Genomic DNA, 127,277 nt, shown 5'->3' with positions numbered 1-127,277 from the left:
AGAATAAATTTAGTAAAAAAGATTGTTAATAGAAAGATATAATTTCAATGGAAATTTTTTTTTTTTAACAACACTATTTTATGCTTATTTTTTATTTTTTTCACAACAAAAATAATATATTACATGATTTATAATGTTAAAAATTAATAAATAAAATAAAAGTTTGGTTGTCAATATAGAAATTATTTGAATGGGTACCAATTTTTTAAACAACATTTCAATTTTTCAAAATTTTAATTTTTTAGATTCTAGAATAAATTTAGTAAAAAAGATTGTTAATAGAAAGAGAGAACTTCAAATAGAATAATTTTTTTTTATAACAACATTATTTTTTGCTTTTTTTTTATTTTTTTACAACAAAAAATTATTATTTTTACAACAAAAATAAATTTTTTTTATTTTTTTACAACAAAAATTTATTTTTTTTACAACATAAATAAAATAATGTGACGTGCTCGTGGTTCGAACCTGAGGTGTCCATTAAGCTATAACCATAAAGCCACGCAGTTACAAGTGTATTAACTTTTCATATTAATAATACTTATTTAATATCTATTTTAATTTAATGCATCTTATAGGAATTATCCCACATCCAAGCATGAGTATCAAAATTTGTTGTATAAATAGTTTCATTGTACAACTCTAAACGCACGCGATAAAACGCAGGGCTGCGATGCTGTGGTGTTTGAGGCTTGCCATGTGTGACTGAGGTTTTGACCGATTCGACCGGTTCTCCCCCTATTTATGATGTCGTATAGGCGGTTTATGGTTCAGAACCGCCAGAACACCGGTTCTCCCCGGTTTATGACGGTTGTATAGGTGGTTTATGGTTCAGAACCGCCAGAACCGGGCAGTGGTTTATGGTTCAGAACCGCCAGAACCGGGCGGTTTTCGATTTTGGTTTTGCGATGTAATCGGCACGTCTCCCACAGTTTATGACGTCGTATAGGCGGTTTATGGTTCAGAACCGCCAGAACACCGGTTCTCCCCTGTTTATGACGGTCGTATAGGTGTTTTATGGGTCAGAACCGCCAGAACCGGGCGGTTTTCGATTTTGGTTTTGCGATGTAATCGGCACGGGGTTACTCGCACCTGTTCTCCCCCGGTTTATGACGTCATATAGACAGTTTATGGTTCAGAACCGTCAGAACACCGGTTCTCCCCAGTTTGTGACGGTTGTATAGGTGGTTTATGGTTCAGAACCGCCAAAATCTGGCAGTTTTCGATTTCGGTTTTGCGATGTAATCGGCACGAAGTTATCGATTTCCGTGTCTGTAATAGGCATTGGGTTACCGATTTCTGTGCCTACTCTGGCGAGTCGCAACATATATATATATATATATATATATATATATAGATGTTATAAATTTTTTAAAATTCCAAACTTGACAACTAAAATTGAGCTCAACCAGATACGCCCATTGGGGATCCAAAACTCCAAATAACCCAGGCAGGTCCGGGTCAACCCGCGCATTTGCTAATTAGTGCACTAACCTTCGCGAGGTAACATATAAATTGCATGGACACCTTTTTCCTTTGTGATCTCTATCTCCGACAATTCTTTTGAATCCAATCATTTTTGGTACAATTTCCCACGTTCCCTTTACGTGAAAGTGAAAAAGAGTTGAAATTTCGATGGAAGCTCGATTGGAAACTCAGACCCAACAGGTTATGGCAGTATCATTAGAGATCATATAGATAATTACAAATTCACTTACTCAGGACCACGTGGACATGCAACATCGAATGAAGCTGAGGCGAGAGCTCTTTTGGAGGGTTTAAAGAAAATAAAGAACCTCAAGAGCCAAAAGATGATTGAAGGTGATTCAATTACTGTCATTGCTTAGGCAAAAGGAGAAATGAAGCAACCTTGGAGATTATGCAGTATTTTCGACAAAATATTTTTTCATTTAAATAGTGGTTCGTTTGAGTTATCTCATTGTTTCAAGGAGACTAATATACAAACTTATGCTTTAGCAAAGGACGGTGTGCACCAACATTCATTGGTGGTGACATCATTTTCTTCTTGAACCTCATTGTAATCGTTCATGGGTGAATGAAATTCATAGTAACTTATTTCAAAAAAGAAAGAGAGTTGAAATTTCGACTTTATGCAATGAGATCATTTACTTTTGGTACGTCACAATCCTTTACCAACATCTTATGTGAAATTTGATAGCTTAACTATATCGCAAAGCTCGAGAAATTTTTTTTTGAAATTGAGCTTGATCAATAGAAGAATTACAATCATCCAACTTTACATTTATTGGTCATAATTATTGCGAACACCTTATATAAAAAATAAATGATCTCATTCTATATATATATATATATACTTTACCATGAGCTCAATTTATAGACAAGAGGGATTGACTGTGACGCAATAATGTCTCGATTCTTGAAAGCACATGCAGGGTACCACTGTTTATAATTTCTCATTATTAAGGAATGCCATTTAAGGCGAGTAGCAAGCGGGAGAGAGCGTCAATTTTGGCGGAAAAAGACAGAAAGTTGAATCCGTGACGTAATCACGGGTGAAAAAGCGAGTCTCTCACGCTGGAATCTAAAGCGGCCCACCCCTGTAACCCGTGAAAAGGTTGGGCAGAATTCAATAAAGTTGTCTCTCATTCCAATGCCAATGTTTTAGTGGCTAAAATATCTTTGGACCAAATTAAGTTCTTCCACTCATGACACATGACTATGGTCCCCATGCAATGATATATATTATTGAAAAAAAGTTTATATAAGGTTGACATTTTAAATTGTAGGGTTAAAGTATACCATAAAAATTTATTAAAATTTTTTTTTTTTATTGTTGGAAAACTATCAACAAAAAGTACATAACGTAACACATTATCTGGAATTTGGACCGTCAATTTTCAATATTTTCATACGTTTATAGATCTACTTGATTTGAACCATTTTTTGAGCTTAAAATTCTGTTAAGTAGAGATAAAAATAGATTATATGCCATCCTAAGAATTTTTTAAGCCAAATTTATATCTTATGATGAAGTTTGGAGGTACATCTTACTTTAATTATCTAAGATTGCAACTTTATGTACACGACACCCTTATATTATTAGGACTACTTATTCTTGTGGAAGGAATGTCATGTACTTTTTTTTTTTTTTTTTAATGTTCACTTATTTCTCATTTTTCGCTATTAGATGTGAAATTCCACAATTGGGGTGTGTCACAAAGTCCATAAAGTCTTTATAGATCTTGAGCTTGAGACATACCAACGCAAAAGATTTTATAAATCTTGGCGTACTTCGAGCTGCCAATTTTTTAGTGATGGTAATTGTGAATTATTGCACCAAAAATAAATGGTAATATTGTACACATTTTTATTATATGTTTCTGTTCTTCACCAAAATAACAATAGACCAAAATAAGCTCATTGATATAAGGAAGTGTATTTTTGGGATGGGCATCAACCCCTTATTTTTAAAGGGTATAGTTTCTGACTTTCTAGGGCTTGTAGCAACGTCACAGCAAATGAGGCGGAGGCTAAAGGATTGGTAGGTCTCAGACTATCATGCTCTTTCCAAGGTCCAAAAATGGCGTAAGGTGATCCGGTTAATACAATTAGATGGGGGAAAGCTGAAGCTTTAACACCTTGGAGACTCATCTCATGCATGGAGGAGATTAGAGACATTGTTAGAAGAGATGAATTTCAGCTAAAACATTGCTATCAAGACCAGACATAGGGGTGCCAGTGGACTTGGACTCAGCTCGGGACTCGAGGGGTAAACCCGATCCGAGTCTGGGTATGGGTTCAAAAATTGGATATGGCTGGTCAGGTCTGGGTCTAAATCCGGGTTTGATCGAGTCTGGGTCTGGGTCCGGTCGGGCTCATGTCCGGGTCAGACAATATTTTTTGGGTCCTAATATGTGAAATATATTTAAATATAATTAAGTTACATATATATTTTAATTTTTAGATCGAATCTGGGTCTGGTTGGACCCGCACCCGACCCAACCTATTGCCACCCCTAGGATAATATAGAGGTTGATACATTAGCCACGGGAAAAATTGCTTATACAATGCTTTTACAACTTCCATTGTTAACAGGTTTGCTAACTAAAATATTTGCTAGACTTTAAATACGTATTGCACATTTTTGGAGGATAATGGAAAGTCACAAGTTAACACTAAAAAAAAAATACACTATATTTTCACCTTACATCTATGAATTGGAGCGCCAAAAATAGTGGACTACCTTTCAAAAATTGAAATGAAGGTTAAAAAAAAATACAAAATAGATCATTTTAACCACTACAAGTTCATTTTTTTTCCTTTTTGAGGTTCAAGATAACGTAGGTCGAGGTGATAATACTTAAAAAAATATTTGGAATGTCTTTTTTTAGCATTTTTTTCTTTTCAGGACCATGGTAGTTGAGGTGACAGACTTGTAAAAGTGTCAATTCGAGTTCCATCTGCAAGATAATCTGAAAAGGGTGGGCTCACTATTGCAGGTATGTCCTTCAGTTTTCTACAAAACCCAGGAAGCTGATAATTTTTACTGCTATGTGCCAACGTTACATATTTTCTTCCATATTGGGTTTTAGATACTCCCTTCTTGGTATCACGTTTTAAGTTTTTCGTTTGTCAGTTTCCCTCTAATCTTCATCAATCGTTCCTGTTATTTGAGTTCTTGAGTAAAGGGTGAGAATGGGATGGGGCTTGGTGGTAGTACCATCGAGCCTCATGAATGAAGTCTCAAACTTCATTCTTACTTTCATAAATGAATTTCACACTCCGTTATCACCAAAAGGTAGGGACCCAAATTCCCATGGATACACCGAAAAAATATATCTACCCAAAAAAGTTCTCTAGTAAAATCAAATTTTGGTATCATTTAGGGGTTTCTTTATTTCCCAACGTAACCAAACCCCATAATCTGTCCATAATTTAGGGTTTCTATTTGCAGTGGACTGGCTATGAGTTATAACTAAAAGATCTTGTAAAGTAATTAGTTGCAAATTCCAAGGCTATCAAATTAGCATAATTTAACCCTTTCTTCATAATTAACCAATATAGAGTTTCCAATCCCAAAATGTAAAGATCTTGTAAAGTAAATTGCTTGCAGATTCTATGGTTATAAAATTGGCATAATTTAATCCTTTCTTCATAATTAACCAATATAGAGATCCCGTTACCAAAATGATTGATGTATTGGTTTATATCTTAGAAATAATAGAATCATAATGATTGTGGATTCAAAGTAGGCGAGCTTGCCCTTTTTCTTGGATCTAGGTCCAGGTTCGGGTTGGAGCTGTTTGGATTCGACCCAAAAATAAAAAAAATAAATATATATAACTATTATATTAAAATATATATATATATATATAATTTAAATATTATAATTAAAAATATATAATTTATTTATTTTAATCTTATAACTAAAAATATATAAGTATATTTATTTAAATATTAATAAAATATTATGCATTAAGTATTATTTAAATAATAACACTATTTGGGTCCACGTGGACCCATAACCAAATAGTGTTCGGGCCCAATTTTTGTACCTAGACCCGATCTGCCGGGCCCAATTTTTGTACCCATACCCCGACCCAGGTCGGATCTCGAGTTGGTTCCGGGTCCATTGCCACCCCTATATGTAGCATTGTAACAAGTATCTATAGTAATATGCATGTATTGACAAATTAAGTAGATAATTATTTGTGTAATGTTTTAGACATTTGGGGTTGTTTGGGTGCCTGGAAATATATTGTTACTGTTCTTTGGGTAATATCTAGATGCAACTTAAAAAATATATTGCTACTATTTGGCTATGTCTTAAAGAAATCTGAGAAATGCATTACCAACATTTGACCAGCAATTACTTATAAACCCAATAGCAATTACAAAATAGATACATATATACAAACAAGTCACGACAATATAAGACCAAAAGAAAATCCCTATATAAGACCTAAAAGAAAATCCTAATAACAATCACAAAATATAAAAGACCTAAAAAAATCGTAACAGCAATCACAAAATATATATATATATATATATATAAACTAGTCGCGACAATAATGAAGGTGAGTTCCCTACATAACTATGAAATTGAAGTCAATACCATATAAGACGAAAACATTTGCATTTATGAAGTCAATATCCCAACTGTTATCAAAGATGTAGAATGGAGATGATTGTATACATTTCCAAAAAACATTGCCTGTAGTTAGAAAGCGTAATCGGTGACTCCATTGACATGTTTGGCAACAAGCACATTTGATGATGCAAACTAGACTCGTGATGTGATAAATAGCAATGACAAAACAATTAAAAATATCGCCTCGAGTAACATGATTGTGGACCTATGAACTACAGGTTTTAGCAAATAAATGTTTCGAAAACACAGTTGTACTCATGCTTAGGTAAAATTGTATGAGAGACCCTCAAAAAGGGCAAGAGACCTAGGTCTTAAATTCCATTTTCCCTCTCAATAACTATCTCTATGAACAATATGAATAGGTAAATGGTAAATAAGCCATGCAGGTCACCAATGAGAGGACTGATTTAAACTTGAAATCAAATTAATTGGTACTCAAACAAAAGAAAATCCCTAAATTAATCAACCAATTAGAGAGGATATATCAAAAAACAAGATTCCTCTGGAAATGGAAGCAATGTGGCTGATCATCATTCACCATTATGTCATCTTTAGTCATATAATCCAAGATCAATTCACATAGAATTTCTGCTTTGAAATCCATTATTCCATTACAAGTATGGAAGAGATAGATGTAGGGTAGAACTATAAATAAAGGAGGCTAGATTTCCACATCAATTTACTCCCCAAAAAACAATTTACTGTTTGTGGATGTTCTAGATAGCAAAGTAGTAATGCTACACTTGAAAATTATCTAGTCATCAAAAGAATGTTATCAACCATGTCAAATATAAGCCGTACTTGTTTTGTCAATCAGGTTAAGATAATTGCCTTAAAAAAAAAAAATATGCATTCTCTTACTCATGACCCGTGTAGGAAAATCGTGCGGTAGAATATGCACTCTCTTACTCATGATCAGTGTAGGAAAAATCGGGTGGTTCAAATTCTACCGCTTGGTTGTTGGGTTTATGTGGCCTTTAAAAGCTTTATGAGTTCTTGTAAAATGAAAAGATATAGTGGAACATGAACTCAGTGGGAGTGTGGTTCCTCATGAATCATATTAAACAAAACTGTGCTTGACGATCTATGCCAGTCGGTTGGGAAAAACCCATGTTACCTAGGCATAAAGAACAAACCGATAAGGGTTCTAATGGGTTAGCCCTTGATGAGGTCGAAGAATATACCCGGATGAGTGAGCCAAGGGACTATGTGACCCTTGTATGTGATAGTGGCCTACAGAGACGAGGGCCAAAGCCTCATCCATGTGCCATCACATGGCATGCATATCGATAGATCGTTCGGAAAAGCCAGAAATCCACATTTTAGGATGAAGCGTATGCATGTGTGAGAGATATCCCTATGCACCATAGGAGTTGTGGTCGCATCAGGTCTTGTTGACCTTGACCCCTCTTTAGGGGAGGACCTAAAATCCACAGACTGGGATTGTGACCCCTTGGCTCATCGGCCGGACTTTAGTAACCCGCTAATGAGTACCTGCTTGGACTGTAGGTCATGAGAAATACTGGGTCAATCTGATAAAGCAAATGTGGTATGTAATCCCCAGTTGAAGGTGGAGTGCCCCATGATTGTTGATTCTTAAACCATGTAGATCATTTTCCCATCAAATTAATTTAATTCTGTTTGTTTTATAATGGAAATTATTTTAGAATTATTATTTAAATTTTTATGAACCCCTAGATATTTTATTTATAATTTTTGGATCTATAAAATTAAAGATATTGATTTTATAATGGTTTAAATATTCAAATAATATTTCAAAATATTTTTATTAATTTTGAATATATAAAAATATCATCGGGGCCCATCGTGCACATGAGCCCACCATATTTTTAGAAGGTGGGGCCCATGAGTGCCTCCCTTGGGTGGCACGCCCCACCCTTATTCTCTTTCCTATTTTTTTTTGATATGACATGTGGCCATATGGTTGGAAGATATTGACTACATTATTGACTTGAAATATCTTTGAAAGATTTTGTGAAAAGATTGAGTAAATTTGTGCTATTTTATGGTACGCACAATATTTTGATTAGATTTAATTTATTTAACTTATATTGATGGGAAAATAGTTTAGGTAAGGTGATAAATGTCCATGCACCTTGATGGCCCATCTATGGGATGGATGGCTCAAATCTTTCATCTTACAAGTCACTCAAGATCATTGGTTCATATTCAATCTCACAAGAAGAGGCAAGCTAAGGAAAACCTTAAGAAACCCTAATCTTATTCAAAGCCTATAAAAAGATATTATCTCTACCCAAAAATCTCTACACTTTATCTCTTGTACCTAATTTCCATCTTTCTCTTTCACATCCCACAAAGGGACACGCCCCACATATAATTTCTCTCTCTTAAGAAAAGTGTATCTCTCTCATGAAAGCCAAAGGGGGCACGTACCACTCTCTCATCTTTGATCTCTCTCTCCCACATTGTGAAAGAACCTAAGGATATAAGTTATGGAGTTCTGCTCTCTCTTATCTCTCAACTATGGATTTATGGCTAAGGGTTTTAGGGTTTAGCAAAAAGATGATCCATCTCTCTCAAACTAGGTTGCTAAGAGAATTCACCTAGAGTTTGATTTTGTGATCAAAGGAGTTCATGTTCTATTGGTGTGGCTTGGCCTAAACTTGCTTTCCCATATGAGATTGAAGGTTGATCATTGATCCCTCGCCATCGGATGGTGGTTACTTGGTGTGAGGTGTAATAACCCAGGTTGAGAAAATCTCCGGCACTCTTCTTTTTGTTTATTGCAATCTTATCTTTTATTATCAAGATTAATGCATAGTTGTTTCAATGACATCAAGTTGTTAAGATCTCGGTTTTATTGTTATATTGATTTTATTTTGAAACTTATATTATTGTAATAAATACCACATTTAAGTTATCTTTTGCCAAAAGAAAGAGGTGAAGAAAAAAAAAAAAAAGTATACATATATATATATATATATATATATATATATATATATATATATATATATATATATATATATATATATATATATATGATCACATAGGTCTTTCTTTCATTGGTTCGCTAGGTTAAATCGCAACCAGCCACTAGCCACTTCCAGTATTGGTGAACCGGTCGGGTATTTTAAAAAAAAATTGAAAAATTTATATAAAATTTCAAAAAATAAGGGATTTTGTTTGAAATGTATTTTTAAATGGTTTTTTTTATCATTTTGGAAAAATGTTTTGGTATTTTTCTATATTTTTTTAAAAATACCACAAATCAATTCTTTAATATCTATTTTTCATTAAATTTAAACTTCATTTGGATGTTATTTGTTTCATCATTCTTTAAATATATTTTTCATATTTTGTTAGAATTTATTTTGTCTTTTTTTATATTTTTTTAACACTTTTTTTACTGCGTGGGACTTACCCGGCTAGGCTAGTTGAACCGATCAGTGTACCTGTTAGGCCGGTTGAACCACTTCCCGCCCTATGTCTGGTTAATTGTTCCGGTTCGATTTTTCCTACACTGCTCATTACACAACAGATTACAAACAATAGAAGCAATGAATTGGAGATGAGATCACACAGTAAACTAGAGGTCTTGTATATAAATATGCCCTAGTAGATAGATTAAAGATAATAATAAATGCTAGCTCATAAGGATGAGAGTTGAAATGCTCTGTCAAAATTTAAAGGAAATCTAAATCAAGTCATATGAACACAAATATATATGTAATATACATGTTTGGCCTGTACCATTTTGTAGGATATAAACACAAAACACCACCATCAGAACTCATAGGCAAATCCAAATCAAGAAAATTAAATATGATCAATGGATCATACACTTAGCGATACCTCAATCAAGTCACTAATTCCAAGTAGACATGGCAAGTGAATCTTAAACCTCGACTTATTCCAAGTAAACATTGTTGGTGTTGAGATTTGCGGGAGAATAACAAAGAATGACAATTCAGGGTTTTAGGACTAAAAAACCAAAAAAATTGAGATATAAAAGCTTACTGGTTCTGGATTACGTTACCTTTGATCTACACCAAGAAGATACCCTATGAAAATAGCCGGTAATGCGCCTGCTTCTTTATCTCTTGACCAGTTAGAAAGAAATCGCAGAGAGAGAAAGAGATAGAGCTTAGAGAGACAGAGCTTTAGCAAGAGAGAGAGAGGTGGTAGGGCTTACCAAGGAGAGGGAGAATGGTTGATATTTTGAGACGAGCACGAGAGCTTTGGAGGGATATGGCCCGTAAATAGATTATCCGCCACACCTGTAATCAATTTTTCAGCTATTCCCACCCATAACAGTTTTCACAGTTTTTGGGAAAATCATGCGTAATCTATTATCATTTTCACGCTCTTAAATATACTTAAAGCACTATAAATATCAAATTTCCACATAATATGTTTTCTTGTAATAGATTTTCAAATATCCTAATGACTAGACACTTTTCTAACTCTTCTCTTTGGACTTTTGCCATAGAAGTATTTAATGTTATCTTCCTTCCCTCTCTTATAAACAATATAGCAATGTTTAGAAAAACAGATTCGTGACTTGGATCACCCTTCTAGAAAATTGTTTCAGATCAATGTAACGACAATTTGGATCAGCGATCCGGTTGAGTGAATCAACCAATAAAATATTTTAAAAAATTAGAGAACAAAAAATAAAAAGAAATTAAAAAATAAAAGATGGGAATGATTCTGGCTAGTTATCTGACAGAACTAGAGAAGATCAACCTGCTCCCAATATTTTGAGATAACTATCAGCTAGTTTCGATCCAAATCGTTGTTTTTTTTTAAAACGGTGGTTCATTGCGGTGTTATGCTTGGAGGACTAAGTTTAAATTTAAAAAAATTTACACTCATCCATAAAGGAAACCATTAGGACGCTTTGCACATATTTGGGGCTATAATTGTTATTTTCTCATACAGACGTAACAACAAAAATCTCACCGCAACGGAATATGCATCCCATGCCACGCTTTTTTTTTTTTGTTTAGTATTGGGTTAGATTCGAACCCGTAACGCTGTAGTTCATAGCCACGTGCTCTAATCTTCTAAACTATGGGCCCTACCCCGTCTCCGCTGGTCATGTTCATGGGAGTACCCTCAAAAAGAGGAATATTTCTTCTCCTCAACCATATATATATATATATATATATATATATAGGGTGCGGTTTATATAGAGCCCGCACTCTAAACCATCAAATTAGAGCCTACCTTCAAATGGTGTCGAGAAATATGGTTTCACTACTGAGAATCTTTGTGATAGCCTTAAAATATATTTTTATCTTTATTTATAAAGTTTAAAGCTTCAAAAATAGTGTAGATCGATAGATCTATGAAAACTTGAAAATCTTGAAAATTGACAGTCCAAAAACGCATTATAAAATACCCTATTTCCAAAACTTGAAATCTAATTTTTTTTCATGTCTATGCATTTTGATGTCGAGATGTTCACTTTGAGGATTTTAGGGCACGAAAACAACCTCTTCTAGTGAAATTTTTGAGGTGGGCTCAAATTTGATTGTTTAGAGCCTCGGCTTTGATTTGATTTGGATTTGCCTATGAGTTCTGATGGTGGTGTTTTGTGTTTATGTCCTACAAAATGGTACAGGCCAAACATGTATATGACATATATATTTGTGTTCATATGCCACGATTGTCTAGTAGTGCTTTATTTTTCATTTTTTTTCCTACAAATCATAATGATCTAAAATTTGGAGTGTGTGTACACATTATTGAGACACACTTAATAAAAATATAAAAAAAAATAATTCGAGATTTTTTTTAACCAAAATACCCCTAAAACTTTTCGGTAATATTTTGGTCAATTTATTTCATGTAAAATATTTTTTTAATATTTTTTGTAGATTCACCTATTTTTTATGAACACACGCTTCAAATTTTAGATCATTCTAATATTAAAAAACTAATGAAAAATAAAACACTACCAAACAGTGGTAACCGTGCGATGAACTTTGGACAATGATGATAGTAGGCAAAATCACAGTTCATTTTCACTTATAGGCATTTTGTAGTATCTTCTATATATATATATATATATATATATATATATATATATATATATATATATATATATATATATATATATATATATATATATATATATATATATAAAAATGTAATAAGGGTGAGGACATTAAACTGTCACTTAACCTGACCCAAGCTCGAGTAAAGGATGTGGGTTGCATTAGGTAGGCAGCCATTGATATTTACAAAATTATCTACACAAATGCATATTGCATACCTATGTACTATTGATTGCATTTAAGCAATTATCTACATGATTGCTTATTTTATTTGTACAAGTAACACACATAATCCTATGATTTTTCAATCTAATTATTGAGGGCACACTATGAGATATGTTATTACTTCTTTTAAAATTATTTTTTATATAATGCTAGTTAAAATTGACAACCAAAAAATACCTGAAAGAGATCATTTTTTATATTTGGGTGGATAATTAAGGAAAGTGTAATGCTCGAGGATGATGTCATGCTTATAATTAGACCTGGGTAGGCAAAGTAGAGATGCACATCTTAAATTTTATGTAATCGCCAAATACTAATGAAATCAAAGAGGAAGTTCTATATGACAACTCTAAGACCAGCTTTATACTTTATGGCACAAAATGTTGGGCGGTCAATAAACAAAATACCCATAAGATGAGTGTAGTTGAGATGAGGATGTTGAGATAGAAGAGTGGCAAGACAATAAAGGATAAAAATCAAAAGGGTGCGGTTTCTATAAGGTTGTAACCTTAAACAATCCAATTAAGGTGCACTTCCAAATTTTATTATAACATGTAATTTTGCTGTAAAACTTTCTTAGGATTATCTAAAAATGTATTTTCATATCTAATTATAAAATTCTAAATTAAAAAAATGGTTAAAGTCATGTAGATCTATAAATATGTAAAAATCTTGAAAATGGACAGTCTAGATAATGTGTTGCAAGATGCATTATTTTTGAGACTCAAAATCTTTTTTTTATACATTAATATATCTCGATGTTAAGATGACCAATTAGAGGGTCTTTCAATATTAAAACAACCTTTTTTGATGGATTTTTGAGATGCATATGTAATTCTACATTTTAAGGTTGCAACCTTATATAAACTTTTCCCAAATCAAAATGGCTACATTTAATGAAACTTAGGTTTAGTTTCAATAGACAATAATATGATAAAAAGTAGACTTCGATAGGCTGGATATGTGCAGCATAAGCCTAATACAACACTAGTTAGGAGTTGTAATTTGGTTCAAGTGAATGACTTTTAAAGGATAAGAAAAAAGTCCAAAAGGACATGGATGAAAGTAATGAGAAGAGATATGGTGATCTATGGTCTTACTGAGGGAACGATCATCGATAGAGTAAAGTGACCAAACAAGATTTGTATAACCGATCCCAAATAGTTTGGTATGAAGTATAATGATGATATGATATTATTGTGTATTGCTATTGTTGAATGTTTTTACAGTATTTATAATTTAAACATTCCCTTTTCGCTTTGATATCAAGAGTAATATACTTTTTCTTTTTTGTTATCTACTATTACCTTTTCTAAACCAATATAACTGGAAGATTAGGTCCAAAATCCATCCTAAAAATGGATTTTGAAGGGGGGACGCATATTTACATATGGTACCGAGAACTCATGGAAACCGTGTACCCATTTCGTTGAGTGCGCAAAGAATAGAATCTCGCTGCTCTTTTCAGCTGCTTGTCTGCCGTCGATAAAATTTCTCTCTCCTTTCGTCCCTTCCAATTCTTCTCGTTTTCCTTGCAAACAATAAACCACAGCGCTTCATCGATTGAACAAAACCCTAGCATAAGACATGGTTAGTTCTTATTCTATGTTCTCGATTTACTCCCTTATTTTTATGATTACAAATTTACAATTTTTTTTATTTTCCGTGCCTGCAGCTTGATTTTAGGGTTTTTTTTGTTTTTGTTTTTTTATTTTGGTTATTTAAACTAGATATCAGGCAATTTGAGCCTATCTTCGTTAAATCCTTGGTGGAATTTGCAGAATCCTTTACTTTTAGGATTTTAGTTGTGTGCAGTGTAAAATTTGTTTTTCCTTTCGATACCTTAAACTGGAAATCAAACTTTCGAAACGAAATCATGTCTCTTAAATTAGGGTTTCTTGTGTTTGAAATTTGCTAAGATTTGCACAATCTTTTATCTTTATGATTTAGTTGGTCTGTGGGATTGACTGAGTTCTTTTCTTAGGCTTGAACTGAAATTCGGATACTAAAATTGAGGATTCCCGCCTCGAATTAGGGTTTATTGTATGAAAAAATATGTAGATTTTACAGAATATTCAATCGCGCCATAATGGTTTAAGGGAAGTTATACATCATACTACTTATGTATGGTATATGGTACAACATCCGGGTCATCGACCATCTGTTTCTGACGATGGACGGTGATGAGTAATAGTACCTTTTTGCCCAAAAAGCCAGTGGTTGCCCCATTTACCATATACAATGCTCTAGTGTTGGTGTATGGCGTACTTCTGTTAAAAAGTTTTTTTTAATCCAATAAGCTCTGAAATTGTACCGTCCATTGGTGCCACTTTCCTTTCTTGCTTCTAGGTACTGGTGTTTGGATTTGATCCTGACTTTCATGTCTTTGCTATAACTGATAAGTGATAATGGGTAGTTTCAGTACTTAAATGGTTGCCATTGTGACCTTCCTTGTATTAACTTTCTTGTTGTAATGATCTGGTGGCCCATTGCTTCAGGGCCTTAAAGAAATATATTGGACTTGATCCAATCATAAGGTATTTAATGGATATTGTAGGGTAAATTCAGTATTCTATGAACCTGGATGCATCGATGCGTATTGTACTGCTGTTGGCACGATATGCATTTGATATTGATACGGGATATTCTTAGGATACTTGTAAACTTAAAAATATAAATACAAAACTGTGGTATATATGACATATAAATTATCTGTTATGTTATGGTATATCATTGTTTATGCACTATATTAGCCACAGCATGTATGCATCATTTAATTGAGTTCAGTACGATACTTATATCCAAATTTGTGTTGTGGGTTTCAGTAAACTCCTAATCATATCTTTGCTCCCCATATTTGTCTCTATTTCTTATTTGTGTCTCTGCTTTTAGCTAGTAACCTATGGTCAAGAGGAAATGATGATAGCTTTCATAGATGATGGGGGTAAATTGTTCAGTAATCACGTAAGCAGTAAATAGTGCCTGTGGGAAAATCACATTTACATAGACTTGAAATGTTTAAAAGTATTGCAGCTTGGGTTCATTCTCAGTTTCTGACCTACTGTGATTCCTGAGTTGGCGTGGATGAAACTCGTCCACAGTAGTAGAAAGTTGAAAACCAAGCCAAAGCAGGAAGGACTTTCAAGAATTTGTTCGACTTGGAAACTCAGTGATTTGACCCCATCCATGACTCTATGTAACTTGGACTCCAATGTGCTGTTTGTGGCACAGTTTAAAAGATACCGTGTTGGAACACGGCGTGTTCTTATGGTCCTCAGCTGTCGAGATGTCTACATGTGGGCTCTTGCCCTTATTAACTAAACATGAACAAGCTCAACTGAAAAAATATTTAAACAAGAACACGTTATACTTAAAATTAGATGTGTCTGGGCCAAAACTATAATGTGTCCAAATCTCTTGACATGCATATCGAATTCATGGACATTTGTCTAACATTTGGATATATATGTTCAAGCATTTGGACACGTGTGGATGGCCAACATGCTGCTCTTTAACATGCACCTCGTGACACTTCAATGGAGTATAAGTGTTGCGTCTTGTGCTTGTTCTGTAGACAAATGTGTTGGTGTTGGGAAACAAAAGGTGTCTCTGACACACATGTTATGTAGTGCTTGAGTTGACTTATGCGAGCTCTTGAAAAATAAAATGAATTTCTTGAGTAGAAATTCAAATTTTCAAGTCCTTTCTTTTTTACATGACTTAGTACATCTTCTTTGGTCTTTGGTCTTTGGTCTTTGTAATTCATATTCCTTCTAAGGAGAGTTCGAAATGCCATGAATTTCTTGAGTAGAAATTCAAATTTTCAAGTCCTTTCTTTTTTACATGACTTAGTACATCTTCTTTAGTCTTTGGTCTTTCTAATTCATATTCCTTCTAAGGAGAGTTCTGATATTGTGATTTAATGAGACAGATTCTTATGTTGTCATTTAGATCAATCAGGGCTGCATTTTATTTTTTGTGGAAGAGCGCTGGTATAAAAATTTAATTTTAATAGGAAAAGTTGGTAATGTAATTATGCATCCTTTTACTTTTCTTGAAAGGAAAGTATATTATGTCCATATGGGCATAGATATTATGGTCTTAATTGTCATGATGTCCAAATCTATGTAGGGATGCTGACGTAGACTAGGATGTGACATTCCGTAGTAATAGGCCCCACTCTCCCCCATCACCATCTTCCATTGATTGGTAGTGATGCCACTAATGACCATAGATATCTAGGGTGTATGAATCATAATATACTTTGTCTTTTGGATTATAGATTTGTACACCTGATTTTATGTTTTTGATAGTGAAACTATAACCTATATAGAATCTGATCTTGAAAAGTTCGATTATAAAAAGCAAAAGAATTTTTACTTTGGTACACATCTATATTCCTTTTAATGCATTTGTTGCTGCTTTCTGTTTAATGAATGGACATCTATTTTCAGTTCAGTGAGTTATTAATGGCAGTATACCACCTATTGCTTTGTGCATGATTACTCGGTTGAATTATGTTTGTTCTTGAATTGATTTTGGCTAAATAAGAAATAATCATTGTTTGTTATGATAGTTTATAGTTTAGTGAAGACCTTTACATTTCTACTATCTTGGGGCACTAGGCATAGGTTCCAGCCATTTAAATTTCTATTCATTAGAATGTTGTGCAGAGTTTAAAAACAATTGGGCTCCTAGAATGTTCCTAGTAACTGTGATGCAGTTCTCAAGTTCTTCCTGCATATGTGATGTTTTCCTTCTCTGCTTGTATGATGTTTACGTCGACTCCATATGCTGCTCTTTGCCTGTAAAAAGTGCTTTTTGGTTTTGTTTTGTTTTGTGAATTATATTGCAAAGACCGTGGAATGCATGTGCTGAAGTTATGTGTGAATTGTGAGTTTGAACCATTGTAAACTTTGCATGATGCTTTGCTCTTTGTCAGGGGTCTTGCTTTTACATTTTCATAAGCATAGAGAACTTTACATAAATCCTCAGATTTGTTTATCTCGATATTTAGGACCCTGAATTAGCTGCTATCAGGCAAAGGAGAATGCAGGAGTTAATGGCACAGCATGGAGTTGTGAGTAATTTCTTATTTGGGTATAAATTCATCAAACTGTATCCATATAATTCCAAAGCATTTTTTGAAAGTTCTCCATTTCAATTAAAGTCTATTTTCTGGATCAGGGGAACCAGCAAAATACAGAGCAGCAGAAAGCACAGGAAGATGCAAACAGGTTTGCTTCTTAATGATAATTGCAGTATGCCATGTTCCAACTATTTGATACTCTTTTATAATTTATGACCTCTAGACTTGCTATGCCGGGCGACATGTTTATCTTAGCTCTGCTCTTCTTTCACCTTGGAATGTTCTCCAGTTCCCTGAAGTTTTTATATGATTGCAGGGAAGCTGATGAGCGGAGGCAGTTGATGCTTAGTCAAATCCTATCCTCCCAAGCTAGAGAAAGACGTGAGTTTTTTCTTTTTTTGATTTCTATCCTTTCGACTGAAGAAATCAGATACATCATTCCAGGGCCATTTTTTAGGGGTTTTCTCTGCTTGGAAAGTGTGGATGTTGTACAACGGCTCCCGAGGTCACAATGCTAATTTTGTTGACTCACTATTCCCTTCATTATTAGGAAATTATACAATGAGACCATTTACTTTTGATACAAGGAGGTCACAATCATTATTAACTACTAGATTTGAAATCGGGATGTAGAGGATGTGTCATTGTTGAACACAAAGTCTAAAATAAAATTTCTCGATTGTGAAACACTTTCATCGGTTAGATTTCACATCCAATTGCTAAAAGTGATTGTGAGTTTGTGACCTCCTTGTATCAAAAATAAATGATTTCATAGTATACAATCCCTTATTATTAAGTATAGATTTAAACTCATACATAATAGATGTGTGTCTCAGTAAATGGGGCCTCCCCAATTGCCAAATTTATATGGATGCTCCTAGATTCTCTGCCTTCCATTCGCTTAACATAGATCTTCTACAATGTAATGGCTGAAAAATACTCACTCCGTTTACCATGAGGAGAATGAAACTATAGAGCACCTATGGCATCACTGCTGTTATGCTTGTGAGTGCAGGTCGCTGGACATAATTTCTATTAGCCAATATATCACGTGTTGCATGAAGCTATAATTTAAGAATTTTATCATATTTTTTTGTATCTAATTATGAAAAGATTGCGTTCTAAATTTTTTTAATTAATTTGTGTCAAAATATATATGAAAGGATATTTCAACTTTGTTAGAAACTGAACAATTTATAGCATCTAATATGACAAAATTTAAAAATAATGCATATTGAATATTCTTTATTTTAAAAAATTTTCTTTATTTTAAAAATATTTAACGCCGATCTATATATTACTGTGGGAGATATGTAGGAGTGTGATTTTTGAGTTCCTTACCATAATTGCTTTTTCCCTCCAATTTTCCAAAAATTTTAGTAAAGGCATGAGATGGGAGTCCTTCTATATATCCTATTAATTCTTATGTTAGTTTTTTCCTTTTATGTTGTTTTAGCTAATTCATGCCATGATAAAACAATTGGATTTCTTTAGATGTTCTTGCAAAAAAATTCCTATTTATTGTATTTATTTGCTGACAAGTTAATATTCTAAGTAACTATTTTTCAATTTCAAAAAAAAAATCGAAGTAACCATTTTATTTGTTGTAAAAATAATTAATACCAATTTAACATTAAAGATTTGATATTCCAAGAAATACATGAGATCTGCCCTGAATTTGAGAGAAAAATCTAGGAGTTGGTTGGAGTTAGCGATAGAGATGGACTTCTTGAATGTTCTCAGAGATAGAGATTGGAAAGATAATCTAAGAATTCTTAACTTGCTCATTCTTATATAGAGAGATTTTAGGAAACTTGGAGGAAAAATAGAGTTAATGGAGAGCATTCAAAATTCACATTCTCCCTTAGTAATATAGATGCCCTAGGTCGCCACTGTTTTTTTGTTGCTTTTGTGCAAATCATTCTAATGTTCTGAGCATTTATTTAAAAAAACGTCATTGTAATTATCTGTTCGAGTGTCAACAATAACTCTTGTTATTGGTTTGTACCAAAGGTAATTCAGGGAATGTGCACAAAATAGTAAATTCTTTCAAGATGAACTGAAAATGTGCTGTTCTAGAAGTGATATTAGTTACTTGTTTAAATTATTAATAATTCAAAATCAATATTTCATTTTCTATAATATTTCTCAATGGCCTCAATATCACGTGTACATTTGATTATCATGTCTTAATTATTATAGAGTTTTCTTTGTAGGTCTGGCTTTTTTATTGTTTTTGTACGTGATGAATTAGTGACATCTACATATTATCATACATTAAAAAGAGAAAAATAAAAAATACAAGAAAATTTTGGCAATATACTTTTTTTGTGTATTTTACACTTTATGGCCGTGTCCCTTATTTTGTGTTTCTTTTTTAATTTTTTCCCATGATGCCCTTGGATTGCCTCCTAGTTCCTAACCGGGTTATTTCTTTTTGGGGGCGAAGTTTTTGGATCTGAACTCCCAAGTACTGAAACGATTTTTATTTTTTATTTTTGGTGAAAACCTGGTTGTAAGTTGGAGATCCGATCCTGTCATTCAAAAACAGCAAATTACAAGCTTTCAAGACCAGATAGGAATTCTATTTTCTGGCCCAGTCTTTTGAAAAAATAATTCGTGTTAAAATTTGGGTTGAAGATCTGATCCAAATAGTTGGAAACCCAATCATTCAAACAAAAAAAGAAGAAGTTTTTGATCGGAGTGCAACTTCTTGTTTTGACGTTTTTTTTTTAATGAAAAATTTATGTTGGAACTTGGAGTTCTGACCCAAAAACTAAGCCAAAAGAAAAAAATTTAACCAAAAATTACAATTCTTTATTGTGCAGGTTCTCTTTCTCCAACAACGTAGTGCCATTGGCAATAGTATTTAGATGGGAAATTTGTCAAAATGCGCCTAAGATATTGACTATTTAATGTCTTACTCATTTATTTTGATTTAATTTCAAAATGCCCACCAAAATACACATGATTTGTAGTTGTAGTAGCAGAAAAAGGGTAAAATGTCTAATAACTGAAACATTACATGTGTTTTGATAAATTTCCCTATATAGAAACTTAAGTAATCAAAGAGAATGAGAAACTTATATTACAAGTGGTTCAGAGGCATTTTTCTTAATGTGCATAACTCTTTCTTCCTGCTGAACATCATTTTTATTGCCTTCTCCCATTCCCTTCATTGATTTACACCCATTACATGGATTTTAGTGTTGTCAAATATGTTCCACATGTCTTGTGTGGACGCACATATCCATATTCACTAGATAGAGAGTGACCTGGAAGTAACTTTTGGTAGGGGCCACACTAGTTATATAAGGGTCTCTTGGGTTTTAATTTTTTCTTGTTCTTTTCTTGTGGCCATAGCATTGTTGAAACTAAAATCCATTTGGTTCTGTTTATATCTAGTGGAACTTCTTTGTGAATAGGAAGATCCATTGTCCTATTTGTGATATGTACTTTCATCCAGTGCATCGGCCCTCCGCAATAAGTGCTACTGCAGTACATGAATTTCTATGTGTAACCATCTTGGAGAATAATCATGGTTCATGCCCCTACTCCTGCCCTATTCCTGCAGTATGAAGGAATGGCTCCAATATATTATCCTGTTCCTGATTGGAAGGACACCATCTCTTTAAAGAACAGTCTTCAATGAACCTTAAGAAATGCTGGGAGTCAATTTGTTAAAAGTCTGGAAAAAAAAAACAAAAGCAAAAAAGTCAGGAGTCAATTAAAGAGTAGCTTGCTTCTAGGATAGTGGATTTGGTGATGAAGTCTGTTGCTAAGACCTTCCATTGCTAATGTGGCCTGAGTTTCAGTGAAAGTTGACATTGTTAATGTGCTAGCGCTTTAAACCCCAACTATGGAAAACTCAATGTTTCTCCTATAACTTGGTGTTTATGTTTTATGTTCCCCTCTCCATTTTGTTTTTTTTTTTAATTATTCATCGTGAAACAACACAGAACCAAATGGTTTGGCACTCAAAATGACCTGTTCCATCAGTTTTAATAAGGAAACACATTTCTTTTTTGAATTAAACTGGTTTTAGCCTTGTTGGCCAGTCCAGTCTGGCTTTGCATTGGCATTTGACTTGGGTTTTCCATTTTGAATGCTGCAGTTGCTCGAATTGCTTTAGTGAAACCTGAGAAAGCAAGAAGTGTGGAGGATGTTATACTCCGAGCTGCTCAAATGGGGCAGATAACTGAGAAGGTGAAACACAAGATAGTATCATTTTTAAATTACAATGGAGCTATGACATAAAGATTCAAGTTCTGGTATTTTATGAGCATTTAAGATGATAGCTTAAGCCTTGGTTCTCCTTATTTTCAGGTTTCAGAGGAGAGGCTCATTACATTGCTTGAACAAATCAACAACCAAACCAGTAAGCAAACAAAAGTTACTGTAAGTCTTACTAACCATCAGCTCCTGTTTCACAACTCATGGTAGCTTGTCTTTCTTTTGTTCCTCACACTTTTGGGCACGGATATGGGTGTCATGTCTAGTACGTATCTTGAGTGTTTAATACTTGAGCCAAAAAACTCAGTACGACCCTAACACGTCCGTACAATTGTGCAAAAAAAGATAAAAAGACGTACTGGTTTCAATTTTTTATTTTTAAAATGATTCTTTTAAAAGTTGGTAATACTAATAATATTTTTTTTATGTTGTCAGTATTTTTGATAATTGTGTTAGTTGAACTATTAATATCTTCATAGAATGAACCGAGCTCAATTCACACTGAAGTATGATTAACATTTCAGAATATACAAAAAATCTTAAAAGTTTAAAATAATGTTAATATAAAATCTGACTTGCACAGAAAAGAAAAGAAAATGTTGTCAGTTTTTTTCCAGTCAAAGAACATCATATTAATAACTATTATGTAAACTATTTATTCGCTACCCTTGTACACATCTGCTCGTTTGGCCTGGCGGTAGCCTTAATTTTCCAGACCAAAGGTCACATATTCCGTTCTTCCTCATGATTACATTTTACAATAGCAAATTTGGAAAGCCCATTTTTAATTTCAAGAAGTCAAGCCCACCCTGTTGAAAATTCAAAAGTAGGCAATTTAAAAGAATGCCCATTTCAAATTTCAAAAAGTATATATGACGGGATTGGATAGTCTTCTCGGAGCAAAAGGTAAGGTCTACCATGTTGGCTAGGAGTTTATAATTGTGAAAAATGATTACACTTTATATGTAAGTGTCGTTACGTACTAAGTTTCTATAGCATCACCTTACGCGTGCGGCTAGCCTGTTGAACATGGGTCGAGGCTTATCGATACACGACATGAGAGGAGATGGAGTGTCTATGAAACACTGCCTTTGCATATGTAAAGCACTCTAATAAGAAGATGGAAAATTGTTTCATGCGGGCTGGACCGCATTTCTACACATGCAATCCAAAAAGTGTAAAGCATCCATCTTAAAGATGGATGCAAGTAGGTGTTCCATTTAAAATCAATGGAAACTAACGATCCAAATGTTTTCTTACTAGAATTATTATTTCTAGTTTTTAAAATTTATTCATTTTTTATTTATGATCTCCATGTTAGATATTACATGTCCTTAAAAATTAAGTCTTAAAATCCATCTCAAAAATAGATTTATTAAGAGGCCTGCATTTCTACATATGCGAGCTTGGCCGCATAGAAACCGGGTCCTAAGAAGATTGCACTTTATATATTCTCAAACTATCTCCCCCCCACCTCTTTTCCCTTTCAGATTCAAAGGCGTCGGAATGTTCTTGAGGACGATGATTAGGTATACTTGATTTTCACAATTAAAGCTTGTAATCACTTGAGAGGATGATATGAGGTTTGTAAGCTATTAAACTATTTTACACGACAATCGTCAGTGATGGGGTTTATGGAGTTTCTTTTTTGATGTCTGCAGTTTGCAACAGGATTCGTATATAAATAGATGTGCATTGAGCATTAGTTTTAGCATTTAAACCTTACAGATTGCCTTTGCCATGCATGGGTATCAACTCATGCTTGTTAAGATGATTGTATCTTTCACTTCTCTTGGGAGGTTGACTTTTAACATTAGTTTCATGGAGAACATGCTTCGCATCCTTGCCTACAAAACATTACTCTTTTCTTGAGTTTCACCTAGAGATGCTGTCACAATTAGGCAAAATCCCTTTCATTTTATATCTTTTGATAAAACCAGGTGTAAAAAATCACCGATTTGGGCAGGGATTGCTGATCTAGATGTGACATTGCGCTGGTGTTGTATTTTTGTATTGAAACAACCCTATTCTATCTATTTTGCATTGGTCCCCATATTGTATGTTTGTTTGTGTGTTTGTTTTAAATCATCACAGAAACTTAGTATAGATGTGGAGATTGATATTTTTTTTTTTCTCTCCATTTTTTTTAAATTTTTTTGGCTGGGGATTTGGTCGATCCGGACCGGTCAAGAGGGCAATTCACCTGGCCGATTCATGTTTTAAAAACTTTGGATAAAACTCATGTTGTGGTCCAATCGACTATTCGGATCTTTCATGGGGGAAATATCAGGACTTCTTTTTACTTTTGGTTTGTAGAAGGGTTACTTGCAGGAATTATTGTTTCGTGGTTGTTGGTGGAAAATGCGTTATTTTAGCTTGATTTGCAGCAAATGTACATGGGAATGTTATCAGAATCAGAATCAGATTGGCCACCAAACATGCTGGGGTTTTGTTATAGTTGAAATTGTTTGGACGACTAGTTGAATCATTTGAATCATATTTTAGAAAAGAACAATAATATAGGAAATATAGAAATAAAAACTCATAAATATGAAATATATTACTATAAAAGTTGTTCAAATAGCAGCCAAATTTGCTTAAATATCAGATTTGACCATTTTTTTTTATCTAACCTTGTTTTTTTGCTTTGGTCTAGACAAGCCAAGTGGAAATTATAGAAATCTAGTACAATATTTTCTTTCTTTTTATGTGTACCCATATTAAGAATGTGGTTCATTGCATGTGTTAGTTTCTTCAGTAGTACATCGTTTTGTAACATTATAAATTGGGCCTCTTGTTCACATCTTTTATAAGATTTGAAATACATCTTCTATGGGGGTTTAAGGTTCAAATATACAGAAATACAATTTCTCATATGGTATCATGTTTTGGTCTGCCAGGTTGATCTTGATCTTGCTTGGTTAGACAAAGCAACGTTCATTTTTTGGAGTATTTTAATTTAGGGTTGCTTGTTTTCTGGTTGTCTTGTCTGAATCTGGTCGGCTGCTGCAAACAAATTTTCAGCGATATATTTTTCCGGTGACCTTGTTTACCTTGGCAAAATCAGAGGTTTAAGTGATGGTTTTGTCTTAACCCATTGATGTCATGCCCTGAAACCCAATCCCCAGGCTTCCTCCAATGTTTTCAAAACCATTCCAGCCACAATCTCTGTCATCCCAAAACTGTCGGAGAATCCCATTTAGAGCTCTCTTGCACCAGCTTTTAGGCAATCTGAACAAAACCAAGTAATCTCTCTCTCTACATCTCGCTCCTTTTCTTTTCGACTTCTATATTGTGTGTGTTTCCTTTCTTCTGTGTTTTCTTCCAATTGTTGAAAATGTAAAACATCAGCCTATATCTCTACCTCTCACTTCCTGTTTCTTTTTCGTCGCTGCTGTTCTCCTGTGGTTCCTATTTTTGTTTGTAGCACAAATCCTTCTATTCTCCTGTGCCTGTTTCATAGGATCGCTAATTTACAACTGCTCAATTTTGTTCTGTTCATGTTTTGTTTTTAGGACTTACCTTTAATTGTCCAAAATCAATTTGCTCTCTCTTGACTGATGCATCTTGAGTTTGAGGGGGAGTGTGGAAACTATAGAAACTTGTATTTATTTTTTGGTATAATATTTTCTTTCTTTTTATGTATACCCATATTAAGAAGGTGGTTCATTACATACGTTATTTTTTTTAGTAGTACTCAGCTTTGTATTGAGGCTCTTGTTCACATCTTCAATAAGCTTTAAAATACATCTTCCAATGGGACTTAAGGCCCAAATATACATAAATATAATTTCTCACACCAAGGTACCGGTCTTATTGTTGTTGGTGCAGTGTAACATTGGCCTTGGGATCTCTCTCAATAATGCCCCATTTCCCACATTCTGTGACATCCTAAATAATAATTTAGGACCAACGCGGAAAAATCAACTGCCTGAATTAACCCGTTTTAATTGTTTAGCCCAATTGTGGATCCTGGAGTCTATGAAATTAGGAAGAAAAACGCTTGACATGACCATATCTAGAATCTGCCATGGGCCTATTACCATGGTAATGGTAAAATGCAATTGTTTAGAATGTTGAGTAGCTGCCTTACATTCTCTAACAATATTTTCCCGAGCTATGTATTCATTGAATCTCAGCCATCTATCAACGCTATGATAACACACTTTTGATATGGGTGTGAGACTCAAAACCTGGTTCGCTCGTATTGGCGATTCGATTTGTACGCATATTTGTTGAATTTCATCCATGTCATTGAAATTTAGTACTTACATTTACCAAAGAATATGCAATTTAATGTTATGTTAGTTGTTAACATGTTATATCTCATTTAGATTGAACATCTATGTTATTTTATTTTTAGCTCGGGTGTTTTTTTTATTGCTTGGTTTTTTTTTTTTTTTCACCTTTGTTTAGAGCCAAGAACTCGAGTCTAAACTTTTTGTTCGTCCCTAGGAACACTCGACTATGATGTTCTCCAACCTCCCTTACATCTATCAGTCCATTCAAAATGGACTTCCCAAATTTGAACTTGGGGTGGCTTTGGAGTTTCTGGCATCTACCCTATTTCTCCAATTGTTTTCAGAGTGAGTTCTCCAAATAAAATTTGATTTTGAGTTCAAAAAGGTTCACCACTACGCTACCCATTCAAATCATAGCCCAGTTTTGATAAGGCAGTGGAAATAGATTTGTATGGTTTATGAAGTTCCAAACTTTTTTTTATAGTGTTTTTGTTTGGTAGAATTTTTGTCTTTGAAGGTCGAACCTTCCAAACTTTTTGGCTTCGTGGAGAGAGCATGGAAAGGGTGGCTTTAATTTTTCCCCACGTGTTTTGGGATCACCATCTTAAAAAATGCGGAAAAATGGAAGTCGCCCCATGGAGCCAGAAAATCCGAAAAGTTGGCTTTCGAAACGGAAATTTCCGCCAAACAAACACACTAAATATCATCTAGAAGAGAAATTGATATAATGTTATTTGGATCTCACCCCACAAAAGTGTTTCTTTGCCAGGGGGGAACATTATAGCCTAGTGTCCCTATGCAAACACACAATGGAGTCGAATCATTCCTCCGAATGCCAATGATAGCATGCTCCCTGGATCACCAAATTTGGTGCTATGCCACCTCAAAAGTAGGGGTGGCAATGGGTCGGGTTTGAGTCCAGCCAGACCCGGACGCAGACCTAAAAACATGATATGAGACCCGGACTTGAATTCACCAGTCCCCGACCTGAAAATAGTGTGGAACTGGACCCAAATACTGTTCGGGTCCAAGTTTTGGACCCGGATCCGGACCCGACCCATCGTTTCCAATTTTTGGACCATACCCGGACTCGGCCCTTACTCAAAACCTACTTGTGTGGCTTAAATATTTTCAAAATGGCATTCTCACCCCAAACAGAATCCCACCAACAATAGTTGGATTTAGAGTTCCAAAACTACATGAAGTCCATGATGATCCCGAAATGAAAATCTGAACTGTTAGTTTATGGGGCAAATATGATACACGAGCATCGTGTGTAGTGTCACTGAAAAGAGTACCATTATTTCCTCCTTATCGTGGGCCTTTTTTTTTTTTTTTTGCATTAGCAAGCTCAGAAAACAAACAGTTTGGACCGTTCATGATGTTGCTGATAGTCTTGCAAATCATGAAGTTTCTTTATTTTCCTTGCCCATTTCTAGTGCTTTAATACTCTCTTTGTAAATTAGGTATTTAACAATAGCTCTTAAAATTGTCAACAAAAAAACACTGTAATTATGAAAGCATAGGAATGTACTCAATACATAGGCGGTCAGGGTGGGTGCCACAACATTGACGCCCTCAGTTCTATTATTACCATGAGTATGGAACATTTTCCCCACTTATCTATCCAGGAAGGACAAAACAATTATAAAAGAATATGATAATAGAAAGGAGGTCGGCTTATTTGCGAAAGGACACCTTGAGTGCATTACAATTCAAAAAAGTTTATTTGACTTTGAGCTCGGACAATGATATGTTTCCCAAGTATCTGGGTTCACATGCAATGACCCAGTGTGGTTGTTACCTCCTTTAACAACAAAAAAAGAAAAATCTTGCTGTATAGTTTTTCATTTAAAACAAAAATCTAGAAATAAGAAGAGTTTATTTCACTGAATGCTCCCATTTAAGACTGTTGAGGTATGTGGAGATCTTCATTATTGTTATTATAAAAGAATATTAAGAATGGACCCAAGGCATAAGTGGTCAGGGTGGTGAACGTCACAATGTGACATCTTAAGTTTCATTCCTATCATAGGGAGTTGATTCTTTTCTCACTGATTTATTAAAAGAAAAAAAAAGAAGAAATAATATGATAATGGAAATGGGTCGGCTTTACTTGAAATTTGATGGCATGAGTGTGTTAAAATTCGAAAAAATTTATTTGACTTTGAGCTCAAACAATGACATATCTCTAAGTGCTCGATTTCACATCCAACATGATTGTGACATCTTTCAACAAAAATATATGGTCTTATTTTATTTTATTTTTGACAAGAAAAAATATATGGTCTTGTTGTTTAGCTTTTAATTACAATTTTAAAAAATTCCAGAAATAAGTAGAGTTTTCCTTTCAGAGCGCTCACATTATAGATGGGGGGTTTGTGGAGATCTTCATTATTGTAATTATAAAATACCGTAGTTACAAAATAACATTAGGATTGAACTGAAGGCAGAGGTGGTTAGGGTAATAGTTGCCATAGCATGACGTCTTCGGTTCCATTATTACTACACGTTAGGGATCCCTTCACCATTGCTTTGTCCCAAGAAAAAAAGAAGAAAGAATATGGAGTAATGATCCTATATGACCCCTCCCCATCCATGTGTGTAAGACCCTAAAAGATCACCCTTAAAGTTGGCATGGATATCTTAAAAAAATTATCTATAAATCCGTGCCAAATTTAATGGTGATCTTTTGGGGTCCTACACACATGGGTGGAGGGGGGTCCTATAGGATCATTTCTCAAGAATATGATAATGGAAATGATATCGGCTTATCTAAAATTTGACAACTTGAGTGCATTGGAATTCAAAAAAAAATATTAGACTTTGAACATGAACAATGACACATCCCCAACTGTTCAATTTCACATCCAGTGTAATTTTGACCTCTTTTAACAAAAATAAATGGTCTTAGACAATAATTTTCCTTCACATGTACTCACATTATTATTGTTTTGAAACCTAGTGATTTCCAAACTAAATGGGAATCAATCAGGATTGAATTGATTATGGGATAATATGGGTCCCGACCGGTTCTCCCTTAAAACCAAAACCCCAACCCCAACCCCAACTACCCCTCCCCCAAATATATATATTTTATATTTTTAGGTTATCTAATATATTCTCAAGTCCCCTCTAATTCCTAGCCCAGTAGCGCAAATTTAATTTTTATTTTACTTTATTTATTGTTAATATTTTTAGTTAACTAACTTAGGCGGTATATCCAGATCCGATTTGGATTGTCGATCCAATGATCTGACGCTAATCTATGCGCGAACAATCTAGGTTTTGAAACGCTATTTATGGCTGTTGGGGTACATGGAAATTTTCATTATTGAAATTATGAAAGAACATAATGGAAATAAGAATGGCTTCCTATGATATTTTCTCTCTCGAGTCATGGACATTATGAACCATACTATACGTACACACAGAAAATGGCATCCCACTAGTTCTTCAAACGCGTTCTCTTCCTTACCAACATGTGTCCTTGCATTCTTTAGAACTCACCAAATTATTCATATAAAATGAAACCATTTACCTTTGATACAAGGTGGTCACATTAGTCTTGACCATTGGATGTAAAAATGGGTGGCTGCAATTATTCCATTGATCAAACTCAAGCTTCAAAAGAAATTTTCTTGGATTTTGAGACATATCCAAACTATCAAATTTCATATTAAATAGTTGTAAAGAATTGTGACCACTTTATGTCAAAGATAAATAATCTCGTTATATATAATTCCTTTGTTTAATGTTGCTTTTATTTGCAACATATACCGCCCCAACTATCCCCCAATTGAATGGGTCTACGTAAAACAATATTAGCATTCATTCTTGCTATCCGTCTCCTAGGATTGCAATAATCCCTCACCAAGTGTCGATTGAGAGCTCGGATGATTCACATTATCATAAATACAAAAGACATCACCTTATATATTGGAGAAGTACATTACATCCCATTTTGTTGAAACACGAAAGCTAGTTTTACATGAATTAATAAATTAGCATCATATCAAAAAAATGTGATGGCATGAAAAATTGAGTCGATCACTACTGCTCCTCAGACATGGATGTTACTTATGTTCTTTTGGAGGTTACTTGTGCTCCCCAGAGTGATACAACCACTTCACCTTGGGTGGATAAAAAAATGTGATGCCATGAAAAATTGAACCAATCACCGCTGCTCCTCAAACACAGCACATAGACTTGGATGTTACTTACGCTCTCTTGAAAGTTATTTGTGCTCCCCCTAACGATACACTCTTTGACGATACAATTACTGTTGCTCCTCAGACACATAAACTGGGATATTAGTCACACTCTCTTGGAGGTTACTTGTGCTCCCCATAGCGATACAACCATTCCTCGGCCACTTTACCTCATGTGGTTAGACATGAACTGTTGAGGTTAATTGTACAACCTATACAAAAATATAAAAAAATAAAGAACAATATGATCCAAGGCGATTGATTGCTAAACGGTCTACTCTCCTCAATACATCTACATATTGAATTAAATACAAAATGCTACCAGTTATCGAACACTCAAAATACAACCAATTATTTGACTATCATAAGTTCCCAATAAGAGTAAGTTTTCAATGAACTTGTCATGAAAATAACAAAAACAGTAGAACATAAACGCACTACAAGAAACACAACCACAAAAAGAATGGAGGTAAAGAAAAAAAACCTCCAAACAAAAATCAACCATGTATATGAGCAAAAACAACTAAAAAAAAAGCCCTTAATCAGTAGAAAATGAAAAAATGTATTATATTGGTTGGATACCACAATCTTATGTAATTGGAAAAAAAGATCTCCATGCCTAAAACATTAATCCAAATGCTCCCAGTTATTTATTGCTTAAAGCAGAAGTACCCAAGATTAGGATTCTAGGCAATAAAAGCACCATAACAAAAATCCAGCTCAAATAAACTTAAAACAATTACAAGAAGTTTATAGCCAATGCTTAACCAAATTTCAGGAAAAAATCATACATGACCCATGTATAAGAACATAAAAAGCACAAAGGAAGGCACTAACTCAGTAGATAATAGAATAAGATAACATATTATAGCTTGATAACCCACCCAATCTTCTACAATGCGATGAAAAAAAATCTCCAAAGAAAAACAAACAGGTGTATGAACAAAAATAGCTCAAAAGAAGGCCTAATAACTATAGAAAATGAAAAATACATATCATATTGGTTTGATACCACAATCTTCAAAAATTGCAGAAAAAACTAGCTCTATACATAACAAGTATGAGTCCCTCACTTTTATCTCAATTATCAAGTCTCACCGAATACGTTACCCTGTCCCACATTATTCCCCAATTTTGATGTCGTAGACTTGATAGGCAAGGTAGTAACAAATTTGAGATAATGTTAAAAATCAAACCAGTACAGAGGTAGTAACAAAGATGAGATAGCTAGAAATCAAACCGGTACAGGGACCCCAACAAGGTTCTTTACACAAAGATTGAGCTCCTTTTTAGGTATGATATAAAATTCATATTACTCGAAATTTGGATGAAAAAAATTTATCCTCATTAAAATCCAACAGTTGCCTCAACCACAATATGTTCCAACATCACACAAACCTGCAAAATTTTTGAAATAAAATTGCTAAAATAAATCTTACAATGGCCATTATTGATTCTCACATTCAAGCCTAAATTCAGAAAATGAAAATTCTTCAAAAGGGGAAACATCAAATTAACTCAGTGACTCAAAAATTAGCAGTAGAAAAGGTGCAAGAAGCATGTAAAGTAGAGAGAGAGTAATAAATACATGCAACTAGAGAGAGAGAAAAACATACAGGCAAAATTATACCCCTCTCAAGACACTAAAGATGCTGCCCAAGAAAACGCCAAATACCCCTATAGTTAGAGTCCATTTATGCAATAGAATGAGAGTTTCATCTCACCATTGAAGAGGCTATACTTTGTTGCTTCCGATTATGAGATTCACAGACACCATTGAAGGGGCTAGGGATTACTCTTAAGAGAGTTGGATCACCATTGAAGGGGCTAGGGTTCTTTCTTGGGTATGAGCGTCGATGATTCACCATTGAAGGGGGCAGCTCCTTCTTAACTTGCAGAGAGAGGTAGGACTTAGAAGAGAGAGAGAGAGCCAGGGACCAGTCCTTTATTTTTGCTTAAAAACAGGTCGGGGTTTTAAAAATGGGAAAAGTATATACAGAGCCGAACCTCTAAACAATCGAATTTGAGCCCAACTCAAATATTTCACCGGAAGATGTTGAAATTTGAGCCCATCTCAAATATTTCACTAGAAGATGTTTTGATGTTTAAATATTTTTAAATTGATCATCTAAATATCAAGATGCATGGACATGAGAGAAAAAATGGATTTCAAAGTTTGAAAATAGTATATTTTGTAATACATATTTGGACAGACAATTTTTTAGATTTTTAAGTTTTCGCATATATGTCGATTTACAATACTTTTAAAAATTTAAATTTTATAAATAAATATAAAAATATATTTTACTGTTATCACAAAAAATTTTAACATTAAAACTACATTTGAAAGTAAACTCTAATTTGATTGTTTAAACTTTAGAGCCTAAGCTCTCTCTATACAAACTGCAAAAATTAGGTCTGAGTTACCATTGACTTATCTCAACAAATCCTCATCGTCAAAATTAATGGGGTGAGTGGGGGTAAAAGAAGAGATTGATAAAGAGTGTGGGGGTAAAAGAAGAGATTGGTAACCTGTTAGGGTTGGGATTTTGTGCACCTCAACGTAATCCAATTAACATCACAAATTACCCGTCACCTGCATGCAATCATTAGCCGTAAATAGAGAAAGAAAATAAAAAAGGAAATCCTTTTTTATTTTTTAATTTTGATTTTATATTTTATACTCAATTCTCACTTTTTTTTATAGTGAAATTTTATTTTAATTTTTTTTCAAAAAATTGTACTTTTTGAAAAGTCTTCAAAAAATGGTCTTAAAAAGTTTTTTATTTTTATTTTTTTCTATGCATCAAGAATAAATTTGAGCACCCATACTTCTAATAACAAACTTGTTAAAAACTATAAAAAAAAAATACAACTAATAAAAATGACGAAGTGCCTGTCAATATGTTTGCTTCAAATATAAGAGAAATATCATTAGAATGGTCAAACAAGCTCTTAAAATCACTAAGGTGGTTTTGAATCAACCGACTTCTCAAGAAAATAGTTAATTTAATAAGGTCATTTTACTCTATTATCTCTCCAAATATTACACAAATTGTTTAGATTCAGGGTTTGGAATCCTGAACGAGCATTGATATTTGATAATTTTGAAGGGGACCAAATCATTATAATGCCCCATTTGTTTCTAACTCGAAATAAGAGATTTAATGAAAAATATGTATTGGGCTTGGAACCCTAATAAAGAGATGAGATTTGCACCATTTCATTTGAGCCACTTAAATGGCTAGTATTACTAAGAAGGTGAGGTTTGCATAGAGTCTCAATTTTAAATAATCAAAGTAAAGCGCACCATCAAATTGTGCCAAAAAAATGTAATTTTGGTATCTATTTTAACCCAAATTATAAAGCTTAAAACTTAAAAAATAACCTAATTCCCTGTGGTGTACACATACCAGGTTATGGTTAATCAACCCTTCATTAGAAGTGGATGGTTCGATACACCATTGCTTTAAGGTTAATGTCCATATGTTTCCTCCAAGAAATAGGACAAACATTATAGTCGTACTGCAATTTGAAAACAACATGCATTTCAGGCTCAATCATTTTCATTTTGATTTGAAGTGAATTTCTTCTAATCTGACCATCAGGATCTCAGATTATGTGCTCCCGCAAGCATACACTATAAACCCTTATCTTGGAGTATCTTTAGGACCCAGTTTGAAGAACCAACCTCACAAAGAATTGAAAATAGAAATCACACGCATTATGTATGTACCTGACGAAGAAATAAATGAAATAAATAAATAAATAAAACCTAAAATTCAACGAGATTGTTTAATCTTTAGATAGTTAGATCTAAGTGTTTAATAAACTTAAAATGTTTTGTTGATAGTTATAGTAGTCAAATATTGAGTTTCTTATATGTAGTTGTAGTAGCCAAATATTGAGCTTCGCATTTTTCTTTAGTTTGTGGGATTACAATCGTAATGGGATTTGTTTCTTAAAAGACAAGAGTTGTAACTTTATAAATCTCTAATAAAACAGAGTAATCCTTATGAATGAGATACTGGTGTCTTGTTGATCTTTCTCTTCTTCTCTCATTATATTTCTTTTATTGCATTTCTCTCACAAAATACCTACGCAGCAAATCTGAAGTGGATTCCAAAACTTTAAATTGGGCAATACTTTTGAGTAATGGGCCCTTTGCCAAAAGAACGAGTATACAACGTACTCACTGTTGACACATATAGCTATGAGGTCTTACGTGCCGTAGCCTATATTTGTGGGAGTTCAATATATCCAATGGTCATATGAAGCGCAAGCTTTCGTTTTTCTTAAAGACCCATTGGAGATCAGGGAACCCCTTCGTTTTTCATTGGAAAAATACAACAGTTTCCCCTTCTTCTCTGCATAAAATGGGAATCCAGAGAAAGGATGTGTAAATGCGTATATCTCTTTAAAAGACGAAAGGATAAAAATCCGAGCTTTGCAATCACCAGCCACACGGTACCCCTTCTCTGATCTTAGATTTGATCTTATACACGCTTCATCAATATTTACTGACAATAGTATCAAAGCGACCAGGTTTCATCTTCCATATTATTTTAGTATTATAGTTCTTCCTGCAAGTTTTGGTTACGATAAATGCAAATCATGCCTAGGATCTTGCTATAAATTTTGTTAAAAAAAAACAACAAACAAAAATGGCGATATATAGTCTCTCTCTTTCTGGGGTTTACTTTGTTGGTAGAACCAATGGGTCTTCTCACTGTGGGTTTGATTTATTAATGTTATTTTTTTTAGAACCAGTGGGTCTTCTCACTGAGGGCTAAATTTAGGAATGCTGCCAAAAATGGGAGAAGAGGTGATGGGGTTGAGGACATGGCTATGACAAATGGATTGTAGGGCACCAAGGTTCTTATCCATGGGTTATTGAACTTTCCCATTATAGTAGAGCCCTCTTTATGTTTCTCCATTTCAGTTTCTCTATGTACCTCTACCTCTATTTCTACCTCTGGTTCTAAGGGTTTCCGTGTAGGGTTTTGCTCTGAGATCACTGCAATTTTCTCTCTCTACATATCTTTTTGTGGTCTGGCATTTGGGTGATGGCAGAGGGAGAGATTTGTGTGTTTTGCTTGAGTATGAGAGAGAAACTTGATTTTCTGTTGTGTTGAAGTGGGATTTTGATGTGTTGATGGGATGAGTTGTAGAGAGAGGAAATTTGGGATTTGGGTTGATGAAAAATGCTGCTCAGACATGGAAGAGGCATGACCCATATTCTCCATTCTCACTCTAAACTACCCATTAACCACCATCCATCATGCTTCTTCTTCATCGCTATGATGCAAGATGAGAACTAGAAAGACAGATCAAACAGGAGAACAAAGAGCTGGGAAAAGGAGATTGCTCAACGCGGTCTTAGTGTTGCCCAACAACAATCACGCACTCTCTCCTCCCGTGAGTTGCCTCTGTTGTTGTTTCCTCTGATAATGGGTTAACTTCTTTATTGGAATTCACTTATAGCATTGCTAAAAAATATATACCATAATCCTGTGGACTATGTAATAGTCATAATCATTGGATCATAGCTACTGATGAAGAGAGAGAGGGTGAACGAATAAGGGGGAGGGGGGGGGGGGGGGGGAGTACCCAAAATTTTGAGGTGCGGATCAGTAGGGTCAAGGGTAAAACTGAAATTTAGTTGAGTAACCTGATGAACGGGTTAACAGGTAAAAGAGAGATTCGTTGGACGTGTCTCTTGGTATGAGAGTTGCAATTTTTGAGAGAAAGTTTACTTGGGCATGGCCTTTGACTTTTAATATTGTTTTCTAAACAAAATATTGGATATATATATATATTCTGTTAATAGCATATATATATATATATATATATATATATCTTGATTTAAGGGATTGCTTATCATTACAAAAAGATATAAAACAATGGGTAGCAGTCGCATCTTTTAATCTACGAAAATAGTTAACTTTTGGTGGATTATCTGTTACTGAGATACAGTCACTCTGAACATATATCGCATCTATGAATACATATTTTACTATTTTATTATCTTATATATTATTGATATATATATTAAAAAAAAAACACATATGATATGGATCCAAGGTCTATTATGGATGATATATCCTTTGGATTTGTATCTCATTAAGATGTCTTTTAGAAGGTTTGTATGAATCTGCAATTTGAATTTGCATGAATGATCAAATGCCTGTTCAATTCTGCTGTATACTGATATATTGTTGCAATTCGTAATTTGTTTTCATATGTATATATATATCATGCATTTTATTAATACAAGGTGCAATGATTTCTTTCTGGCACTTAAGGTATCTGTTTGAATTAGTATTATAACTATTGTTATGTTATACTTAGTGGTTATTCACTAAAGGCATACGTCAAGTTGCATTAAGAGTGTTGTAGATGTATGGAGAGGCATATGCCTTATCTGGCTCCAATAGAAGTGAGAGCAACAAAAAGCAAATACCATTGCCCTTTTAAGTAGTGATTTTTTCATCGTAGCTCGGTCAAAGGCCTTACATTGACACCTCTAGTGACATTATTAAAAGCAATATTGTCCCTACTTCTAATGTCGAGAATCTCATCTATGATTTTTTTTTTAGTTTTTCAAAGGGGGCAATTCTCAAAAGATCTGAGAAGCACTACTAGGAGCTAGGATTTGCTTAAATTGAGACTGCATGGTACATCTGATATGGTTGAGCCTGTGTGGATTACTGTCGAGACTGGAATAACCAAACCAAAACCAATGTTAAATGGTTCAAAGAAGAAGTCTCATACTCTGCCCTACTGAATGGCTGATACCCTACTTGTAGTCCTTGCAATAAAGGCAAATGTTTGGAAAGTATCCCCAAGAGTGAAGGTGATCCATGACAACCTAATGCAGAGGATTGCTAGCCAATAAAAGGTACAAACTCTCAGCAAAGGGATATCCCAAACTGGGCACATCGAATGTTGCTTTCCTGTCAAAGGCTACAATAAGGGATATCCCAAACTGGGCACATCAAATGTCGCTTTCCTGTCAAAGGCTAAAGCATGCTTTAAAAAGATTTGGTAAAGAAATCTCCATGTGCCTTGCATCTCGTTTGCTATTATTATTACCCAGATTATGGGATATGAAGTAAATAGAATGGACCATTATGTGTATGTCTTGAAGAGTGGGAGTAAATTCATAATACTCTCATTATATGTAGCACTGCTTGTATTTTCGTCGTCTGGAGAAAGTGCTTCATAGATAACTTGAAGCTGCAAATAATCGACGAACCGATCCAAATATTTTGAGATAATCAAACCGTATTTAGATTAATTCAAAGTGGAACAAATAGCTCCAAAGGAAGATATATAGATGTCGAATATCACAACATTCAGGATGTAGTTGAGAAAGATGAAGTAACTGTTAGTTACTTGCCCTCATTAGATATGATTGTTGATCCACTGACAAAGGGTCTAAGTACTGAACTACTGTTTAAGCATACTAGCTTAATGGGACTTAAAAATGTTTAAGTCAAGCATTTTTTATGAGTGAAAAATTCGCATTAGCGAGAAAATCCTCATGATATACTAGCTTAATGGGACATAAACACTTTTTAGTCCCATTAAGCTAGTCTATCACGAGGATTTTCATGTTAATAGGTCTTACAAATGTTTAAGTCAGACAATTTTCATTAGTGAGAAATCTACATTAGCGTGAAAATCCTCATGATAGACATTTGTTATGAGAGGCATATCCGCAAAAGCTTGAAAAAAACCTTAGGACAAGATATTTTTTTTCAGGTCATACTCAACGTTAGTTATGAGAGGCATATCCGCAAAAGCTTGAGAAAAACCTCATGACAAGATATTTTTTTAAAGGTCATATACAAAAGTGGGAGTATGCATCAACCGTCATAGCCAAGTGGGAGATGTTGACACATATGGCTATGAGGTCTTACATGTCTTAGCCTACATTTGTGGGAATTCAATATATCCAATGGTCACATGAACGTAACCTTTCGTTTTTCTCAAAGACCCGTTGGAGATCAAAGAACCCCTTCGTTTCTCAGAGACCCGTTGGAGAAATACAACGGTTACCCCTTCTTCTCCCGATAAAATAGGAAGCCATAAAGAGGATGTGTACAGTAAAGAAAATGCGTACATCTCTCTAAAAGGCGAACGGATAAAAATCCGAGCTCTGCACCAACGTCACGACACCTCTTTCTGATCTCGGGTTTGATCTTATACACGCTTTATCAATATTTACTAACACTCACAGGGTAACATGGTAGCACGCATTTGTTTTCTATTTCCCCAAGTTTCTGGTGTCTTCAAGTGTCTTGAGGAGCTCATATTTTCAGAGCCAGAACTTAAATGTAAAATCAGATTGTGATGTTCTCCAACCTCCTTAGATCTGTTGTCCATTCAAAAATGGACTGCCCAACTTGTAGTGTCTAGGGAGCTCCAAACTTTCTCTTGAAGAGGAGATTTTTATAGGGAAAAGTTTATATAATAAAATTGTAACTTTAAAATGTGGAATTACTTATGCCCTTAAGAAATCTATCAAAAAATGTTGTTTTAATGTTGAAAAATCTTCTAATTGATTATTTCTACATCGAGATGTATGAATATGAAAAAAAAAAAGAAAAAATTATGAGTCCTAGAAGTAGTGCATCTTGCAACCCATTATCTAGACTGTCCATTTTCAAGATTTTCATATGTTTATAGATCTACTTGATTTTGATCATTTTTGGAGTTTAAAATTTTATAATTAGATTTGAAAATAGATTTTGAGATAATCTTAATAATTGTTTACACCAAAATTACATGTTATAATAAAATTTGGAGGTGCACCTTAATAATTGGATTGTTTAATGTTGCAACCTTATAGAAACCACATCCTTGATATAAGGAAAAAGTGATCACGGATGCATAACTACATTTGTGTCCCCCGAGGCATTACACATCCATCTTAAAAATGGATGTAGAGTTGTGGTCTCGACAAAAAAGGGAAAATTTATCGTTTAAATTTCTTTTTTAAAAAAATTATTTCAAATTTTTAGAATTTATCTATTTTTACACATTCATGATCTCCACATTAGAGATTATAAATATCTAAAGAATTAGGTCCCAAATCCATCTCAAAAATGGATCATGAAGAGGGGAAGCATATTTATATGAGTCCTATGACTTATAGGAAATGTAATTGATGTAAATGTTCACAAATGGTTTTGTGAACTTCGTAGCCTAATGTCCCTATAAAAAACACGTAATAGATTGGAGTCATTCCTTTGAATGGCAATCATAGCAAGCTCTCCGGAACACCAAATTTGGTGCTCCGCGGACCACAGAAGTCACCTTTGAAGTGTGAAGGTGGCTTGAGAATTTTCCAAATGATCCTCTCTTTTCGTTTCAATAGGGTGTGGGGTTCAAGGGGATTTGAAGATTTCAGAGCAATTGGTTTTTGAGATGCATTGGGTATCTTATTGTCACCAAGAAGGGTGTACCCTTTTTTCTTTATATGGTGCTGTTTTGCTGCAATGGGCAGGAAAAATAAAAGTGGTTTACTTATAGGGTGTGGTTTGTATAGAACCGGGGCTCTAAACAATCAAAGTGAAGTGCACCTTCAAATAGTATCGAGAAATGTGGTTTCAATACTGGAAATCTTTCAGAGAGCTTTAAACTATATTTTCATCATTAATTATAAAATTTAAAGCTTCAAAAATAGCATAGATGGAGCAGATCTACGAAAACTTGATAATTGACTGTCCAAAAATGTGTTACAAGATGTATTATTTCTAAAATTTGAAATCCATTTTCTTCTCATATCCATGCTTCTTGATGTTGAGATGATCACTTTGAGGATATTTGGGCAACAAAACAACCTTTTCTAGTGAAATTTTGAGGTCGCTATAATTTGATTGTTTGGAGCCTCGGCTCTATATATACTTTTTCCTTTGGTATATTATAATTATATTTTATACCATAAAACTATGTTATTTTTAGTTTAAGGAGGTTATAGTCGCTTCTAGCCAGATGTGCAATCTAACGGCTTGGAATGTGTTTCAATTCGAAAAAAATTATTGAACTTCAAGCTCGGCCAATGACACATCTTGAACCACCTGATTTTACATCCAGCAGCCAAACGTGATTGTGACAAGTAAATGATCTTATCATATAGTTTTTCATTATAGCTTATATGAAAATCCAGATATAAGAGGGGGATCCCAACATTTAAGATTCTCAGGACATGTGGTGTAGGGGTGGCAATGGGTCAAGTATGAGTTAGGTCCAGCCGGACCTGGATCTAGACCCCAATGTATCCGGGTCCAGGTTTTGGACCTAAGCCTAACCCGTCGGGTCCAAAAGTTGGACCTATACCCGTACTCGTAGGTTCTCGGGTCTATCCCGTCGGGTCCCAGGTTTGGTTGGGTCCATTGCCACCATCACTCTGAGCTCCTTTTTTTTTTTTTTTTTGGTCCCTTTTTGTTTTACTATCATATACCCATATTATTGGCAACAAGGTCACAATCACCGGCCATTATATTTCAAGCCATCTAATTTGTCATTTAATCACTTGACTGCGCATTCTTATTGTATACGATCCTTAATAAACTCAAATGAATAGGGCTTGAAGTATTTTATCTCCAACAATTTATGGGTACAGGTCCGGTCCAACCGCACCTGAACCTAGATCCAAATAGTGTTCGAGTCCAAACTTTGGACCCAGACCCTACCCGTGAGTCCAAAAGTTAGACCTGTAATTGGACCTGTGTCGAGTATACTCGTCGGATACCTGATCTGGTCTGGGTCCATTGCCACCCCTATTGGTGATCTTCATTAGTGCAACTATGAAACAATATGATAACAGAAATGGGGTCCGCTTTTTGGCCCAACATTTTCTCTCATCTCCCTCACCCACCTAAAAAAGAATCATGGACTATACGATAAGTACCCAAAAAAGTTGCCTCCAGCTGACTCTTCCGTATGCGTTCTCTTCTCACCATCACATACGCTTGCATTTGTTAGAAGTCACCAAATTGGTTGCTTAATGTCGGTTTTCTCGGCAACCATCCGGAAATTTACGTACGGACAATCCAAACCTTCTCTTAATTGAATGGGACCACATAAAACAAAGGAAAATTGTTTCATGCGGGCATACCTATTTTTAGAGCATCATGCAAGCAGGTGTTTCACCTAAAAACAATGGAAACTAACGGTTTAAATGTTTTTTATTAGAATTATTAATTTTAGTCTTTAAACTTTATTTATTTTTCAATATTCATGATCTCCATATTAGAGATTTCACGTCTTCAGAAATTAATTCCTAAAATCCATCTCAAAAATAGATTTATTAAGAGGCTCTCATCTCTACGTATACGGGCTTGGCCACGTAGAAAGTGGGTCCACAAAACAATGGCACTCATTAGCCATCACAGAGGATTGTGATGCTCCACCACATAACACATTGATTCATTTGTGTTCAGGAAGAGAGACAGAGAGAGAGAGAGAGGTCTGGTGTACGTTTAAGTATTCATCTTTGGTAGCCAATGTGATAGATTTTGACATCCCACCATGTAAACATTGTATCATTTAGAGAGAGAGAGAGAGAGAGAGATTTTGCTAAATTAAAAGTAAAAGAATAGAAAGAGAGAGTGTGTGTTGCTTAGACTTGACTCCTACTCAAATTGAGTACCCATTCCCACAACCAATTGAACTTGTATTGAGCCACTCCTTGCTAGCACAAACGCCCTCCTCAAGTTGTTAGGGAAGTACTTCTTAATGGAAATGTTGGCCTCTCAGTCTCATCTGGCCATGAAACCTTCAAAGGGGAAGCTCCCCTTCTCGGTCATGGTGGTCATTGTATGCGCCCTCGCCTTCGCCCTTATCCTCTATGCAGAGGATGTCAAAAGCCTTGCCCGGTCCTCCATGCTCAAGCTCAAGTCTTGCCCGGCTCAATATCTCGCACCCGCTCACACCGCAAAAACACCAAGTAACCACTCAATCCATAATTCACCATACCTTCTCTCAGTACTGCAAGAAAAAGCATTCTTTCTCGAACATTAGATGATAATATTTCGATGTAATGCTTTTCGATTCTTTGATTGCAGCTGTAGATGAAGAAGAGATAGATGAGAGAGATTATGATCTGGAGGAATGTGACATGGTTAAGGGAAGGTGGGTGTTCAACCGATCGAGGAAGCCTTTATATACCGAGGAGAGCTGCCCGTATATCGACCGTCAAGTCTCATGCCATACGAATGGAAGGCCAGATGATGACTATCGGTACTGGGAATGGCAACCAGATAATTGCGTGCTACCAAGGTGAGAGAAACAAGTGTGCCACAAAAAAACATACATACTCCATAGGACTATAGAAAACCAGTGGTCATGAGTGTCATCACCTTCTAATGATGGGTGGATGGTGATGGATAGAAAGTTGTACGATGTGATCCAATCGGTGGGGCCCACTCTCATCTTTATTTCCATTAGGGCTGCCATCAGGGAGGGCCGGGCCTGGTAAAAGCCCAAAAGTTTCGTCCCCACCAAGGGGGAAGGCCCACCCCGAACTTATGCACATAGGCCCAGTCCAGACGCTCTTTATTGAAGCCTGGGCGGCCTGAAGCCCATATTCCGTCGGAAATTCCAGGCCGGCCCGGTCCATTGGCGGACCTAATGACCGTCCATCTTTAAATATGACGACATTGATGGCACGACCATAGTATTCTTTTTTTTTTTTTTTTTGGATCTAGTAGTCGCCACTTGTACACTGTGCAACTTTGTTGCTCCTTCCCCTTGGCCTAATTGTTCTTGTTAGCATGATATAGTCACAAGGGCATTTGGATAATTCAGGAGGGAACTAGTCCCAACTTGTGTCAGATTAGAATGTGAAGAGTAGCTATATCAGGATCAGGGGCATAAAAGAGTGCCCTGGTAGTGACCATAATCATTTGATCACTAGGCTTTTCTTTTTCTTTTCTTTTTTTTCTTTTCTATTCTTTTTTGGGAAAAAGAAAGCTTCACTTACTTTAAATCAGTAAATTACATATCTCCTAAAATATAAGAGAAATCATTAAAAGTGGTCCCACCTAATGATTTTATATAAGTCATTTCACTTAAGTAGCTACTTAAATATTACTCGCAATGTTTATGTTCAGGGTTTGGAATGCAAAACAACCAATAATATTTGATAATTTGAACCATGAGTGGGCCAAATTTCTATAATGCCCCACTCGTTTCCGATTCTAAACCAGAAATAATAGGTTTTAATGAAAAATATATTCTGGACTTGAAACCCTGATCAAGGAGGTGGAGGCGGGATTTGCATCATTTTGCTTCAACCACTTTAAAGTGTTTTTTTTTTTTTTTCTAGTCTTTTTTAGGTAGATCACTATAAAGAGGTCCAATACCTATTGTAAAAATGGAACTTAAGACATTATATTGTGCCATCTACCAACCTGACCACCTATGCCTTGAGTTCATTCTAAGTGGGCTGGTGTCAGTAAAGAATCTTGCTTGTTCAAGACTCCTAATCCAAAATAGATGCATTTTTACATATTTTATTAAAAACATTTGAGAAAAAGCGGGAATGAAATGATATTTTTGATGTAATTAATGTGTTGATATACATGTTGATTTGACCAACTCAGTGATTCTCTGAGGTAGTTCGATGTTTCCAGAGATGTATTCCCCACAGTGTGAAATTTTAGAAGATGGAATCTTATTGGAACTTTAAAGCTTTTTCTTCCTAAGTTTCAAAATGCATTTCTTTTAATTAAAGATTATACCAAAAAGTCACTAAAGATATCTCCTACAAATCCTTCCTAACTTTCAAAATGCATTTCTTTTAATTAAAGATTACACCAAAAAGTCCCTAAAGATATCTCCTGCAAATCACCAGCTATGGCTTCAGAATGAGATTTCATAAACCATTATTATCCTACAATAGGGGTACTTTGATCATTAAGAAAGTTGACGTTGCAAGTTCATCACCAGCCAGTATTTTCTTTGCTTCTTTTGGCCATGTAATATCCCATGTTCTTACAAGCTTTAGGACGGCATCCCAAGAAATTACTTTTCACCTGGTGAAAAGGTGAAAGTAAAGAAAGTTCAGAAAAGTAAAAAAAAAAATCAGAAAAGGTTGTCTTCCTTATTTGTTGCGTTATTTGGAAGAACCTTATTTGGATAACACAAACATCTCTAATTCCCCAAATTAAAGCTCTTAAGTATTGCACAAACAAGATATCCCACCAATCACAATGATATAGGGAAGCACACCATGACCCATGAATCCTCAGGCTTTGGTTTATTTGTAAATAACTGGATCGCATTAAGTGTAGTTCAAGGCCTAATCCTTCCTCAGGTTATGGTTTAGTGGTAAGACAACTAGACATCAATCATTGAAACCTCGTAGTGCTTCCCCAACCTAAGCAGTCAATTGACAGGAGGTTGATTTGCATCATTCAAACGTGAAGGATGCTCCTCGACTGTTCACTGTCAACATCTGACGGCTTTGGGAGCTGTTAGTATTCTGGTGGAAACCAAACCAGCATAATAGTAAATATACATACACTTTTGGTTCTCAAAAACATACATACTTTTGGTTCTCAAAAATCTATGTTGGTATCGCCATTGCAATAATCAATACATGCAGTCATAAGAGAATTTTTGCCTCTTGCTTGCTGGTTATGGCAATAGGCAACAAACTAATAGGGGAGAAGTGATGTTTTGCAAGCTTAAACCTTTCTTCGCCATCACATGAGAGGTTTGACATCCGGTTTCCATTATGATACCCAACCGTTTGTTCCTTAAAGTTTGGCCATCATGTAAGCCAAAGCTATTCCCTATGGAAAAAAGAAATCCTTCTACAAGGCGATACTTGCTTATTTTTCTCTAGGATAAGTTAAAACTTATATATAGAATGGTAATGGAATGGTGCATATCATTTCAGGTTTGATGCAGCAGTGGCTCTAGAGAGACTAAAGGGGAAGCGCCTAATGTTCGTTGGGGACTCCCTTCAACGTGGGCAATGGATGTCCATGGTTTGCTCTCTCTATTCCCACATCCCACCTGATCAGAAATCCATGAAACGGGGCCACTCTCTGTCCATCTTCCAGGCTAAGGTCTGACAATCTGCTCATCAACCAAAGATCTTTCAAAGTTAATGAAGTTATCCAATGTGTCAAAGTTAATAAAGTTATCCAAAACTCTGAAAACCATGTCTCTCTATCTAGGAGTACAACGCCACAATTGAGTTCTACTGGGCTCCATTTCTAGTGGAATCAAACTCTGACATCAAAGTTATAGGAGATCCAAAGAAGAGAATACTGAGACTTGATTCTATATCAAAACATGCACAGCACTGGATTGGAGTGGATATCCTCGTGTTCAATACTTACGTTTGGTGGATGAGTGGACTCAAGATCAAGTCTCTGTGAGTTGCTCGTTTCTCATAGACAAGTTGGGCATGGTCTTTTTATGATGCATGGATACTCAGATGTGGGAGCAATTTGCATGTCTGATGTTCCAAAATACAATATGTGCAACACAAAAGCTGACTTTTTTGTGTCTAGTCATCCAAAGAAACAAGACCACTACTAAATAACTTCCTTCACTAAAAAAACTTGGATAAACATACTAGGGACACTTAAAAACGTGCCAGGCCCTGAACCTACACAACCGTCTATGTTTTATGTCATTTCAACAGTTGGGGTTCGTTCGCAAATGCAGAAGAAGGGTACGAGGAGTTAGATGCGCCTATTGCTTACAGGATCGGCCTAAGGACATGGGCTAACTGGGTAGATTCCACCGTGAATCCGAACAAAACCAGAGTGTTCTTCACCACCATGTCCCCCACTCACATGAGGTAAGCTCTCCATCTCTCTCTCTCTCTCTCTCTCTCTCTCTCTCTCTCTCAATAGAATCTACTGCAGGAGTTCAGATTGGGGCAATGACAAGGGGATCAGATGCTACAATGAGACTAGGCCTGTCTTGAAAAGAGGCTATTGGGGCAGTGGGTCCGATGGTCGCCTGATGAGTGTAGTGGGGAGCATAGTAAAGAGAATGAAGGTTCCTGTATCCGTTATCAACATAACCCAACTATCCGAGCACCGAATAGATGGTCATACATCGGTTTACACCGAGACCCACGGAAAAGTTTTGAATGATGAGCAAAAGGCTGACCCATTACATAATGCAGACTGTATCCATTGGTGCCTACCTGGAGTACCTGATACATGGAATCAGATCTTGTATTCTTACTTATAAGCAAGAGACAAATTAGATCTCTTAAAAAAGGGAGAGAGATTAGTTCTCATTATTGCAATGGAAAGAGAAGAAATGGATTTTCCTTCTTGTAATGGCTAATTGCATTGCTCAAACTAACAATCAGAAGATAAAAGTCTTCTGCATGGATTCCCGTACATCACTTGAAAGTAAACAAGAAACAAGATGATTGCTGATACAAGTTCAAATTCTATTCTCATCAATTAAAGAATATAGAGTCTAATGCCCATATAAAGGTAAGAACATGGTTTTTGTGTGTTAGCGGACACACCTGTGACCGTGAATCCCCTAAGATGTACCCCGTTGTTGTAGATCAGACACAGAACTCAAAAAAGAGCAACTGGGCACAGGAAATCCCAGTTCCCCTCGCTAGTCTGTCTCTGTCTTCCTTCTCTAACTTCTGCCACTCTGTTTCACTGGCTATTCAGATTTCTCCCTCTGGTAGTTTTTTATTTTTATTTTATTTTATTTTATTTTTTGTATTGGGGAGGCTCTTTGCCCTGTTTCATGGCTTAATAAGCATTTCATGGTGTTAGCTTCAGAATCGGAATAAGTTCCCGATGGTGATTGGCTTGCATCCTCCCCAGGCCTTACCGAAGAACCTATGATATCTAAATAAAGAAAATTATCGAAGAACCGAAGAAAACAAGTCTCTCCACCGCATAACCCTCTCTCTTGTTTCACTGATGTAAAAATAGTCAAATTACACTAGATTGATGGATCAGATACACAAGAATGATACTGCCTCTCATGGAAAGGGTCAATAACATCAAGAAGTCAAAGCTGGATGAAACTCCTTGTCGATCAAGCTCGAACCAAAGAACCAAAGCCATTCATTTCTTGTTGAAAGCCCCTGCATTTTTGGGGTTGCCTATGCAACTTCAATAAACAAATTAGGGCATTCTCAGCAATATTTCCTCCAGTCGAAACAGAAAAATAACAAAACAGGTAGCTTTTTCTTCATTGCATGTACTTTTGTAGGCTAGGAGATCAAAGGAGATATTTTTCCTTCTAATCTCACAACCATTGATCAAAATCAACCACAAAACTTGACCCTGGAAATATAAAAGCACCAAAGGTGACAAGCATCACTTTCTAGACATGGAGAAAACCTTGGAAAGGGAGAGAATTCCATTACTGTATAGGAAAAAGAGGGTTTGAAGAGGGAATTTGATATATTGAATGAAAAAGTGGCATCCAATATATTGAAGTACCTTTTCAAACAGGTTTTTCCTACACAGTAATGGAGTTCTCTCCCTTTTCAGGGTTTTTTCCATGTCTAGAAATTGGTGCGTGTCACCTTTAGTGCTTTTATATTTCTGAGGTCAAGTTTTGTGGTTGGTTGTGAGATTAGAAGGAAAAATATCTCCTTTAATCTCCCAACCGACAAAAGTATACACTTAATATATTGAATGAAAAAGTCGTATCTTGGTTTAATAAAGGTGAAGACCTTAAACTTTCTCTTAACCCATCCTAAGCCCGCATATAGGAGGTGGATTGCGTTAGGTAGATAACCAATGTAAAATTTTGCCACATTTTATCATGAATTACCGACCCCAAATAATTGGGATAAAAATTGGATGATGTTGATGATGAATGAAAAAATGGCATCCACCAATGAAAATTGGGGTTTATCGGACAAGATTTCCTGACATTCCATTTCCTTCAACCTTGTTTTCAAAGGCTAAATGGTTCTCACGCCAAATTAAATATACACTGAGCACTCCTGAACTACAACTTCAATTCAAGCTCCTTCACAAACCCTAGTTCTTTAGCTGGTCTCAAAATCATCTTTGAAAGAAAGCAAATTATTCAGCATCTGCAGTTTCCTCTCTCCATCCTTCCAGATCAAGGAGAGGGTTCCTCTGTAGGAAAGCCTCTGATCAAGAGGGCTTCCTTTGTCTGCAAGCCTTTGGTCTGAAGTTGATCATGGTGTAGAAACAGAGTTCAGAAGAAAATGAGAGGAGATGGAGGGAACATGAACAGGGAGAGAAAGAAACCTTCATCTGACAATCTCAAAGGATAAAATCAGGAGAGGAAGGGCGTCAGGGGCAACCAGTCACCCACATCCCTTAAACTTTCAGTGGGTGAGAAGTGCAGATCTCAGGGGACACATGGTGATATACACGTCCTTTGACGCACCAAAACCTTTTCCCACAGGAAAAGCAAGAAAAAGGAATGAGTTTTCATACTCAAATAGCCAACTATGTATACAAGTTCACATGAGCTACTTTTCTGCACAACAATCACTATAGGCAGCATACCCAGTAGTGCACGCACAAAGCTTATATAAACTACTTTTCAGCACAACAAACAACATAAGCAGCACACCACTTGCCAGCGAGAAAAGAAACAGCTTTAATTTTCATGATGGCTAATTGCCCTTTCCAGGTTTATACATAAAAAGAAACGAGTCTACATTCAATTGCTAGCGAGAAAAGAAACAATCTTCATTCTCATGATGGCTAATTGCCTTTTCCAAGTTTATACAGAAAAAGAAACTAGTCTTCATTCAATTGCATGTGCAAGTTTAAATGAACTTTTTTACACGATAACAATAAGAAATGTATACAATGAAACCATTTATTTTTTTGTACAAAGAAGTCGCAATAATTATCAATCCTTAGAAGTGAAATCGGTAACCGGGGACTTGCCATAGAAAGGGCAATAAGTCCAAAATAAAATTTCTCAAATTATATGACAAGCTTTAAGTTGTTGGATTTTAAATCCGATGACCGAAGGTAATTGTGACCTCCTTATACCAAAAGTGAATGGCCTTATGGTAAAATCCAACACACACCAATTGATAGCAAATAAAAGAGATGGTTTTCCTTCTTCTAATGGCTAATTGCCTTTCCAAATTTACATAGTTTTCATCTCCTCTCTTCTGACATTACCAAACTGGACCCTGATAAATATGGATCATTTTTACACAACGAAAAAGAAATGGATGTACATTCTTGTGATGGCTAAGCAAAGCAACTGCTGTTACAAGTTTACATTGGTTTTTACATGCTTGTCTATAAGAATCTAAATTCGCACACTTATACAACAACCAGTATAATAATTTTTGCTACAACTCCAAATTCCTGAAGGCTTTCAGGTCGAAACTGTGAGGCCTGGATTACTTACATCCACCATCTTTGCCTTTTTATTGATGAGCTTGGATGAAGCCTTTCCAACCACTCCACTGTTAGGCATTGGGGCGTCATATGCAGAAGCATGGACACCTACTGCTGCCCTTCCTGAAGGGTCCAGGTTTTTGGACCACTCTGCATCCCATTCAATGGCCTTAGCTGTGCTACAAGCAATACTCGCACCCCCTGGAACTGTTAGACTTGCTGAATTCTGCAGAGGTTTAGAGAGAGAAGAACTAGTTAGCAACATGGATTGAAGATATAAGTTCCACCTTATTGGGGCCTTCAATAGAGGAAAGGAGTAGAGCAATATAATCACTGGCAACATATCGAGAGAGCATGTATTGCAAACGTCCTGAATAGTTCACCTGAGGGAAGAACCTCTCGAAGATCATTCGATAGAAATATGCTTCTTTTGTGAGAGGACTGTTGTGAGGGTAAACGAACTTTGCATTTGCCATCATCCTGTCTGTCACCTGAAGAGGAAGAAATAACTGCTTAGAAATAGAGGAGTCTTTGTTTTTTTTTTTTTTTTGAGGAGAGAGAGAGAGAGAGAGAGAGAGAGAGAGAGAAGTACATGAGTTGCAGCATGTTCTTTAAGACCATCAATCCAACTGTATCCAACACCATCACTAAACTGCTCCTTCTGCCGGTACAAGATGTGCTGCACAAAGGATGAATTGTCTCCATGAGCCTATTGTACCAAGATATGTAAATTGGGCAGTTTCTCTCCTAAGTACTAAATAAACTATAAAAGAAAACAAAGAAACTTTACTCAGATTGACCCTCCCACATTTCGACACAAATCCATTAATGGCGAGTATAAAGATGTTGAGTACTTCGGAAATAAATATCCAAGAAGAGGACTATCAAACCTTTGGCAGGTAGGGGAAAGATGTTGAGAACTTAGGAAATAAATATCCAAGAAGAGGACTATCAAACCTTTGGCAGGTAGGGGTTCTCCTCATCGTCAAAGGCCTTCCTCAAAACCCACTTTTCAATTCGCCCTTGGTCAGGTTTTATCTAACGAAATTTGAAAGCACATAAAAATTTGTGAATGATATGACCATAACATCATGTAAACCAAATGACTACATTCTAGAGCCAAATCGATACTAAAAGTGATGATTATCATGGGTAGAAGAAGATCGCAGTATTCCAGACTCACCATTTTCCACTCAGGGTCGATGTCCATGGCAACATTAATGAACTCCTTGTCCAAGAAAGGCACACGAACTTCTAATCCCCATGCTGAAGAGGACTTGTTGGCCCTTAAACAGTCATATTGGTGAAGGGCCTTTATCTGCAGCCATGCATGTCACAATAGAAGATCAAACAACATGTGCCATACATACATGGACGTGTGAATGTTTATTATTATTATTATTTTTTTTGTGGGGGGGGAGGATGTGGTTTGCAGGGAACCCAGTGACTAATGTGGATCAGGGTTTCTTTTTTTGTTTACAGGGTCCCAAAATGGACCGCTGCAATTCTTTGGCTTTCCATGTTCTTTTCCTGCAAATCAACATAGCTTTCAAGAGTTGGCTCCTAACAGTATTACCTTGCGACAAGTTTCACGGTGTAACTCTTCCTTGTTCGGGGCCTTGTGAAAATACAAATAACCTCCAAAAATCTCGTCCGAGCCCTCACCAGAGAGGACCATCTTTACACCCAATGACTTAATCTTTCGTGACATGAGAAACATGGGTGTGCTTGCCCTGATTGTGGTAACGTCATACGTTTCAATGTGATAAATCACATCCTCAATTGCATCAATTCCATCCTAATCACCCAAAAATCCATAAATACTTGTACACAAGCATTCTATGTATGAAGAGATTATCAACACCTATAAAATACTGATTTCCCGTGCGAGTAACCATTTTATAAATGATTACATAACGTTGCATGCAATCTATGTTAGTAAGTGCCATTAATCAAATTCACAAAACTATCATTTTTGGTTTGTCTTTGCAATGAAATACCTGAACAGTGAATTGAAATTCATGGTGAATGGTACCAAGATAGTCTGCAACCTCCCTACCAGCCTTCAAATCAGGGGAACCCTGATGGAAAGAAGAAAACAAAAGTCACAAGCTTTCTAACATGCAATTCAGTCCATTCTTTTAGCCACAGTGACCATAATTTTTTCTGTAATTCTGGCAAAATAAAACACAATTTAAATAAGATAAAGAAAAGATATTTTACTTAATCCACCTCTCCTCTTTGCCTCTCTGATTTTTGTTAAGAAAAATATATATATTTTCGTAGTAACTTAAATTTCAAAAATGCAGGGAAACATCATTGTCTTCTTGAATTTTGCACATTTTCAGAATCCTTGGTAAAAAAATTTCATCTATAGTTCTCCCTCCCACAAAACTTTTGCAAGAATTAGAAGAGATAAAAACAAGAACTTCCCAAAATTTCCAGAAAATTACATTGAACAATAAACTCCCAAAAATATTAATATTTATTACCATGCTTGTAACAAGCAGGACATGCAGCAATAAAAGAAAAGGGCTAACCTCCAGGCCAATACAGAATGAATGAAGTTGTGGTCCCCAATGCTTAGACACCTTGCTACTCAAGAAGGAGCGAGCGACAACAGCTGCAACCAGAGATGAATCGAGGCCTCCAGATAAAAGAACTCCAAAAGGCACATCAGTCATAAGCCTCTTTATCACTGCCTGCAGTTCTCATAAGACAGAACAAATCATTTATCTGATAGAAGCCAAAATTAAAATCATGATAAAGTACACGATAAAGTATAAGAAAAATTATAAAGATTCAAGTTTGTCCAGTAACTAATATGGGTCTCTAAGGCGAAAATTTTCTTGTTTAATTATTGGAGTTCTGCTTTATGCCTTCTCACTAACATTAAGAAAGGAATATGTAATCAGTATCGGATAATGGACAATTTTTTTTATAAGAAAAGATGGTTCTTTAAGGCAAGAATTGATTTATGGATAAAATTTCCAATTTCTGCGTGCTTCTTTATGAGAGGAAAAAATCAAGTTTTTCAATAGACAAGATAGGTTTTGCAGGATAGAACTGACGATACTATAAAATCCACTTCTCCAATTAATGTTATTGAAGGAAAGATTCATTTATTTGGCAGTAAGCTACTCAAGGAAATATTTCAGTGTTGTGTGAAGGTTCTTAAACTTCGTAGACATAACATAGAAGATCTTGTTTTGCAATTGCAGAGAATAAACTAAGGTCTGATGCAACTCTTACATTTTCAAATGCCTTTCTCAACACCAAGGGATCATATGGAGTGGAGGGGATGCCTTCATTGTACCATGGTGGGTTGTACCATCTCTTAAAGCCTCCTGCAATCAAGTTAAGCACAAACTCAGATACCCAAAAACAAATACATCTGAGAGAGAGAGAGAGAGAGAGAGAGAGTACCTGATTTGCTTGAGTATAAATTGCCAGGAGGAAAGCTTTCAAAATGTTCACACTCATCATGAAGTCCCTTCAATTCTGATGAGACCCAAACAGAGCCTATACATTTGGGGGATGGAAAAAAAACCAAAAACAACAAAACCCCATTAAAACAAATGAATTTTTCTCACTGTCGCTAAACATTGAGTGAACAGAGAGATTAAGAGAAATGGGTGCATATCAAACCTCAATACACATCACAATAAGCAATATTGACAGAGAGTAAGTGAAAGGGGAATACAAACAGATGAGAAAAGGAATCCTAGAGTGGGACAACAAGAGTAAAACTAAACAAAGGAGAATTAGAATCCTAGAGAGAGAGAAACTGTGAGAGAAAGAGAGACTGACCATCAAATCCCCATCCAATGTAGAGAGAGGTTATCCCAATGGCGTCTCGAGCAACAATGAAGCTGTTGTCATGTGTGTCGAGAAGCACGAAGGAGAACATCCCATCCAATAACCCAACGAAATCCTCCCCATACTCCTCATACTGTGATTTTTATCATTTGTAACAAAAAGAAGAAGCAAAAACATCATCAAACATTCGCAATAAGCATTTAACTGCACCTAGAAACCAAAAATGAAAACCCAAGAAACCAAGTTAAGAAATTGAAGATACAAATGAGAGAGAGACCAGGTGTGCAATGACTTCACAGTCGCTTCCTGTCCTGAATTGGTGATTTGTAAGGAGTTGCTGTAGTTGTTCATGATTGTAAATCTCTCCATTCACTGTGACAACGATGGAGCGGTCTTCGTTGAAGAGTGGCTGATCACCTGAAGCGGGGTCGATAATGGCGAGCCTCTGATGAGACAAGTAGAAGCCCGCCTTCTGATATATCCCACTCCAATCAGGTCCCCTGTGCTTCAATCTGCAATACCCATTTCCAATAATCAATTTCCTTCTCTCTTCTTCTAAACCCAACTCTCTATCTCTCACTGAGATCAACCTGCAAAGGAAGTTCGTTTGCAATAATCAGCTCCGTTCATTCTCCTGCGAAACCCAAATTTTCCTTTCACTTTCTAGATCCCAAATCTCTCTCTCTCTCTCTCTCTCTCTCTCTCTCTCTCTACAAATTAGTGTTTGTATCAGAATTAGTTTTTGTATTGGTCTTTGTATCAGACGGATTAGTTTTTGTATTGCTCTTTGTATCAGTGTGTGTATTTGTCTCACTAATAAACAGTTATACTCACAGTTAAGGGAAGGCAAGCTATCTATGAGCCTCTTAAATGTGCGGTAGTTATATACCTACCTTGTCGGATACGAATGAATGGTTGAGACCCCACCAACCGAATTTATTTTTAATTTTTTTTATACAAGAACATTTTCACACCAAATTTGGAGACCCCTCTCTTAAACTCGGAAAAAAAATATTTAGATATAAAACAATTAAAATACACTTATAAAAGCTTTTAAGAATACTTTATTAATTTTATTTTTATTGAAAATTTTTTTTATAAATTTTTTAAAAAAATTTCACACGTAACCCTGATTCTCTAGATGGATCCCCTTCCTATTTTTTTTTCAAATTCCATAAAAAAAATATCTAAGTATGCCCTTCATCCTTATCTCTCTCGCCTATTCACTTTTAAATATACATAAAAATTAAAAAAAAATCATATTATCTTCCATTTTTAACTTCTATATTTATTTATTTATTTTTAACCATTAAAATTTAAAAAAATATCATATTATCTTCTATTTTTAACTTCTATTTAAAAATATTACTGATAAACAAAAAAAGATAGAGTTTTTTTATCTTCCACCCTTAAAAAACTCTATCTTTTTTATCTTCCACCCTTAAAATTTAAAATATCTTTTTTATCTTCCACCCTTAAAATTTAAAATATTATTGACCTCAACAACCTTTGAAATGACTCTATATCTCTCTCGATAACTCCATATCTCTCCCTTCATGGTCTCTCTCTCAAAACTCCGATCTTTAAAACCCCAATCTCATATCTCTTTCAAAATGCCATTTCTCTCCCCGAAACTTAAACTCTATTACTCTCTCTAAACCTCTATCTCTCTCATACACATAATCTCCCTCTAAACCTCCTCTCTCATACACATAATCCTCTCATACACATAAGAAAATTTCATCTCTTTTTTTCAAAATTCCATTTCTCTCCCTAAAATTCAAACTCCATCTCTCCTTTTAAACCTCCACCTCTCTTATACACATAAGTAGGTATGCTTGCATTCGAATTCAAACTAAACCCTTTGATCGGTATACTCACTAACTAAGATGCGGAAAAAGATAGTTTTAAAGAGAGATAGAATTTGAATAAAATGTCATTTTAATGTTTGTTTGGGCCCAAAACTTATGTTCAAAAGATCCAAGAGGTTGTAAAATAAAAAAGATAGAGACCTTTTACAGTAATATTTAGATCCTTTTGAACTAATATTTCAATTTATAAAGTCATCAGATTTTCCTCTTACTACAAATTACATTGTTAGTGCGATCAATCATGTTTTCAAATAATCTATGGAGTGAATGATTTGATCAATGAATATTTCTTCCTTCAGCTTGATATCGATTCACAAGAATTTTGAAATGTGTAATATATAGGATCTGGATTATAATTAATCTTTGAATATTTCAATTCAATACCAATACATAGGATCATCCCTCCGAAGATAAAAAAAAAATGAAGACCTTTTACAGTAATATGTAAAATAGAAAAGATGAAAACTTTTTGCTTACCAGTAATATTTTCAATTCTTGAGTTGCATGCGATAAAAAAAAGTTAAACATAACATATAAGAATATATTTTTAAAAAAAATTAATTCTTTTTTATACCATTTCAACTCAATAGGATAGAGATATTGTGATAGGGAGCCCTCAACGTTGCATTGAGAGGAGGGGTTGAAAAGGCCAAAAAAATATTTTTTAAATATTGTTAGGTTAAAAGATATAAAAAAATATAATAAAAAAATATTTTTGGGTTAAAAGATATAAAAAAATATATAATAAAAAAATATTTTTAAAATATTTTTGGGTTAAAGATATAAAAAAATATACTAAAAAATATTTTTGCAACATTTTTGGATTAAAAGATATAATGGGGTCGTAGGTTAAAAAAGTTTTGAAACGTTTTTAAAATAGTTTTAAAAGGTTTTTGTTTGAAATATTTTTGGAACTTTTTTGCTTGAAATGATATAAAAAGATTGGATATGGCTAATTTTTATGATCAAAAGTAAATAAATGGAAAAAATAAGAAATGAGAGGATACAGTGAAATCTTTTTTTTTTCACGCCGTAGGTATTTTACCATGAAATAAGACGGGGATTTGATTTGAAAGGCTTTTTTAGCTCTAAATCACATTTTCAGAATTTCTTCAAATTCATGGATAGAAAAAATTTATGACTTATGAGAGGGCTTGACCAATCCAATATGTTGGAGGTGGTCGATGAACCTATAAATAAAAAGAAAATGTTTTGATAAGGCTACACCAATAAGTAAAAAAAATGTTTTGATAGGGCTACAGCAATAAGTAAAGCTTCACTTCATAAAAGAAAAATAAGATTTCGATCTTTATAAATAAGGCAAATGCTATACCATCTATTTTTCTCAAAAAATAAACCATGGATCCATGCCCAAAAACTAAACCATGGATCCATCTATATCATTTCGTAAGCTTCAAATTGTATGGTAAGGAATTGAAATTTGATTTTAGAGTCATGGTGGAGATTTTTGATGCCCAAAGCATTTTTTAGATGAGAAATAAAAGAGGTTTGATTTGTTTTCATAAAGCTTAGGCTTTATAGAAATTGCCTCCCAAATAAATTCATCTTTTATCCCAGATTTATGATTCTCTATTTCCATCGTACAATTTGTATAGGCAATCTGGCCAAGTCAACCGGTCATTAAAAAATAAAAAAAATTAAAAAACAACCAAAAATTGAACAAAATGAAAAATATGGGGGTACCGGCTCACAACCATCTTCGATATTCAGGCTGAATGGGACGGCCCCACCAATCCCCAATCTGAACCAGGTTGTTGAGACTCACTGATTTTTAAAACCTTGTTCCCACCATTAAGCATATGTTTTATAACTATAGAAAAAATACATGTGGGACCATGTGGATCTTAAACTTTGGAACCCATTATAGAACTAAAGATCATAATAGAAAATAAAAAACCCATAGAAAGTTGTAGTAAAAAAGTGCCTTCCATTTTATTGGGAAAGCAACATTCCCCTTACAAACTTTTCACCCCATGGAATCAATAAGCTTTGCAAAAGCGACCAAAAATATATTTTATGAATAAATTTTTTCGCTATACAAAACCATATTTGCTCCGAAACCTCGTACCTCCCATTCTTATTTTCTGCACGGTGTTCATAATGATAGAAAGATAGAGAGATTGGGGAGGCTTCGGAAACCGGATTCGTGAAGCTCTCATTTTGGGTTCACTTGTTTATGTATCATTCCATTCGATCTTTTAGATCCGATCGTGACAGTCATGCCCGTGGTGTCCTTTCAAGTGAAACATATATGCCATGGATAGACTCCTGTAACCATGTAACAGTAGAGTAGCGATAGGGAGTACCTGCGAGAGAGCTCCAACACCCGGACTCGCTTTGCCTGAGAGCCCTCGATGCATCCCAAAACAGCTAAAATGCCACACATTTTGAATCCCTAAAACTCCTTTTTTTCTGAATTTTAAACTCTAAATGACTGTTAGGTTGAAGAAGATGAGCAACAGAACGCCCTTTAAATAAACCCCCTACAGCTGCTGAAATGGGAGGAAAAACAAACTTCCCCAACACAAAAATCGATCCTCTAATTAAACCAACCTAATCACCAGCAAAACCGAAACCTAATCCTAATCCACATCACTAAGCCCTAACCACAATATCTCTCAATCTCCAAATCCACCGCTCCTAAGAATGGTTAGAGGCGCTACCCAAACGGTCACGATTTATAGCCGAATCGCCACAATTTAGGGCATGCGGCGCCCAAACAATGGCCAGCACTGATACGACCATGATCGTGTAATTGCAGCCGTACACGTGGGGTACCTCCGTAGGCTTGCCAGCCTTTTCACACAATGGAAAGTTATCCGATTCGAAATGCTCACTCAGAAGTCCAAGACTTCCTTATCTCGGACGTGGCGATCGTACGACGGGTTAAATTGACACGTGACGCAATCTGGTTTGTTGCTTATGCCGTTTTGCCAAATCGGGCGGTCGGGCGTGATTGCTGTAAAATTTATTGACTCGTTTTTATCGTGCTTTTCTTGTTTTATTATAAGTTTATATAAGGTTGCAACGTAGAACTACATATGCACTTCAATAATCCATCGGTAAAGGTTATTTTTTAATGTTGAAAACCTTTTAATTGATTATAGATGTATAATTATGAAAAAAATAAGATTTTGAATCCCATAAATGATGCATCTTATAACGTATTATGTAGACTGCCTATTTTTAATACTTTTATATGTTTATATATCTACTTGATTTTAATTATTTTTTGAGTTTAAAATTTTATAATTAATTTAAAAATAGATTTTGAGATAATTTTAAAAAAAATTTATAGCCAAACTGTATTTTATGGTAAATTTTGAAAGTGCGCTTTAAATGGATTGTTTAAGGTTACAACTTTATGATAACTACACCTATTATAAAATAAAATGGAAAAATAACTCCATACCTTTTATTTTTAAATTTTATTTTTTAATAAACTCATAGTGTCAAATAATATTTTTCAACCCCTAGCTACTTTAGACTTATTTTTTGACCTAAACAAATATGAAAAAGACATGCTCTTTCTAAACCCAATCTCTTTTCTCTTCATTTATATACCCCAAACTTTTTTCTTTCCCTTTTTCGCTCTTACCGCGTGTTTCTGTCTCTCTTCTCGTGTTTATCTGAACCCCCCTCTCTTTCTCTTCTTGTTTAGCTAAACACCTCTCTGCCTCTAGTGTTTATCCAAACACCTCTCTCTTTATGTGTTTATCCAAATACCTCTCACGTCCCAATAACTTCTAATCACCAAACACCTCTCTCCTCCTAGTAACTTCTAACCACCAAACACCTCTGAGGGGTTTAAGATGGAGGAGAGAGTGCGGGGCTAGAAATGTGAAAGGCAGAAAGAGAGAGAAGAGGTGCGGGTAGAGAAAAGGAGAGAGAACTTTGAGAAGATGGGTTTTTAGAAAAGTCTTTTTACTTAAAAGAAATAAAATCTACAATTGTTATTCTTCAAGATATCTTTTAAAACTTTAGGTCTATTGTGAAATAAAATCTAAAAATAGAAGGTATCTAGATATTTTTCCTTATAAAATATCTTTATTGTATCGTGTAATAGATGAGAGCGTATTAAACGATACATTCAAGGATTATTTTGTCCATCAAAATTTTTGTGCAATATTTATAGGGATTATATATGGAAAATTGTTTCATGCGGGCTGGACACGGTTTATAGGTTAGATATTATATATTCTCTAAAAAATTAGTATCAAATTATACTTAAAAATATATTTATTGCCAAGTCCGCATTTATACAATACATGGGTTGGCCGCATGGAAACCGTATCTGTCATATATTGGACACGGTTTATATGAGTCCATGTAGAAATGAGTCATCTCTTAAAAATATGTTTTTGAGATAGATTTTTTTACTTAATTTTTAACGACATGTAATCTCTATTATGGAGATCATGAATATGAAAAAATAAGTTAAAGAAAACATTTGGACGGTTAGTTTCAATTGGTTTTAGATGGACCACTTATTTGTATCCATCTTTAAGATGAATGCTTTATACATTAGGACTAAATATTATTGGAAAATGATTCGGTAGGACTGCAGCCCTATCATAACAAGAAAAGCCTCACCTCCATAACTCATTAAAAATTGCAATTCAAGCATTGAAAAACCTGTCAAAAAAGCGTCATCTCTTTCTGGTTTAATAATTTCATAGTTTATTGTATCATAGATAAAAAGTTTATTTTAATTTATGATGGTCCAAAAATTTATTTTAATCTATGATGGTCTAACAATAGATGAGGGGTGGAAATATTTAAATCTTTGCCAATGTTGAAAAATAAAAAATTCTCTAATTATAAAATTTAAAGATTATAAAATAGTGTAGATCAAACTGATATATGAACACGTATAAGATGGATTGTCTTCAAATCTTGAAATGTACTTTTTCTCACATCCATACATCTAGAGGTTGAGATGATCGAATTTAGGGTTTTCAGCATCGAAACAACCCCTTCTAGTAAATTTTTTAGGTGTGCCTTAATTTGGTCATTTAGGGCCTCACCCTCATATAAACCTTTTCCATTGGTTAAAGATAACCGCAACATACCTACTAGAAATTGTTGTCTAGGTGTCAGGAACCTTGTGGTGACCATTAATTATGAAATTCAAAGTTCCTGTACTATTATAGATTTGGCAAATCTGAAAACACTTGAAATGAGCAGTCCAACATGTATACAATATTAGCCACTTGTAAGGCTTAAGGTTTATATTTTTTTTTTCAAATCCATAATTATCAAGGTCCAAAATATTGATTACAGTTTGTCAACTTTGACAATTTCTTGTTTAGCACCGTTATGAAGGAAAATGGGTATCAGACGGAAATTTAGGTGTCTTTAAAAAGCGATGCCACTAGGAAACATTTGCCCTTCCAAATATCATATCATAGATCATACCACAAATATTCAATCATAATCGAGGGCAAGACGTGTTTTGATCTAATATTTAGATTCGACGCTTCAAAAATTAGATGGTTTCTATTCAATCTTGAGACATTATTTTATTCAAGCCCATGGAGTATGTAATTTTGAAATTTCTTTTTTTGAGTTTACCATATGGGTTGAGAATGTTAAGTTCCTAAATTTTGAGGTCCTAAAAATACTACCGAATGAAGAAAGTAAACAGAGAATATGCTCCATTGGGGGCATCAAATCTTTGGACTACAAAGAGATCTTTAAAATATATAAGAGTAATAATCATATGACACCCTCCCACATTTATGTGTATAAGACCTTAAATGATCACTATTAAATTTGACATAAATATCTAAAAAAATTATCATATGAGTGTAGGTCCTTATTTTTTTAAAATAAATTAAATTAAATGATGATCATTTGAGATCCTACATACGTCAATTTAAAAAGACCCCGTAAGATCATTACTCATTATATAAACCGATACACCTTTATTGAGCAATGCTCATCCCACAAAAGTAAAACGTAAGCAAGGCTGTTTGTCATTTACGATACACATGTTTTAATTTGGTCGTGGGAGTTGTTAATCTAGGACTTATGGAGCACCGAAAAACATATTTTAACAAACGACAAAAGTCAAATTATTGCAAACGTTCAGTACCATACGTTAAACACGCAAGGCAGAAAATAATACCAATGATGTCATATTCATGGAACATGTTGAATAATTGCATGAAGTGATTTAGACATCTACTACCACAATATGAAAAATCCCTAATGAATAATTGAACCCCACAAGGATGAAATTCTTCCTATGAATTAGAAAAGAAAAATGATACAATAGAATAGAAATGCTTACTTATTTTATTGAAAATTGTTTCCTTACAATAGAATATAAATGGTTACTTATTTTATTGAAAATTGTTTCCTCACAATATTCTTGTGTTGGGTAGGTTAGGGGTTTCTAAATTCTCACATATAAATTATGATCAAATGTGATAACTTGACATTTTTAAGTGTCTAATATTGTTTAGTCTCGTGGAGTCGTAGTCATTAAAATATTCAGAGTATGTATGTTATGCTCTCTCGAAAGCATATATGTTCACTCCCTCGGGCAAAATGCTTGGAATTTTTTTATTTAAAATTTTGGAATCAATAAAAAATTGAATTTTGAGACCTTGAACATATGGATTATTACCTTAAAAAATTGGATGGTCCCAGTCAATCTTAGGAAGCCTTTTCCTTTAGGAACATAGAGAGTGAGAGTTTTAAATTTTTATTTTTATTTTCTTCTTTGAGGTTGGTTGTGAGGAGATTAAATCCCTAAAATTTGGGATCTAGCAGATATTCCCCGTATAAATTTTGCCCAAGAGAGTATATGGATAGTACACTCCTATTAGAGTAGAATATCTTTTGGCCAATATTTATTATGAAATTTACTGGGATCCGACTACAAGTAAAAGAGTTTGGCCCAGGAGTAGGAGGATGCGTGTCCGCGAAAATAAATTTAATTTTAAATCGAAGGACTTCATAAAAGACAAAAAAAAGAAAATCAAATTAGATCTTATCTACAAATTTTCTTGTTTTGAAACCCAAATATCCTCAAATTGATATCTCAACATCAAGATGCATGGATATTAAAAAAAAAATGGATTTCAAATTTTGGAAATAGTACATCTTGTAACACATTTTTTTACTGTCAATTTTCAAGATTTTTAAGTTTTCATAGATATGCTCGATCCTACACTATTTCTAAAGCTTTAAATTATATAATTAAAAATAAAAATATATTTTAAAGCTATCACAAATATTTCTATTATTGAAACCACATTTCTCGATACTATTTAAAAGTGCGCTTTACTTTGATTGTTTAGAGCCTTCGGGCCTATACAAACTTTGATAAAGAAAAGATTGCCCTAAAAGGGCTTTATCAAACACCATAAAGTCGTTGCCGTGTCTAAACGACACTCAAATTAAAAGTCTAAGTATATATTTTCTCTTATTGTTGTATGTGCATTTGATTTATTTGATTTTTTAGTAAACTTAGCTTCTTATAAGTTTTTATCATCGTCAAAGCCTATTCTCAACTAATTGGTAAGAATCCTGGTCCGTCAGTCTAATCTATTCAAGGTCATACCATCAATGAGGTCATAAGTCTCCATATCTTTTTTTACATCTTCTAACTATATCCTTTTGGACCTATCCTTTGTCCTTTTTTAACCTTTCACTTGAACTAACTCGTATGTCCTAACATGTGTTGTATTGTGTTTACGTCACAAATGGCTAGCCCACTTAAGTCTATTATCTTTCATTTTATGACCTAGGTGCCACACTTATATTTTCCCATATGTATTCATTTTGAATTCTATCCTTTTTTATCTTGCCACTCATCCATCTCAACATCTTCATATCCGCTAGACTCATTCTATGAGTAATTTGTTTTTTGACCACCCAACATTTCACCCCATAGAGCGAAGCTTAAAACTTGCCTTTCAGCTTCATTGATATGGGGTGATCACATAATATTATGGTTGCACATCGCCACTTCGCCCACCCAGCTCTAATTATTTGTGTGACATCGTCCTCAATCTCTCTATTTCATGGATTATCGATTCAAGATATTGAAAGTGCGCACTTTTTGGTACATAGTGGTTGTCAATCTTCATTATTTCATCGTCTATACTCCTATTATTACTAAACTTGCATTCCATATATTTCTTCTCGGTCCAACTAATTTAAAAACCTTTAAATTCTAGAGCATCCTCCAAAGTTATGACTTTGTGTTGATGCCGTTTCGAGTCTCATCGATCAAAATTATGTCATATATGAATAACGTACACCACAGTCTAGCTGCTTAATTAGGTCATTCATAACTAAGACACAAAGGTATGAGATCAATGCTGACCTATGATGTAGACCTATTGTCACTAAAAACCCATTCGTCTCTCTACTAGTTGTTTGTACACTAGTTAGTACTTTATCATATATATCTCACACCAAGTCGACATAGTGCATAAATAATATTTTATTTTTCAACACCCACCAAATCAAATATCGAGGTACACTATCATAATCTATCTCTATATCAATAAAGACCATGTAAAAGTCTTTTCCCTTCACCCTAAAATTTGCAATCAGGTGCCTATGTATGAAAATAACCTCGGTCCTTGACCTCCCTTGAACAAAACCGAATTAATTTTTTGATACGCTCATTTAATGCCTTAGTCGTTCTTTAATCACTCTCTTCTAGAGCTTTATATTGTGGCTCAAAGTTGGATCATTCGATAGTTTTGCACGATTTTGTATGTCTCTTTTATTATAGCAAATAAGTACCACATTGTTTTTTCTCTATTCGTTTGACATTTTATTTGTTCTCGACATAGTGTTGCAAATACAAAATCAAAATTTGTGTTCCTTAAAATAAAATCTTAAACGTGATTAGGGATAACATGTTTACTTCTAAGCGGATTGTTCTTTATTTTAGTTTTATAAGAAGTCAATGATGGAAATCATATATGAGATATTATATAGGGTTGGCAACAAGATGGGCCAGCCGTAGCTCTAGTCCTAAAAGGGCCGGCCTCGGCTCGGTCCGGCCCTGACTGAGAGCAAGAGGTGTCGCCTTGGCTTGGCCAGGCCCGACCCGACCCTAGCCCTATTCAAGTCGGCCTGGACCAAATAGAATAAAACAAAGAAATAAAAAGAAACAAAACGATGTATGGGTTGAGGTGAATCGAGTCGGCCTGGCCTAGGCCTAAGCCCAGGCCCCCCCCCCCCCCCCCCCCCCCATGTTCTGTCCTTGGGCTATACGTGTCAGACCGTAGCCCAGCCACAAGCTCCGAGCTAGCGGGGCCAGGCGGATTGCAACCCTGACGCATTGGTATTATTAACTTGGATAGCCAGCGGGTGGTGGGTATGATTTCTCGTGTACGTACCTATTTTTTCAAATAGTTAAAAGAAACGCTTCTTTTTTTTAAAGGTATGAGTGATGTGGTGTACGGTGCTTGCTTCGTACGTTGTGCAAACGGTGGCTCAATAATGGAAGGTGCTTACCGGGCGTCGCTCTCAAAAGGGCCCAAAGGTCCAAAATAGACTTACGAAAGTTGGAAAAATAATTGATGTAAACGTTCAACATCCGATCCGCAGGACCACGTTGTTTCGATAAACGGCATCACTCTCGAACAAAAGAAACTTTCAACCCGCGAAAATAATTCACTTGTACAAATCCCCTCTCATTCCATTAACTGCAATTGAGTTGTGTTGTGACCCTCACAACCACGTATTTGGTGATTGATGGATCGGCCACTAACAAATGAATTCTAAAAAGGGTTGGCATACCAATGTATCCGTAGCTCTCGAGGTAAGGTGCACTTTCAAATTTTTATAATTTTGATGGAAAATATTTTTAAAATTATTTTAATTTTAATTTTTATATTTCATTATAAAATTTTAAATTTTAAAATTAATTAAAATCAAGTAGATCTATAAACATACGAATATCTTGAAAATGGAGGGTGCAGATTATATATTGCAAAATACGCTATTTTAGATATTTAAATTTTTTTTATTTTTTTATGGTTATACATCTCGATCAAATCAAAAAGTTTTTCAACATTAGAACTACCTTTTTTTGGATTCTTTTCAACATTAAAACTACTTTTTTTGGATGGATTTTTGAGGTATATCCGTGACCCTACATTATAAAGTTGCATCTTTATATAAACTCTCTCCTTCTAAAAACATCCATTTCCCTTTTTTTAATGTTTTTGGATGTGGGTCGAACTAGTCACCCATCATTACCATCAATGGTTTTACTGGTTTGATCAGCCAGCCGGGCAAACTTTAAAAAATAAAAATATAGAATTTAAAAGTTCATAAGGTGTCAACTTAACCATAAAAACTCTCGTAAAAGGTTATTTTTCTCATTAATCATCTAGACCTTGAGATGTAAGAGTATCAAAAGACAAAATTTATAGTCCCGAAAAATGATGCATTTTGTAATAAATATCTGGACTATCTATTTTTATAATTTTGAAGTGTTCATAAGTTTACTTGTTCTATAGTGTTTTGAAGCTTTAAATTTTGTAATTAAGTATACAAAATTACAAATATAATTTTTGCCAATCAAATAGATTTTCGACATTAAAATGACATCTTTCAATACTATTTAAAGGTACGATTACTTTGATTGTTGAAGGTGTTAGCCTCATACAAACTGTACCCTTCAATTTTTAGTTGTTTGTTTAAAATTTGTGAAATTTAGTTTAGGATTGTCAAAAGCAATATATTTAGGATATATTACCCGTAAATAAATGATTTTGATTTTTAGGATGTTCCGCTCTAAGTTTTGATCCTATAGGAAGAGCATATTGGTCTCCCACCATTTCCAAACCAGCTTGGCAATTCTTAAATGGATTTATTCTGTGAGACTATTTATATTGTTACAAGGCACAAATGTGACTAACCATTAGATGTCAAATTGGACAACTTGGAGTATCAAGCAATGAGTCTAGTCAATGACACACTTAATACCACTCGATTTGAAATCTAACATATATGAATGATTATGACTTTCTTGTATTAAAAGTAAATATTCTCTTTATATATTTTTGTATTTTTAGAACCCTAGTTATCTATCTCATTTTTTTTTTAAGCTTAATACTACTGCTGTGCGATCACTCTCCAATCCTTATCAAGGTCGTGGTGGTAGCACCCCACGCCTTAGTCACCATGTTGTAGTTTTCATTCCCACGACTAACACCATCCACTAACATTTAGAAAAAGCTAACTCCTAATCTACTTGAAAATACAGATAGAGGTGATCTGTCTTCCCCACCGAATTATCCAAAAAACCCCTCTTATACATGCACCATCAACCTAGAATTCTCTTTCTTATACACGCACTCCCCCTCATATGCTCACACTTATAACCTTTCTCACTTATTCCTTCACGTCTAACCAAATTTTTAAAGGAAAATGGTTTGATAGGGCCGTGGCCCTATCAAAATAAGTAAAGCCTCACCAAACTCATCAAATATTGTAATTCTAGTGTCGACAAATCAATCATCTCATCCTTGACCATTATGATCGTGAAAAAAGAAGAAGATTTCAAGCCTAAAAAGAGTGTATATTATAACGAAATGATTGTATACAATGAGACCATTTATCTTTGATACAAGGAGGTCACAATGATGTGAGATTTGATAGTTTTGGTGTATCATAAAGTTCGAAAATTTTTCTTTCGAACTTTGAGCTTGATAATGAAATAAATGCAGCCACTCAATTTAACATCTAATGGTGATTAACTGTGACCACCTTGTACCAAAAGTAAATGGTCTCATTATATACTTTTCCTATATAAATTATCTAGACCATTCATTTCGCCTTAATTATAAGTGTTCATGGATCCACATGATCTGTATCATTTTTTGAGCTTCAAATTTGATAGTCCATGTTGGAAATTGATTTTAGAACTATCATAGAGATTTCTGATGCCCAAAGAGCTTTCTAGACGTGGATTTGAAGCGAGGCTTTACTTTGTTTTCATAAAGCCTGAGCCTCATAGAAATTACATCATTTTTTAAACGTGTTTTATATTTTAGTCTAAAAGTTTTAAGTCTAAACTGCGTAGGGTAGGGTATTGGCAATTGTAATCAGTGTTATTAAGAATAAACCTGCCATTGAATTAGTGAGGGATTTGGTCCAGTCAAAATCAGTATGATCATCACTAAAGCTGATTTAATTGGATTTTAATAATATTAAAAAAAAAGAGACTAATAATTTAAAATATACAATATATTAGAAAAAATTTGCTCAATTTGTTTTGATGGATGAACCTATCAAAACAGACAAGTTGTACCAGTCAAAGATATTAAAATATTAATTTTAACAGGTTCTTTACTAAATCCAATCTTTACTCTGAACCATATTAGCCAAAGCTCCAGTTGGCAATGCGATTGGTTGGAACGCCATTTTGATTTGATCTCGATAACCAATGAATGCAATGCACTATCGAAAGCGCAACCCCACCTCTCAACAAACTTGGACATGCATTTACATGTGCTTTTATAATATACTTGGGATTTTATTTTAAAGAAATATATGCAATAAAACTATTTACTTTTGATATAAAGAGCTCACATTTATATTTGATTATTTAATTGTTAGACGTGAAATTAGGCAATTAGAGATATGTCATTGGCTCAGCACAAAGTTCACAAAAAAAATCTCTCAAATATAGTGACACACTTCAATATATCGGATTTTATATCCAATGACTCTGAATGATTTTGACTTGTATGAAAATTGAATCGTCTTATAAAATAAATTTAATTTTCTTATCGTTAACTCAATTTCATTGTTTTACAAAGCTATTGTACTTCGAGAAAATACATAAAATCAGATCGTCATGATTGCTTACAAAAAAAGTGTCATATTCAACTCCGGCATAGATATAATTTGACATCTTGAATTCCACTTCTATCATAGATAGGGGACTCATCCTCATTAAATTACCAAAAACGAAAAAAAACTAAAATAGTTAGTGTATTGATTTTAAGGCAAGCTTTATATGCTTTCCCTACAACATAAAACTTATATACTTCCCCTTATCTAACCGTCCATTCTGAATGGATGGCTAAGATTGCATCAATCACGATGTCACGTCTCTACACCGTTTTATTTTTAATTTTTTTTCTATAAACTATTTTGACACCAAATTTTGGACGTTCATTCTTCTATTAAACTCACACTAGCGAAAAATAAAATATTTTCAATAAAATAAAATGACCAAAATACCCCTGGAATTTTCAAGGGTATTTTGGTCACTATATGTTATTGAAAAATTATTTATAATATTTTTTATAGGTGCGCCCCAATAAGAAGATGACACGTATCAAATTTCATATTCATACAATTTGTACAAAAAAAACTAAAAATAAAATACTTTAAGATGTTGGACCTAAAATCATATAATGAGTAGTTTTTTGGATCAAAATTGGACGGCTGGATGATAAGAGAAACCCGTCCCTTGATTTTATTGCTTCCATCGAACCGTCTACACACATATTACTAATTAACTCCTTGACATTAAATGGTTGGGGAAGTTCGAGAGTACGTATTTGAAACTCAAATGCTATTTACCATAATCACATACACGCATATTGTACACGTGCTCATGGCATAATCAGCATCCAATCAATTACTTGGCCAATGATGAAAGAATATTATTATGCTGATGTTTCCTACCCCTCTTGATCACCATCCAACTAATTTACAATATATTTTTCTATTTATGACCACATATTGAATATGTGGTCATAAGGATCATAGAATATTCTCTTTTTATTCTTTTACATGATAGAAACAAAGGAAATTTTTCAAAATATTTGTAAGAGATGCACTATTTAGCATTTTATACTTTTAACACTACTCCAGCTCATGATCACGAACTTTTTTTGTGGGTATTTTGAAATTAAATCAAACAATATGAGTACAACATCAAATAGTTCATGTCCTAAGAGTATTTTGTTCTTGGTTTGCGTCTATTTAAACTTAGACAGCTGGGGGTGAGTTGTAATGTGGAAGGGAAATCGTTAAATGTCATTAAATGGTGCACCAAAGAACATAGAGTCCCCTGGGTTATTCACAGTTCGTGGTTACAAATTTTAGAGCTTGAAAATAACTTGGTTGTTTCCTATCAGCATGTCTATGGGGAAGCAAATGATGAGGCGGATTCACTAGGTTAGTTGAGGAGTTCATTCTCGTCTGTGTTGGTTGCTGATCATGTAATTATTTCGAAGTAACAACTGCAAGATTAATAAATTTTATGAGATTTGTCAAAATAATAATATTAACCAATAATGATATATGCATGTGGAAAACGACGACATACCAAAAGGTGTTTTTACATGTGAAAACAATGTAAATGTTATCTAGATGTTGTTTTTTTCGCTACAAGTGGCATGCTTCACACTCCCCTCATAGTATGATTGTATGAGGTATTTTCCTTATATTATAGAAGTAAGGCATACCTGGTATGATTGTGTGAGGTATTTTCCTTATATTATAGAAGTAAGGCATATCTCTAAAATTTGCTTGGTAAGGCATATCTCTAAAATTTGCTTGGTAGTTCTTGTTTTCGAAACTTTGTGATGCTTTCATAATTTATTTTTATCCTGAGTTATGAAATTTAAAATCTAAAAAAAGGTGCAAATTAAGTATATACATAAACATTTAAAAATATTTAAAACAAATAGTTCGGATAATTTGTTACAATATGTACTATTTTTAAGACTTGAAAATATTTTTTTTCTTCATATACATACATCTTGAGGTCAAAAAATCAATTTGAGGGCTCTTTAATATCAGAACACTCTCTTCTAGAGGGCTTTTGAAGTGCACATTACTTTAGTAGTATAAAATTGCAACCTTACATGAACTTTTTCCATTAAAAATAGCCTCCTAATTTTTAAATTGTTCATAGTAGGCTTACATAAAAGCCATAGGCTCTCTCTCTCCCTCTCAGGCACATGTAAACGCATACCCATAGGCTCTCTCTCACTCTCACTCAGGCACATGTAAACACATACCCCAAAATGTCTAGAAGGGAAAAAGTTTATATAAGGATGCCACCTTATAACGTAGAACTACGGATGCCCTTCAAAAATTCATCGGAAAAAGTAGTTTTAATGTTGAAAAACCTTTTGATTGATCATTTTGACATTGTATAACTATGAAAAATGAAAAGATTTTAAATATAAAAAATAATGCATTTTACAACATATTATCTACACGTCTATTTTCAAGATTTTCATACGTTTGTAGATCTATTTGATTTTAACCATTTTTTAAATTTAAAATTTTATAATTAAATATAAAAATAAATTTTAAGATAATCCTAAAAATATTTTACATCAAATTCATATACCATGATAAAATTTGAAAGTACATCTTACCTCTACACCTACCGATGCGTCCGTATGCCAACTGCACCTGTCTAAGAATATGCTTGTTTACTTTATTAGGACCTCCAACCCTTGTTATCCAAATGTGCCTTTTATTGGATTCTAGAAAGAATCTTATCCTAGTGATAATGCGACAAACAACATCTTATTGACCGGTGGCAATGAACCAAGACCTTACTTGGGACCCAAAGACCAGGCCCAACCTGGGTCCGGGTATGTGTCCAAAAATTGGACCCGATGGATCGGGTCCAGGTCCAACTATTGGATCCAAACACCATTCGGGTGAATTCATGTGGACCCAACACAAATAGTATTATTTAAATAATAATAATATTTTAATAGTATTTAAATAATACTTAAATGAATATAACTATATATTTTTACTTCTTCATCATCATTATCATTTTAGCTTTTTTCCAATTAATTGGAGTCGGCTACATAAATTATAGTTCTTCATTTTGCTATATTAAAGACCATATCTTTAGTGAGACCATAAGTCCCTATATCTTTTCAAACTACTTGCAACCACGTTCTTTTGGGCCCAACATATATATATATATATATATATATATATATATATATATATATATATATATATATATATATATATATATATATATATATATATATATATATATATATATATATATATATATATATATATATATATATATATATATATATATATATATATATATATATATATATATATATAAAGCTTGGGTGAGCCCACTAACTTATATGAAAAAATGAGTCCAACGACTCAGATTGAATCTGGGCTGATCTGACGATCACAGATGTATGGTAGTGTTTGCATTTTATTTTTTTTCTACAAATCCAAACCACATAAAATTTTAGGCGTGCATTATTCTCATCAAGCCTCGCCTAATAAAAATATAAAAAAAATAATTCACAATTTTTATATAGGTGCGGTTTCTATAAGGATGCAACCTTAAGCAATCCAATTAAGGCGCACCTTAAAATTTATCATAACATATAATTTTGTTATAAAAAATTCTTAGTATTATCTTAAAATCTATTTTCATACCTAATTGGTTAAAATCAAGTAGAACTATAAATATATGGAAATATTGAAAATAGAAGATCTAGATAATATGTTGCAAGATGCACTATTTTCTGGATTCAAAAACCCTTTTTTTTCATATTCATACATCTTGATATTGAGATGATCGATTACAGGGTTTATTCAACAATAAAACAATATTTTCGAGAGATTTTTGAGGTGCATATGTGATTCTACATTTTAAAGTTGCAACCTTATATAAACTTATATATATATATATATATATATATATATATATATATATATATATATATATATATATATATATATATATATATATAAAAGAAAGTCTTTCCAATGCCTATTGGTGAAAATGAATAGTGATTTTGCCTACCCTCATCACTGTCCAAAGTTTATCGCACAGTCACGATTGTCAGATAGTATTTTATTTTTCATTTTTTTTCTACAAATCAGAATGATATGAAATTTGGAGCATGTGTACATCATGTTGAGGCTCACCTAATAAAAATATATAAAAAATAATTTGTGAAAAAAAAATTGACCAAAATACCCCCAAAAATTTTGGGGGGTATTTTAGTCAATTTTTTCATGTAAAATATTTTTTTGATATTTTTATTAGATTCGTCTATTATTTATGAACACATTTGCCAAATTTCAGGTCATTTTGGCTTGTAAAAAAAACATGAAAAATAAAATACTATCATACAAACGTGACCGTACGGTGAACTTTAAACAGTGATGAGAGTAGGCGAAATCACTGTTCATTTTCACCAATAGACGTTTTGTAGTATCTTCCATATGTAGACGTTCGCCTATAAACATTTTCGTCTATAAACGTTTAAAATATATTAACAAATATATATATATATATATATATATATATATATATATATATATATATATATATATATATATATATATATATATATATTTATTTATTTATTTTTGGATCAGGTCCAATGGGGTCCACACAACCTGTTGCCACCCGTACTTCTCAATGGCTCATTGCCTGTGTAACGGTTGTCTCCAGTTATCTCTCAGGCACTGATGGGGGAAACAATTGATATGTCCTATTTTCCATGAAATATCAGAGAAATCCTCCTCCACTTTGCCGCATATTTCCTTTTTATTGGTTGGTCCAAAGCTTCTTTAGGTCTGCCGTCCACATTGTAGTCTTGAACAAACACACATTACATCTCAATTTAATGGGAAACAGGTTTATAGTTGCTTCTCACCAACCCCTTCATTAACTTATTCTCAATCAATGGTCCTTACGTGTGATTTATGTTTTTTGTTGAATAACAGACGTTAGTCATAGACCAAACGCAGCATAAATAGCTCTTCTTATGAAGAAATGGAGCCAATAATAAAAAAATCCCCATCAACAATGAATTTACATCCCTTTTTTGGTGAGTTCCGCCGGGGCTCTTAATGTTAGATGAATTAATATTTTTAAAAATTACAAGAAAAGGACTTTGGTATTTTGGCTGAAGGTTTAAGAAGATTTACATCATGGTTGCCAGGATCGAACCGGCCATCGAACTAATAAAGGATCGGGTCCGATCAAAATTGGGTTGGCTGCCGTTTGAATCGGTTAGACCAAATTTCAAAAATATCTTAATAATAAGAATAATGGTTTGAAAAAGTAAAATATATTAGGAAAAAGTCTATCAACTTTGTTTTGCCGTTCAAACTGGTTAAAAAGCCAGAAATTTTATAGGTGTTCTAGCAATGTTCTCTCATCAGAAATACTTTTCATTATTTTTATCATTTGTGCCACCTATTAGCCGTATACATGCTCCAAACTTCACTACAAAATGATTTATAGTATAAAAACTAAAAATGAAACGCTCTGGCCTATCATACCATGATCTGATGCCCAAGAGCAATTCTACTCAGATAAGACAATTGAGGGTAAAGACCACATCCTTATATGCAGGTGGGGTCACATGTAGGCTGTCTATTGAGGGGACTCATTATATTAGAAAACCAATTTAGATTAGTCCGATATCCCGCTGGAGCATATAATCTTTTCATCTCTATCTCTTTCAAAAAAAATAAAAATAAAAAAATAAAAAAAAATGTAACACCCCATCCAAGTTTGCATCTATCCAACTTGTGTTACCCGGTCTACAATGGCTTATTTGGGCTTATTTGGGACCACCTGAATGACTCCAATAAGGTGATCTAAATAGACTTGAACCATCACAATTCACAATAATTATCTGTACAAATTATTGGGAATTATCCCTTAGCGATCTGTTATTGAAATTCTTTGGCAATGTGACCTATCTCTCCCTTTCATATAGACCCCATTTGTGGGCTTGTGTATTATTTTTAGTGAAACATACGCATCTCCTCATCTTTCAAGCCTGTTTCAACAATTATGCAGCACTGATAATGAAACTATAGACTTGTTTCTTTCTTTAGAGACTAGTGGATCCATCATCTTGGACAAAAATGGTCAAGAACATGTTAATATCAAGCAATTCATCTCCTCTACGTCAAGATTTATCAATGCACATCCAAGTTGATGAGTAGCTCTCCTAAACTTTATTGACAACGATTCTAAGCTAGCAAATTATTGTTGGGCTTCTCAGCGAATGTAAGTGATCCGAACACGTATGGTATACTCTTGCAGGAGCATATACTTTTATTGATTCACACTCGAGAATGAGCTGAGCTGAGCAGAATGCTTAGGAAGAATTTTTTTTTTTTATCTAAAATTTTGGGATCCACCTAAGAGCCATGAGATTATTATTTTTTTGAAATATAGAATCTAGGTTTCGGTTTTGACCGTTAAGAAACTAGACAATCTCTCTTCATCTTTTTTAGTTGATTTTTTATTTTATTTTGTTTTATTTTTTAGTTCAGTTGCTACATTACCTTCCTGAAATCTAGGGTCCTAAAAATACAGAGCGAATTTTACCTGGAGGAGATCTTCCCACATAAAACAAAACTATTGGACTTTATTATTTCAAAGCAAAAATACAACAGAAAGCACATGTGCACGGTACATGTAGCATAGACAAATATGTTGTGCATGTTTACCATTGAAACCAATGGATTAAAAAACGGATCGGTGCCTCGGATTGGACACCATAAAAACCCATTTGGATCGGTGAATCGATGATTCGGATCGGAAATTAGCTGAATCAGTCAGATTAAGCTTTAAAAAAAATTCAAAAAAATTATTAAAAATTATTATAAATGTTGTTTTTTAAAAATCCAATAAGAAATCAAGGCACTACATTATTAATTTTCAATTTTTTCATCAATATGTGAATATTGAGATGTTTTTCCCTGTATAAACTTATTTTAACCATTAAATTTACATAACACAAAAGAAAAATCATAGAATTATCATGGATGAAGTATGTAATCATACATAGACTACAATAAAGAATGATTTAAATCGATGAAAAATGACCACCAAAAATCTTGAATTGATGGAGAACATTATATACTGAAATTAAAATTGTTGGTTTACATTTTATAATTGTTTTATTATACAAATAATAACAAATCCAACCTTTTATTTTTTTGACAAGAAATATTTAATGTATTACCTTTGTTCTTTTTTTGACAAAGACTTTTATTTCTTTTGATAATAACTTTATATTTATTTATTTACAAGAAATGCATGTCGTATTACTCTTTTTTTTTAACAAGAATTTTTTTTTTTACAAGAAATACTTGTTGTATTACCTTTTTTTTTTGACAAGAACCTTATATTTTTATTGTCAAAAAATAAAATTTTATTGTATTACCTTTTCTTACTTTGTTTTGACCAGAACCTTATATTTTTTTTTGACAAGAAACTTTAGTACTTTTTTTTTTTTTTTACAACAAAAAGAAATTTTTTTGTATTACTTTTTTTTTTTTTATAAGAACCATATTTTTTTTTTTAGAAAGAACTTTTATTCATAGTCCATTCTTAATGTAGACATTGGAGATGAGCCATAGTCCATTCTTAATGTAGACATTGGAGATGAGCATGTAAACGTTGGAGATGAGCCATAGTCCATTCTTAATGTAGACATTGGAGATGAGCCATAGTTTCAATCATTGATTTAAAAGTCGTCGAGTAGGCATGGAATCGGCCGATTTTGTATAGATAATTGCCCGATGACATCATGACTCGCCTGATTGGGGCACAGATAATTGCCCGATGACATAATGACTCGCCCAATTGGGCTAGTTTTGTGACATCAAGAATCGCATACTGGGCATTTTCATAATTTTTTGGGTTAAAATTGACAGTTATGGTTAAACACGACATATCTGTTGTCACAAGTCGCACACTCCTCCTTGCGTTCTGTACGCGAAAGGTGTTGATAGCAGAGTAGTATTTATTCTGGCCAGTTATCTATTGTGGGTTCGATGTGGGATAATTGTGGTGAAAGGTAATAGCTGAAAAAGAAATATAATATAATCTTTAAGTCGGCCTACTAATATCAAAAATCAACTTGCGATGTGGTGGTTAGCATGCCGTTTTTTCTTTTGGACGTAGCGGGATCAACTCTTGAGCAGTTCCCACATCCTTCCCTCCTCACAAATAAATAAAAGTTTTTTTCATCTCCAATGTCTACATTAAGAATGGAAGTTGGTTACATGACTTTGTAGCTTTTCAAAATATAGGATGTGTATAGTGTCCTTTAATAATAATGATATACAAATAATAAATCTATTTTGATTTGGCCCTGAGTTCCTGAGATCATATGTTCCTGTAGCTTGTTGATCCGTTGTTGCATTCTGTGCTTGTTGATCAAGCAATCTGAGAATGACAACGATTGCATCTACTGGTCATGCTATACACCTGAAGATCTAACTACTTGTTTCAGTAATTAGTGTTCAAACTCTAGCTGCTCTATTTCATAGCATATTGAGTTTGAGAGGGATGTGAAAGAAAAATATATATTGTATATCTAGTTAATATGGAATGTGTATATTTTAATCTATATATTTAGGAAGAGTAGATGCAATATCTTGTATTTATGGTAAATCTGGGTATGATATAGAAATCTGTGATTTATTTTTATATTTTCTCATTTTTTATTTCTTTATAAAAGACAAGTCTATATTCATAGGATTAATGGATACTGAGTCTCTTCACATTTTGCATCGTAAATCCATAGAAAACCTATGTAGACTCACGAGTCCCTGTATTCATGGCAAACTTTTCCTGAAACATTTACATTTAGAGTTATTCCCATGCTTATCATTGCAAATCGCTATTAATAGAGTTTCCAAATTCGTTATGTTAGACCTAAACAATGTTTGTAAATTCAAGATCCGGTCAAAAATTAGTTCTACCTTTCCCCTGTCTTTCAAAATACATTTCAAGGATAGAAGTTGAAGGCACTAGTCCATTGCTTGTGCAATACGCAAGAATATCGATATGGGATAATATCGGGAACAAGGCATATTCCAATGGTGTGGTTTAGTTGTAAATAATAATTAATAAAAACAAAAATTCATTTTGATCCTACCTATGCGATAAGGCTTGATTGGGTCTGGGTTCGGGTCTCAAGTTTTTTTCCGGATCCAAACCCGGACCCAACCTGACCCGTTGCCACCCCTAATTTGAGTTGTCTAACTCGGCTTTAAAACTTAGCGATTTCTGATCCGGATCGTTGGTCCAAATAAGAATTGAATAGGACCAAACCGGTTCTGAAATGTATGGATCGCCGATGGCTTTTCTATCTAAACATCCTTGCTTTTCTAAACCATTTTTAAAGAATGCCTTTGATTTGAATGGTAGGATTTGAATATTACACATTTCTTAAAGAGGCATTGGACTAGCCATTTGGATCAACACCAAGACATTTCATTTGAATCTTAGGATCCACACCTAAGAATTACTAGTTGATTGTTTCCAAAAGCAAAAAAACAAATGGATTTCGAGTTCTTCAATCCACTGGGCCTCCAACAATTGGAATATTCATGTTCAATCTTGTAGTGCTTTTCTCAAGCACATAGAGCATGCGATTTGAGATTTTGTGTGTTTTTTTATTTGGTCGCATGGTTCAAGTAATTGCACCCCCAAAATTTGAGATCCTACAAATACACCTAGCTTGTATTATCTGAGGAAGTAAAAACCTTTTCATTTGGTAAAATAGTAGCCAGTATCTAAAGCGTTAAAAGACTGTAGACTCATAGGAATGCACATAGAGTTCTTCCCATTTGAAGATGTCATAACAAAATGATTAGGAGTTTGAAATAACCCTGAATGATGACATAACTATAGTTCTAAAAAGAAAGAAAGAGAGGCTGTTCATCTTTACTACAAGGAGGCCACATTTATTCCTGGCCATTAGATGTCAAAATGGATGTCTTAAGGTATATCTTCAAGAATTTTTTGTTTCTTCGAACTTCGAATCGGTCAATAACGCTCTTAGAACCACCTAATTTGAAATCTGATGGATAAGAGTGATTATGATATCTTTATACCAAAAATAAATGATCTCTTTATATATGTTTCCCCAAAAAAAAAACTTTTAACTTTTACTACAAATGAAAGTTGAATTGAATTTCCACTTGGAAAGATTCTAGAGCTCCCTGAGAACACTGATGACTTCTCTTCTCTATTGAGTCTCTCACTTTAAAAAATTACTTTGAATCTTTTCTCCTTTAAATTAAAATCATTAAACCTGAGCTGCTACACTAAAGAGAGATTCTAGGGAGCATTGAATTTTAAATGTGAGCCTGGACTTGGAATAAAAATTTCTAGGCACAAAACAAGGAGCTTTCACATATTTGATGGCTGGTTAACTGGACACTTATGTCAAGAAATTGATAGTAAGCATTGGAGTCAACAACAAGCTTCCACACTAGGTGATTTTGAGGGCCTTGATTACATTCATGGAAGGTGGAGTAGAGAGCAAAAATTGGTCCATTAAAGTATGGTGAGGTTCTATGTGTAGAAAGTTCAAGGTAGGAGAGTTTATGTAATTTTAACTACAAAATAAATAGTTAGCTAGGAAAAAAAAGATTAGATAGCTTGAAGAACTGTTTCACTATATACTTGAACCTGCTCACTGGAAAAAGAGGTAGAATTCATAGCTACAATCATAAGTTCATAAAAAAGGCTTCACTAACTTTAATCATAACTTGTTTATTAAATAACTAAAACAGTATACATTTCTTGTTGTATGCTTTATATGCGGAGAGATTATCTTATCAACTCAATACTAAAACCTTACTCTCCACACATGACAAATCAATCAGTGTCTACCTTACTGCTATTGATTTCAAGCGGTATAACAGTGTTAGTGTATGGATATGTATCATGTTAGTATTGATATACATCGTTACAGACATATATGAATACGTATTTGTATGAGTGTATATCTCTTGATAAGATTAGGTGTCCAAGCATCTCTTGATTATAATAAGATTAGTTAGTAATTAACAATATTGGTATCTATCCAGAGCCGTTAGCCGTACGGGTCTCATATAGTCTTTATCACCAATCAATATTTGTATACTCTTTATCACCAATCAATATTAAGAGAGTTCTCTTGCAGTACCATGAGTTTCTAGCATGGTATCATAGCCATCGACTCTTCAACCTTAGATTTGGGGTTGTTGTAGCCTCTTTGCCCCGCCTATCCGTATCGAGGCCTCAGATTCGTTCCGATAAGATTCATTCCATAAATTTTATGCTAGTCTCTCCTCAACCTATGCTCTAGGATCATCAAACCCCAACTCGTGAAAAAAAGAAAAGAAAAAAGTGTTCCCCAGGATTTCTAGTTTAGCTTGTTCCAAAAGATCAAGATTTAAATCTCTATGAGAAGCTTTTGCCGAAATTCTTTTAAAGCACCGGCTTCTTTCACCAGCCTCTTTGAAAAGCCTTTTCTCTTTCCTCTCCAAATTTGGCATCTACCCGTCAATACTCCATGGTCCAGCACATCAGCAACCAACAGCTTGTCAATTTGCCTCACCAAAAAAGAAATCACGTCTGCTACTCTCACTTTTCTCTCTCCTTCTCTGTTAAGCTTATCTTTCTACGGTAGAACAAGTCATCATCCCCTACTAAAGTCTTCACCTTTGCACTTATTCTCTCCATTTCTCTCTTTATCTCTCGAACCATCTTTTTGGCTCTAGCACGTGACCCACTGTTTCTCCTTTCCTAAATGTTTAAATTGCTCTTTCTTCTTGCCTCTTACTTTTGGCATGTGTTATTCTTGTTTGAGTCTCTCACTGTTTTTCTCTAGCTTTTCTTGCTTGCACCTATTTTTAAGTTGGTTACTTTTGTATCTCATTACTGTCTCCTTCTCTTCTCTTGTCGGTTAGAAGCACCGAAACCGCCATTCAACCCACAGTTTCCACTTTTTCTTTATATCAGAGATAATATTTTTGGAATAGTGGGCTCCTCATTAGGGCCCTTATTGATTACAATTGATTTAAAAAAACAAAAAAAATCTAATCTCTGTGATGTGACCAGTAAGCCATGCCATCTGCTATTGCCCATTGCTTTAGGTAAACCATTGTTGTTGTGCTCCCCTCTGATGTCGGACTTTTGGTGAGCTGGATCTGAAACCCACCTCTAAATCTACCTTTGAAAATGACCCTACCGAGTCGTGTTTCGACTCTTTGCAAAACAAACATTGTCTCGATCTTGATCTTAGGATCCAGCTCCATATGAAATTTCACCCAGTCACTCTAATATGACACTATCGTTGATCCTTTGATATTGTATGATGATCGAGTTTTCAGTTACACGATCCTGTCTGATGATCAAGTTTTTTGTTACACGATCATGTATGTTCTGATATGCGAGCTGATGAATCCCTTGGCTCTTCCAAGGGTCATTCTATTTTTTTTGGCTGTCTCGACTGTTTTTCTGTCTCCAATGAAGATATGAAATTTTGTCTAAGGCCTTCTGTTCTATGGCTTGCCGCTTTCTGTACTGCTTGATCAAGCAATATGAGCATGGAAACCATTGTTGCTTCTCTTGGCCACGCTATGCGCTTGAATATCATTACTCATTTTGGCAACTTAGTATTCTTTAAATTCCTACCTTTTTGTGTCAAAGGATCTTAAGTTTGAGGGAGGGTGTTAGTGTATGCATATATATCATATTAGTATTGATATACATCGTTACGAATACATTTGGATATGTATTTGTATGAATATATGTCTCTTGATAAGATTAGGTGTCTAGGGATCTCTTGATTATAATAAGATTAGTTAGTAATTATCAATAACTGTTGGTATCTATCCAGAACCGTTAGCCTTATATTATATTTATATGGGGTATTGTATATTCTTTATCACCAATCAATATATAGAGTGTTCTCTGCAATTTTTGAGATTCCAACAAAGTGGACTCAACTGAGTGCATTTGGACTCGCCCTAAGGGTGAGGTGAGTTTTGTTGAAGTATGTTGTACACCAATTATTGTATAGTTTATATATATCATTATGTCAATTCTAAATTAATAGTTCTCAAATGGCTTTTTGGATCATTTTATATGTAGTTCACCATCTTGACCATGGTTTGAATCCCCCTAATTAATATTGCCTTAATTATAATATGGGATTGTATACCATGAGACCATTTATCTTTGATATAAGAAGGTCACAACTGCTTATAACAATCCGATATGAAACCTGATAGCTTGGGCGTGTCACAAAGTTCCAAATTTTTTTTTGAAGTTTGAGCTCGATCAATGGAATAAATGTAGCCATCCAATTTCACATTCAAGGGTCAAGATTAGTTGTGACCACCTTGTACAAAATATAAATGGTCTCATTATATACTTTTCTTATAATGTATTTTTTTTTTGTCTTTTTTTTTTTCCTATCTCGGACTGAACTTGGCGAATTACGCAGAGTACTTTGGTCGAGTTGATTTTTGGTATATTGAATTCAACCATAAAATAATTGTATCAAGGTCTTCATTTAGAAAATTAACCAATCTCCACGTAATTGTGGAGAAATGAAGATTCAGCAAATTGTCAAAAAATAAAAGAAATGTAAAACATGAAGATTCAGATCGAATAAGTTGTCAAAGATAGAGGTAAAAAGGTAACAACAACAACATGGGATTTGGACTTGGTCAAACTCCACTATTAAAATACCCTATGTATTTAACTATGGGTGTGGTTTTTATAAGGTTGCAATATTAAACGATCAAATTAAGGTGCTCAACTATTAGAATACTTATGTATTTAACTATGGGTGTGGTTTTTATAAGGTTGCAATCTTAAACAATCAAATTAAGGCACACTTCCAAATTTTATCATAACATGTAATTGTCGTGTAAATTTTTTTTAGGATTATCTGAAAATCTATTTTGATATCTAATTATAAAATTTTAAAATGGTTAAAATCAAATGGACCTATAAACATATGACAATATTCAAAATGGACGATCTATATAATGTGTTGCAAGATGTACTATTTTTAAGACTCAAAATATTTTTTTATTTCTTTTTTATATTCATACATCTCGATGTCGAGACGATCAATTAGAGGGTTTTTCAACATTAAAACAATATTTTTCGATGGATTTTTGAGGTGCATTTTTAATTCTACATTTTAAGGTTGTAACTTTATATAAATTTTTTCTTTTATTATATTTAACTATTTTTTTTATAAATTTAAACCCAAAAATATATATAGATCCTATACCTTGACTCGACCGGACCCGGACCCAAATAGTCTACAGATCCAATATTTGAGTCCGGACCAGAGTAGTGTTTGGGTGCAATATTTAGATAAAGACTCGATCCGCACTGGATCCATGTTTTGAATCCATACCCAAACCCGTGTCGGGTATAGCCGTTAGGTCCGGCTTCAAGTCCAGTCCAATGCCACCTCTAGGTTTTAGACGTTTGTCTCTTCATGCCCCCCGCTATTGTGATCGTCGGAAGGTTTGTCCCGTAAGTTAAAGCATAATGAGAGTCATTTTAGTCTTAGGGTGTGTTTGATCGGACGGGTAGCGTCGTCTCTTTTCTTGCTCTCTCTCTCTTCTGCTCGCCCCGCCCTATCACTCTCTAATGTCCTCTCTCTTTCAAACTCCTAACCAAATCTCTCTCTGCAAATCCCAGACTGTGATCCTCTTACCTGTACCCACTTTCTTTTTCTCCCTAACCCCAAGTATTTCTTGAGCCCTCCACCAAATGGAAACCCTAGAAATTTTTGACGACTCCTTTTCTTCTTTTCCTAGCCTGGGTACAAAAGCAGAGCTTTGAATCCTAGACACCTTTATAGAGTCCGCTTGTGCCTGCATTCCGTTATCCATTTTGGGAGTCTCCATTGCTCTGAGCCACAGGTATTCACTAAACTCTCTCTTTTTTATCTGAAATTTACTTTGCATTTATGTTTAAAATGGAAATGATCAGGCCCACTAAAATTTCTCTTTTCAAAATATGTGATTTCTGTGTAATTTTGATGTAATTAGTTCTAGTAACCATTTCTTGTAAAATTATTGTTACTTTGATCAGTAAGATGAATTGATTAATATTTAGTATCAGTAAGATGAATTGATTAATATTTAGTCTGTAACATTTGTTTTTTACTGATTAATTTTTACTCTGTAACATTTGTTTTTTGATCACTTTCACTGTAAAAACTGTTTTTCTCTGGTAAAGTTTGAAGATGAGGTGGTATATCAGTGGCAATTGGGTGATCAGGGCATTGTAGAACATGAAAACATTGAGTATTCTGTTCTTCAATAATGAGCTGTATTGTAAAGTAAAAAGAGATCCTTACTTGTATTTGATCATGAAAACATTGATTAATCTGTTCTTCCATGCATATGGCGGCTACAATTGCATCTCATGGCTACTACTATTGACATGGTTCTATTACATATTTGTGCATCGTCTATTCAGCATTGTAGTTTATGTCAAGCATCAGGACATGCAATAATAAGTTATAAAAAGCTATGTGACTACACATTTTTGCAAAAGAGTTACTAATACTTTAGAAGAAATTTGCAGATATAATTGAACTTCGAAAGAAATTATTCTTGGTCCACAAACTTTGAATCGTTATTAAAGGCGGCTTTTTTTGGGAGAGGGATAGATAAAGAGCACGACGGACTCCTTATACATTTGATCTAAACCGCTCATTTGTTAGAGCTATTGAAGATTAGGTGTGCCTTAAATATTTCCCTCACATATGACATATATCGGCCTCATATCATAATAGCTGAACGAACAGTTCAAGCAGGCTTATTTACAACTCTCTAAAGGGCCAAACATTCCAGGGTCAATCAAACACAGGTACCCAGAACTTCCTAAATATTCCAGTAGTTTGTCAAACACAGGTTCACAGAACATTCCCCTTCCCAAGAAAGAAAAAACTTCCTAATTCCAGAGAACATCTATCTTCCAACAATCAAACACCCCCTTCGGTCGAGAGAGAGAGAGAGAGAGAGAGAGAGAGAGAGAGAGAGAGAGAGAGAGAGAGAGAGAGAGTAGCGCATCAGGGGGCAAAGACCTGATAGAAAAGTTTGTAACTCTACTTGCAAAACCACTGCATTTCATGTAAAATTCACAATATTCTTCATTCTCATTTGCAGTGCTATTACTATCTCTCTCTTAAAGTCCAAGCCTAGCTATGTTGAAGAGACTATCCAGCTTAGCCATACAATTCCACCATTATCCTCGTTCAAGCTCAACTCTCTTCCCCCCAAACCACGGTCACCCACAGTTTACAATAATGGAGAGAAAAGAAGCTCTGTTTGAGAGAATCAGGGGTTTCAGTGGATTGGCCATGGCGAGTTCGGGAACTGGAACAAGCCTTCTTAGTCTAAATGATCTTAGAGATAATAAGGGATCAAGAAAGAAGAAGACGAGGAAAGGAAGGGGGATTGGGTCTGGTAAAGGGAAAACAGCAGGACGAGGTCACAAGGGGCAAAAGGCGAGAGGAACAATGAAGTTTGGTTTTGAAGGAGGTCAGACGCCATTGAGACGCAGGTTACCGAAGCGAGGGTTTAAGAATCCATTTAGCCTCACATTTCAGGTGAGTGATTTTACTTTTATGAATTTCCTTTGTTTTCTTCTTTGTTTGGGGCCAGTGATTTATCGGTTTTGTTTCTTTTAGCCAGAAGGTTATTGCGTTGCTTTCTTGTAAATTAGAAATAATGTTTCTTTGTGTTATTTGTTGAATGGATTGGACATTTCAAGGTTGGGTAAATGTATGTTGAGTTTTTCTTATTTTCTGGTTTTGCTTTGGGGTTGAATTATTGTGACAAATGATCTCTCTCTTTCTCTCTCTCTGTTTTTTTTTCTTTAAGTGAATGCTCTAGTTTTGGTGCTGTATTTGTTTCTATAAGCAGTGCACATTTGCTTTTTTTTTTTCTATTCTTTTGATAAATGGTTTGCAATCTCGTTGTTGCCATGGATGGATTGGAACAATTCTGTCATCAAGTATTAAAGATGTTATTGTGTTCGATATATTGATAAGATAAAATGCAAGCATTACAAAAACTCTTAACAAATTCTAGCATGGGGTTGATCAATAATTTTTCAACACCCATGTTTGCTTCTAAATTGATGGATTTGATAAATTAGGGTTTGTCGAGTTCGAAAAGATGAATATTTTAGAGTTTAGACTTTGTTCTTTTTTTTTTGTCCTTGAAAATGGTGGCTAAAAGAGGAATAGATACTCTCCTAATTTTCTATGATATCTGTTATAATTTTATTTTATGCTGATCCCATTTTAGGGATATATTATTTCAAACGTGTGTGGGATGGATTCTGTTTGCCTAAATCTATTGCTATCCTAGTGATCTTTAGTCATCCTTGTTTCCTTATTAGACTTGGGCTGATTGGACTTCATCTTTTAGTTGCTCGACAAGCCGTACTTAGCATTGTATGCATTCCATAGATTTACACTCCGTTAAAACGAATAGCCGATTTGTATATGACTAAAACAAATCAAACAAAATGATACTATTGATTGTACAAGGGTTATACTTTACATCATGAGGTTTTTGTGACATTTGGTCATTCCAAACTCACTATTTGTGTCAAATTCACATCATACAAATTTTCATTTTCATTTGCTTTAATAAGTATATTATACAATTTTATTAGAAGGGCACTATTTAAAAGTGGAAAAAAATTTGTATGTCAAGGAGACTATCAAACAGCGAAACATAGTGCCAATGTGGTCCTTAGTTATTGACATCTTAATCTGGTGAAGAGATGATTTAGGAATCATCTAGGAAATGCCAATGGAAGATTAGTTGACATCTTAATCTGGTGAAGAGATGATTTAGGAATCATCTAGGAATGGAAGATTAGGTTTATGAGTGGGACAAGACAGCTGAGCTTCATATACCTTAGTGAAGCAGCTGTGTTCTTCAATTATTGGCTTCTCTTTCATCATCTCATTTGCGTGATTTAGGCGTTTGAATTCTGAAAAAAATGAGGTTGCTCATCAATTAGAACAGGTCCTGAAAGGCCACAATAATGTACATTCCTCTTATGGCCTTAGGGTACTGCCATTATCCTTGGTGGTTTTGTCTTTATTATATTTTGACTTTTGATATATGACGAGGTGATGGTAGCTGACATGGAGGCATTGTTCTTATTATGTTTTGAGTTTCCCTAGGCCGGATTTTTTTCTGTGTTAAGTAGCAACTATCTCCTGTTGTAAATGGATCAGCAAGTGGCTCAACAAGCATTTCTATAGATCATAACGGTGTCATTATTTTATTCCTTTGATGATATTAACCCCTCCTGATATCATTTTAGTCTCTCTTTTTCTGTTCTGCAATATGTTTTTGCTAGTAATTTGTAAAGGAGTACATAGAGTTACAATATTTTAGAATGTTATGGGATGCCGGGGCAACATCTTACCTTGGTGAACAAAAAGAACATCACATTGGTTTTCAGTTTTATTCAAAATGTAAACAATCACTACAATGGCGAATCGGTGATCATCCAATAAATAAATAAATAAATTGAATGGGTTCCATTACTCTTGCTTTTCCTATCCTTTCTGCAGTTGTTTGGTTTTATGGCGAGGAACTGGAGATCAGTAAAGCTCCTTTCACTGACAAGAGCTTGATGGTTTTTCTACTATGGCAATTGGCAGGCCTAGACAGTAGGTGGTCAGATTCCCAAATTGCCACCCTAGTGGGAGGGCGGTCAGATTCCCAAATTGCCAACCTAGTGGGAGGGCGGTCAGATTCCCAAATTGCCACCCTAGTGGGAGGGGCTTTAACCTTGACAGAGAATAAAGGAGATGCTCCATTATGGCCATCAGATCCCTTTGTGGCTGCTAGGGCCTTACTGAATTGTGAAGCTGTACTAGGCTCCGACTCCTAGCAGGCAGTGCCATATACTTTTGGCCAAGGGGTGAAAATTGTAGCTAGTGAACAAAGGTAGAGTTGTCAGTTGCTGGTTTGATTTAGGTGGTAGGTTGGTGTTCCCCTTGCTTAGGAAATAAAAAATATTTCACCCGGAGGAATTCCATCATCCTGTTGGTATTGCCCACTTTGGTCATTGAGAGGGGTTTGCCTTCTAAAGTTTGCAAGGCTGCTTCCGAGGCACAAAATTGCTGAAACATGAGAACCACAAAAACACTACTCACTAAAAAGTAGGATAATATGAAAGTATAGTAATCTTCAAAATTTATTGTGTGGATAAGATATCTTCTGTCTTGGTCACAAGTCTTCCCTTGTGTGCTAAGTTGAAGTGTTAACGATGGTATTGATATATGCCCCATAACTTTAATGATTGGATCCTCTGATTTGTGCATTCTCTTTGATTGTGGAGTGATGGTCATGGGTATTAATGATTATATAGGTTAAACTATGCAACTAGTGTTACTCATCATTACTTATCACGATTGAGACCCAGAGGTCAGGCGAAACCTCTTGTCCTTCAGAGCTACACCTGGCGCAAAGTTCCCCCCTATAGTATAGGCCGCCTGAGACACATGGATTATATGCTTCATGTTGTTTTAATTTTCAGTTATTAATCAGTGTTTTTACTGCTGTGATTTCTTCAAAACTTCTAGCCCCACACATAATCCAATCTCGTGTGGCACAGCTATCCTTGATAAGGTTTTCATGATTGATCACCAAGGAATGCTGATCACAACTTGTTGTATTATGTGCAAAAACCATGAGGAAGACATGAACCACCTCCTTTCGCATGCTGACTTGGCCACAATGATTTGGTCTTCATTCCCTAAGCTATTTGATTTTAACTGGGTTTGGCCCTCATCATGGACTTTCTCATGCACTGGTTCTCTCCTCCTTTCCCATCCCAAGAGTTACTATTATGGAGAATGACTATTGTTGCCATGCTATGGTCCCTATGGACCAAAAGAGACAAACTAATATTTCAAACTTATCCATCAAAGGGACAGGCATTTTAGATTAAATGAATGCTATTATTGTCATATCTTAGACAAGAAAATTGGCAATCTCAAAAGGAAATAAGTATCAGACTGTACTTTGATGTACATTCTTGGGGAAGCCAGGACTAGAGGGTATAGGATGTGTTTTCCGGATCCACAAAGGTGATGTAATTTCTACCTACTCTGAGCCAAGTGGAATGTGCAGTTCAAATGAAGCTGAAGCACGATCACTGTTAGATGGGGTTCGACTCCTTTTGACTCAGTGGAATTCAGTAGTGGTGGAAGGAGATTCAAAGAATGTTATAGTGTGAGCTAGTAAGGAAGCGACCTACCCATGGTCTATGAAATTTTTGGCCAATGTAATGATAGTGAAATAATGTTTTATGCATATAGTCTGAGGATTGAACTCAGTGGCTGACTCACTGATCAAAGGAGTTAAGAGGAAAGGACACAGGGATGGGAACCCAATTTTGACGCCCTTGGTACAGATTTCCCATTCTTGTATACCCAATCAATTATGGAAAGAAATTATAAAGTGAACTACCAAAAGGAAAACCGATTATTGATTAGAATGGGTTGAGGTGGCAAGAATATTGAAGTCCTGGCCTTGGATAAGTGGTAAAATTTATTTTACAAACTTCATTTATGGTTTTGGATAACTTTACCGTGTATGAGTCCAACTCCTTAGTGGGAAAGTTATCTACACCACCCCATGAATAAAGAATGGTCAAATACCATCCTTTGAATTTACCAAGGACATCTATCCCCTTTGCCGTTATCCCATGTACCTCCTTCCATACAGTCGAAAGAGGTCCATGCATTTTTATCCCAATTTTGCCCCTCTTCATTTAAGAAATCATTCTGTTTTTCTCTGTCTTTTTTTCCCATTAGGCCTCTTTCAACTCCCCCCCCCCCTTGGCCCCCCGTTTCTTTTTCCCCGGTGGCTGGCAACAAAATCCTTCTGGAGTCTGGACCAACTCTCCACCATTTCTCTCTCCAACTGGATTTTTCTGGAGAAAAACATGGTCTTCACCTTAAAAGTCCTACTCCCAATTGGGGTTCTGTCAATTGCCATCTTTCTCACCTGCCAAATTTCATGGCTTATGAGAGAGAGGAGAGAGATAGAGACAATGATTAGAATGGAAGGGGATATAGGGACAAAGGTGATGGTTATATATATATATATATATATATATATATATATATATATATATGGAAGCATCTACAAAACTACTATAGGTGAAGTTCTATAGTACTTCACCTACACCTCATCGCTGTCCAAAGTTCATCACACGGTCGCAATTGTCCGGTAGTATTTGAATTTTTATAATTATTGTACTAATCAGATTTATCCAAAATTTGGGGCATGTGTACATATGACCAAGTTGCACCAAAATAAAATATTAAATAAATAATAGACATAAAATAAAATGATGAAATTACCCCTGATACTTTATAGGAGTATTTTACATAATTTTTATCATTCAAATTATTTGTTTTATATTTTATTCACGTGCATTTCACTAAGGTGCACACACCTACACAATTTCATATCATTATGATTTGTAAAAAAAAAATTACAAAACACTATCAGACATCTATGACTGTGTGATAACTTTGAACGGTGATAAAGCTATAGGTGAAGTACTGTAGAACTTCACCTATAGGCGTTTTGTAGTGTTTTCCTATATATATATATATATATATATATCCCATTTTGATTGATTTCATGGCTTATAGGAGAGAGAAGGGCAGAGTGAGGAGGCAATGATTAGATTGGAAGGGGGTATAGGGACAAGAGTGATGGTTATATATATATATATGTACAGTGGTTTAAAAAACAGATCGGTGACCCGGATCGGGCACCCCAAAAACCCATCCAAATCGGCGAATTGGCGATCTGGATCGGAAATCAGCCGAATCGGTCGGATTAAGCTTTAAAAAAATCTAAAAATATTATTAAAATTGATTATAAATGTTGTTTTTTAAGAATCCAATAAGAAATCAGGGTACTATATTACTAATTTTCATTTTTTTCATCAATATGTGAATATTGAGTTTTTTTTTCTTTGTATGAACTTATTTTAACAAAAATACTTGTTGTAGTTTTGAAAAAAATAAGAAATGAGTTTTTTTTGACAAAAATATGAACTTATTTTAACAAAAATAAGAAATAATTTTTTTTGACAAAAATACTTGTATTTTTTTTTATAAGAACTTTTTATTTTTTGACAATAATTTTTTATTTTTTTATTTTTTGACAAAAACCTTTTATTTTTTTTTTTTGACAAGAAAAAGAATTGATAAGAACCTTTCATTTTTTTTATACAAAACTTTTTATTTTGTAGATAAGAAAAGAAAATTGACAAAAAGCGAAATTGATAAAAACCTTTTATTTTTATTTTTTAGAAAAAGCCTTTAATTTCTTTTATTAGAAAAAAATTTGACAAAAAATTTCGTTTTTTTTATACGAAACTTTTTATTTTATTGATAAGGATAAAATTTGTCAAAAAGCGAAATTGATAAAAACCTTTTATTTTTATTTTTTACAAAAAACTTTTAATTTTTTTGATAAGAAAATAATTTGACAAAAAAAAAGAGAAAAAAAAAACAGCTTCTCAACGAGAGGAATCGAACCCGCGTTCGTCTCACAATGAGGACACGCAATAACCGGTATAGCACTTGTAACTTAGTGTTTATAAAACTGTTAACAAAATATATAATATATGAACATTTTAAGGTTTTACCTATTCACATAGTCCCACATCGAAGAGAGAGAAGCAAATCTATATGAATAAATAGTTCTTTGTACTCACCGTTCGTAGTGCGTGTGAAGAAATGAGATTATGCGAAGCGTGTGGATCGTGAGCACACGTGTGTGTAAGAACTTAGAGCCGCGTGAAGCGTGCAGACCCGTGGGCTCCCGGTCTCTGACGATTTTTCCCTCGAAATTCCCTGAATTTTACAAAAGTGCTCTTTGACTGCGGGTCCTGCGTCATGACGCAAAGAACCGGGCGATTTATTGTGCAGAATCGTTGGTTTCTCTCTAAAACCGGGAAATTCCCGGCTTTACAAAAGAACCAACAAGAGATGACCTATTCCCGATTCGAATCTGCCGATTCGACAATTTTTAAAACACTGTATATATATATATATATATATATATATAAAACAGTCAACACAAGAGTTATAGAAAGCAATTAAACTAGAACAATCAGACAACAACTAGATATTATAGCAATCTTATAATAGAAGAAACAATGTCTAATCTCAATAAAGTATGAAACATACTTACATCTGACAAATACAGAAGCTGGTGAGAAGCTTTAATTGTTCCGGGATGTAAGCAGGAACCTTGTCTAAAAAACAATCACACATAATACTTTTACACTCGCTAAATTAGGTGGCTAGATACACCACCAGATATACAGAGGAGTACATAATAGAGAACAAAGAGAGATTGCAAAGAGCAGAGAGATTGCAGAGAAGTTGCAGAGAGGTAACGGTGAACAGAGGAGTTGCAGAGAGGTCTGTAGAGAACAGAGAGATTGCAGAGAGGTAACAATGAACAGAGGAGTTGCAGAGAGGTCTGTAGATAACAAAGAGGCTAAGGGCAGAGAGGCTAAGAGACTTGGAAACTCCAGGATGCCTTCTTCCTTCCCTTATTCCTCTTTTTATAGACTTAGAATAGATCGACTTGAAATGTTTTGGAGTCCGCACAGTAATTGATAGTGACCTGGTGGTTGGGGATGGTGACCTGCTATAGTTTGTCGGCTGTCGGTGATGTTGACATGCTACAATTTGTCGGCTGTCGGTGAGGGTGACCTGCTACAGTTTGTCGGTTGTCGGTGATCGTGACCTGCTACAGTTTGTCGGTTGTCTGTGAGGGTGACCTGCTCCAATTTGTCGGTTGTCGGTGATGCTTTTTGTGCTTTCCGCTTTGCCCCTCCCCCCATTTCTTCATGCTGAAAGAAATTGGATGCCAGCACAATCATCGCCATTCATTGGTAAAGTCTTTAGGTTCATCATTTTGGGAAGTAGTAGACATGTTGTCATCAGTAACTTCGAAAGCTTCCCAGGGTTTTAGTTTTAGCTCTGTTTAAGACATATTTGGATTTTGTTGTTGGGGAAGTGCCACATATTCTGAAATGTCCATTTTTTGTGGTGGTGGAGATGATAGGAATTTCATTGTGATTTTGCTAGGATTTAGGGAGTCGTTTTTGTAGCTATCCCACCATTTTATAGAGATTGACCTGTGTAATGTTGGGATATAATCATAGCTGTCCATATCATCTAATGAGACTTGGTACTCCCATTTTAAAATCCAAGGGACCTGATAGAAGGCCATAAAATATATGTGAAAGTTTCTTTTTAAACTTTTCTTATTAAAATCAGAGAATTTCCTCTGAGAAATTTGGAGATCTATTGGAAGTATCTGGTATGTGGATCCCCATATAGAGAACCAATTTTTAAACCAGTTTGGGAAATCATTTGGGCCAGTTATTTTAAACTGTATGTACCAACTATGAGAATTCTTTGTATTTTGTTACGCGAAGACTTCATCCCAAGCCTTCATATATTCGTAATGATGGTAGGATTTGATTTTAAAACCTTTTGCTTTGATGACCCTTGGATTTAAAGGGTCCAGTCTCCATTCTTTGCAGGTGATAACTTTTTTGATTTGAAATTTAGAATATGCTATTTTAGTATCATTGTTTCTGGAATGATGGACAATGAAAACTAATTCTGTTTCTATTAAGATGCATTCATACCATTCTCTGCTTCTAGTCCCATTATTTGGATGCATATGTTGCCTGAGATATAAGGCGGCTACTTCAGTCGGATGTTTGGACTGATGTTCGTTTTCAATGACCAACAATGGAATATATGCTGTCTCTAAGTATATTGATTTTGCACAAAGAGTTTGAGTGCATATTGGATTTTGAGAGAGAGATATATCAATATCCTGTATTTGTTTTCTTATTAAAGTTTTTGGTGTTGATGGGGATGCCAAGGATGAACTTGGATTGGGAACTATGTCCATTGTCTGCCTTTGGTGTTGCTTGCCTCTTCTGTCTTCCCTGCAGAAATTCTCTAGTCAAGAAGTCAGGCAAATAATTGTTTTGACCATTTATATGCTCAATAGTAAATTCGAAAGCAGAAAGAATACCTTGCCATCTTGCGAAGATTTGCTTGGAGACGAGATTTTTTACGTCTTTCTGTAGGATGTCTTTAGCTGCTTTACCATCCGTCCTTAGAATGAATGATTGATTGAGTAGATCACTTTGGAATTTGGTAATAGCGTGGACTATTGCCAGTATCTCTTTTTTTACTGTTGAGTAATTTTGTTGAGCAGGATTCCAGGTTTTAGTTGTAAATCGGACCAAGTGCTCTTGATTATTTATTTGTTGTTTTAGTATAGCACCATACCCTTGTTTTGAAGCATTTGTTTCAACAATTTTGAATGCTGTAGGACAAGATAGGGCCAGGCATGGTAATTCTTTGGCTTTTATTTTGATTTTTTTTACAGCTTTGGTATGTTCATCCGTCCATGCTGGAGGATTCTTTTTTAGCCTTTGAAATAGGGGCTTTGCATCGAGTGCTAAATCTTTATAAAAATCCGAAATATAGTTCAGGCAACCAAGAAACCTTTATAATTCAGTTTTGCCTAAAATTATATCTGGGAATTTGGATGCAAACTCAATTGCCCTGTCAATAGGAATGATTCTCCGATGGAAAATATTATGTCCAAGAAATCGAATTTTAGTTTGGCAAATATTTATTTTTCTTGCAGACACTACCAAACGGCATTTTTTATTGCTTTGATAAATGTACTTAAATGCTTTCAGTGCTGCTCAATTGATTCTGAGAAAACAAGTACATCACCAATATAAACTATCATAAATTTAGTATAGGGATTAAAGATTTCATTCATAATATTTTGGAACTCAGAGGGTGCATTTTGTAATCCAAAAGGCATAACATTCCATTCAAACTGCCCAAATGGGACATTGAAGGCAGTTTTATATTTGTCTTCTTCAGAAATTTGGATCTGCCAATAGCCTGATTTGAGATCAAATTTTGAAAATATACATGCACTAACTAGTCTATCCAAAAGATCTCGTTTGTTTGGTATTGGATATCTAATCCATCTCAAGACTTTATTGAGTGGTTTGTAATTTATAACCAGTCTTGGAGTACCTCTTTCAATTTCCGAGGCCTTTTCTACGTAAAAAGCCGAACAGCTCCATGGTGACGAGCTTTTCCTGATAAGTATTTTTTCTAATAATTCTTTTATTTCCTTTTTGCAGATTTCAAGTAACCTATTATTCATTTGAATGGGTCTTGCTTTAGTAGGAATTTTGCTTTCTCTAAAGTCTGGTTCATAAGGTAGTTTTACTATGTGTTGCTTCCTATCCCAAAAGGCGTTAGGGATATCTGCACATATATCTTTTTTCATATTTATTTTTAAGGATTTGATTTTACTGTGTTTCTGGAAGAGATAATTTTTCTTCTATATTTTTATATTTTATTTCTTCTTTGAGATGGTACAAAAATTTTTCTTTGGAAGAAATCGTGTCTTTAATTTTTTTAATCTCATGGACTCTGGGCTTTTCAATAAAGGTAAATTTTACCTTATGCCCTTCAATGCTAGCTTCTATTCTTGTATCATATATTTTTATTGGGTAGAGCATATTTAGAAACGGAGTCCCTAGGATAACAGGCTGTCTTAAGCCTTTCACCATAATGAATGGAAAGTTGAAACAAGCACCATTATTGCAGATTGTAGTATCTGTTAATTTGTAGTTTATAAGCATTTTACTGCCATCTGCCGTATTAAGTATTTGAGTGGTTTTACTAAAATATTTAATTGGTATTAATCCTTCGTTAATACAGTTTAGATCTGCCCCTATGTCTATTAAAGCAGTGGTTTGGAAGCTGTATTCCTTTTGTACCACAATTTTGATATTGGTAAACCATTTTTGAGTTATAATTCTATCTACCAAGTTTACATATTTGCAAGTTTGAACCTTCTCAATTATATTCATATCAGATTTGGGTCTTGGAAGGGTATCTTCAATTTCTGGTGGAAGTGGACATTATGCTCAGTGATTAACCGATCACAATAAAGTATGAAACATACTTACATTTGACAAATACAGAAGCTGGTGAAAAGCTTTAATTGTTCCGGGATGTAAGCAGGAACCTCGTCCCAAAAACAATCACACATAATATTTTTATACTCACTAAATTAGGTGGCTAGATACACCACCAGATATACAGAGGAGTACAGAATAGAGAACAGAGAGAGATTGCAAAGAACAGAGAGATTGCAGAGAAGTTGCACAGAGGTAACAGTGAACAGAGGAGTTGCAGAGAGGTCTGTAGAGAACAAAGAGATTGCAGAGAAGTTGCAGAGAGGTAACAATGAACAAAGGAGTTGCAGAGAGGTCTAAAGAGGTCTGTAGAGAACAGAGAGATTGCAGAGAAGTTGCAGAGAGGTAACAATGAACAGAGGAGTTGCAGAGAGGTCTGTAGAGAACAGAGAGGCTAAGAGCAGAGAGGCTAAGAGACTTGGAAACTCCAGGATTTGGTTTTAACTTGTTTATGGCATTTTCGATTCGGGTGGTTTGTTTGCCTATTGTTTGGAGGAAAATGTTTGTATAATTATTTTGTTCAATAATATGAGGTATTTTATTTAGATTGGCCATGCTTTGCTCTCCTTCTTTGGGTCCTAATTTAGAGGTGAGGCTCTAATTTCAATATATATATATATATATATATATATATATAGGGTGTGGTTTGTTTAGAGCCTAGACTTTAAACAATCAAATTAGAGCCTATCTTCAAATAGTGTCGAGAAATGTGGTTTCAATAGTAGAAATCTTTGTGATAAGCTTAAAATATATTTTCATATTTATTTATAAAGTTTAAAGCTTCAAAAATACTGTAGATCGACAGATCTATGAAAACTTGAAAATCTTGAAAATTGACGGTCCAAAAATACGTTACAAAATACTCTATTTCCAAAACTAGAAATCTATTGTTTTCTCATGTCCATGTATCTTGATGGCGAGATAATGAATTTGAGGATATTTGGGCATCAACAACCTCTTCTAGTGAAACTTTTGAGGTAGGCTCTAATGTGATTGTTTAGAGCCTCGGCTCTATATAAACTTTTCCCATATATATATATATATGTATATTTCAATGAATATGTATATCCCATTTTCATTGATTTCATGGCTTATGAGAGATAGAAGGGGAGAGAGAGGAGACAATGATTAGAATGGAAGGGGATATCATGGCTTATGAGAGAGAGAAGGGAAGAGAGAGGAGACCACGATGAGTGAGGGAGGGCAAAATTGGGAACAAAAATGCTTTGGCCCCCCTTCTTAAGCGATGCCTGTTACTTCCACTCTTAAAGATTATTTCTTTTGGTTTTTCTTTTTATAAATATTCTATTTACTTCATATTTTTGTGTGTCAAGATCTTTAGACATCAATCTGAAAAGAATTATAATTATGTAAATCATGTTGGCTTCTGTGTGCTAGCATCGCAAAATAGAAATAAGAGTGAAAGGAAGTTGTAAACCCATCGCAGTTGCAGCAGTGTCAATCAGTTTTTTACCAGGCGTTGTTTCTCTCTTTTAACCTTTATATTACTCTCTCTCTCTCTCTCTCTCATTGTTCTTGTTTGTGATGTCAAAATTGGAGTTTGTCTTCATGTTTTTTATTAACTTTCTTTACTTGGATAGCCAGTAGGCTTGGGAAAGATCGCAAAACTAATAAATGAAGGCCGGATCGACTCTTCAGAATTGATAACAATGAAAACTCTCAAGGTATTCTCAAGAAAAATCCTTCCATCTCATCCATAGATATATCCTACTGTAGCAAGTATTTGAATAAAAAATGCATGTGCCCCTCAGGAAACAGGTGCAATTGGAAAGCAAATAAAAGATGGAGTAAGACTGATGGGTCGTGGTGCTGAAAAGATCCAGTGGCCGATTCATCTCGAGGTACCCATTGATGTTACTATATATATATATATATATATATATATTTATATTTATACTTATTGAGAGAGAGAGAGAGAGAGAGAGAGAGAGAGAGAGAGAGAGATGTATGTAGGTATGTATGCATATTTGGTTACTGAGAGAAAATTTGTAGGGATTGTTTACTATGAGGCCATTTACGTTGCATATAAGGAGGTCACAATTACAACTAGCCCTTAGATGTCAAAGTTGGATGGCTTGGGGTATGTCACGAACTTCGAAAAATTTCTTTTTGAACTTTGAGACTAGTCAATGACATGCTACAACCACCCAATTAGATATCTGAAGGATAAGAGTGATTCTGACCTCCTTATGCTAAAAATAAATGGCCTCTTTGTTTACTTTCCCAAATTTATATTGCAAAACTTTGTGACATATTTAGAAATGGTTTGTGCAAGAGACACATTGTCATTCATGAAATGGTGCAGGTGACAAGGGTGACTGTGAAGGCTAAGGAAGCAGTTGAAGCAGCTGGTGGATCTGTTAGGAGAGTTTATTACAATAAGTTGGGATTTAGGGCCCTTCTTAAACCGGAGTGGTTTGAGAAGAAAGGAAGGTTATTACCAAGGGCTGCAAGGCCGCCTCCAAAGCAACGAGATAAGGTCGATAGCATTGGCCGCCTACCTGCCCCGACTAAGCCACTTCCTCTTGATCCTGTGGCCTCCTGATCTCAACAACCAAATTCAGCCTCCCCCTATTTGGGTCCACACAAAATTCTGTTGATCTCTTCTTGCTTTTGTTGTTGATTAGTATATGGAAATTTTGTTTTGGGTTAAAATATATGGAAATATTTAAGCATGGAATCTAGTTTTCATTTAGATAATTTCTTTTCTTACGTGGGTAATATTCTGTAGGTTTATTGGTTCTTGAGGGAGACCTTGCCATCAAATTTGACCCTTGTTTGGGTTTCATCAGTCAGCTGGTATGTTGAAATAATTGTGTTGCCTCAATTCATTAGATTTTCTGAGCAGTTCTGCTAGGATTATCCCAACCTTTGATGATGGGTTGCTGGAAGTGGTCTGATTAGTGACATGTGGAACAGTTAACGTTGAGGTCGGGTTGGTTCTTTTGATTTGTGGTTGATCATACTATTAGGAGGCTGAAAGCCGAACAAATAGGTGGAAATGTAGCCAAGATATCTTGTCAGTGATGCATGGGCCTAAAATGCAACCATCACACAAATGTGGTTACCCATCAGTTTGAATGAGAGTCTAGATGCATTGATAGAGTTTGTCACTGGGAACTCATGCTTTATTGAGTTCTCATTCACTCTCTGGCTTCCTATAATGTCAAACAAATGAAACAAATTTATATCCAAATGATAGATGTCATGCATTGCCGATTATAACAAGCATGTCATAAATTCTGTCACAGTTTGTTCTTCAGCGGAACATTTGTTTCGGCCAAGACAACAGTTCATCTTGGGAATTGTGATAGTGTTGTGCATGTGTGTGCTCGCGTGCTATGCACACAACAATTTCCTACTATTGATTGTATAAATTTATCTCCATGATGAAGACTTCGCTTAATTTCTGATTATTGATGCTATGAGTAAATTAGACGTGTTTAAGTCCGAATTTTGGTAATATAAATAATTGAGACATGTTTAGTCTCTGATTGCTGATGGTAATAATAATGGAGACAATCGCTTTGATTACAAAGTAGTTTGTTCTATGGAGATTTAGTAAATAATACTAATCTAGCAAGTTGAGGATGTTTGGATATTTCATGAAGATTTAGAGTAGCGATTTATTTTGTAGTCATGTAACTGAAAAGATTATATATTTCTACGGAACAAAATGTATATTTGCTTCCTCTAGTAAGTAACTAGCTAGGAGTTTTTTCAGAACCAGAATTTTCAGGTACACGATCTACTCAACCCAGCCACCAGTGTAAAATCATCATCATCATAGCGACCAACATAAAATGGCAAAAAAGAAAAAGAAAAAAGAAGGAAAAGTGTGTTTGAAGAAAACCATATCCTAGAATACGACGTCTGATGGAGAAAGTCAAGTGGGTTTTTGGCCCAAGGGAGCAAATGAACATGTTGCTATTGTTGGACTGTTTAAATTTTCATCAAATAAGAACCCTTAGTATTTCTTTTCTTATTGTTATAAAAGGATGTTGTCAATGACTTATCAAAAAAAAAAAAGAAAAAAAAGGATGTTGTCAATGTCCCATCACAATAATAAAAACCTTCAAAAACTGATGCACTCATCGTGATCATGTGAGCAAGTTCACAACTTGATTCCTTAAACGACTATATTGGTCCCTTATTAGAGAGATTTCAAAATATTTTTGTGAAGTGTCTTCATTATTTTGTGAAATTAAAACAGACAAAATATAGCATAATCAACTTCAATAAATATCCTTGTGTTGGGTAAAAAATAAACGATAGGAAGACATATGATTAAGGAGGGATTCGAACCCCCAAAGGTTAAGTTTTTTTTAGCGACTTGAACCCACGCTCTTTGGGACCAGAGCCATAATGCGGTGGATAATGAATAACATAACAAACATGGAGTTCACAAGAAGGTTATCTCCAAACTCATCATCTAGAATCAAAACATAATGGAAGAAACACATTACAAAACAATTCTTCATTAAATGGTTCCACAAATTAAGTTAGGTTGCTATTAACATGCACTAATACAAGATGCCTTAGTACCTCTCCTAGTCAAGCAAGCTGAGTCAGAGAGTGATTTTATAATGGTGGTTTATATGGAAAGTCCCTGTGTCATTTCCATAACCCACTTTTTACAAAGGGAAAGAACAAAAATAGAAAAAGACATTCGTTAGGGTTGATTACTGGTCATACAATTCTATTTAACAGATTAAACTAGAAAATTATGTACATTCCTCACTAGTATTCTTCAGGCAAGGAGGAAGGTGGCACAGCACAAGCTACTGATTGAACTTGAATCCTGCCAAAGATATTTCTCTTAGACTAATCTTGAGTACAAAACATAAAAAGTTCAGTGAATGCTTACCATGATCCATTAGCGGATGTTATGTAGAACTCTTGAGGCATCCATCGTCACTCTCTGTTGAGATTGAGCATAGCGGGACTGATCGAGACATTAACCATTACTGCTGTTCACCGTTGGCTGTTGACGATCAATGTCCGATAAGAGCACTGTATACCAAAATCCTATACCTCCTGGTTCCTTGACATCATCCACAGATATTACCAGGCTTGCGCCATCTAGATACATCAATATCGGAACACTTCCAACAAGTCCCATGTTTTACTGTGCAAAGGACAGAAAGATATGCACATCATCCAAGCGAAAATTCTCATTGTTAAGGGGAACAAAAAACACATATCTTCAAGAGGAACAAAAAACGCATACCTCTGAATCATAGAAACTTAGAATCCCATTATATGAAAATGTCTTACTATTTTCATGCCATTTACAGCAAGAGACCTGCTGCAACAATTCAATTATTTTTCTTGCCAAATGCCGATTGACATAAACATAAAGAAATACAGTCTGTGAGTTTGATGACACTTGGAATCTGTCATTTTCAAAAGATAAATTCTTGGAGACATGGATTTAATAGTGAGAATGGAAGGAAATATCGGTACTACTGTTAGGATTTATTCATTACAAATATGTGCATTCCTGTCAAACTTAATTACCAGGATGTTATTTTTGTTGGAAACAGAAATTCCCTTTGTCCAAACATCAATATTGATGTCCCCCAAGATGAGACTGCATGTATGCCCACTAGCTTCCGGATACTGAGGTTTGCGGACCTTAAAGGGTATCTTCCAGAGACCATTAATATAAATATTACTATGGGAAAAAAAACCTTGTAAGGTTGAAAGATGCAAACATCATGTTCCTTGCGAGCCATAGAACCAGGCAAGGAAGTAACAAGAAGAAGTGACTAGAAAAGGGTGATCAATGTTGCAACAACCGTTTAAAAAAAAAAAAAAAAAAAAAAAGAAAACTGTAAATTTAATCTAAAAAAAAGAAAAAAAACTTAAATACACTATAACTCCTGAGAAAAAAATGCAATGTTGGGTGCAAGATAACAATGGTTTGTGGTTTGTTGATCTTAAACTCATCTCCTTTTCATGTTACCAGGAGAATGATCCATTCCATTGGTTCATGTCATGGGAAAATTTCAAGTCAAAATTACAAGAATTAGGATGTGGCTTCAAAAAGAAGAAATTAGTTTGCCTCTTATTTCGCACAATTTACCATTATATCTTCATACGTCTGTCGATTTTCAGCCAAGATGTCAAATGCAACCAAAATTTAGGTCTTGAATAAAGTCAAACAGTAATATGGATTCCTATCTAGCATCAAGGCAACAAAAAATTAGACAAGCATTTTGTGAAGCCAATTCAGTATACATATTGGCTAACATAGGTACTAGGTATATTAGATGCTACACATAAGTTTATAACTTCTATGAAATTGGTTTTATACAATTGTAACTTACCCAACCATCATTTGATAAGCACTCTTAAGTAATAGAAATATATACCATGACCATTTACTTTTGATACAAGGAGGTCACATTCATTATTGACCACTAGATGTGAAATTGAATGGTTGGAGGTGTGTTATTAATTGGGTATTAAGTCCAAATTAAAATTTCTCAAATATATTAACATACTTCAATATATTGAATTTCACATCCAATAACTAAAAATGATTGTGACTTCCTTGTACTAAATGTAAATGATCTCATAATATACAATCCTATAAGTAATTTGACGTACTTTTGCACACGCCCACTCAGAGGGGGGGAGCGCCCACTCAGAGGGGGGGAGCGCCCACTCAGAGGGGGGGAGGGTGGAGACGAGGTGGGGGATTTGAAGCCGCACAAATCACAAAATAAATCTGAATGATGTGCTTACTCTATCTTCCAGCGTATATTGGGAGATAGTGTTTTTTTCTTAATATTATAGATTATATTGTAGAAAATTACTAACATGTGGCTGTTATAAATGGTTCCTATCCATTTCGTTCCACTAAGAGCGACGATTTCCGGTGGAACTACAAATATTATGGATACATAGAGGTGGGAGTGGGTCGGGTCGGGTCGGGTTAGTGTTTGGCCGGTCCCGGACCTGATGTCATGGGACCTGAACCTGGACCCAAAAATATAATGTGGGTTCCCGACCTGACCGGACCCGACCCACAAATAAAAATATCTATGTATTGAAATATATTTAACTATTTTTCATAAATTATGACCCAAAAATATATATGGGACCCAGACCCGATTGGATCTGGACTTGAACCTAAATAGTGTTCGGATCCAGATTTAGATCCAAACTCAAACCCAACCGGCCGGATCCCTTTTTTGTACTCATACTCAAACCCAAATTGGGTATACCTGTCCGGTCCGGATCCATTGCCACCCTTAAGATAGGATATACTTTTGTCCTCAAGTCCGTGATAGTGAGCTGCAATAACTTAGCATATCAAGGGATAAACAACATATAAAAACATAATATGAAGTAACATATTCTTTTTCAATCAATGAACCGATTTGTAAGATCCAAAGAAATGCTAATCTAGATCACACATTAAAAGGAATACCTCGCAGCCTACTGCAATGACTAGAATAGAAGAAGCCATCCTCTAGGGTAAACATGGTAGGAAAAGATAAAGAGGTAAACTACACAAACAAGTCAGTTTCAACTATTCAAAATGTTCGATGTGATGCATTCTTGTTTGAAAAGACACAAGAATGAGTCTAGACTCTAGAGTATTGTGTTCACCGAATCTTGCCATCACTATGGTAAGAAACTTAGGGTCTGTTCCGTTGTCAATTAGTTTTATCTGGAATAAATTATCTCATCTAAATCATTATACTCTAAATAGTATTATTTTGTTAGTTATTTGGAATGTACCTAGTATTATATAATATTATTTAATTATTTAACTTTTTTTCTTTTTTTTTATTTTCAATTATTTTTAGCTCTTACTAGTTAAAAAATATTTTATTTTCCAATAAATCACTTTGAATAAAATAAGAATAATTTTATGAAAAAATACACTTATTTGTGAAACTGCCTGTAACATTATCTAAGATAACTTTGTAGTGCAAACTACCAAACAAGAAATAATTTTATGGAAACAATGAATTATCAATGATAATATTCATCCGAACATACCCCTATATAATCATATTGTCAAGTCTTATCAATGGAAAGAAACAACTAGGGGCCTTATAGAATAGACTTACTGTTGAGTTTTTTTGTTTAAAAATAAATACTGAAGAAAGAAAACAGAGGGACAAATAACCATAACGGCTTAATTGCCCAAGGTTTGCGATTTTATTCTTGGAAAAACTATCAAAGCAATGAAAGTAATCGAACCAACAAATGCAAAATTATGCAAAAAAGTAGGTAAAGAAAGGAATTAAACACAAAAGAAACATTATAACCTTCAAATTTTTTTCCACAGAAAAATTCAACAGAGCAAATAATCCATGTCTTCTCTCAACTGCTTAGCACTACTTTTTATTTAACTTTGGAAACTAAAAAAGCTAAAAGTTCCTATGAAATCTTATCCATCTATTGCACCAAGAATGCCCTAAGAAACTATCGAAAGGTAAGATCGAGGGACTGATATGCACGAACCTAATTCAAACATCTTCACATTCTATATGGATTTATGATTGTAAATTCATCAACAAGATCAAACAATTCATTAGGAATATGGTTCTCTACAATACCCAAATCATCATCTGGATATATATCTAAATTGGATGGGAGTCTCCATCCATGGCTTCCTTCTTTTTGTGAAAAGGATGATAAAAATAAGGGATTGTATATAATGAGGCCATTTACCTGTTACAATGAGGTCGCAATTGTTGTAGCCATTAGATATCAAATCAGATAGCATGGAGTAATATCACAAAGTTCTAAAAATTCGTTTTGAAAATCTATGGTCTGGCCCCTCCCATCATTTCATGAACAAAACTTTGGTGAAACATGTTATGGTTGGTCCCCCTCTACAACTGTCAAAAAATCCCATTTACCAGTGTAGCATTTACTTTTTTTAAAGTTCAGTTTATAAATGACACAAATTTGAAGAATATAAAATATGCCAAAAAATAATGTATTTGTGAGTTCATTAGAATTCCTTTGAATAATGCTTGGACACGGTTCCGATGCTGCCAGCCCACATATTGTAGGAATACGGGCTTGGTAATAAATATATTTTTAAAATATAATTTGATCTTATTTTTTAGAGAATTTATAATCTTTAACATGGAGATCATGAATATGAAAAACAAAAAAAAAAATTGAAAAATAAATAAAATAATTATATCAAAAAAACATTTGAACTATTAGTTACAATAGTTTTTAGATGGATTGCCTATTTGCATCCATTTTTAAGATGGATACTTTATACCACCTCTGGACCGCATATTGTAGAAAATGCGGTCCAGCCCACGTGAAACAATTTTCCATAATGCTTTGAAATGACAATAACCACTCAACACTATTTGTAGACCTTACTAGATCTCCTAGTCCTAATCATAATATAATTAGAACTCCTCAATTTTAATACTTTTGTCCCTAACAAAATAAAATGTGATAAATTCATCCTAACAACCACCCCCGAACCAAAACCCCAACTTCACCTAGGCACAACTTTTCATTTTGAAATCGTTATTATGACCTGATTTCAAAAATGATAGCAAAATGATAGCGTAGCTAATGTGAGCTCGAAAACCCACTTTGCCAGTTTTCCTGCTTAATTAGAGCCCAAAAATACCTCTAAAGACCTGAACGTTAGACCTAAATTTTGATACATGAAGTCAGTCATCATCAATAAAGGTACATACTTAAAAAATTTGTTCGAAATTTCCGGAATTACCAAAGTTGAATGCTGGGAACCCTAAACAATTAAAGGTTTTTGGTAATTTATCCCAATTGAGTGCTTAAACTAAGTTATAAAAATACCTTCGGTTGTTAAGGGTTAGGAAACAATGTCAAAAGCCAAAACATACCTATTGTTTTTTTATTGCTAACCTTGAGCAACAAGAGTTACTTTGTCTATTTGGCAATTCCATTTTCCTAACCACGAACAATTACGGTTTTTTTTTTTTTTTTTTGCAACTTGGCTTGAGCCATTTAAGTAGGATAAATTACAAAAATACCTCGAAGTTTTCAAGGTTCCCACCTTGAACAGAGAGAACTTCGAAATTTTCAAATTTTTTGAGTAATTACCTTAATGAAATGGAGCTTAAAATGCAAACTTGTGGTAAAGGAGAATCTTTTGACTCATTTAGTGATTTTGTAAAATAAGTTGATAATAATAAAAAAGTAGAAGAAGAAGAGCTTGCCTCATCTCAATAATATAATCTGATTCTTCATGTCATTTGGCGAAGGTGGTGGCTCCTCAACTAATGAAATGCATCTCTCAAGGGACCACTAAACTTACCTGCCACCACATGCTCTCGAACCCAAGGCCAATAATTTGGGTGTTTGACCTTCTATCCCTCCTCATTGGGGGTGTTGTTCAAATAGAAAAAAGAAATATATTTGTATAGCAATATTAAAAAGGAAATAGATTTTTTAAATGTAATAAATTGGTGCAATAAGGTTGGTAAACTACCATGAAATCTGAGAAGTGCATGGATGGAGATCTTGGATTTCTGCCGCTCTCATACAATGGTGTCAACATGTTTATAGGGGAGCCAATAATTTTGCCCATGCTTTGATCTTTGGAGTTGCTTGCGTCTACTTCTTTTCCTTTGTAATATGATGTAATTCTTTTTATTAATAAAATTTCGTGCTCTCGTCAAAAAAAAATTTGAAAGGAAAAAATTTATACAGGGTTGCGACTTTAAAAGTGAGGTGCACATCAAAAATCTGGTAGAAAAGACTGTTATGTAGTTGAAAAACATTTCAATTGATCATCTTGACCTCAAGATTTATGGATATAAAGAAAAAAAATAAATTTCCAGTCATAAAAATATGCATCTCATAAAAAGTTATCTGGACCATCTATTTTCAAAATTTTCAAGTGTTTATAGATTTACTAGATCTGCACTATGTTTGAAATTTGAGATTTCATAATTAGGGTTGAACATAAATTTTCAAACCATCATAAAGTTTTTGACACCAAATCTGACAAAATTTAGAGATGTGCCTTAGTTGTATATTATAAGGTGGGCACCTTATACAAACGTCACCCTATTAAAAACAGGGTGGCTAAACGTATCAATTGTCACTTAAAATAACTCGTGATACCAACCCAACCAACTCAAACGTGGAAAATTTTTATATGATCTACAGATCTACTCATGAAAAAATAAGGTGGCAGCATCTTCTAAAAGGTTTTAGCCTCATTTAAAAATATGCACAAGTTAATGCTCTTGGAAATTGGGTTTTGATATGTGCAAACCTGTAAATCGTAAATTTTGAGATTTTAAATTGTTTTTTATGTCTTTTGGGGAATTCCTTTCAAAATAAGAATTTAATGCATGCAATCTTGTAAATGACGAATTTTGAAATTTTAATAACAAGGCCACTTATAACTCTCGGTATGGAAATTCTACTTCTTGGTAGCAGAGTTTGACTCCTTGGCCAGTTTGCTCGGTCTCGCCTGGGTAACTCGGGCTTGCAACCCGTTGGGTGTCCAACTTGGGGACTTGCAACATGTTTTTTCCATGTTCTACCACTTTGACAAAGATTGGAAAGTATTTTAGTCATAAATATTTATTTTTATATATTTTTTGGATTATTTTGAAAGTAACCGTGCTCACAAATTAATATTTTTCAAAATTTATTTTTTTCACTACTTTTTTTACCTCATTTAGATGTGCTTTGTTTAATTTTAATTATATTTTCTATCTTTTAGTTTTTTTATTTTTTATTTTCTAAATTTTCTTTTAGCTTGAACAGTACTCAGCCCAACTCGGGCCAAGTACTTGGCCCAATTTATTCAATCGAACTCTAGTTGGTAGATTATTAGATGTGTACTATTTTTAGAGCTACAAATGGATAAAGGTATCAAGTGGGTTGGATCAGCCTGGGTGGGTTGAGTTATCCTAAAAGAACCCTTAATAGAATGATAGAAGTTCTTGTTTTAGGGGCAAAATTTATCAAAGTACTTTTAAATTTGGTATTTTTTAAATATTTTTTGAAGGAGTACCTGAATGATATAGAAGTTTACAAGTATATACTCTCAAGTGTAATTTGTAATATTTTGACTCCTGTAATGATTTTGTAAGAGGTTTTAACTCTTTTTTTCTATTATTTATATTTTTTCAAGTATTTGTATGTTGTTTCTTGTTTCTTAATTTCTCTAGCCCTTGTCTTGAACTGTCCTGTAATTGTAATTCTCATACATGATGAAAATCGAATTATTTTGTGATTCAGCAATCTAGTTGAAGAAAAGGTTTCCATTATATAAACCTTGCAAGGAAATTACACAAAAAAAAAACCTTGCAAGGAAGGCCTTGACAATAAAAAAGCAAAGCTGTGTCTCAAAAGCCGTCGAACCGAATTATGCACATCTAGGAACTCTTACAATGATAAGAAAAAATATTACAAATTTTATGGATTTATGAATGTTTGATAATGAACCGTCTAAATAATACATTACAAGATAAATCATTTTTTAAGGCTTGAAATTCAGGTATATTTTCAATTATGGAGTTCGAGATTACATGTTTCGAAACTATCTAGTGGTTTAACAACTTCTTCCAATGAATTTGAGTCCCCCTCCAATTGGGAAACAAAGAGCATGAAGTACAATAAAATATGTGGACGTAGCCCTGGCAATGGACAGGGCCTACCCATGCGCTCATAGGGCTGGTGTACGACCGGCCTGCACACGCTTGCTCTAGACCGAGCCAAAGAGGCCCTAGCCTAAGCCCGGCTCAGGCGGGTCAGAGAGGCCCTGTCCCTAGCCCGGCTTGGACTGGCCAAAGAGGCCCAGGCCTACCCTATCAAGAAGGGGCAAGGCCAGGACAAGACGGGCCAAAAATAAATTAAAAAGTAAAAGAAAAACTAAGAAATAAGAGAGGTGGGCAGGGCCAAATTGGCCCACCCTTTGCCCTAGCCCAGACCCGGCCCAGCCCTTAGTCCACCTTTTGTGGCCCTGGCTGTACTTTTTTAGAGCCAGGGCGGGCCACCGGGCCCATTGCCAGCCCTACCAAATAACAGTAATGAGATGCCAAGCACCAAACACCATGCAAGAAGCAACCTCGCTCTTAAAGAAATCTCCAATATCCAATCCAAACGAGGAAAACCACATTAATCCTAGGAATTTACTGTCAACGAAGGGGGACTACCATACACCAGTTAGTTGGACGGTGATGACACTTATGAACAAACTGTTTTTACGGTTACAAGGATTATAGTGTATTTCACTTACTATAGACCCCAACCTGCGTTTTGCTTAATCAGGCCAGCTGCAAAAATGTAAGGCCTAAATGCACCTAGCAAATAAGAAAAGGGGTGACAATGGACCCCGACCCGGCCCTGGCCTGGGACCTAAGGGCTGGACTTGACCTAGTTTCGAGTATGGGTTCAAAAATTGAACCCGAAGAATATTCGGATCCGGGTCTAGGTCCATGTGGACCTGTTCCGGACCCAACCCGAACAGATTTATTATTAAAATAATATTTAATATACATGTATATATTTAACATAATATTTTAAAGGAAAATATTCTGTTAGTCCATGGGCTGATTGCTACAGTAGATGCCCATGGTCCAGATTGAATCTAGGCTGATCTGACGATCACGATCTCATTTCGTATTTGAATTTTTTTTTTTGTAAATCTAAATCACTCGAAATTTGAGATCCTAGTCTTCAAAGATAGTAGAATCTAATAAAAATATAAAAACAATAATTCGTAAAATATAAATTGACCAAAATATTCCCGAAACGTTTTAGGGGTATTTTGATCAATTTATATTTTACGAATTATTATTTTTATATATTTATTAGGTGTGCTTTGATGAGAAGAATGGACGCATCAAATTTCAAGTGATTTGGATTTGTAGAAAAAACTTAAACTTCAAATATGAAATGTTGTTGTGACCGTCAAATCGGCTTAGATTTAATCTGGGCCATGAGCGTTTACTATAACAGTCAGCACAGCTCATGGGCATATGGAATCCACTCTTATATTTTAATATATTTAAGTATAATTTTTTGGTCAGGTCCAACCCGTTGCAACCCCTAAATAAGAACCGGTCCCTAAAGTCAAGTACTAAATCGTCGGGATCTTATATAAAACTGGATTTCTAGAATTAAATTTTCCTTGAACACGGCATTATGGAGAAGAAGAGAGTCGTGGCCTCAATATAATAGTCCCATTCACCTTATTATTTGATGAACGTGTAAAATCATGGTGGCATAGGGATTAATAAATTTCTCATGGGACCTTTGATTTACCAACCACACATGCTCTACAACACAAGGAGTGTAATTTCGTGGTTGACCTTCTTTCCCTTCTCATTTGGGTGCTATGAAAAAAAGAAAGAGGAAAGTGTGAATGGCTTGCTCTTGTTGGACTATATTATTCACTTATTCGTCGGGTAAAAGAGCTTTGTTTTATTTTTTATTTTTTACAGAAATTATCCAATTTTATTGCTGAAATTATACTAGATTTACATTATTCAGAACTGACATCAACTCAAGAGAAACCCCTCTTAGGAGGATGCTTTATTTCAAATTTTAAAATCAATTTAAGAATCTCTAGATAACTATTTTCAAAAAATTAAAGTTAGATGACATTTCATTTTATTTTCATTTTCTCTTTTTTCTTTTTAGGGTTGATTACTGGGTTGAAGAAGTTTCCCCAAAAATTTGAGTACCATTCCACCTGAGAACCTCATGACCGTTATTTTCAAAAAAGTAATTTGAATTCTTAAACACTTAAAATGGACCTTCCAAAAGTTGGATAATCGCTATTTGATCTTATGATGTAATTTTTTTTTTTTTTTTGCTGGGGAACATAATGAGCGCACTTGATGTCCTTTTTCTCTTCTTTTTTCTTTGATACGATTATAGGTGGAGATTGCAAGGAAGGTCGGTCAACTAACGTTTGTTTGTTTTTTTTTTCATGAGCAATGACAAGGTGGCCTGAGGTTAGAATCTACGGATCGTCCTTTGGATTGAGCAGGCCTCAGTTCTTGAACGGTCCCCATCCTCGGATTGCTCTTTTTTTCTTATTTTTTGAGAAAAATAGTGGCCCGAGATCCCCATCCTCAGACCGAGCTTTATTTCTCAACTTTTGAGAAAAACATTGGTCTAAAGATAGGGACCTTGGAACACTCTCTAGACTAAGCAGAACTCAGTTCCAGGGCGGTCCATACTTTATTTCTTATTTTTTGAGGAAAACAATGGTCCAAGGATGGGAACCTCCGGCTGTTGTATTGGAGTTTTGCAGTGTTCACAGAGCAGTTCGATGATTTTAACCTTGGACTGCTAGGGCAATGCCCTATTGACAAAAAAATTAAAATGCGATCCGAGGATGGAATCTTGGACCGAGGGATAATTTTGAAAAAAAGAAAAAAAAGAAAAGAAAAAGAGTGCAGATTGACCGATCTTTCTTGTAATTTTTGCTTATAATCGGATCATTTCGTATTTTAGGTACTTATTTCAGGTCCCTTCGTAATTTACTCTTCTTCTTTTTCACTTTTAAGGTTGATTACTAGATCAAAAAGGTTCCGCTCTCAAAACTCTTAGGTATTAAAATTACTCTCAGTTCCAGGATCGTCCATACTTTATTTCTTATTTTTTGAGGAAAACAATGGTCCAAGGATGGGAACCTCCGGCTGTTGTATTGGAGTTTTGCAGTGTTCACAGAGTAGTTCGATGATTTTAACCTTGGACTGCTAGGGCAATGCCCTATTGACAAAAAAATTAAAATGCGATCCGAGGATGGAATATTGGACCGAGGGATAATTTTGAAAAAAAGAAAAAAAAGAAAAGAAAAAGAGTGCAGATTGACCGATCTTTCTTGTAATTTTTGCTTATAATCGGATCATTTCGTATTTTAGGTACTTATTTCGGGTCCCTTTGTAATTTACTCTTCTTCTTTTTCACTTTTAAGGTTGATTACTAGATCAAAAAGGTTCCGCTCTCAAAACTCTTAGGTATTAAAATTACTCTAAGTTCCAGGGCGGTCCATACTTTATTTCTTATTTTTTGAGGAAAACAATGGTCCAAGGATGGGAACCTCCGGCTGTTGTATTGGAGTTTTGCAGTGTTCACAGAGCAGTTCGATGATTTTAACCTTGGACTGCTAGGGCAATGCCCTATTGACAAAAAAATTAAAATACGATCCGAGGATGGAATCTTGGACCCAGGGATAATTTTGAAAAAAAGAAAAAAAAGAAAAGAAAAAGAGAGCAGATTGACCGATCTTTCTTGTAATTTTTGCTTATAATCGGATCATTTCGTATTTTAGGTACTTGTTTCGGGTCCCTTCGTAATTTACTCTTCTTCTTTTTCACTTTTAAGGTTGATTACTAGATCGAAGAGGTTCCACTCTCAAAACTCTTAGGTATTAAAATTACTCCTATACCGGGTTTTATATGAGGGAGTGAATGGAAGAAATGCAATTTTATAGGGTGGGGTTTCCATATGGTGTGGAAGAAATGCTATTTTATAGGATCTGGTTTCTATAAGGTGTGGAGAACATAATTTATAGGGTGTGGTTTCCTTAAGGTAACTTAAAACAATCTATTTAATGTGCACCTCCAAATTTTATCACAGCATATAATTTGGATATAAAAATATTTCAAAATTTATTTTTATAGTTAATTATAAAATTTTAAATTTAAAAAAAGGATGAAAATCAAGTAGATCTATAAACATATTAAAATCTTAAAAATGGACGGTCTAGCTAATGTGTTGTTTAAATGCATCATTTTTGGGACTCAAAATCCTTATTTTTTTTCATAGTCATTTATCTCAACATCGAGATGATCAATTAGAGGGTTTTTCAATATTCAAACAACCTTTTCCGATGGATTTTTGAGATGTATCCGTAGTTCTACATTTTAAGATTGCAACTTTATATAAACTTTTCCATAATTTATATGCTAAAAAAACGGAAAAAAAATTGGAAGAGGAGACTTGTATAGCCACATTAATAAAAGCCAAACATCGCCATCTTCACTAAAAACAACTCATGACCACCAAATCAACCATTTTTGTGATCTCGTTCATACTTGTTTATTCACTCACGTCGTCTCCAAGAAGATCACATTCGCAATATACATTTGACATTTCATTTATCGCAAATTACAACACATCTATCTCTCCCCACATGAAAGAAATAAGAAAACAAGGAAAAAAAAGTACAAAAAAAAAAAGAACATAAATGGGCGAGGAGGAAAATGCCTAGCCAGACTCAAACATGGAAAAAATCAAAAGGAGTTAGAGATACATTCATGGAAAAATAAGGTTGTACCATCTTGTACAATGCTTGAGCTTCATTTCACTCTTCACATAATCAAAATTAAAAAAAAAAAATTTTGATTTTTTTTTTTTTATATTTCAGAAAGGTGACAAAAAATTATCGAGCGAGTGCGAATGATCAACGAAAAATGAGTTGGGTGTACAAGAACTCGTTCCATGTATCGGGGAGTCCAGGCAGACACCAGTGGATGCAATCTGCATAGGTTGCGGGATCGGCCTTCTGTTCACGGGTGAGCATCTTACCCTGGCGTATGGTGTACACAGAGGTGTGCGCATCCTTTCTAAGCTCTGATAGTGCTGTTACGTTAATGAATGAGACTGGCACCTTCTTCATGGATGATGTTATGTTCGAGGCCACTGCAAAGACTCTGTAGTCCGTTCCGACTTGTACAGTAGGCATGTCGAGAATCGGCATCGTCTCTTTCGCGCACTTTATGCCATCAGGATTGTTCCAATCCATGCTCCTGTGATCATTCAACAAACAATTTTAACTAGATAATTCTCATCTCCCTCACTCTATCACAAGTAAGAAAACTTCTACAAGAGGATCCTTAAACCTTTTCTTACTGAGAAACTATGGTACAGAATGTGCTTGTTCGAATATGATGGTGTAGGGAGCCATCACCGTTACATTAAGAGTTTAGACAGTGATTGTGAAAGTGGGTTGTAGCAAACATGTGTTTTAGTCCCAGTGAAATGTCAACTCACCCACCATCACCATCCAAAAGATGATTATAAGCTTCTAATTATATGGATTTTAGAATCTAAAGTATCGACACTTTTCTAAGAAGGAATTGATCAATCCAGCTATGAGGGATGAACTATACAATATTTTTCCTGTTTTTCACCAATTTCATGAAACCTTTAAAAGATAATGCCCTAGTTGGTCAATAATGGGTAGATATGATTGAAGTGGCTGTTTTAAAATTTGCTTCTATATCACTAGGAAAATATTTTTAAAAAAATCATGTGAGATATAGTTATTTTCAAGGAAAAATATACAAAGAGACCATTTATTTTTAATACAAGGAGCTCACAATCTCTCTTGACCATCAGATTTCTAATCCGGCAGTTGTATGTCATTGACCAGACTTAGAGTTTTTCTAAAAAAAAAGTCTTGATGACATATCTCAAACTATCCAATTTGACATCTAATGGCTGCTAGTAGTTGTGAGCTCCTTGTAACAAAAATAAATGGTCTCATAATATATAATCCCTATTTTAAAAATCCAATATCGTACTAATTTTTTTTTTATCAGGTTAATATTTTTATCGCCAAGTCACTTTGTGAGATATTGCTTCTTTTTTTGAAACCAATATCTCTTGAACTTTAACTACTTACAAGATATTAATGTTTCTAAATACCAATATCTCAATCTAACTACCCGTACTTAACACCAAATCTGGCCCAATAAGTCAAATAATTAAATATTTGTATTTTCAAATACCAAAATCTTAACAAGTTCACTTGTGAATTATTAGTGTATAAAAAATATATTGGTACTCAAAAATATCATCACCATACCATTTTATTTATCATACACATGTAATTTAGGAACTACCCTTACATCAATATGTGCTCTCTTTTATATGTACTTGATGTGGCTGTTTTTACAAGTATGACAAGGGAATGGTTGAAATGTTACATAAAAGTAAAGGTTTATTTCTTGGCTCAACTTTTACAAATCTCCCATTTATTTTAAAATTTGGATATTCCACTGTAAGAGACAGCTCATCTCTCTCTCTCAATAGAGGTCAAAGATTCACACCTACACTAATAGGTGGATAATTTGAAAGAAACCTCAAACAAAATTTTCCTTTCTTTGTAAACAAGGGATCAAAAAGCTCCCAAAAGTGAAATACAAAGGGATGGTGGAAATTGCAAAGTTATGGAAGGGTCATGTGTCCCAATCAAGTGGCAACAATGCCTTGACAGCAACCTCCAAAACAATTTTTGGGCAACAATGCCTTGAAAGCAACCTCCAAAACAATTTTTGTTTACTTCATTACCAAACATGAAATGGATTTCTAACCTACAGTGCAATTACTCCAAATCAAATGTTATTTATGAGAATCCAGATTCTAATTAGTCAAAAAGCGTTTCAACCAACATTTTATACTCTTGTAGAAGTATACTACCCATTTATTCCCTCGGTTGAAACCCAATAGGGGAGTCATCTTAGGAACGAAAGTTCTCAAGGATGTAGCTCTTCAACCCATAGATCAACCTTGGTAAATAAAATAAAAAAATAAAAAATCCGAATTGAGTTTTTATGTACTAGAAAAAATAAGGGAAAATATCTCTATACCTCTCTTTTTTAAGTTTTATATCTCAATAGACAAAAGGTTTCAAAACATATCTTAAATTATAAAAATTCTAAGTTTGATATTTTTTAACCTCCTAAGCTGACTTTATCTCCTTTAAACCTATTTTTTTGCCCCAAACAAATATGAGAAGACATACCCCTTTTAAATACTATCTTTTCTCTCTATTCACGTGATTTTTTCCTAAATCTCTCTCTACTTATTTTTTCACACTCTCTCTCTACCGTTAGAGAGATAGAGGGTGAATGTTAGAGAGAGAAATTTAGGGGAATAGATCACCTAAAGAGAGAAAGAGTTTAGAATTAACATATCTTTTTTATATTTGTTAGGGTTAAAAAATAAATTAAAAGTGGATAAAAGAGGTTAGGAGATATATTTTGAATCTTTGAAGTCTATTGAAATATGAAAACAAAAAATAAAAAGTACGAGAACATTTTCCCAAAAACTAATATCTCAAGAATAAAGATGGTCCAAAATTTTAAGGGCAAGATCTATGTGTCAAAAAGCTCAATTTTTTTTTTTTTGTGAAAGTAATCATCTTATGATTCTTAAATCTTTTCCAAAATTTCAGACCGAAAAAATCTCGTGTTTTTATTGATTGGCGTAGATGCACAATACGCTCTGGCGGGAGCATAGTAAACATGCTTTGTTAGTTAACTAATCAGAGCTTAATTAAATGGGATTGTTTTGAAAAAAAAATGGATTTTTTTTAACTTATTTGTATTCCGATTGCAAGAATATAGACATGATTCATGAAATCGTTGCCAATGAATTTACTAAGAGTATAGAAATGGAAAATAGGTTTTGGATTAATATGCTTTCTTTATGTTAAAAAAATTGAATAATAGATGCATGATTACACAAGATGATTCGAAATATGTCATCAAATGTGGCTGTAACCCTTGTTATTTTAATAGGTGGTATTCATGGTTTGCATAAGGAACAAATTTCCAAGACTCAACCGCCCTCCACCAACCCGGTATTAGACAAAATGAAACAACCAAAGATCACGAAATCAAGAGCTGTTAGCTGCTTAAAATGATGACTCCACTAATTATTTAACTAGAGAGAGAGAGAGAGAAAAAAAGAAGAGAGAGAGAGAGATGCAATTAAGGGATGAGGGTGATTACTTGATATGTAATGGGGACATGGACATGAAGAAGACCCTGGTTCTATGAGGGTCGATGTTTTTGTTGACCCACTTGGACAACGTCCTCAGCACCCTACCATATGCGATCGGCCGCTCAATCTCCTCGTATTCCTTGTCACCTTTGTCGAATGATCCTCTCCTTTTTATCCCAAACAAAAACCCACACAACTTTATTAATCTTCTCCTTTCTTTCTCTAGGGCCGGCCTATGCCTTCCAAACTCATCATGTAAAAGAGAATAGAGTAGCATACAAGAAACATCATGAAAAGCAACAAAGAGGGAGAGAGAGATTTCAAATGGCTTGAATTATAACTAGAGAGAGAGAGAGAGGTCACAAATGAGTTGAATTGTAACTTTAGAGAGAGAGAGAGAGAGAGAGAGAGAGAGTTTTGAGAGGGGAATCAAGACTTACAAGACTTTCATTTTGAAGGTGTTCATCCACCAAATGTAAGTATTGAAGATCAGGACGTCCACATTTTTCCAGTTGACGGCGTGCTTAGATATGGACTCGGGCATGATGATCCTGTCCAATACGCTATGCGTCCTTGGGTCGTCCGAGTTCGATTCAACCAAGAATGGAGCCCAATAAAACTCGATCGTCGCATCATACTCCTGAATTTTCACCCCAAACATCATCATACTTAAATAACACTTCCAAGTTCACAATGTCATCCAGCTTCTAGTCATCTCTCTCTCTAGACATTAGGACGGCATTAGTGGGCTAAAATTTGATAGAGTAAATTAAGTACAGATTCAAAATAATTATCTAAAATACGAAATGATACAAGGAAATTATAAAGAAAGGTGGTTCAGAAGGCGGTATGAGTATTCTAACCTTGAACCGCCCGAGCATTGCCTCTAAAGCTTAGGGCATGGCTCTACTAAAGAAAAAACCAAAAATTAAAATAAAATGCATGCGGAATCTTCGGATCGAGAGGTAATTTTCAGAAAAATAAATTTTGTTTTGAAAAAAATAAAAAAATATGGGTTGGCTGACTTTCCTTGTAATTTCGGCCTCTAATAAAATCATTTTGTATTTTAGGTAATTATTTCGGATAAAATCCTTTAGTACCTCTGCTTTAAAGACGGAGAGAGAGCCTCCTTTGTTCAAGCTCTTCTTTCCCGGTGGAATGACAGATTGCACTAAACAAACCATGGATTCCCACTGGTTCCTGTTCAATGAGTCTCCCACAAACATCAGCCTCTTCCCTCTCAATCTCTCCAGCATCAACCTTGCATTAAACCTAGAGACAACAAAACAAGAAGAAGACATACATTTAGATAAATTTTAAACTTTTAGAGAGAGAAACCACACTAGTTAGAGAGAGAAACTAGCGAGAAAAAACACTGCTATAAAATAAGTGATTCCTGTGTTTGAGAGAGAGGGTTTTGAAGTATATACTTGGGCAAATTACAGGCATGAGGCTGCCACTTCCAATTCTGAAATAAACTGTCTTCTCTTCCATTCCTCTGGCATGTCACCTGTGCTGTGAGAAACTCGCACTGGTCCTCAGTATAGAGAGGGTGACTAACGTTATCAAAAACCCAATTCCCTGAAAATATATCACACTCTTTTGGCACCTTCTCTTTCTCTAAAAAATCCGAGAATTCATCTTCCTTGCTTGTAACTGCTGGACTGGAAATGGGTTTCTCGGCTTGTGGTAGCACAATTGTGGACTCTTTAGGCTTCCTTTTGTGATTCGATTTCTCTCCTGAAACTTGACCTGGGTTTTCAGAGCTTCGCTTTGAGATTGAGTTTTCCGCACCCGGACTCCGGATTGGGTCTTTAGAAATCGGTTTCTCAGTTGGGTTTTCGGTCTTTTGATCCGAGAATTGGACTTTGGAGCCTGGTTTTGAGATTGGGTCTTCATAAACTGGTTCTATGACTTGCTCTTTCAAAATTGGTTTTGGAGTTGGGTCTTCATACACTGGTTCTGTGACTGGCTCTTTCAATATTGGTTTTGGAATTGAGTCTTCGTATTCTGGTTTCGAGATTCGGTGTATCGAAACTGTCTCTGAGATTGGGTTTTCAGTGTTTGGATTTGAGATTTGGTTTCGAAAGCTTGGATTTTCAATTGGGTCTTCAGGGATTGAGAATTTGGTCTTTGGGTTTGAGACTGCAACTTCCTCTGTGTCTTCCCCATATTTTTGGGGAGAGAATGGGAACTCTGCAACAGACTTAACGTCTTCATTGTACATGAAACCAGCAAAGAGGAAGACAGTAAAGACCACCACAAAAATGGAGAGATTGTTATTCCTACGGGCGTTGTGCTTCATCTCGAAAAGTGCTGGTTTCCTACGAGATGATTCCATGAGAGGATAAGAGGAGATAGAAAGGGGGAAATCAAATAGAGGGGGACCAAGTCGTGAAGCAGGTGAGGAGGCCTTTTCATGAGTTTGATTGTTTTTCTCTCTCTGTAATTACTTGTTTGTAAACTACTTGCATTGGAATCCAAATGATGCGTGGTGGGATCATGGGAGCTGAGTAGGATCGAAGCTTCCCTCCACCATTCGTATTTCCGTTATTGTTCTTGTGTACACTAGGTTAGAAGCGGGGATTATCAATAAATCGGCTCCCCCATGAAATCAGAAACTAATCATTTTTATTTTAAAAAGTTGGATAAAAAAATCAGGTTAAAAATATGGATCGGTATAAATACTTAATATAAAGAGATCGCGAATATATCGGACTAGGCTCAAAAAATCAGATATATTTAAAATATTAAAAATTTTAAAACTCTAAACATATATATTACTAGGTATAGAAAAATTTAATAGTAATGAGAAGTGATGCTTTCACTCTATATAGATCAGTCAGTATAAAGACCTCCCCATAAATATAAATTTCAAATATTCAATGTGATATATCTCTAAATCATAAGATGATTGTCTGTTCTATTCATCAAGATATGCATAGGGTATGTGAATTCAATTTTCATCTTTCTAGAAAGAAATTGTCAACTCCATACTTGCCAACCCATAACAACCCGAAACCATATCCACAGTGAAGAACCAGAGAAAGTTTCGGGAGAATAGAAATAAAAATAGAAATAGAAATTTCATAAAATGGGAAAAAGATATTGAACTTTTCAAAAAAACTAAAATAAATCAGAGTATATTAATAAGAAAGATTTTTTGAAACGATTTTTTCAAATATTGAAAAAATCGTGTTTTAAACTTCTTCCTGAAAAGATCGTGTATTTTTACCGATCTATTAAAAAGTCGCAGATTAAATCGTTTTTCAAAAAAATACGGCTTTTTTGAAAAAGTCGTGATAAAATCAACGACTTGCTAACTATGGTTTGAAGTGGTCATGCTAGGTAAGGGTGGCTTTGTCCCCAACTCTCCTAAGGCCTGGCCCAAGCCTGGCCTTGACTACGGGTCAGGTCGGGCCAGACCGAATTCATTGGATTCAGACCTGACCCAAAAGTTAAGTACTTATATATTTAACCAAGGACACAGTTTCTATGAGTCCATGTAGAAATGAGTCGACTCTTAAAAATCTATTTTTGAGGTGGATTTTTGTACCCAATTGTTAAGGACATGTAATCTCTAACATAGAGATATGAATATAAATAAATTTTAAGAAATAAAACTATGATTTTATGAAGAAAGCATTTCAATTCAATTGTTTTTAGATGCACCACATATTTGCATCTTTAAGATGGATGCTTTATACATGGGGACCGCATAATGTAGAAATGCGGTCCAACCAGCATGAAACAATTTTCTTTTAACTAATATTCAAATATATTTTATATATTGGGACCTCGAAAGCATTACTGGACCCAGACCCAAACCCGAACGCGAACCTGAACCTAAATAGTATTCGGATCCAAGATTTTGACTCAGACCTGTTTCGCCGGGTCCAATTTTTGGACTCATACCCGAACTTGGATGGTGTCTGCCCCTCGGATCCCAAGTTGGGTATGGGTCCATTGCCACCCCTAGCCTTGGCCTTGTTAGGCTAGGCCGAACTGGGTTGGCACAACATGGCCTTGGCCTTATTAAGGTCGGACCAGCGTTGGCCCGAGCCCGGCCCTTGAGCTACAGTTTTTTGCCTAGATCGTACTTTTTTCAGGGGCGGGCCAGGCTAGGCCTAATTGGCAAGGCCTATAAATCCTAAACTTGCACCATGAATTATAAAATTAATCATGAATTGGGTATGTTATTTCTATCGATTGTTACTATAATTTAAATTTGGTAATTTCACTTTAGAGCTCCATTCTATTGGTAATGATCCGTGAGGGCCAGATCAAGGGGAACAAATTTAAACAAAAAGGAAAATTCAGGGGTAGAGATGGCACTCTCCCAATTATAATATTCTCATGGTAAATTATATTAATATTAAGATTATGAAATAAGAGTCAAAAGTCTTATGTTCCCGCAGGAGTATACTGTTCATTTACTCCCTTAGGTAAAAACCCAATCTAGGATTACCACTGACACCCAAATTTTGAGCATATGACCTCCTCAATTTAGCTACTAAGTTAGAAAACAAAAATTTAAAATCTCATTCTCTATGTGCCCGAAGAGAATAATGCCCTAAAATTGAATTGAGGCTGTCCAATTTTTCAGACAGTGAGATCTAACTCTAAAAAACTAAAAAATCTAGATTATGTCTTTTAAAAAAAATCATCTGGTGATTTTTATGTGGATCCCAAAAATGTCAGAAAAACCATCTCCCAAGTAGTTATTTTGCGCAACTAAGTATACAGCGTGTTCCTATGGGAGCACACCAATATTTTTGATCCATTTCTATTTTATTTCAATTGGGTATAGAGCATGCCACCAAAAGCCTTGATGGGAATTAAGGCCTTTAATATGATCATTATGTTCGACCCAATTTTTAGGGGAAATGGGGCAATATATGAAAGTGTTCATGTGGCTAAAGGACTGTTATGTTTCGGAAGCCATTGACGTAGGCATCATGTTACATGATTCCCCTCCTCCAACTGCCCTGTTTGTTTAGTTTCAAGCATTGAAAAGGATAAATCAACAGCGATAGTTGAAGGGGACTAGGGCATTTTTTTAAAAAATAAAGAAGAGAGAGAAAGGAGAGAGTGAGTAAAGGTCAAGCAACAGGGGATGTTTCTCTCACTTTGGTGGAATGGTTGTAGGTTCCCTTATTTCAAAGTTAAGGAATCGAATCGTCCACAACTGGGACTGTAACTGAAGTCATTCGTTTTCAAAGAAATGCTTCAAAAAGTAAAACCCCTCATATGTTGGCCCTTTTTTGTACATCTTAAATCAGGAAAAAGTTTTACTGCTTTCCATTTCTTACCTTTTCATTTTCCTTTGAAGTTTTCTTAGATTCTTTATTTATTTTTTGCCTTTTTTCCTCTCTCCTTTTCGGTGAAGAAAATGCCTTGAAAGGTTGGTGAAAATGGGTGTCCTTGGAAATTTGATAATCCAGTTATTTAACTGTTAATTTAAATTATTTAGTTGTAATTCAGTGATTTAATTGATAATTCCTGGATAATGTACTCCCAAATTGTGAGTCCATCTATAGATCTTTTTGGCATTGTTTCAAGTTACAGGGTGCAGTTCATGCTAGGCGTCAAGTTTGAACAAAGATAGATTCACCTCCAAATCCTATTGGAAGATACAGTTTCAAAGCCCTTGCAATGGCCTGAAACTCTAATTTTGCTCCTATTAAAATCTTTAAAAATAATATAAATCGAGCATATCATAAACACTTGAAAATTTTGAAGATAGACGATCCAGATAATGTATCACATGGTGTATAATTTTTAGGACTTGAAAACGTTTTCTTTTTTCAACCCATGCATCTTGAAGTCGAGCTGATCAATTGGAGTGTTCAGGAAAACCAAAACACCCTTTTCCAATGGGTTTTCAAGGTGTGTCTTGTTAGGTGAGTGTAGCCATGAAAGGCCTTATTAGTGTTTATAATGAAATATTCTATATAATGGAACATGAACTCCGAGGGAGTGTGGTCCCTCGTGGGTCATGCTAAGTAAATCACATTTGTTGATACCGAACTGTGATTGACGATCTAGGCCAGTCGGTTGGGAAAAACTTATGTTTTTTGAGCATAGAAAACTATCTGATAGGGGTTCTAATAGGTCATCCATTGATGAAGTCGGAGTATGCCCGGATGAGTGAGCCGAGGGACTATGTGACCCTTGTGTGTGATGGTGGCCTTCAGAGACGGGGCAAAAGCCTCTACCATCACACGACATGCATAATGATAGCCATCTCGAAAAAGAGAACCACCTTTTAGGGTGAAGCTTATGCTTGTGCGAGAGATACCCTATGAGCCATAGGAGTTGTGGTCGCATCAGGTCTAGGTAACCTTGGTACATCCCTAGGGGAGAACCTGAAATCCATAAAACTGGGATTACAACCCATTGGCTCATCACCAGATTTTAGTGTCCCACAAATGAGCTCCTGCATAGATTGTGGGTCATGGGAAATACTGGGTCGGTTGATAAAGCAAGTGTAGTTTGTAGTCTACGGTTGAAGGTGAAGGGCCCCAAAATGTTTCTTCTTAGACCATACTTATATTATCTAATGAATTTAATTGTGTTTATTTTTATGATGATATGATTTTACAATTATTATTTGAATTTTTTTAGATCTCTGGATATTTTATTAATTTTTCAATGTTTTAAACATTCAAATTAATTTTAAAATCCAACAAAGCCACCTTGGGTGGTATGCCCTACTTTTAGGGGCTTCCTATTCTCATGGTCGCACACCCCACTTTTAAGGGTTTTCCTATTTTATAAGGTTGAATTGATAAATAATAGGCTTGGATACCAAAGTATTGTGAGATTTAGATAAGTGTTTTGTCTTGAAGAAGATTTAAATCTTTAAAAGCTTGATAAAGCTAATGCATATTTTTGATAAAGCTCAATAAAATATTATCATATTTAGTTTCTATTGATGAGATAATGATCAAAGAAAAAAAGGATAAAAGTTCTAGCATCTTCCATAGCATGTTGATGAACCATCTTTGGAATGGAGGGTTCAAATCTCTCACCCCACAAGTCACCCATGATTAATGGTTCGTATTCAATCCACAAGAGGCAAGCCATATAAATCCCAAGAAACCTTATCCTATTTGTGCACTATAAAAAGAGGACCCCTTGCCCATAATTATCGACACACCAATATCTATGTTCTCTCTAAATATTAATCTATATCTCTCTCTTTGATAGCAATAGGGGGCACACCTCAACCCTAGAAGTCTCTCTCTAGATCATAGTAAGGGGCAAGCCCCACCTCTTGGACTATGTATCTCTAGGTTGACTTAAGGGGCACACTTCACCTAGATGGTGTTTTATCTCTCACTCATCTTGCTTTGATGAACCTAAGGGTTGGGTAGTGGCAAGTAGATGTTATCTTGTTTAAACTAAGTCTTGTGGGTTTGTATTTAAGTTTGAATTTTGTGATCAAAAGGAGTTCATAGTTCCATTAGAGGTTTGCCTTGAAACCTGCTTTCCCATTGAGATTGAAGGTTGATCGTGGATCCCTCGCTATCGGATAATGGTGAATAAGTGTGAGGTGTAATAGGCCCAGTTGGGGTAATGTTCGACATTCTTCTTTTTATTTCTTACCTTTTGAATTATATTGTATTTACATTCCAAAGCATGAAAAGTAGTGATTATTTTATTTGTTTAAAGAAAATTAATTTAATAGCATCAAGGTTTTAAGATCTTGGATTTGTTGGTTTTACTCTTTATTTTTTTTTCTTGAAACAATAATTATTGTAACTAGATTGCTTGTAAGTAATCTTTGCCGAAAAAAAGGGTTGAAACAAAAAAAAAGAAAAAAAAAAAAAAAAAAAATATATATATATATATATATATATATATATATATATATATATATATATATTTTCATATTCCCCAGCAAGATCAAGTTGGTCTTCCTTTCATTTCTCATTCTAGAACATATGGTTGACACTTTGTATAAACATTTTCCACATACACACACTCCTACATGGAGATTAACTCTATTTATTAGAAATATTGAATTTTACTCAGATGTCCTTTTTTTACAAGCTTATTTTTCTCCCAAGATGCCCATGTACCGAACTGGGGTTGAAGTTTCTTAATTCCTAAAAACAATGTTTGGCATTGAGAGTACCAATACGGGGGGAAGTTTCTTATTTTGCTAAAAACAAATGTTTGGCACAGAGAGTACCAAACATTTTCGTGAATGCAGTTCGGTACTAGGACTACTTAACAAGTTTATTCTTTTTAATATATTGGGATTGTCTACAAAATGACCATTTATGTTTTGTACATGGAAGTCACAATCATTATTGTCCTTAAATTTCAAAATGGGTGGTTATAAGAGTGTCATTGAATAGACACAAAGTTCCAAAAGAAAAAATCTCGAATGACTTACTGCAAGCCATCCAATTTGACATTTAATGAGTGTAGATGATTGTGACCTCTATATACAAAAGATAAATGACATCTTTGTAGACAATCCCCAATGTATTTTCGATACTCTTAGTATCAAACAATTTTCTTTTTTTTTGTAGATAAAAACAAGTTCAGGACTCACAATACTGCACTAATTTTGTTTAGCACTCTTAGAACCTAATTGTAATAAAGGCAATAACATGTTCGGTACTCCCAATACCACACGTTTGTCAGGCTTCGACCACAATTCGGTATTTACTATTTACTTTTAGAATACCAAATCTATGTAAATTTTGGGGAAAAAAACAAGCATGGAAAAAAAGGATTTTTTTTTTAAAAAAATTAAATTAAAGTGAACCAAGTGTTAAGCCTCCATCCATAAGAAGTTGGTGTTCTTTGTATCGATCGCGAACTATACCACGCAGCAAAACTTGCGTTATTCTCAGCATATGAGCCAAGTGCTAAGCGCTTAAACAAGGTGAACGCCTACTCCCATCTTAGGATAAAGTGATCACACAGTTTCTATGATTCTTAGGACTTATATGTAGAAATGAATCCTGTTTAAAAAATTATTTATGAAATGGATTTTGGACCAAATTTTATTAAAATATGCTGTCATTACTAATATATAAATACATAAATTTAAAAACTAAAAATGATAATTTTATGAAAAAAACATTTAGACCTTTGTGGAGGGACAATTCATTTGCATCCATCTTTAAAATGGATGTTTTATGCCTGTGGACGCAAATGTAGGAGAAATGTAGGAATGTATCCTCTGACCCATAATGTTTTCTTATTTTGTTAATGTAGCGGATTTCATAAGCTTAACGAGTGCTGGACCATACTATATCCTTGTTCGCTTGGGTAAAGGACCCACTTAATAGTGGTTTATCAATAAGAAATTTTGGAATCCGCTTTAGAATACTTGTTGAATATTTTCAAAAAAGAAAAAAAATAAATAAAAAGATTTTGAGTTTGTAAAAACTATTTGGTCATCCAAAAATCGGACAGTCTCCATTAAACATTAAGATGTTAATTTTTTATAGGCACATACATATGCATGATGTGTATTTGTGCACTTTCGGTTGCTTGTTAGGTTGAGAAAGTTACATCCCACAAGTTTAGGGTCCTAAAATTAATTCCATGTCTACCTTGGGGAGCAAATCTTTGGACTTATTTGTAATTCCAGTCATATGTTATACTTGTTTGTAGAGCCGATGTTATAAACAAAAACACTCTCAAAACGTGTTGACTACCATATGGCCGATGGCCTCATTAGCCAGCCGGTCTGCCTCCATATTAGCTTCTCTCTAACAGTGCAATAGTTGGATCTTATATAACTGGTATATCATGATTCTTATTTACTATATCTAATTAGTATATCACAATCTCGTCGAATATTGAGGCTAATTTCCGTGAAGTTCTCGAATATCTATGTTACGATTTGATTGTATTCAGTAAATCTAGAGCACATCCTATTCGATCCAAACTCTATTGTGTGGACCAGTGTTTAAAAAAAGCCGAGTTGAACCGGATTTGCCCGGTTCGACTCGGGAATCGCCATGGACGGATCGAATCGGCGAAAAAAACGGGAATCGTCCGGTTCTAGAGAGAACCGGACGATTCTATACAGTGACTCGCCGATTCACTGTGCGGAATCGGAGAGTCCGTACAGTGAATCGGCGAGTCTCGTACGGATTTATTAGTATTATTATTATTATTATTATTATTTTCTTTTTTTTTTTTGTAATCCATGATAGATTTTTTTGTAATACTTGATCGATTTTTTTTGTAATCCATGATCGAATTGTTTTTTTTTTTTTTTTGTAATCCATGATCGAAATGTTTGTTTTTTTTTCTTGTAATCCATGATCGAATTTTTTGTTTTTTTTTTTTTTTTTGTAACCCATGATAGAATTTTTTGTAATCCATGATCGAATGTTTTGTAATACACGATCGAAATGTTTGTTTTTTTTTTTTGTAATCCATGATCGAAATTTTTGTTTTTTTTTTTGTAATCCTTGATCGAATTTTTTGTTTTTTGTTTTTTTTGTAACCCATGATAGAGTTTTTTGTAATCCATGATTGAATTTTTTGTAATCCATGATCGAATTGTTTTTTTCCTTTTTTGTAATCCACGATTGAATTTTTTGTTTTTTTTTGTAATCCATGATCGAATTTTATGTAATCCATTATCGAATTTTTTGTAATCCATGATTGAATTTTTTGAAAATTTGTGATTTTTTTTTTTTAATCCATGATCGAATTTTTTTCGTAATCCATGATAGAATTTTTTGAAACTTTGTGAAATTTTTTTTTTAATCCATGATCGAATATTTTTTTGTAATCCATGATAGAATTTTTTGAAAATTTGTGATTTTTTTTTTTAATCCATATTATTCAAAGAGAAAATGAGATATATGATGATTCTGAGGCCACCCTATCCCAACCATATTATTCACATATCGAGTCCCAACAACAACAGTGTAGGGATGAGCACGACAGTGCAGGTGAGCATGAAGGATAGACAATCTTCGGGGATTTTAGATTGGGAACACAACAAAACACTAACACTCAGGGATTTGGGAATAGTCAGACGCCTGCTAATATCGATAATTCGTTTTTAGATCGAATCAATGAATTGTTAAACGAATTCAATCAATGGCACCAGCGTGACCAAGAAGAACAATAACGTCGTCTATCATTTTATTTTTAGATCATATGTTACTAATTTTATGTTTTATTGTAGTCCATGTATGTTGATATACTTATTCCATGATAATTCTATATTTATCCTTTTATGTGATGTAAATTAAATGCTGAACGGCTGTTCATGCAGGGAAAGAACATATCAATATTCGCATATTCATTCAAA

At 34.6% G+C, this 127,277-nt stretch overlaps 5 protein-coding genes and 1 long non-coding RNA gene across 18 annotated transcripts; 3 read left to right on the top strand and 3 right to left on the bottom strand.

Annotated features, from left to right (window-relative positions):
• The first annotated feature begins 13,788 nt into the window (after positions 1-13,788).
• LOC18433451 (double-stranded DNA-binding family protein) lies at positions 13,789-23,438 on the top strand. Of its 4 annotated transcripts, none has more exons than XM_011624730.3 (7): positions 13,789-13,992; positions 17,420-17,482; positions 17,590-17,639; positions 17,808-17,872; positions 21,606-21,697; positions 21,818-21,889; positions 23,215-23,438. In XM_011624730.3, the coding sequence occupies exons 1-7, from the start codon at positions 13,990-13,992 to the stop codon at positions 23,251-23,253; spliced, it is 384 nt and encodes a 127-aa protein (XP_011623032.1). In that variant the 5' UTR covers positions 13,789-13,989; the 3' UTR covers positions 23,254-23,438. The 4 variants fall into 4 exon arrangements, with proteins under 4 accessions (XP_011623032.1, XP_088729741.1, XP_088729740.1 ...); XM_088873615.1 differs by having other exon boundaries at positions 17,420-17,502; XM_088873614.1 differs by having other exon boundaries at positions 17,398-17,482.
• A 6,439-nt stretch (positions 23,439-29,877) lies between these two features.
• Positions 29,878-32,392, bottom strand: LOC110007189 (uncharacterized). Its single transcript, XR_002280842.2, has 2 exons — positions 31,901-32,392; positions 29,878-30,388 (listed from the first exon to the last, which is right to left on the bottom strand). It is a non-coding gene; the product is annotated as an uncharacterized LOC110007189 (long non-coding RNA).
• A 9,501-nt stretch (positions 32,393-41,893) lies between these two features.
• TBL3 (trichome birefringence-like protein (DUF828)) lies at positions 41,894-46,615 on the top strand. Of its 2 annotated transcripts, none has more exons than XM_020666673.2 (6): positions 41,894-42,135; positions 42,254-42,467; positions 45,094-45,265; positions 45,377-45,576; positions 45,850-46,008; positions 46,084-46,615. In XM_020666673.2, the coding sequence occupies exons 1-6, from the start codon at positions 41,925-41,927 to the stop codon at positions 46,094-46,096; spliced, it is 969 nt and encodes a 322-aa protein (XP_020522332.1). In that variant the 5' UTR covers positions 41,894-41,924; the 3' UTR covers positions 46,097-46,615. The 2 variants fall into 2 exon arrangements, with proteins under 2 accessions (XP_020522332.1, XP_020522331.1); XM_020666672.2 differs by having other exon boundaries at positions 46,076-46,615.
• A 2,615-nt stretch (positions 46,616-49,230) lies between these two features.
• Positions 49,231-57,908, bottom strand: LOC18433448 (asparagine synthetase [glutamine-hydrolyzing]). Of its 4 annotated transcripts, none has more exons than XR_016060586.1 (13): positions 57,567-57,908; positions 53,646-53,958; positions 53,360-53,501; positions 52,976-53,071; positions 52,802-52,896; positions 52,090-52,251; positions 51,550-51,630; positions 51,126-51,347; positions 50,733-50,867; positions 50,440-50,587; positions 50,142-50,228; positions 49,933-50,040; positions 49,231-49,775 (listed from the first exon to the last, which is right to left on the bottom strand). XR_016060586.1 is itself a non-coding variant. In XM_088873612.1 (13 exons), the coding sequence occupies exons 1-13, from the start codon at positions 57,644-57,646 to the stop codon at positions 49,527-49,529; spliced, it is 1,851 nt and encodes a 616-aa protein (XP_088729738.1). In that variant the 5' UTR covers positions 57,647-57,908; the 3' UTR covers positions 49,231-49,526. The 4 variants fall into 4 exon arrangements, 2 of the variants coding, with proteins under 2 accessions (XP_088729738.1, XP_088729739.1); XR_016060587.1 differs by having other exon boundaries at positions 53,646-53,880; XM_088873612.1 differs by having other exon boundaries at positions 50,507-50,587.
• Positions 57,909-82,632: 24,724 nt separating this feature from the next.
• LOC18433446 (Ribosomal protein L18e/L15 superfamily protein) lies at positions 82,633-98,709 on the top strand. Of its 6 annotated transcripts, none has more exons than XR_016060584.1 (7): positions 82,633-82,989; positions 84,244-84,686; positions 96,799-96,882; positions 96,970-97,059; positions 97,524-97,813; positions 97,950-98,017; positions 98,138-98,709. XR_016060584.1 is itself a non-coding variant. In XM_020666823.2 (6 exons), the coding sequence occupies exons 3-6, from the start codon at positions 84,282-84,284 to the stop codon at positions 97,761-97,763; spliced, it is 819 nt and encodes a 272-aa protein (XP_020522482.1). In that variant the 5' UTR covers positions 82,633-82,989; positions 83,660-83,944; positions 84,244-84,281; the 3' UTR covers positions 97,764-97,915. The 6 variants fall into 6 exon arrangements, 4 of the variants coding, with proteins under 4 accessions (XP_020522482.1, XP_006843598.2, XP_088729737.1 ...); XR_016060585.1 differs by adding an exon at positions 83,660-83,944 and having other exon boundaries at positions 97,950-98,709; XM_020666823.2 differs by lacking the exons at positions 97,950-98,017; positions 98,138-98,709 and adding an exon at positions 83,660-83,944 and having other exon boundaries at positions 97,524-97,915.
• Positions 98,710-112,466: 13,757 nt separating this feature from the next.
• On the bottom strand, positions 112,467-118,321 carry LOC18433445 (protein trichome birefringence-like 28). Its single transcript, XM_006843534.4, has 5 exons — positions 117,403-118,321; positions 117,073-117,244; positions 116,413-116,612; positions 115,981-116,139; positions 112,467-112,989 (listed from the first exon to the last, which is right to left on the bottom strand). The coding sequence occupies exons 1-5, from the start codon at positions 118,311-118,313 to the stop codon at positions 112,644-112,646; spliced, it is 1,788 nt and encodes a 595-aa protein (XP_006843597.1). The 5' UTR covers positions 118,314-118,321; the 3' UTR covers positions 112,467-112,643.
• Positions 118,322-127,277: the final 8,956 nt, after the last annotated feature.

This window comes from Amborella trichopoda, chromosome 8, assembly GCF_054954075.1.
Source record: "Amborella trichopoda isolate Santa Cruz 75 chromosome 8, AtrichopodaSantaCruz75HAP2 v2.0, whole genome shotgun sequence".
Classification (NCBI taxonomy): Eukaryota; Viridiplantae; Streptophyta; class Magnoliopsida; order Amborellales; family Amborellaceae; genus Amborella; species Amborella trichopoda.
The sequence above is the reverse complement of the archived record's forward strand: the minus strand, read 5'-3'. Positions and strand labels throughout refer to the sequence as shown.

What these genes read in the sequence shown, in the direction of transcription:
- LOC18433451 (XM_011624730.3), top strand. An exon ending in TAATGGCACAGCATGGAGTT is followed by an intron (nt 17,483 to 17,589) that starts GTGAGTAATTTC and finishes TTTCTGGATCAG; the next exon opens with GGGAACCAGCAAAATACAGA. An exon ending in TGGGGCAGATAACTGAGAAG is followed by an intron (nt 21,698 to 21,817) that starts GTGAAACACAAG and finishes CCTTATTTTCAG; the next exon opens with GTTTCAGAGGAGAGGCTCAT.
- TBL3 (XM_020666672.2), top strand. Translation starts at nt 41,925, where the DNA reads ATGGAAATGTTGGCCTCTCAGTCTCATCTGGCCATGAAACCTTCAAAG. An exon ending in TGTCCATCTTCCAGGCTAAG is followed by an intron (nt 45,266 to 45,376) that starts GTCTGACAATCT and finishes CTCTCTATCTAG; the next exon opens with GAGTACAACGCCACAATTGA. An exon ending in GGACTCAAGATCAAGTCTCT is followed by an intron (nt 45,577 to 45,849) that starts GTGAGTTGCTCG and finishes TCATTTCAACAG; the next exon opens with TTGGGGTTCGTTCGCAAATG.
- LOC18433448 (XM_088873612.1), bottom strand. Translation starts at nt 57,646, where the DNA reads ATGTGTGGCATTTTAGCTGTTTTGGGATGCATCGAGGGCTCTCAGGCA. An exon ending in GTGAAGTCATTGCACACCTG is followed by an intron (nt 53,502 to 53,645) that starts GTCTCTCTCTCA and finishes TAAAAATCACAG; the next exon opens with TATGAGGAGTATGGGGAGGA. An exon ending in CATTGGATGGGGATTTGATG is followed by an intron (nt 53,072 to 53,359) that starts GTCAGTCTCTCT and finishes CCAAATGTATAG; the next exon opens with GCTCTGTTTGGGTCTCATCA.
- LOC18433446 (XM_006843535.4), top strand. Translation starts at nt 84,282, where the DNA reads ATGTTGAAGAGACTATCCAGCTTAGCCATACAATTCCACCATTATCCT. An exon ending in TAACAATGAAAACTCTCAAG is followed by an intron (nt 96,883 to 96,969) that starts GTATTCTCAAGA and finishes TGTGCCCCTCAG; the next exon opens with GAAACAGGTGCAATTGGAAA. An exon ending in AGTGGCCGATTCATCTCGAG is followed by an intron (nt 97,060 to 97,523) that starts GTACCCATTGAT and finishes GAAATGGTGCAG; the next exon opens with GTGACAAGGGTGACTGTGAA.
- LOC18433445 (XM_006843534.4), bottom strand. Translation starts at nt 118,313, where the DNA reads ATGGAATCATCTCGTAGGAAACCAGCACTTTTCGAGATGAAGCACAAC. An exon ending in CATGCCTGTAATTTGCCCAA is followed by an intron (nt 117,245 to 117,402) that starts GTATATACTTCA and finishes TGTTGTCTCTAG; the next exon opens with GTTTAATGCAAGGTTGATGC. An exon ending in ATGTCCCCATTACATATCAA is followed by an intron (nt 112,990 to 115,980) that starts GTAATCACCCTC and finishes GAATGATCACAG; the next exon opens with GAGCATGGATTGGAACAATC.